The 136864-nt window shown below is 32.2% G+C and overlaps 5 protein-coding genes and 1 long non-coding RNA gene across 6 annotated transcripts; 3 read left to right on the top strand and 3 right to left on the bottom strand.

Annotated features, from left to right (window-relative positions):
* Positions 1-9943: 9943 nt before the first annotated feature.
* LOC124362620 (putative glucosylceramidase 4) lies at positions 9944-28892 on the top strand. The gene is made up of 11 exons (XM_046817281.1): positions 9944-10028; positions 19640-19728; positions 20007-20240; positions 21352-21478; positions 22081-22234; positions 23585-23742; positions 24795-25038; positions 25312-25471; positions 25954-26021; positions 26454-26869; positions 28613-28892. The coding sequence occupies exons 2-11, from the start codon at positions 19680-19682 to the stop codon at positions 28710-28712; spliced, it is 1710 nt and encodes a 569-aa protein (XP_046673237.1). The 5' UTR covers positions 9944-10028; positions 19640-19679; the 3' UTR covers positions 28713-28892.
* On the bottom strand, positions 11855-16264 carry LOC124362621. The gene is made up of 2 exons (XR_006922481.1): positions 16223-16264; positions 11855-13410 (listed from the first exon to the last, which is right to left on the bottom strand). It is a non-coding gene; the product is annotated as an uncharacterized LOC124362621 (long non-coding RNA).
* A 6822-nt stretch (positions 28893-35714) lies between the features above and the next one.
* LOC124363897 (putative glucosylceramidase 4) lies at positions 35715-46001 on the top strand. Its single transcript, XM_046819170.1, has 11 exons — positions 35715-35851; positions 37331-37393; positions 37871-38089; positions 39046-39172; positions 39438-39591; positions 39689-39846; positions 40874-41117; positions 43437-43596; positions 43833-43897; positions 45061-45437; positions 45551-46001. The coding sequence occupies exons 2-11, from the start codon at positions 37354-37356 to the stop codon at positions 45648-45650; spliced, it is 1644 nt and encodes a 547-aa protein (XP_046675126.1). The 5' UTR covers positions 35715-35851; positions 37331-37353; the 3' UTR covers positions 45651-46001.
* Positions 46002-48373: 2372 nt separating this feature from the next.
* On the top strand, positions 48374-74079 carry LOC124362618 (putative glucosylceramidase 4). The gene is made up of 11 exons (XM_046817278.1): positions 48374-48482; positions 53636-53704; positions 55639-55854; positions 58353-58479; positions 59261-59414; positions 61613-61770; positions 64131-64368; positions 64723-64882; positions 66159-66217; positions 66858-67267; positions 73849-74079. The coding sequence occupies exons 2-11, from the start codon at positions 53656-53658 to the stop codon at positions 73946-73948; spliced, it is 1671 nt and encodes a 556-aa protein (XP_046673234.1). The 5' UTR covers positions 48374-48482; positions 53636-53655; the 3' UTR covers positions 73949-74079.
* Positions 74080-74150: 71 nt separating this feature from the next.
* On the bottom strand, positions 74151-83407 carry LOC124362619 (ADP-ribosylation factor-like protein 1). Its single transcript, XM_046817279.1, has 4 exons — positions 83239-83407; positions 80284-80500; positions 78079-78190; positions 74151-74544 (listed from the first exon to the last, which is right to left on the bottom strand). The coding sequence occupies exons 1-4, from the start codon at positions 83240-83242 to the stop codon at positions 74335-74337; spliced, it is 543 nt and encodes a 180-aa protein (XP_046673235.1). The 5' UTR covers positions 83243-83407; the 3' UTR covers positions 74151-74334.
* Positions 83408-90388: 6981 nt separating this feature from the next.
* LOC124363567 lies at positions 90389-109892 on the bottom strand. Its single transcript, XM_046818821.1, has 6 exons — positions 109785-109892; positions 98128-98370; positions 97876-98001; positions 97569-97732; positions 93639-93913; positions 90389-90489 (listed from the first exon to the last, which is right to left on the bottom strand). Exons 1-6 carry the CDS (start codon positions 109806-109808, stop codon positions 90389-90391), a joined length of 933 nt encoding a protein of 310 aa, XP_046674777.1. The 5' UTR covers positions 109809-109892.
* Positions 109893-136864: the final 26972 nt, after the last annotated feature.

Here is a 136864-nt window from a genome sequence, read left to right as displayed (position 1 = left end):
TGCAATCAATCATAATTCAGTCGATTGAGAAGAAAACAGCGCGTATTGCTAGTCAAACATTTAAAATAACAAATTATAAACCTCTAACCTGTCATAACAGTGCGACCAAACAAACGAACTAAACCGACCAATCACCACGCGCGGAGTTAGAATTTAACTGTGTTTAGCAAGAATTTCAAATTCCAATTTTAGTAAATGTTTTATTTAACTTTACCATTTAAAATAACAAATTTTAATTAATTTCAAATTATGTACAATGTTTTAGTAAACAAAATATATTTCTATAGTTAAAATTTGTGCAATTCTTATTTTCATTCAATTCCTTGTTCCTATTGTGCAATTTAATAATATTCATATCAATAAATATTTTCTACCGAGAAAAAAAGACGTTGTCACGTAAAATCTTCGCCCGTAAAACCGACTTTACAGGCAACCATAATTTATTCGCTTAACAAACTAAAAACCATCCTTTTGAAACATAAATAGTTGGGCTGGGCGTCACTCGAAGAGATTAAGAAAATGTATTTGTCTTTTTTATCTCATTTAAGCCTCAGCGTCAGCTATGCCGGCTTCGAAGTGCACTGGTTTTTATTTTAAAAGTACAAAGTACATGGATTTGAACCCGTGATCTCCCCGGTTAGAGAGCCAAGACTATAACCATTAGTCATACGGAGGAGGACTATATTTGTCTGTTTATCCATCCATACGTATATTGAAAACGAACTGATTTATAGACTAAATATTTTGTATTAAGCTTCATTTATATATAGTAAACACTGAGTTTGAACATGGTGCATGTCACTCCGTGTAATTAGACAATGCGTTACGTAATATTTTTACGATCGGTCTTATGAGCAGGATAACTATGATGGCAACGGGAAAAAATGCCGAAATAAATCAATTAATTGTAAAAATGCTTAATATAATCATATGACATTTTAAAGTGTGACATATTAGCATATATAACTTATTCATGTAGTAAAAAATTAAAATACACACCGGGAAGTTGGTGTTAAAAGTATGTTACAAAAATATAATTTTTGGCGCACCCTTGCGTTGTAGTACATTTTCTACATCATTCAACTGTTATTATTAAAACACTGTTGTAAAATCTAACACAATTAACAAAAATGTGTGAATATATTATGTCGCACGAAATCTTAAGAAGATTACATATGTATATCTTAAATGGTTTATAAAAACTATTTCTACTCAGACAAGAATGAGTTCTATGATGGTCCATGTCCGACCATAGAATTTGGCTGAGCATCATTGAAATCAGTAGGCAGGCACAATATCTCTTTTGGCAGACAGGGGCTGTAAACGTATTTTATTTTGTATATATGTCTATCTATTCGCAGGATATCTTGAGAATGAAATGGGCTAAAAAAAATACAATTTTATATACAGCCTCAACGATGTCTGTTACCCGATGCGTGTTGCTCCAAACATTTGTAATTATATTACTGTCAGATGAATTAGACAACCACTGTACTATCTGAGCGAGCGATACGCGTACTTACGGGAACAAGTTACCACCTCTGGCTAAAAATTGTGTATTGACAGTAAATACTCAGTAGCCACGTCTTTTTTATTAATTTATTTTACATTTCATATTTTATTAATTTATTTTACATTTCATATTTTATTAATTTATTTTACATTTCATATTTTATTAATTTATTTTACATTTACGATTTTAAATAGATTAGAATGAAGAATAAAACTCCCAAATACCCTTGTGGTAAGTGCTCTAAAAATGTTTGCAAAAGCAGTCAAGCTATATTGTGTACAAGCACATGTTCTAAGTGGTTCCATTTAAAGTGTACTTCCTTGACCACCGCTGAATATAAAAATGGATTTGTAGTTATTGCCTCTCTTGTAATAATGACACAGAAGACACTCTGGATGTGGATATCCTCCAGGATATCACTCAGGAGATAGAATCTCTAACAGAAATAATAAAGACTTTAAATGACGATCTAAAAAATGCAAATCAAGAAATAATTAAACTTAGAAATCACTCTGCTAATCTTGAAATTCTGGTAATAGAAAAAGAAGAGAAAATAATACTGTTAGAAAATAAAATTTATCAGTTAAATGCAAAACTTAGTGAACCAACACACCTAAATATAAACATATCAAATTCAACTCCAATTACAAAAAATAATTGTAGAGAAGACAAAAGGCAGATTTCTACAACAAATCATTTAGATTTGTTCTCTCTTGTTGTTAAAGGGAAAAAATCATGCAAAGAGACCAGAAATGTAACAAAGAACATAGACTCTTTTATTTCTAAAAATCCTTATGAGATTCTTGCAACAAGTGAGGAGAAAGAGGAAGATGTAGGTGAATTAAGTAGAAAAAGTTTGAGTAACTCAAATAAAATGTTAATTTGTGCAGACAGCCATGGTTGGGACTTAAGCTGGCATATAAATAGAGTGCAAAAATCCTGTGAAGCTGTTGGTTTTGTTAAGCCAGGAGGGTGTGCAAAACAAGTTTTAAATAGTGACAACTTAGCTCGAGAGAATCTGAATAAAAATGATTTTTTAGTGATACAGTAATGTGTGGCTCGAATGATGTGGCTAAAAACGAGGCTATCAAAGCTCTTGATGAAATAGAAGTTACTCTGAATAGTATTACACAACCAAATATTGTTTTGATAGATTTGCCTAAAAGAAGGGACTTAGAAGGGTAGTCTTGTGTGAACACCGAAATACTAAAGACCAACGCACATCTAAAAAATCTGTGTAACAGGTTTCCTAATGTTACTCTTGTTGAGTCCAGCAAAGCCGAAAGGCAATTCCATACACGTCATGGGCAATACTTCAATGATGCAGGAAAGGATTGGCTTGCCAAACTAATTGTGGAAGCAACAACAGGAAGAAAGACGCAGTCACAACACCCACATCTGACGGATGAGCAGCCTCCACCACCAGGCACTGAGACTCCATCGGGAAACTCCAGCTCAGCGTTTCTAGGCCGAAACCCCTAGGGGAACTTTCTGCTATACCTCTTAGTGTTATGCATTTAAATATACAGTCGATTAGAAAAAAGTTAGATTTATTAAATTTATTTATAAGTAGTATACATTGTAATGTTTTAACACTTAATGAACATTGGCTGTGTGAACAAGAAATCTCATTTTATGTTCCTTGTGGTTTTAATTTAGCTGCTGTTTACTGTAGGAAAAGTATACGTACCAAAGGAGGTGGCAGCATAATATATGTTAAGGAGGGTATTAAATTTGAAACTATGAATTTAGATAAATTTTATGCTGATCTTACATTTGAGGTTACAGCAGTAACTCTCCTAAAGATTAAAACAGTTATTGTCACTTTTTATAGAACACCAGATTCTGATACAAAGGAATTTTTAATACTATTAGAGTCTTTCCTTAGTTTTCTCAATCAAAAGTACAATAGTTTTGAATATATAATATCTGCAGATTTTAATATAAATATTAGTGTAAATTCAATGCAAACTGAGTCCTTTTCAAATTTATTGAGATCCTACAATATTTACTGGCTGAATGAAGAACCAACTAGAGGGGATGCATGTCTAGACAATATAATAACTACTATATCTAGAGATCAAATCGAGTGTCAAATTGTTGAACCTCACTTGTCAGACCATGCTGGAGTTTTTGCTAAGTTCAATGGATTATCTCTCTCAGATAGCCATCCAAAGTACAAAACTAGAACTATAAGAGATCTGACACCAGGAGCAATATTTAAGTTGAGAGATAATTTACGTCAGTCTAGTCTATCACAACTGAATAAACATACTGATGTAGAACTAGCTTTTGATAATTTTATGTTATTAGTGACAAATTCTCTTAATGAGTGCTGTAAATTAAAGGAAATTAAGGTAAAAACTGATGAAAGGCCTAATATTAAATGGTATACACCAGAATTACAAGAAATGAAAAAGTTTGTTGTAACATTTTATGATAGATTTAAAAATAGTAAAAGAACAAGCAATAAACAAAGATTAAAAAAGATTATGCAAATGTTAAAAAACTCTATAGAAATAGGATAAATTACCTTAAAATAATAGCAAATGAAGAATATATTAAAAACTCTTCTAATAAATGCAAGGCTGCATGGAAAGTTATTAAGAGTGAAACAGGCAGTAGAAGAAATTACAGTGACTCAGTAATAAATTCTAGTTCTTTTAATAACTATTTTACTAATTTAGTAAGTGAGTTGGATCTTAAATCCAATATGAGACCACTTCAAAACCGCGCCATACAGTTAAAAAAACTATTTATCTAATTTTAATGACTGTAACACTCTAACATGGCAAAGAATTACAACAGTTGATGTATTACAAGTTGTTGCCAATCTAAACCTATCATGTAGTGAAGACTATTATGGTATTTCTAAATATGCTTGTAAAGAAAATTATAAATGAAATATCTGATTCATTGTCTTTATTGTTTAATATGATGATAGAGCTAGGTGTATTCCCTCATGCCCTTAAGGTTACTAAAGTAAATCCTGTGTACAAAAAAGGAGACAAATTTAGCCCATCTAACTACAGGCCGATTTTGTTTGTACCAATTTTTAGTAAAATATTTGAGACTTGTATAAAATGGCAACTAAATTTATTTTTTGTTAATAATAATCTATTTTGTAAAGAACAGTTTGAGTTCATACAAAACTGAAGTACAATAAAAGCAGTTGAAAATATTGTAGATACAATTTTAGCGAATTTTGAAAGAGGGGTGTTATCATCTGCAACATTAATCGACTTGACCAAAGCATTTGACTGCATAGATCATGAGTTATTACTATCCAAACTCTATAGATATGGTATTAGAGGCAAAGAACTGCAATTAATGATGTCCTATCTAAAAAACAGAAAGCAGATAGTTGTGCAAAATAAAGATAGATCCGAACTAAAACCTATTGAAATTGGAGTCCCACAAGGTTCTGTCCTGGGCCCTTTTTTGTTTGTTGTTGCTGTTAATGATTTCTCGTTTAATGTACCATGCTCCTCAGTATTATATGCAGATGATACCACACTCTTGAATTTCAGTGAAAACTATGAGAATCTTATTATGGAAGAAAACTATGCTGTAAAATCGGCTATGGAATGGTTTGAGACAAACTACGTAGTAGTAAATGATCAAAAGACTGAGAAAATACTGTTTACTTTAAATAGGAATTATGAAGTTAGTAAACCTGTAAAACTATTAGGGGTATACCTTGACACCAAATTAAGTTGGGAACATCACATAAATCAATTGTGTAAAAAATTATCTAGAGTAGTCTATCTCTTGAGTAAATTGAAACATTGTATAACTACGGATATGCTTCTAGCCTCGTATTATGCATTTTTCCATTCACACTTAAGTTATGGTATAACTCTATGGGGGAACAGTAGTAGTGCAGTAAGAGTATTTAAATGGCAAAAAAATGCATTACGTGTTATAAAAAATGTTTCAAAAAGAGAGACTTGTGTTCCAATTTTTAAAGAATTAAAAATAATGACTATTCCTAATATGTATATATTCTGCTGCCTTACAAGTGTAAAGGAACAACTTGAAACATTTACAACTAGGCCGGATATTCATGATTATCCTACTAGAACAAAACATTTGTTACAACTCTTATCAGTTAAATTAACCAAAACAAAATGCAGTCATCTTTTTATGAAAATTAAATTGTTTAATAAGTTACCATTAAATGCTAGATCTGTATCTTTAGTCAAATTTAAAACAGTTTTGAAGTGCTGGTTAAAAGTTAATATATTTTATTGTGTTGATGAATTCTTAAATTGTGATACCACAACAATAATTTTTAAAATTTTGTGTCTCAATGTATTTATTTATTCAGTTTTAATATTGTTGAGTTTTAAAATTTTATCCATGTTAAATGTGTTAATAGTTATTTATTATTGTTAATTTATATAGATCTGTTGATTGTTTGGTTATTGTTGTTATTAATTATATAGATCTATATATTTACTGGTAGGCTGGATTGAGTAGGTAGAATCTGAGTTGTTTGTTTTAGTTTTAGTTTAGTGTTTTAGTTTAGAATATTTTAGTAACTTGACAAAGTCTATTGCACTATTGAATGTGTTTAAAGACCAATAAAGATCTTGAATCTTGTAACACACCAAGGATATCAACATTATGTTTCATCTAAAAGATGTAACATACTTTAAGTACTAGTAAATACAATAAAATGAACAGTAGTCTTTGAAGCTTTAAGCCTAGTTTGAACATTGTTTCTTTAAAAACGGATTGTACAGGTTTAAAACTAGCTATGTACTAGTAAACTATTGCTGTATATAACCCTTTGAGTGGCAACATGACTGATACACATAATTGTAGTACCAATGATAATGAGAAACCATTAACATCAAAACCAGGAAATTAAATATTGATGGATTTGTTTTTGTTGATGGATGATTTGGATTTATAGCATGGACTGTTATTATTCCAACAGATTTAGATGAATATTCGTTAGCGTTTCAAAAACTGAGATTTGAACCCCAAACCCTGAGGTGATTATCTGAGATACTAGTATTCTACAAATAAGAATGACAAATGAAAAGGGGTTTATATCATCCTTAGATTAACTACTAAACCAGAAAAGTTACTTAGTTAACAGTTGTTGATACAGTAAATATAATAATACAGTTTTACTGTTTACATAGTTTATATTAAGTTAATTAAAGAATAAAAATCTACATAACAATAATTATTATCAAAAAATGCTTTAGTTAGATTCAAGGTCAGGGTGGCATGTAAATCATACAATGTATAAAAACAACTGTGCAACAGTGAATTTTGTTTAAAGAAAAGTAGAAGTAAATTAATCTTATTATTAATAACAAGTAGGGATGTATTGATTTGGATACTTAATACATAAATACCTCAATACTTAGTGGTATCGAGGAATAGTTGATACAATTTTTTAGAATCAATCTATATTTTTAGTTCCTAATAACAGGAGTCCATATTGGTTTTGAGTTTAAAATCAAGACCACAATTTCATTATCAGCATTGGAATATGAATGAAATATGTTTGTATCAGCACATACATAGTTTTAATAGGGCAGAGTGCTGCCTTACAAGTTAAAAATCTTTTGAATAAAGTATTTCTATAATGCTGGATCATTAAGTGAAGTGGGAGGGGTTTATTGACATTGCGTTTTCCTGAGCTGGTTCTATTTGACTATTGTTTGAGGTAATCTTGGACAGTTCCAAACCAATCCTCATGGTGTAAATGAACTTAATCATAGATTAGTCCAAGATTATTTGATAATTGTTGTAAGACGTCCTACAACAACTGTAAATAACTATTATTTTTGCTCTTCCTGTTGTCAAAGAGGAAAGAATTTGAACATTTTTAACCTGATAAAATTCACATTTCACACTAAGTACAGAATAATTTTAAATTAATGGAACAATTTCCACTGCTGAACAGTTTTAGTTACAAGTAATGTTCAATACTTTTTCTTTCTAAATTAGCTATACTTAAAACAGCTAATTTTTGTGGCTCATTACCATATAATTACAGTCAATATTGACTGTTTGGTAGTTAGTAAAATAATGTTCCTTATTATCAATAGGTTTCAATAAAGCATGATAATTGGCACTTTTTATCTTGGATAATATTATGATTTACTTATTTCAAAACTGGCTTTCTTATGGATTGATATAAACCCGAGTATTGTTGGATTTGGTTATTGCAATTTTTATAAATGTTGGTATGCTCTAAGTAATTAGTGTCAACCAGATGGGTATGTAAATAAGTGATAAGTATTAAAAGTATTTTTCCAAGCAATTTTAAATAATTATTAAACTGATAACTGTTATGAGAAGTAAAAAAGATTCTCTAAAACTGCATGGAATGTGATCTCGAAATGTGGCTTCATTCAAAAATTATGATGAATCAAAGAATTTTATGCAATGCTCGTAGAGAAATTGATAAAAATTGTATAGATTCATTTATTTTTCTCTACTCATAAAGCTGTTTAGATAAAGTAGTCGATGCAAGGATTGTTCTGATCTGTATGCTGTGATAAGGGACAAGGTCAGTTGGTGTCAGGAGTAGCATCATCAATCAATAAGTACCATAGATATGTAATTTTCTGAAGTAATTTAAACTGAATAATTTGGCATTAATGTTGGGCTAAACCCTGTGTTAAAATGTCCTGATGCATCTATGCTTTGAGAAAATTTGCAGAATTTTGTGGACTACACCAATTGAAAATGGCTTATTAGGGCCTAGTGTACCACATGTGTCATATGGAATAACTTTATGGGGATGTGTGGGGTGTGATGTGTCCATTCCCAGAGGTGTTTTGTCCTTCAGAAGAAAGCAATATAAATAATTACAAAAATAGGAATCAGAGAATCCTGCAGAGATTATTTCAAAGAACTTTATTATGGTAACTTTCCCCGCCCTTTACATATATGTGACCGTCCTGTACTGTCGTTATACATGTGAGGTGACACAAGGCAGGGACGTTCATGAGTATAATACTAGAGGATGTGTTAGATCCGTGCAACACAGGTAGCTCTGCTATCTGAAGGGCCACTTCAGCTTATTATCATGTAAACATTCTCCAGTTAAATTATAAGTATTATACAATTAAATTTTTATATTTTTTATTTTCTTATATTTTTTAATGTGTTTTATCAATTTGGCTCATGCCATACAGTATTGTAAATTATCTACGATAATAAAACTAAAAGAATAAATTTTAAACAGGTTTTGACATGGCATTTTAAGTTACGTGTCAATCGGCAGATATTAAGTTGGTTAATGAGTTTGAGAATAATGATGAGTGTCATGTGTATTGTAGTAATCAGCTGTTAACTTAATAACAATCTTCTTTCCTAGATATGCGTTTTGGCTTAGACAGTCAGTAATCAATTCTATCCTATGATATTAGATATTTAGTATTCACCTTTTATTTTTCATATTTATTCAAATAAAATAAAAATGTACAATGTTTTTATAGTTAATTAGTAGTCTATGTAATAGTATATTGAGGTTAGCTAACAATACAATTATTTTTTTCAGTGTTTATTGTATTTCTTAATTTATTGACTTTTATGGCTTAAACAGGTCTTGAATAGGAAAATATCTGAATACCCTTGGTATTAGGCTCTCACTCCACATTTTATGCATTTTAGTTCAATGCAAAACATTCAGTACTTTGTACGATTCATTTCATTCATTCTGTTCAAGACTCTCTCTTTGTCAAAATACAAATTAATGAATAGTGTTTCTTAAAAACAACTTTGCTGTGCTTACAAAAATCCAATATTGTACAGATGGTTGTGTGTGGCATGGTATGGCTTTAACCATACTCATTAACATTTATTAAAATGTTGATGAATTTATACCAAATAGGTTCAAGTAACAAAAAATCTTATTATAACAAATAAAACTTAAAAAATATTATAGGTAGATTTATGATGCTGTTTCTTACACTTATTGCTAATGTTATACATCAAATTCATTTTTCAGTCCTTATGGTGGGGACTCTTTAATTTTGTCAGGGTTGCTCAGTACTCCAGATTATAACATTTGTCTGTCAGCTCCACATCTGACTCTATCCACATTCCTGATAAGTCTTGAACATTACTCTGTTCATGTCTTCTATTTTTTAATAATTTTAGAAAACTTAGTGAAACACAGAGTATGGCAATATTTGCAAGCAAGTTGCATCAATTCGTTAAGCTGTGACATTACAGCTCTCACATGCCTGTTTTAAAATCTTAATCTTAAGAGTTGTATTATAATGTATTAAACTAAAGTAAGTTTAATATTATGTACACTTACATTTTACTATGACTTAGGGAAAATCTAAGCAACCTTATCTAGTGGAACATAGGTTTAGATAAGGAACCACTTTATTTTCTGTTTATACAATGGTTTCAATGTTACTTAAACACCTTGAGCCTGTCAATATATCACGAGATAATCTAAGAAAGTCAATTGGAATTGAATCCATTAAGGCACGAAACGCGTGATGTTCAATTCGTGGTATCATCGCAGGTAATGTATTGTCCTGTAGTTTACTCATTGATGATTAGTCACTGTTTACAGTGTTATTAAAATAACATTAAATATTTTGAAGTATATTTATTAAGTATATTATTCTATATTTATTAAAAATAATTAGTCCAAAATCAACTTGTGCTATCACTTTTTAAAATGGTTACTTTTTTATATGTGAATAAAGATAAAAATATTAGAGCTTTAATTTTTAGAACTGGCAGTGGTGAGCTTCTATCCTGGCAAGGCATTTTTAGAGTATTTTTGCAAGGTATAGTTAAAAAATTGAAAAATAGACTTTTTATAGTTACCCCTTCATGTTACATTATTATAATTTTTATTTATAGATTGGAATTTGAAGAAAATAGGTTGTTCTACAGAAGTATATTGGTTTGACTGTAATTTGTGTTTATTATTTTATTGTTACTGTTGAATCAAAAGTTTGAATTTTGTAAAATAATAATTAAAATAAAAACAATATTATATATTTAAAGTCCAAATTTATTAATAACATAAAACGGTAGCTACATTTATAAGGATATGCTTATGTTATTACCTTCACTCATATTTGTAAGAGTAAACAATAAAAGTATAAAAAATTACAACACACCGTACAGTTACACATGTAGGTTCCTACAAACAGCAAAAAACTTATTCACAGGTCTTTTTGCTAAAATAGAAACTCGCCAAACTATGTCATAGAATGAAATCCATCTTGAATAACAAAGCAGCAGCAGTAGCGAACAGAAGACTAAATTGTAACTGAAGAGACATAAAAGACAGTGGCACCGAGATAAAATTTCAGAAAAAATAAAACTTCAATAATGAAGCCAGAAAATGACGAACTATATATGAAATGTTTATCATTTGTGCTGTAACGATGATTGGTTGTGATTTTTTACAAAGTTTAAAATTTATTCTAAAGTTGTTTATTATGTATACCTCAAGTATATTACATCAAAATATTCAGCATTTCACTCTAAATTCAGTGATATACATAAAAAAATTCAGTGATATATAGATTACATTATAAGACAATAGACAATATTCTTTATTAATACAATCTTGGAGAATAGTACATTGCGTCAGTTATAAGTTGTATTTAGATTCAAGTATACACGAATAAAAAAAACTGTTCAAAAGACCACCATGAACCTTTTTTGAACAGCATTACACATACAAAGAACTCCCACAAGTCTTTAGCCAGTTCTAGGATTAAAATATAATTATATCAAAAGCAGTAAAACTCAACTTTTTGGATTTCTAATATTGAAAAAATAAAATCATTGATAATTTAATACACAATTTTGTGCTTATTGTTTTGTATATAAACACACCATTTTGTTTTGTTTTATAATGAAAATCATATAATTTGTTTCTTCAATACATATTATCATATCATTATCCAAAAGATATTGATGTATACTTAAAAACTACGAATAAGCAGCTCAACAGTATGTTCAAGTGGTAGAGAGGACTTTATAGTCCTAACTTCGCCTCTAATAAATAAATAAGAGAAAAATAATACCTCCTAACAAAGATATATTTCTATTAATAGTATTAACTCCCTAAGTACTGGGTTTTCAACTTTGCTGTAATAACCTAATTCCAAGTTTATTTAGTTAGCGTACGTCTTAATATTATTGATATTGTTTAGAGACATTTTCTTACAATGTATACATAAAAAAAATTAGAAATATGTGATGCAAAGTGGGTAACCTATTTATGTATGGGAATTAAAATTGTAGTGGGGAGGTGGTGAAAATATGATTCAGAAGGGTGAAATAGGGCTTGGGCTATTAGGAACAAAAAATTATATAACCTTGTATTTTGAAATATTGTAACGATGAAATAGAAATTTCCTATAAACTAAAAATACATTATATTACTATTCACAACAAAGTGTACTTCTTTTAGTAGTTTTTGAGTGAGAGGTGGATGGTGAAGCAGTGTTGCTCACAGAGCCACTCCATAGTTAGTGCATATGTGGTGTGTTTCTTGCCCACGAATATCAACTTCAGCAATACCTTCATTTACCAAATTACCAGACTTGTCAGCCTTAGATGATAATTTACATCTGCATCACCTTCAAAGAAGTCACACTCCTGAATGACCAACTCAGAAATATGCATTCAGGCAATCCTAAACGTGATACAATGTAATTATCATTTTTATAAAATTAGTTCTTATTATATTGACTGAAGCACAATCAAAATATAAAATACAAGACTTGTGTTAGTAACTTGAAAATGCACTTTAAGAACTAGAAAGCAAAAATGTTCCTTTTAAAACTTTACCATGCACTTTGCGTGATAGTTCCTCAGTCGGCCACCAGAGTGTAGTAGCAATCAAACAGAACTATTGTGTTGATGTAGTTCAAATAAAAACTACTGGAGGTCACTGGTTTCACACATGATGTAACCAAGCAGGTGTTTGGAAAGGTAATAATATGGGCATGGCATTTGAACGCAAAAGTGAGGTTGCCTATGGTTACACAGCCATAAGATTACGACAAATTCTTAATCAGTCCAGTGGCAGGCAGAGCACACATTAAGATAAAATTGTATCATTGCATAATACCTCTGAATGTTCATATACAAATCTTTATATTTTCTAACTGTATAGGAAATCCACACCTTAAAACTTGATAAGAATTTGTATTTAACTTACCAGCTAGAATTGTAAGATATGCACACTATAGCTTTCATTGCCAGTTGAAATAGGCAAATATCATGGAATAGATTCTTCATTCAATGGAAAAGCTTATATTAAATGGTTAGTGGGGTGGTACTATGTGTACTGAAATAGGAATTCAAGAGTCATATAGCTTTGAGATAATTAAATATACTAACTACCTGTTAACTGCATAAACACTAAGGAACAACTTCTCCGAAGAAACAAATTAACTTGTTCCTTTTCTAGTTTATGGAGGATTTTACAACAACTATAGTTGTGTACACCTTTGTACAAAGGTTGTAAGTAATTACTTTATTTTACCCTTCTCAGAAATGACAAGATAATCTCAACTACTTTGAATAGAGTGTATTGGATATTGTAACAAGATTATTTCTATATTATCTTCTGATAAAAATTCAGAAAAGTGAACATGATATGAGAAAATGTTGAGAGCTTAATAGGAAATCACATTTTATGATTCATCAGCATGTAGAGATGTATAGTAAATGGTGTCTGTTGTTGTTAAATAAAATAAAATACATTACAAATTAATGTGACATATATTATAATATTGGTTTGGTTTACACCCTCAGTCAACATCTGATTTTCCTGGTTAACACCACATCAAAACATTGATTACACAATTCAAATCTTAAGATATTTTGGCCTTGCTGTGAAGAGCAATCTTCAATCGAAATGTGTCAAACTGAAACAGAAGTTGAATTATCATATGATTTTAATTATATTAGCAATATTTCAACACAGTGTATACTGAAAAACTTAGATGAGATGTACATTATAATCCAAAGGTACTAATTAACATTTTCATTAGGTGTTGTATATAATCCAATTATATAAATATGAATATTACACACATTCAACAGATATAAAGTTGGTCAATATTGTAAAGGCTTTGTCATTTATCAAAAATTATAAATTTTCCTAAAAACCTTAAAACATTTGGAGCTCATTAGGCAATAAGTACCATATTTTTAATGATAGAGGCAGTAAAATACTGTTATATATTATGAAAATGAAATTCACAATTCAGTCTAAAGTTAACACATTCATAAAATGTTTGCTATGCTCCATTGTTTGGACAGAAATAAGAATAGATTTTGTTTTAAGATTTGTATGACTTCATTCTAATTTACAGTGGAATTACTGATCACCCAATTCCGTATTAAATAAACATTTATTTGCCATACAAGTTGTACAAACATTGACATTGATATGTATTAACTGTATTACAGCTTATATAAAAATCATATAAATATACTTTATAAAATTAAATAAATAAAACACAAATAAAAGTTAAAATACAAGTTTAGAATAACACATATTATTCCACTTTATATTGATACTCTCTTAATGCTAATTAAATGAGATCATCACATTAAAATTATTTTTTTCAATGAACTGATCAGGTGAGTAGTAGATATAACATTTATAACACTTACTGGGTATAAAAAATAGAATCTTTTAATATATTATATATTTTTAAAGAGATAAATAACTACATGACTCTTCAGGGTTTTTGACAGCCTATAATAATAGTCTATTACAACATTTGCCCTATTTCTAGTATTGTATAAATGGGTGTTGGAATCACAATGGGGTTTATATCAGTTTTATAATGTACTAGCTGTTTCCCGCGGCTTTGCACGCTTTTGTAAGCTTTGCCCGTGTATGTGAACTTCTGGTTTAATTGAATTATATTTACAATGCCGATGTAGAGTTTGCCTTGTTGCCACGATCAAGAAAATATGTTTATGTTTATAGCCATTGTGCACGTACATGTACTTTATTATAAAGTGGTCTAACACTCAAACTTTAAGTTCAATCAGAAATGTATCTTAAAGACAAATATACATAATGACTTAGCGCCTTCAAATAGTGTTTGGCTATGTAATATACGTAACTGTCTCGTAATTGCAGTTTATAGTGTGCAGGCGCTTTGAAATCTTTTATCTTTTGCAGCGTCGCTTGGTGGTGAGTTACATCAATGGGCATAGCAAAAAACCTTCTCCATGGAAAAATACGTATACATACAAATTTTCGTAATGGTCTGTAATATTTTGCAATTCCATAAAGGACAAACACACAAACATTCATTTATATATATATATATATATATATATATATATATATATATATATATATATATATAGATATCTTAATAGGTCAAAAATGTATAGATTAGTTACTGTCTAAATTTGTATATCAATAAAACGAGGTTTCAAATGTTTAAAATATTGTGATGTTATAATTATTAGAACCTTCTTCTGTAAAACTAACATTTCACTTACTCTAGAATGATTTCCATAAAAAGTTAGGCTGTTTTTACAAATTCCTTATCTATTCAGTTTATTACACAGCTTAAAAGAAATTCTACTCTGGACAGATTGCCATAAATGTAATCTATATGGGCACTCTATGATGTGCATAATCTATGTGAACTCTTAAGAATTTCACATTAATGTTTTACACATAATTATGTGTAAATTTACATCATCATAAGGTCTAAGAGTAACAAAGATATTCTGCGTTTTTTTCTGATTTTAGAAGGAAACCATTACAGATTGTTCCAAAGTGGAGCTTTTGTTGAAAAAAGTAGTATTACATGTGAGTAAATAAAGTTGAAGACTTGGGAGATTATTTATTGTGAAAAGCAATGGTCCAAGGACAGATCCCTGGGGTATGCACCATTTTTACACAAGTCTCTTCTGACCACTGTCCATTGGCAATACTTTCAATTAGATTTGAAATTAGACGTATAAGATTGTTAAAGTTAAACATTGAAACATTATAAAACTTAAGTTTATGAACATCAGAGTGACTTCATTATGTTTTGGATAGTAGCGACCAATTTGGACAGTATCTACAGCCCAGTAGGTAAGTGTTATTCCTGGATACACAATTAATTTGACCAAATATTAGAATAATTTATTGTTGTGCCACTACAGAAACCTTTGAATTTGACTAGTAAATTTTAAGGTTTGCAGTGGGACTTGCACTAAGGTTTACAGCAAAGAGGTTTGTTCATTTTTAAAGTTAACTTAAGGTGTATTACAAACTAATATCTTGTTAAATGCTATGCAAATTAGGATGTTCTGTACTGTTTTCATAATATTTTTAAATTTTGTTTGGTCCTGGGAATTATGTAGTTATAAATTTTGTTCCGTTTTTATCATTTTTAGGAATGAATCTATTTTGAGTTTTCTATAATGTTTAAGCTGTCTTTTGATAACCAAAACATCGACTTTTTGACCCTTTTAGTTAAAAGTATTACATAAAAATATTAAAAAATGAAAATGTTAAGAACAAAATCTGACAAATTATTAGCTATATCTACTTTTGAAATGTGTGAAGCAGCAATGTACTATTATAAAATTCATGCACAAGTAAGGGATATTCTAATACCAACTTGAAGAATTAGAATAACTTCTCAAACTATTGTAGAATTACGGAGTGGAATTTTACCAAATTATATATTTATATAACTACTATAAACATACCTTTCACACACGTCCTACATTATGAGTTTGAGCTTGGACTTCAAATCTAAAATACATTAAATCACAACAATTAAACAATTTTATAATATAACAACCTATTGGACAAGAAAACTTACTCAAACTGGGTATCAGGGTGAAGTAAAGGTAACTAAAAAAAGGAAAATGAAATCACGGATCTCAGAAGTGGTTGGAAAAATTTGGTTATAAAATAAGGGTTTTTGATAGTACACTTGTGACAACTTCAACTTACAAGCTCCACATGTCAACTAAAAACTAAATAAGGAGTATACAGAGGAGTATTTTTCTCCCTGCTTGAGAACATCTTGCCATACAAGTAAGGATTCCAACCTCCACTAATTGGATGCCAAGAGGCCTTAATTAAACGAGAGGAAACAGAATCCGCAAAAGGTGATTTCTGTAATTGATAGTAACAAATGAGCTGCTGATATATGCTTAGATTTATCATTGGGTATCATGGTATGAATCTCTAAAATTCCCCACTTTAAAGTTCTCACATTTTAGGGCACTAGGCAGTGGGTAATGTAATGAATGTTTCATTATATGCACTTTGTTTTCTACTGCTTACTGATTCTTCCACCAATATTATTCCAAAATCCCACACACTCTTTAAACCATGTAAGTGTCTGTTGTTAACTTTTTATTACACTTCAGTTGTTTTCAAGGTACCATTTTTTAGTAAAAGATTACAACTGATAGATTTAAATAAGTTTATCATTTATATAGGTGCTAAAATACTGCTTTAAACATTATTAACTCTTAATAAAAGGTTTATTATACCGATAGAAAGTCCATTAGTTGACCTTCTTTATCTTTATTGGTCTTTGAATTTATCATAAGCTGTTTCCATATGGCATTTTACATGTAACAACATTTTCATATATTCCAAAGATACTTAAGTACAATCACTGATATTAAATCTCTTTGGGAAAATCTGAACTTCCAGGTCTGGAATAATGAAACAAGGTAGATTTTTATAATGGGAGGATTAGAAAATGATAACTTTTGATTTCATAATCGGCAAATAATACTTTGATGTTTTTGTCACAAAAGATAACATTTATTTACAAAGCTTATTTATTATTTACTATAATTCGCTATTATTTACAAAGCGAATTATAGATTCGTTTCACTTACGGGCAATGCAGATTTTAGAGGAATGTGATGATATCTCATAATTTTATTATTATATGTTTTTGATATATTAGATCCCCTGTTAAAGGCCATAAGTTTTCAGTACACTAGAAATAGTACAATAAAAATGTATATCTGGCACAAAGACTGGTAGATATGCAGTACTGAGAATTTCGTAAACTTGTGATAGCGATTATTTTAAATTGACTATGAAATGAGTTTCACCATAGGAAGGATTTTTTTATCAGTGGCACTGTTTTGACCCTAGCACAAACTACAATGAGATGCGAAGATTAGACTTTCTATCAATAACAAACACTAACTAAAGGGCTGCTTTGGAATGGATAAGTAAGAGTTTCCAACTGTTTATTGGAGAATATCAATTTAGTAGTCTGCAGCATGGTATAAAAAAATGGAATATTTTTTAACATCCACTGAGTTTAGGGTATTCTGGGGATGGCTTACAGTAATATTTCCTCAATATGGTCTATTGGAAACAAACTTGTTCATTGAAGTAAAGCAAGATATGTTTCAAAGAGAATTAAGGCTCTTAAGAGATTCTTTTTAAGAACTTTGCATTTCTGATTGTTCAGTGAATGCTATCACGAGTTTCCGGGCCAATGCAGCAAAATGGAACAATTTATATGTAGGCCATCATATCTAATCAATATGGGCCACACTATAAATCATATAGGTCATGTACACGAATATACAGATAACAGCTGTGATAATTATTTATATAGCAGGTACTTGTTCATTTATTATGAACGTCCATGTGTACGAGTATGTTGAATATGCTTGATAAGCCATTTATTGTACAACTTTTATAGGCTTACGTGCCACTTGTGAGGTTTAATAAAATGTTTAAACTTTACAATTTGTGAATAGCAAAACTCATATTATCTACCCAATTTTATTTTGCACTGTTTCAAACTTCTTCTTTACCTTTTTTGTCTACATATGAGCTTTACTTTCTTCCTTTTGTATAGTATAGAAGGTATTGTGATGATCTAAAAATAAAATTTTGGTCCCATGGAAAACTTGCTTTTTTAGATTCACCAAGCCAAACAAAGTGTAAATGGATGTAAGGAAGCATCAACCATTATCAAATAACTAGATTGGTTATGATCATGTTTGGAATTCAGATCTAGTTTATAGCCAAGGAAAATCTTTTATTTACAATTTTGACCTCAAACAAAAAATTTTTAAGGAAAAACTGCTTTAATTTCATTTATTTTTCAAATCTACATTTTGATCAGATGCTTGACAACATGGCACAAACTAAATTTACATAACAAATCTCTTAAACAAACCTTTTTTAATTCTGTGTAAAATATTGCAATTGATACAATAGGAACCCGAATGATTGTCAGTATAGATTATCCGCAACTTTCTGATAATATGGGAATGGCGGAATACAAAGTCTTGGTAGAGAACAAAGATGTGTTTTGCTAATAAATAATTCTATTATGAATTATTTATTGTGAGGCTCCCGGGAGCTGTTTTATATAAAATTATCTGTTTAACCAGGTTAGTTGGTAATATGTAAACACTTTTTGCATTAATCTGTTTTCAGCAAATTTAGCAATTGCATAATATTAATTGATTAGACGTAAATTGTATTTGCTTTCTTTAATATTTTAACTATGCTTTGTTTGCATATTATAAAACATATATAAAACTTTTTGCACTTTATAGTAATTTTTCTTCCAGTTTGATTGTAAATATTAACCTAATAATAATAATAATAATAATAACTTAGATATTATGTTTATATTTCTAGTAAAATAATGAATTGAATAATGTTTTCATTTTCAAATTAGGTACACTTGAGAAAAAAAGAAGAGACAATATTTAAATGTAAAACAACTATATAAAACTACTATTTCAGCTACACAACCAAACAGTGTGCATAAATTGATCAGCGACATTACATAAACTATTCTTTAAAAATCCCACATGAAAAATATTTGTAACTCCTTAAATCCTGATCAAAATTTAATCTCGTTATATCAAATCCCGATACAATACATTAGTTTTGATGGAGTGGTTTGATCAAGTTTGGTTGATAGTAATTTGGTATACTGTTTTCATCATAGTCATTATTAAAAAACTCCATTTTAAGCTTGATGAACAACACATGATTAATTATATTTGATAAGTAAGCATAACTATATTTAATCATGCACCGAGAAAATGCATATTTTATGCATTATTTTATTTTGATTATGTAATATATTTTAGCAAGTGATTTAATTTTCACAGATTTCAAGAATAGAATACTGAGTGAATTCACCTGACGATCATGCAGAATGAATATAACATTGTGTTCATCTGTCTTGCAGCCTTTATGGGTAAGACTGAAGTTAATTCATTATTGTCACAGATATAATACCTTGATGCATCTTTTATATATCAAATGTCAACATTAAAACCAACTCTGAACTGTGTGTGATTGTCAGTATTGTGTAATGTATCTAGAATTAAGGAAATATGATTATTTAAATTGTTATACATAGTAGTGGCTACCATTTACTTGGTAACACTCCAACATCCTCTTGTGAAATTATCAGTTGTCACTTTCCTTGGAAATGATGATAACCCAAAACATTGTACATTAATCTCTTTCCAGTTAACCTAGCAGCTACACAAGACAATCCTTGTGCGAAGAGGATGGCAGTCGCAGGCTACGTATGTGTGTGTAATGAGACATACTGTGACACTGTGGAGAGACCTTCCCAACTTCCCCGGGGACAATACTACTATTACATGACATCTGAGGACAGTCCAGGGTTCACTAAAACTGTGGGGACATTTATCAATAGCACTGATACATCCCTAAATGTTTATAAAAACATTTCAAGTGGTAAGAGGGCAAATAAATTTTTATCAATCTTTTTTTCTCTGTTACAGTAAATAAAACTGTCATTTGCTTATAAACTGGTAATTGCAACAGTTGGCAATTAAGTCTGCAATTTAGAGAGAGTACAGATGTACTAAGCAAATTATCGACAACTAAAATGTGCTTTTCACATATTTTGTGTATGAAAAGGGATAGATAACATAATATGTAGATGAGGTAGTACAATGTTTTTTTGGCTGCCATTTGAAATTAAAAAAGGTAGTTGTGTTGTTTCCAATTAAGTAATTGGCTTAGAAAGAACATTTAAAATAATGTGTAACATTACATTATGTTTTCAATTAAAAAGCTCGAGAACCAAGCCTTGAATTTGTGAATTTTGGCACACACAGAATATTAAAATCCATGTAACTATTTAAACATTTTTCTCAAGGATTGATTTTGTAGTACGAGATTAAGTTCATGTCTGTGGTAATTCGTTCAAACACAATCAGTTTGATACACCTCTTATAGAAAACGTAGTACATTTTCTTATATGGGTTGAATGAAGAAATAAAATAAAGTTCTCATCGGAAAAAGAAAACATCCTCTTAATTACCTGTGCAGTTTTGATGGCCAAAAGTTAAGATTATAACATTATCATATTCACCAGATATAACCCTTAGTGACTTCTATTATTAAAAAGTAAGTTCTATTATTAAAAAAATGACCGCAAACCACCCTTGTTGTTTATGTAAACACGGATGTCATTGCAACAAAATTTTAAATTTTACCTTTAATACAGATAAAAAATGTTGAGAAATGCTTTGAACAGAATAGAATGAAAAGGATTTAGAGCTATAAAGGTGTTATGTTAAAAATTAGAAAAATCAGCTCAAAATAATTTGTTTTATAATTTTTTTCTCAGGAACTGTTAACTGATCTTTCTACATTATTTTATTTAGAGAGGCTGAATGTAAGAAAGGCGCATATGTTACTACATTTTACAATAAGGAAATGGATCAATCAGTCAATCATTTCAAGGGACTCAAAGGATTTAAAAAAAAAACTATGTACAATAAGTTGAAGTTACTAGTATGGTCAAGTGTCTATTATACTCTCTGTTTTTCTTGTATAGATGTGTACATTCACATAAATTCTAGTATACAGTACCAGACATTTGGAGGGATTGGCGCTTCCTTCTCCGAATCTTCAGGAAGTTTGTTTAACAATCTTTCAACTGAGGCTCAAAATAAATTTTTAGAGTAAGTATTCAGTTGTCATGATCTTCAACTAACTGTCTTTACAGATATGTTGGTTCAAATATTAGTATAAGGAATTCTTATATCACTCCTGTAATTGTTTTTAACTCACAATAATCAGGGCAGTTTAAAGATATTGCTTTTCTCTGTGAACCAAGGTACATTTAGTGCAAACAATAGCTATTCTGGCTGGTAGGAAATCAATTAACAAAACAAACAAAAGAGCTGTGGACTAATGAGTTCTATAAATAATTTTGTTGTAAATATTTTCTTTTCTTTTATTTTTTTTATAAAAGCCACTTAATAATTTAAAATATCCCTTCTGGTTTTGTCAAAAGAAAGGTAGTTTTTACATATAGTTGTCATCTCAAAATGAGAAACTAAAGACCTATTATTTGGGGGAGGGTGTCCAATTTAAAATTTAATAAATATGAAGATTATGTCTAATGCTGATGGTCTGTATATTTTTATTTCTAAAACATGTCTAGTTTGTAATCTTAATTAATTACGGACAGTGATATTGTACACTATTATATCTTTATAAAATTAGTTGAATAAGACATTTTGGAATTTGACTCTGTGATGTAATATAACATTTGTTTCAGGTCATTTTTTGGTGTATCGGGCTTAGAATACACATTTGGTAGGGTTCCAATGGCAAGCTCAGATTTCTCACAGCGTACTTATACTTACGATGATGTAGCTGGAGATGTGGAGTTGAAATACTTCAACTTAACTCAAGATGATTTTATGTATAAGGTCTGGATTCCTGTCAAATAGAAGTTTTAATCTAATTTCACATTGTCCATTTAAATTATTCATTAACAGCTTCTTCCACTAATAGTAATTAAATATACTGCTGATTATTTATTGATTTGAAATTAACGTTAGCTATATGAAATAGAATTAATACTGTAGAAATCATATTATCTGAATTGATTTAAAGACACCAAATGCAATCTAAACACTAAATTTAGCAAATTTAATGAACAAGTGTTAAACTCCCTAGCCTTCTCAATATTAAAGGTACCAAAGTGATTTTTAGTTTTTGTTTCATTCCTATTTGAATCCTTTAATTGTATTTTCGAATTGTTGTTGGCAAAGTTTAAAATTATCACATTTATCTATTATAAAATTCTGATAATAGTAAATTGAGCTGTTGGTAAAAATTACAAAATAGTAAATTGTTTATGTTTATAAATCCAAACTTTTTATTTCTTTATTTGCACTTCAAAATATAAATTGTGAACCTGTTTATTAACAGGCAGTATGATTACATAAAAGTCTTTCAGCCCACATTGTCATTCTTTCTAGTAACATTGTAAGCATACTCGAGGTATATTGGGCAGTTTATTAATCAATAATCATTAAAAGCCTAAAACAGATCCCTGAGGTGTACTCCTCTACTAGTCAGTCAATTTTCCATGTCAACTAGTTTAGTTTTTTTTAACTGAAAACTAGTAATTTTCTTTATTGTGAGTACAGATTTGTTTATTTGTTTAGTATGTACCAGACTATTACATGCTTTATGAAAATTCAAAAATGATTTGTGGACACGTTTCTTTATTATTACCAGTAATGTATTAGTAATGTATTCTAGTATACTAGTAAAAGTCATGTTAGTTAGTGTTCTATAAAGATTTTGTTATTGTAATTTATATTTATATTTTTTGTAAGTTAGACCACTGAGGGTGGGAAATGGCATACCTATAAATCTTCAGGCTTTCATTTATTATATATTATTATTATATATTCATTCATATGGATAACTTCAGATAGTACTTTTTATGAAGCCTGGAATAATGTTCTGTGAGAGATACAGCATTGATAAAGGAATTATGTGTTTAAAGAGGATCTGTTAAACAGTGCCAATTTTCCAACTATGGTTTTAACTTCAGACCAGTATCTTTGATAACTTTGTAGTACGGAATACAATTCTTAACTATTCAATTTTGCATACTCTTTAGCCGTAGCATATTTTTTTAATAGAAAAATAATAACTCATATTTCAAAACTTAATAATTTATATTAAGGGACACAAACTGGAGGTGAACTCAAATTTCTTTTCCAGGTATTCTATGACTTTTAAAACTGTGCAATTGTTTCCAGATTCCAATTATTAAAAGAGCAATGGCCTTAAGTGAAAGAGGTTTAAAACTGATTGCAACTCCATGGACAGCTCCTGATTGGATGAAAACCAATAATGCATCAAAGCAAGGATACATTCGATCGCAGTACCTGGAGGCATGGTCTAAATATTTTTTGAAGTTAGTGTTTTATAATATATTTTTAAATTTATGGATACACGATAATAAATGTTCATTATTGATACTCTTCTTTAATTTAGATTCATATAACAAAACAAAATATAATTAATACCTTATTAAAAAGTTCATACATTTAAAAACAAACTTCTAAAGTATTTTTTTTTTTAACTTGTTAATTTATCTAATTCAGTTTTAATTGTTTAAAAATAGATTTACTCATAACTTTGGGCTTCTCTCTCAGATCTTAAGAAGTGGGTTATAATTTTGTCTAGGAAATATATTTAGTAGAATAAATTTTGAAAAATGTTGTTTATAATTACAGTATGTTTAACTTGGTATATTCTTTTATATATATATATATATATATATATATATATATATATATATATATATATGTATATAATTCAAACATACTGAGATTATAAGCAAAAAGTTTATATATATATATATATATATATTATATATATATATACAGTATATATATGCTGTATATATATATATATACAGTATATATATGCTGTCATAGATCTTTTATTGACTGACAATAAAGCAATCCATGGAATTGGAAGGTCGGACATCAAATTATTCTCCAATCCGTTGACTGGACATAACCCATCACATGTATAAGATGGGTACCTCTGAGTTGGACATAAGTCACTTTACAAGTAATTCAGAAAGACTGCCATGCTCATAATTTATGACAGTGAAGCAATTGACTTGACTAGGCGAAAACACCTTCACAGGGCATTTTTTAAACTTGCTGAAGTGTGATTTTTAACTCCTAAGGATGTCCTGTAGTTTATTAAAACCCTCAAGATGATCTGGGATGTGGGTATTAGAAGATATTCTCTTGCCCAGTTGACCCTTTGTATAAAATCATGCAGTACTTAAAAAATAAACAATGCTATACATTGTAAAAAATAAAGTTTTTATTTAAATAAGCATATACGTTTTGCAAAGACCAGTATTATAATGATGTTAAATTTTATTCATTTTGTTATATGAATATCTAAATATATTTTGCATTAATACAATAATATCCTTTGTAACAGATTTCTGGAGGCTTACAGCAATGAGGGAATTGATTTCTGGGCAATCAGTCATGGAAATGAATATATTATTCCTTTGTACTTTGGTGCAGCTTTTGGCATGCCCAATACTGTAATGATGCCAGCTCAAGCTAGATATTGGACAAAAACATATCTAGGACCGATGCTCAAGGCATCTCCATTTAAAAGCGTTAAACTTTTATCTTTAGACGATGAACGACCCTTTTTGAATTGGTGGGCAGATAGGGTAAGTAGCCTGAATTTTGTAAAATATTTTGTTATTGATTGTACTTTTAATTTAAGTTGGGTTAGTCGATTATTTGCAAATGAATTTATATGTACTTCATCTTACTAAGAAGAAGATCTCTCTTTTTAAAGATCTAACAAAGCAATTAAAAAAATTATTTAATTAATGAACTGGTAAACTTAAGATAAGCCTGTTTTCCCTACCCTGTCTAGTATAAATGTATAATTTTATGTAATATAATATTTGAAATGTAGTTGTTGTATTTTATTCTAGCTGTACGTTGATAAAGAAGTTGCTCAGTTTGTTGATGGAATTGCTTTACATTGGTATTTTGATAATGCCAAATCCATTGTTGAACTGGAAGGCTTCAATACCAAATACCCTGATAAAATAATGGTGTACACGGAAAGCAGTATTAATAGTTTCCAGAGCAGTAAGTATCATATTAGAAATACTATTTTAGAGAATAGCAGGAAGGTTTAATATGGATTGAGTTTTAACATTCAAAGATTGGATTCAGTACGCTTAAAGACAGTTTGAAAATAGAAATTTCTTTGACAAATTGCGATGTAAAGCATTGTATTAAAGACTGGGACAGAAAAGTCATGTTTTTGTGAGATTTCTTCCAACATTTTGAAGAAAGCCTGAAAATATGTTCTTGGATAAAAAAACTAAAATATATAAATACTATACTAAAAATAAATACAACACAAAATTTTTATATTATTTGTTTTGATTTCTTAAAAATGAAGGTAGTCTTTATATTTATTGTGGTGCCATTTGTTGTAAATCCTAACAAATTTGTGGTAGTAAACCTTGTTGTGATCTTGATTAGTCTAATTATTCATCACATACTGTAGCATCACTGCTGCCTGTTAAGTTGTAATCTTTTTAATGAAATTTGTAATATTTTAGGTGGTGGTGGAAGTGTGAACTTAGGAGACTGGAGTAGAGCTCTTAGGTATATTAACAATGTTTATCAGGTAAAAGTTTACTTGGTTAATTGAATGATTGTTACTTATTATAGTATGTTTAAGCTTGTCCTGTAATGGTTTTTCCTTTGCTTTTAACACTTATGTAGACTCAGATATGGAAATGGAAAAATAACTGTTTGTATATAATATAGTTTTCATTGTTCACTTTGCTTCTTTGAAAAAATGTTTGTAAAGTGAAGTAACTTAGTTTCATAAAAAAATATTTTATTAAATAATTCAATTTATTATAAAGAGAAAAAAAGTGGCCAAAGGGAAAGAAAGTTACCAGTTTTCTAATCTTACCTTTTTCCTGTTTTATTTTCTTTTTACATTTTTTAAAATTAGTGGCTTCAGGTCTAACATGACTTTAATTGTTTTTAAGCATTCATGAACATCTGTTAAAAGTGAATTTTAAAGAACTTTAACAACTCTGTTTTCCAGAACCTCGATCACTGGGTAATGGGCTACTTAGACTGGAACATCGCTCTGAACGAGGATGGAGGTCCCACCGGAGCCACCGGAATAACTCTGGATGCCTCGGTTATCATTAATACAACAAATGGGGAGTTCTACAAGCAACCAATTTTCTATGCACTTGGACATTTCTCAAAGTTCATGCCACCTGAATCTAAAAAAATAAATGTTAACATTGACCAAGATACATATGATGTTGAAGATGATGACATGAGAGAGGAAAGTAATATATTAGAGAAGTTTGTGCGAATGGACATGGAAAACTCCAGTAGTACTACTCCTAGCCCCTTCCCCACTAGGAAACCAGACCCTCCCAGCAACACAGTCCTTGCTCTGGCCACTGTTAATCCTGATGGGAGTCATACACTCATAGCCTACAATCCGTAAGTACAATTTATCCTTTTACTTGAAATATAATCTGGTCTACCAGTGTCTCATACATAGTACACTTTTAGTTCAGGACCCAACCGGATTTTATCAAATCTACTCTATTTTGCAGAATGTTTATTGTTAACAGTGTTTACCAATTTAATTGTGGTTGAAGGGACGAGAAGTATTTTTTTTTAATTAAAAAAAAACTACAATGCTGACTAAAAGAAGGTATTTTGTTGTGACGGCAGATAACTCAGTCTACCATTACGTTCTGTGACACAACTGTTTGTTGAGCATATTAACTTAACTCTACTTTTATACAGATATTTGTGGAGTGATTTGATGACAAATTTACACAGTCAACTGTAGTATGTTAATGAGGACAACAACTGTTACAGAAAAAGAACTCAACCAAATGAAACACCAATTCTTAGTGTTACTTTGAGTGTAAAACAAATTAGAAAATCAAAAAGGAATATTGAGAGTTGGAGCTTACATATGTTGGATCTGAAGACAAACCAAGGCCTCAATGTGTCATTTTCTTTGAGGTTATGTCAAATTATGGTTATTATAAGGCTTGCAAAATTACGCTTTCATCTAAAAAAATTGCACTCTGAATTTGAAAACAAATTTGTATAATTTTTAAAACTTAGGATTATTGAGTTAAAGAAATCACAAATTCTCATGAAAAATTGTTTTAATAATAAAAAATATATGACCTATTATGGAATTGCTGAGCTTATTGATAGTTCTGGTAAGCCACACCTGATCATGGAGGAACTTATTTTTCCTACTACTACAAAAATGTCCAGGACAATGTCTGGGGAGTCAGCAGCTAAAACAATTCGTACAAGTAGTTTTCAAGTAATATTAATCAAATAAGTATTATCTGTATGTTTAAAAATATAGGAGAAAATTTATTTATGAAAGTAAGTATGAGTGACATGTTTAATTTACTAATAAATAATATAATGATATATCTAAGAATGGTATTATGATAGTTGTTTGAAGATTTTATATTTTCATTTAAACTAATTTATACAACTGACAAAATCTTCAATACAGTTGATCAGAATTTTTCCAAAACTGGTTTAAGCTGGGATAAATGTGTTTGAATTTTAACTAATGGTTCTAAATTGATGTTTAGTCCAACAGTCATCCTCCACAGTCATATATACCTATAGTTCATCCATTTTATTATAATATCTTAAATTTATAGTTAGTGATGTTGCTCCTAAACATCATGGGATGTCCAGATGTAATGGACATAAATTTTTGCTGTACTCAGCATTGTTTTAACTGGAAAGTATAAACCAGCCAAAGTGAACCCTCTTGAAGAGAGATCAGCTTAGTGATTTGCCAAGTAGGGGCACTCTGAAAAATGCTTATAAGTACAAAGTATTAGATTTATGGCTAACCATGCATCAAATCCAAAGACATCAATGAAATATTTAATACTATTTTCACAACCTACGCAGGTAAACAGGCTATCTCAATAGTTTGTTATATGAAGAATAAACATAGTAATCGACTTAGTATGATTTTCATGTGAATTACAGGACTGTTGAATCTGTGCTAACTCTAACCATGATTCAAACTCCATTACATTCATTCATCTGTAAGAATCTCGTCTAATTATTTTTATTGTTTATTTTATTATTTAATATTTTTCATACTGTCATTAGTAATGGGTTTTCTCCACATTCTATTGAAAAATATCTTAATGTGCTGAAATCATTAATGTATGTTTGCAGGAGAACTGTTCCAGCAAATTTAATTGTAACAGATGACAGTATTGGAACATTCAATCAAACTGTTCCTCCACATTCTCTCAACTCTTTTGTGTACTGGTGACACTCAGTGTTGGAGCTGTAGTTTACTGCCGATAGCAGTTTTCGAGCTGACAGTAGAAGTTACTAAATCTGGTAATTTGTGTTCTTACTGTGTGATATTATCAAGCCAATGAATTTCAAACATTGTTTTAGTGTAGACCATAAATCAATTATATTGAATAAAAGCTAAACTTTTGTAGTAGTTGATTTGTAACTTTCAATATCCTCCTCACTCTTTAGAATCCCCATGTAATGTTACGGACCTGGAGGCGACTATAAGAAAACATATATTCATGCATTGTATAAGAAAACAACCTAGTTTTCATGAAATTGATTAAGGAATTTTCCTTAAGAAAGAAATTAACTGTCAGTCATGCTAGCTTTGGTGGAGTCGATGCGGTGGGATTGCAGCATTAAGGTATGTTTCTATTAGTACAAGTAACATCCGGAACATCTAGTACAACATATCCTGGCACAAGTTGCATGTTAGTTGTGCATATAGTTTCCAATATTCTGCAACATGTGGAACAATAATAATTGTGAGAGATAGAGGTGTAAAGTGCAACACAATAGTTTATTTTGTACATGAAATAAAAGTAGTTGTAGTAGTTTACAAATTTGTTCTTGCTTATTTCCATGATTGACATGGCAGATATACTATTTCAGCTTTCATGTTAATGGCTGGGGCATACTTCAAACTTCTAAGAAAAAAAGCAGAAATAACCGAGATGCCAGATTATAGATCTTTTGGCCAATACATTTGGAAAGAGCCTATAAGTTGTTGATGAGAGGCTTAAGTTCCAAAGCAGCTTTGAAAATTTCCACTAGACAGTTTTTTTAGTTACTACTGAATGTTTAAAAGGATAGTATTATTTCGGACATTTGCCATTGTTGTATGTTACAAAATGTATAACACAATGTTTCGAGGATTCTATCTATCCTCTTCGTCAGGTGGAGAGGCAATTAATATATGAAAAAATAAAGGAAAGAAGAGAAAGAATAGGGTTCAAATATACCCGAAAGCTGCTTAGAGTCTAGCCCAGGCGTTGTCACTGCACAATGTCCTGAGCACAAATTACAAGCACGAGAAGTCAAAATCACAATCACACTGTTGAAGGTGAGGATATGTTGGTCATTCAATTGCCCGATGTTGGGTGACATATGATGTTGTTCGGATGTGAAGGTTATTTTAATTGTCCAAGGTTGGTTGCACTATATGATGTAGGTCAGGTGTGAAACTGCCCACGTGGTGGCGTGCTAAAAATTGTGTAATGTTTTAAAAGCAATATTTTTTATTTTGAAACAAAACAAATTTAACCTTAGATTTACTCATAAACAGTGGAAAAATGAAAAACATTGTTGTTGTTCACATAATTTTTAAAACAATTCCTGGAAAAGCAAAAATATACAGTATTGTACTTGCGCATGTCCCAGGCACATGTTTAATTTTTAAAAATCTCTAATTATACTAGTTGAACACGTTTTGTTTAACAGTTTCTTGAAAGATTTTTGTTTTGGCACATGCTGCAAACTGTTTTCACAAATTTCAAAGGCACATGTCATACAACATGTTTTGGTAAAATTTTGTGTAAATAAAATTGGAGCAAGGTTAAAAAACATCAAATAACCATACATAACATAACAGTGATAATTGTGTCTTATGTGATGAAAAACTCACTAAAACATTTTCCCCTGTATGGCAATCCAATGAATTTTTACTATTATTATTAATCTTTTGTGGTATACAAAGAGATTTATTATGAAATAGTTTTACATAAATTAGTTATACATAATTAAAAATAATGATTGTAATTAGAATATTATAATTCTTCCAATGAGTAGACCCCTAAGAAAGAGGTACTCTTTAACAGTTTTCTTAAAGTTTTTTTTATAAATATTGCTTGTTACTTCAAATTGCAAATTATTTAACAATTTTGAACTCGTTATTTTTTTTTTTTTATCGTAAAAGCTCAAAAATGTGTTGGGCTAAATTTAATTCTCTCTCTCTCTCTCTCTCTCTCTCTCTCTCTCTCTCTCTCTCTCTCCTCTCTCTCTCTCTCTCTCATCTCTCTCTCTCCTCTCTCTCTCTCTCTCTCACTCACTCACTCACTCACTCACTCACTCACTCACTCACAAAGATTTCAAAAAATAGAAATCCATGTCCATGGATTAATTCTGAAATTAAAACTCAAATGAAAGAAAGAGATAGGTTATATAAACAATATATAAGAACAAAAGATGTATTTATTTGGGAATCTTATAGATTGATAAGAAATAGGGTGAAGAGATTGACTAGAGATGGTAGAAACAGGTACTTTGATAAGTTGTTACGAGTAGATAAGCCTAGCAAAGATGTGTGGAAAGTTATAAAAAATCAAGGAGCGGGAAAGCAATGTAATAAATTAAGTGAAACCTGTTTGTAAGATTTAAATGATTTAAATAATTATTTTTGTGGTATAGATAATGTAATTAATAGGGATTTAGTAGATTATTATGAAGCTCTGAGAGACGTTGATGATAATAATCATACTTTTCTGAAATTTTTCAAATGTTAGTTATAAAGATATATCTGAAGTGTTAAATGAGATATCTTCCAATGCAGTAGGTAGTGATGGTATTTCATTGAGGGATGTGAAGTTGGTGTTTGAAAATATAAAACCTGTAATTTCGCATATTTTTAACTTATCTCTGCAGTGTGCTAAATATCCTGATCAGTGGAAAAGGTCAATGATTTTACCATTACCTAAAGTTGTAAATCCTATAGAATGTAAGAATTATAGACCTATAAATATATTATGTGTTTTGGGAAAGGTATTAGACAAATTGGTGTATAAGCAGGTTATTGAGTAATGTTAATGACAATAATATACTGAATAAATATCAGTCAGGTTATAGAACACATTTTAGTACACAGTCTGCTTTAGTAAAAATAACTGATGATGTAAGACTAGGGATGGATAGAGGGTGCCTTACTGTACTAATGTTACTTGACTTTAGCCGTGCCTGTCGATTAGGTAAATCATAAGTTGTTAGTTTCAATTCTTAAATCTTATAATTTTAGTGATAATGTTGTTCAATGGTTTGAGTCGTATTTTGGAAGGGAGGCTACAGCAAATTAGAACTGTCGAAGGTAAGAAATCTGACTGGAGACTTAATCCTCTAGGTGTACCACAAGGTTCAACTTTGTCGTCATTATTGTTTTCTTTGTACATTAATCGAATTAATGAATGTGTTATTTTTAGTAATATTATGCTGTATGCGGATGACATACAGTTATATGTTCAATGTACACCTGATAAAAATAAATGATGCTGTTAATCAATTAAACGTAGATTTAACTAATGTTTTCTCTTGGTGTAGTGATCATGGGTTACAATTAAATATATTGAAGTGTAAGCCGATAATATTAGGAACCTCTAGATTGTTGAATACTATTAGTGAAGACAATATTACGCCTATAGAAATCAAATGGGCAGATTGTTAAGTTTGAAAATTCAGTTGTAAATTTAGGACTTAGAATTATGGGTAACTTGTCATGGGAAGAGCAAGTAAATTATGTTTGTAAAAAGGTTTTCCAAAGTTTGTATCAATTCAAACGTTTATGTTTCAAGCCAACAACTCATACAAAAAAACAGCTTGTGATGTCATTGATTTTCCCACATTTTGATTATGCTATGTCAGCATATTGTGATATAAATGACGAACTAAGTAATAGGTTACAAGTTGCACAAAATGCTTGCATTAGGTATATTTTCAATCTACGATTGGATGATCATGTAACTAGGTATTATAAAGAGTTGAATTGGCTAAAGATTAAAGAACGGAGGGAGTTAAGTATATTGAGTTTAGCTTTTAAGACTTTGAAAATATAAAACGCCAGAATATTTGTATGAAAAATTTGTTAGAATGCAAGATGTTCATTTGAGACAAACAAGATTTTGGTGATCATATTTTGCAATTTCCAATCCATAGAACGGTGATATAATTCTAAATCTTTTCGTGTCCAATCAATCAGGTTATTAAATAAACTAGAACGAACATTAAAAGAAGAGCAAAATGAGAGAATATTTGTGAAAAATATAAGACGTTTATTGCTTTTTAAAATATAGTGAATAGGGTTAGAAAATAAAAATGTTATTATGAAATCATGCTTAAGATAAACAGTGTAATAAAATAAGGCTATATTTGAGTTGTTATTATAGATTGAAGTGTATTTGGATTATAATTGTTTTCTTCTTTATATTATGTGTTTGTTTTGTAGATTGTATTTACAATGTAATGAAATGAAGTGTTGGAATTATATTTACGAAAGAAACATGATAGTATATTTTTGATTTAAAAAAAAATATATATATATATATATATATTTAACTAGATATATAATAACAATTTATTCCTTGTACAATGTATAAATCATGTTTGTAAGGTCAAAACGTTTTGTAAGACCACGACCTATGTTCTGTGTTGTAATCTTTTGGTGCCTGTCCCGGTGGAAGAGTGGACCTTTGGTCTAAACCGGGGCAGGTAAAATAAAAAAATTGGTGTCAAATTGGTCTCTCTCTCTCTCTCTCTCTCTCTCTCTCCTCTCTCTCTCTCTCTCTCTCTCGTATATATATACGTTAAATTGTATAAATGGCAATAGCCTTATTTCATTTCAATAAACATTGAATCACAAAAAGTACTTGCTCGGCCGGGAGTCGAACCCGGATCTCTCACTTGCCGGGTGAATGTGCTACCATTACACCACAGAGCGCTTACTTTTTCCGATTCAATTATTCAAAAACATTATTACTTTTTATGATTCAATGTTTATTGAAATTATATATATATATATATATATATATATATATATATATATATATATATATATATATATATATATATATACATATTGGTCATATGCAGTTAAAATACTCATCTTTGGAAAAGTGCTCCTTCACTGATTGAAACCTATTTGAGAACCAATATATAAAAAAGGTTATATTCTACAAAGTTTGTTATTTTAAGAGCATATTCATCTTATCTTGATTCTTTGAACTGATATGAGAAAAACACTTTTGACTAATGAAAGGTATTCAATACTAATGTTAGATATGTTAAGTACACATTTCTACAATGTTGTATCTATCAATTGATAAATTTAACAATTTTTCTATAATTTTAACTCATAGTTCTGATATTAAGAGAGCAGGAAACTCCAGAAGGCCGAGTCCAGGAGCCATCAGTGTAAAACCATCTTCAGGCCTCTGTCTCTTTTGAACTGGAGATTTGATGGCAGGTGGTTGTAGAGTTTCATCCCCACATAAGAAGATTTTCGCTCAGATATGCGATATGCTGGAAGATTGAAGAGTACCCCACTCTTGTATTCTAGCAGTGCAGTGCAGATTCCCCCTATCAGCGTATATTATCATGTAATAAATATAAAGTAAGGCAACAGTGAGGATCTTAAAGATTTTAAAGAATCTCTACAGCTTTCCTGTTGGTGAAGGCCTGCAAATGGTCTAAAACGTTATTTTTGTACAATAAGGATTTGTTGAAGATCCGTAGCAGATGTTCCATCCCATACTACAAGGCCATTTTGTAACTGGGATGAGAAAGGTTAAGAAAAAAACTATTTTTGCTGTTTGTAAGAGGTATGGAGGAAGTTCTAATCGACCTGAATACAAATTTTAATGTTCGAAAAATTAGCTATAAAATAATCTTAAAACTTGATCAAATGAATCACATTTCTCTGTTTTTGGAATAATGACTATATGATCATAAAACAATTGATTGGTTAATTAGTAAATAATGCAGAGAAATACCAAATACAGACAGATGTACATGCACATAACACAATTACTAAAAATGATCCAGTTACACATTTCACCAATATATAAATCTATTAAAAGAAATTTATAAAAATAATATACATTAGACAAATTTTTCAATAAATTGCTTCAACATATAAAAACAAAAAATCACTAATATACGAGAATTACAAAACTAACATATAGTCATGAGTAAATCTAAATAATTCAATATTATTTTTCAGTTTATTACCTTGCATACTTCTTTTGCAAATATAATATAAGTTTATATATTACATAATTTATTTGTATATTTATATATAATGTGTGAATGAAAGATTTCTGAATTGTATTTAAAGTAACTTATTAATTATTGTAAAACAGTAAAACAAACTTTTCCATGGAATAGTAAAAAAACTTTCCTTTTAGATCGGGATTTCCCTTACAGAAATGTTTGGACAAAAAACAAACATTTATGTTTTTTCCTAAGAAAGAAATATTACACTAGTTTTGTTAGACGTTGAAATATGATGACAGCATATGGTTGAAAATATCACATATTTTAATATATTTTTATAACAAATCATAACATTTTACCCTAATTTCCACAGGTCTTGATGTTTGGCCAATATACGTCTTGTTGCAACCACAGTCAATTTTATATATCACATTCTTGGTTTCTTGTTGTTTGTTTTTCGGTTTTAATTTTGTTAAGTAGCTTCTTATATTATTTTGGGACTTAAAAACGGATGTTAAATTTATAATTTACCCTACGAATTTTAGGGTAAAAGAACATATTTATAATTATAAAAAAGAAATCATAACATTAAAAATTGCACACTTAAAACTAACAGTTAGATATTTAAGTAATAATTATGTTAGCGTTTGATTTTCAGACAAAGAGACTCACAATGATCTGAAGACCATCATTTTCAGGGCAGATGAACACAATTTTTATGACCAACCTATATAATTGCACTTACATATGTTAATGGGATCCATGCATTACTAACTGGTATGAACACTTGGGAATTCTTGGGGTTAATGACTGAATGAGATTTTAGGCTTATTTGTTACACAAGTGATCCCACTTCATATCTTCTAAGGCCACTGACGTAGAATATAAGTGAAGAATATCGACCTTAACTTCTATAAAATTAGTATTATAAAGTTACAATGAAAACTTGATAAGCGTTTCTGATATCTGTTTGATAATATTTATTTCATTTTGACAAGAAATCTTGTTGAACTAATATTATCGGACACAGATCTTGAAAGTTGTCAAGTACAGTGTCTCCAAACTGTAATATAAGACGTTGAAACTATTTAGTTGCAATCGTCTTTTACTTAATGACTTCTTGTGGATATACAGGTATGTATATGGCACTAAACTTCCATTGTGGTACTATACATATAAATGTACTTTCAGGGCAAAATGTAACATGGGAATTTAGTAACAAGGGACAATCTGAAAATCTGTCTAGTTATTAAATTAATTTGTTGATTTTTGTATGGTAGTTTTAGGTACAGTATCCAAAACTATTATTTTATATACATATTAGGTATTAATTGAAAGCACTAGATGTAGTTTTTTATTTGAAGTACATTGGGCTTCCAAAGTTTCAATGCTTATCTTATAGTAGTAAATTCTTGTTTACTTTAAACAGCTGATTACTAAAACATGTCGTTAGTAGTTATAAAATAAGTTTATAGATATAATCGAATGATTTTACAGTCAATGCAAATTTAATACTTCAGAAGTAAATATAGGTTGTATGTTATTTGTTCGGCCATGGACATCTTACTGTATTCTCTGCAAAGATCAGATATCCAGCTTTTACAATTTTTGGTCTTTGAGATCAAATCAGAAATTTACTTTTGGCTCAAACAAGTAGATGAATACAAACAAACATTGATAGTTCTATATTTCATAGGCAATTTTGGGAAGTAAAAGTATTTTTTGGAACATATTTAAATTACATGGAAACCAACAGAATTTATTGATAAATTTAACATTGGTTTTTATTAAACTTGAAATGTGTACTTCGCAGTGAATATTTAAAAATCCTGACCTTTTTTATCGTAGAAGTAGTGGTGAATTAAAATTGGTAATAAGTGTAAAGTACCTCAGAATTATTGGGTTAAATAGTTAGAATTGGATGTATTTTTTGAAAATACATAATGTTTTGCATTTTAACCTTTTATATTTATTGAAATCTATATATTTTATTTTATACACAACGATTCAAAGATCTTGAATATAACATAATGCTAACTCATCTACTACAATTAGTTGTACTAGATGGCAATATAAACAGGTTAGAAATCCAAGTTACAGTTCATTCAAATTTCAATAATTTATGTTTTGAAAGTTTGTTACCATTCTTGACAAATTAACTATAAAAGAAATAACTCGCAAGTAGGACATAAACACAAATAAATAGTAATATTTCACAAAACATAATAACCAAAGAAAATTTCTGTTTATAGATCAACAATAATAATAGAATATTTAGTACCTATGTAGTTATCTTCCAAATTAACTACAAAGATTTTGAGGTACCTGGACGTATATCATGTATTATGCTTTTAATACCTTCAATTGTATTTATCAATTACTAATAATTTTAGTTAACTCTATTTATGTGTGTGGTTCATGATGACAGAGATATTTCTCTTTGTATATGCTTTTAAACACACTAAAAAGTATTATATTTGATTTTACTAAAAGAACAGCGTTTATTTTGCATCATCATATAAAAAATTATTGTTTGTATATAAATTTATAAAAGATACAGTATACTTCTACTATATAATATTGTTAGTATATTCATTTGAAACATTTTTCCAGGTTCCTAAAACTGAGAAAATAGGATGGAGATTAGATTGAGATATCTTTTTATTTTTACACTGGGTAAGTTGTTATATGTACAAAAGTAACAAACTTTTGGTCTCATGTGTGGCATTAGACACATGATTAACATTGCACAATGGACAATATAAACATCGATCTATTACGATCTGAGGATTGTGAAAGAAACAACATTTTTCAGAAATTTGCCATTGCTTAGTAATATAAGAAATCAGTACTATACTTCAGATGATTAATATGTATTTTTTAACACTAAATGAATTTATAAGTGTTTTTTATTCATAATTTGTAGCTGTAGATGGATACAGTGAATTTGGTTACATATATAGTATACACATTAGTGGAACATTATTATAAACTAGATTTACCAATTACAGTTAGAGAGGACATGAAAATTTATATTAATTTAAAATAAAGTATAAACATGTTGTAGAGAAATTTATTATACATTGGTTGAATTAAATAAGTTTATACTATAAATTCAAGTAATATTTTCCCATTGATTTTGCTAATTTTCAGTAAAGTTGGCTATAACAGGAGACATTCCCTGCTCAGCTAGGCTTGAACAATATGGTTACATTTGTGTGTGCAATGAGACATACTGTGACACTGTGGAGAGACCTTCCCAACTTCCCCGGGGACAATACTACCATTACATGACATCTGAGGACAGTCCAGGGTTCACTAAAACTGTGGGGACATTCCTCAATATCTCTGATACATCCAATATCTCCAGTGGTAAGAGATAGAATTCAGTTTTTAAAATTAAGAGGAATGTTCTAAAAGAGGACACACATGTTGGTGCTTGTATCCTCAAAGGTTGACATAACTATTTTATTGTGTGGAAGTTACAAATTATTATTATAATTTGTAAACAATAATTAATTTTGTATTAATGTGATGCAACGTCTTTAGTTATAGTACTGATTAATTAAAAATAAAAATTTAACTTTTTTAGTCACAACTCATTAAAATACCGTTCTTAAAGAGAGAAACATTTGATATTTTTCACATTTTCTAGAATTGTATTGTGAGTACAAACAATACAATTCAATTATTTCGCGTGAGTTCAACAGAACTCATGGAATATGTATTTCTTTTTGTATTTCAAGAAAATAAATATTTTTGAACTTGAACTTGAGTATAGTAGTTTTTGGGGTGTCTGATTTGTCCACAGTAAAACGGCTGAAGATAAGGGTATGAGTTGTTACAGTAAGTATGTAAAAGACGATTGAAGGGGATAATGTTATTTATTTATTAAAAAAATATAATTTACTAAAGCAATATTTTATTAATAAAGTGTGACTTTATTTATATTTTACTATCACTTGAATCATCAAAAAACATGTTATTCACTGAAATCATTCATATACATGTTAATTTATATTACATAATATAAAATAATCATATTTTTTATTTTCAACTCTTTATCTAGGCCAGGTTAAACAATTGATCCAAATTCTTACTTAACTATCTGTAATTTTTTAACCATTATGCACATCAAAGAAACTGATATGCACATCCCCGGAATTTTTATAAGTCCTAATTCCGCTTTGACTGGCTGTATTTTAATCCTCTGGAAGGTTTTATATTTTCAGAAAAAAAGTTACACTAAAAGATTGTAAATAAAAATTTATAAGCCCAAATACACCATTATAGCATAGAAAATAACTTATCCAACTTTTCCTGTACAGATGTATATATTTCGGTAAACTCTGATCTTCAATACCAAACTTTTGTTGGAGTTGGAGCTTCCTTCACTGATTCTTCTGGAATGCTGTTTCATTCTCTTCCTTTGGGAGTTCAAAACAAGTTTGTAGAGTGAGTATTTACAACTTTCAACCATTTATTTACTAGGCAAGAAACTGTTAAAAAGTTGTTAGACGAAAGTTAAAAATATAGTTTTGGAACGTAATCAAATAACATTACAAACTTAAGAGGATTATTCATTGTCATAATAACATTATTTTTAGGTTATCCAGAGAAATGATCATGGTAACTAAGCCATATTTTTACATGTATGCCAAGACTTTATAAACAGGTAATTATTACGGTTTGTGGATAACATTTTAATACTGTCTTATAGGTCATTTTTTGGGTCATCTGGCTTGGAATACACCTTGGTTAGGGTTCCAGTGGCATGTTCAGACTTTTCGACACGTCCATATTCATATGACGATGTACCTGGTGATATGGAGTTAAAATACTTTAATTTAACTCAAGAAGATTATATATTGAAGGTAAAGCAATATTTTCAGAGTAAAGTTCTATTTTTAAGTTTAGTTTTTAACTCTATTTATTATTAATTTTTTACAACTTTAACCTGTGGATTTATAGATTCCATTGATAAAAATGGCTCAAAATGCAAGTACCAGAGGTTTAAAACTGGTTGCTACTCCTTGGACTGCCCCTTTCTGGATGAAATCAAACAACTCCACTCAGCCAGGCTATCTTCACTCGCAGTACTATCGTGCTTGGTCTAACTATATACTGAAGTAAGTTGTCAGGACTTTTAGTTTGCAGTGATGTTAAATAAAAAGATAGAACAGCAAAGAGAAATTAGACAAAAACTCATTTTAAATTAGCTAACTTTTCATAGTTTTCAGTTGAAATCAATTTAATTTCTACAAAATATTCAGATAACATATATTTTTAAAAAACCCTGTTGGATCTCTAGGCCCAAGATTAAGGTAAATTTCTGTCATAGTTCTTAAGAGATCTAGAATTTATAAACATCTATACTATACATGTAATCATTTAGCTTCTGAAATGCTCTGGTCTGTAAAAGTAAACCATCACCGAGGTAATATAAACTCTAGAAGCCCTGGTATATATGGCTAGCTTCTAGGATTACCCTGGTCTTTAGAACTTCAGTCTATGGGATCACCCATCCTTTGTGCATAGAGTTTCTGGGATCTTTTTTTGTCTGGACGCTTGTAGCCTAATGGGTACACACCCTCTTGGATCTCTGTCTCTGGAGGATGGCAGACTTCTGTGAGCTACTGACCTTTGAACATCTACGAGTAATATTTGTTTTTATATCAAATAAAGTATTTTTTAAACAGCAATGAAATATTACAGAATATTTTGGATTTACTTCCAGCAGCTTTTATATATTGTAAAAGTTAAACTGTTTTGGAAAAAACAATAAAAGCTCAACTTGTTAAGTGCTTAAAAGACTAACAGATCAAAGTCATGTAGTGAAATATAAGAGAAAAGATGAGCCTCACAAGCCTTTACAATGCTGCTATTGCTAGGAAAAATAAACAAAGAAATATCGAAAATATGGCAAGGTCACCCAATCTTGTGCAGACTATGTATAAAAATTTCTCTAACGTCTTTGATTAGATTTTTTTTTGTGGGTGAAAAACACTTAGATCATCATTGCCCATCTTTGATTAGAAATATTTTAAATGGAACATATTCTTAACAAGTATAAGTTTTATTTAAATGATTAAAGTTTTTTTGCATTTATCATTTTATTATACTCTGTTACTAATATCAAAACTTTTAATATTCCAGATTTTTCGAAGCCTATAATGAACAGGGAATAGAGTTTTGGGGACTCACTCAAGGAAATGAGTTCATAGTCCCAATTTACTTTGGTGCTTTCTTCATCATGCCTAACATGATAATGTTGCCTTCCCAAGCAAGATATTGGACGAAAGCATACCTGGGTCCAATTCTCAGGACATCAGACTACAAACATATCAAGATTCTCACTTTGGATGACGAACGACCATTTATGTCCTGGTGGTCAGACAGAGTAAGTCTTCATTTATGTTGCCAAAAAACCAAAGGAAAAACAAAAAATTAATATCTTCATTATTGTTCTATACTCTGTCTGACCTATGTAATGTATAATTCAATACGCACAGAATTACAAAATTTTATGTAAATAAGATAATACATATTTGGCTATTAATTGGGGAAAGCCGATGGCTGCATGGAATAGTTTTTTGGATCTTATGAATAGATTGTGCTGGTTCAAATTCTTCTGTAACCAAAGCGATTTTATCAGTACTGTCGACTTGTACTGTACTGACTGTACTCTTAATTCTGTTTGATAAAATCCTCGCATATACCAATGGTCCATCAGGACGGGCAGAATAAGGCTAAAATGGAGGATCATCCTCCTTAAAAAATTGGCACCTGAGTCATATTAATAACTTTGTACTATTTCTTTAACGATTTTTTGAATTAGTTGTTTAGACCTAGTTACTTTCTAGCTTTTAGCCTTTCACTCTAAGTCCATAATTTTCAATGTTATGATCAGTCTTGTTATTACATAAAACATGTGTTCACTGTCTACAGAACCAGAAAACACCCCAGGTATGCTGCAAAGTTTGCACCTGTACAAGTACACAAAACATTGAGGAAGTAGCCATTTTGGTTACATGGTTGGTGGCAGCTATTAATGTTGAGAAAAATGCAAGCACTTTGTTAAATTGTTGTAAATAGTTAATTAATTAAGAGATAGAATGTCGAAAGTGTTACCATTTTCTTGAAAAGAAAATTTGTTTCTATCACACATACAGATAGTAAAATTTTATCTTAGTTTTATTTTTTAATTTGTATTTATTTAAAAGTAAAACATTCTAAGTAAATAAAAGTATTATAGTTTTAATATAATAAAAAAATATATAAATGTTACTCTTTCTGTATTTTTCTGGTCTACAATATTTTTGTACAAAGAAAAACATTTTCAAGCAGATTGGTTAGATAATTAACAACATTTTACCCAATTTATAATTGATTTTACTTCCATGCTGAAAAGTAGAATTTTTTATATTTTTTTAACTCAAATCTGCCTGTATAGTATTGCGAATATGAGGGCTAAAGACAGTTACAAAGCAGATTCTGTATAGGTACCAGTAGATTAATGTGGATCAATCTCTTAACTCTCTAGGTATTATTTAATCATTGAACCCAAGTTCCCTAAAAATCAGTGTCATATCTTTGTAAACCGGATCTTTATACTCTGTATCTTTCGAAACCTAAGACCTTTCTCCAGATAACCAGACCACCAGGAACACTGCAGCAACATGTTCTGGTTCATTGGGATCTTAGTTTCAGCAGCATTTTTACCGAGTAGAAAACAAAATTTCACAGCTGCATGTTGTTCACTTAAACTTGTTATCATAAAAAACGAAACAAGAACAAAATAGCACAAGCAAAAATAATCACTGCAGAGGAATGGAACAAGCCAGATTTACGATATAGATGGCACTGAACTGGCCATGAGTTGTGCTATACACGCCTAGCGGCAGAAATGCATACTACATAAGCTTTGCCAATGGCAATGCTATTCCGGTTTCTTTTGGGTACCCCTCATATATATATATAGATATATATATATATATATATATATATATATTAGATTTTTTAAACCTCTTAAGTTAATTCTTTAACGGTGGGTGATAGGGCATTGTACTTTCAAGGTCCAAAGTAAGAAAAAGCTTTCTTTGTTGTATCCAGCCTTATATGCAGCAGCTGCAGTGAGGCATTCTGTTAGGTGTGCTATTCTCTAACAGCCGCTCATGTTGACAGCTTGAGGGTTCACGACGTAAGAGGGTTTACCAGTTTCCAAAACCTTATGTAACAGTGTCCCTATCTGGAGCCTACAGAGATATTTCACTGAAAGGAAAGTGACCTGCTTTCTGTAGTGAGAAATATGATAGAATATTTCAAATTATAAACAAATCTTAGAGCACAATTTTACCCCCTTGAAAGAATATTATAAACTTCTTGAGTTAACAGTTTTTAAACACAGGAAGAGTATAATTTATTGTTGAAAATACCAAGCAATTAACCATGAGCAGTTTCAATTACAGGAATTGCAGTTGTAAATATATTTAAAATTCTTAATTTATTCATCGCACATTGAGAAATATTTTCAATGTATTTAAGAAAACTTATCTCAGTGTCATTGGTGACTCCTACGACTTTTACAAATTTCCTGTCCTCTAAGCAGTTTTCACTAAAAGCAACACATGGCTCCATAGATTCTTGGACTACCGATCTGAATTGTAACAAAACTTAAAGTGGTAATTACAAGCATTACAGTACTATTAATTGTTTCCAGATGTTTACTGACAAAGAAGCTGCCCATTATATTGATGGTATAGCTTTACACTGGTACTTTGACAATAACAGATCAATTTCTGAATTGGAGCAATTCAACAAGAAATATCCTGACAAGTTTATACTGTATACTGAGAGCAGCATCAACACTTTCCAAAGTGGTAAGTCTGCAAATAATTTTCACCGTCTATGTATCATTTTGTTATTTTTAATTTGTACAAATATTTGTTAAATCATATCTTTGTATGTCAGTTAAAACTTTAACAAGAAGATCTGTTTTCTTTTGTTGAATTTTTAGATTAATTAATGTATACTGCAATCCAAAAACCATTTACACAAGCTAACATTTATTTTTACAAGCTTTGTAACAAGACCAATCTATTATTGTTTCATTCAGGTGGCAGTGCAGTAAGTTTAGGTGATTGGTCCAGAGCTGTTAGATACATAAATAATGTTTTCCAGGTAAGAGTTTATTGACTTATGTAACACTACTACTTTGCTATTTGAAGTAAATTAATCATTGATTTCTTTTTATTTTGTTTGAATACATCAGTATATTTCTGTTAACTATCAATAGAGAATTAATGCAAAAACCAAACATTGGTAGCACCCTGAGTGAGAGATAGTGTGAGCCTTGAATCCTGCCTTTGATATTTTACAAGTATTGTGCATTTCGTATTGTTTCAGGCTCTTTCTTTATTGTGTTTGATATAAAATAGTGTAAGTAATTTTTAGTCGATTCTTGTCGAAACAAAAGTTTGATGAAACAGTTTTTCGTTTTATGACGGATTTTGTTCAGATATAGTTAAATAAATAGAATGCCAAGTAATCTTAGTTAATAATTGTTAGTCTTTTTCAGCAAATTTTGTCCAAAACTGATCTTTTGTTTGTTTGTCCAAAGTTTTTTGTGTAGGACTTTTAAAAATTAAAATTTTATTTTATATATTTTTAAAATTAGTTCATGCCTTGCAAGGTTAATGTGTTGCCAATGGCGTAGTGTAGTGGGTACGGTGGTTATCGCAAGATAACCAGATCAAGCAATGTCGAGCATGGCTGCTGCTTGGATGGGTGACCGCTGAGCCATCCTGTCCTTGCAAGCAGCCCGCCTGCCCGGCCATTGGTGGTGGTTCGGAAGTCACCTTTAAGCCGTTGGTCCCCAGGTTGTGTTAGAGAGGGCTTCTTAGCCCTCACTTCGCCTGGTAAAATAAGACATTCTTTATGCCCTGCAAGGTTAATATGTTGTAATTGTCTGCATCACCAAACCCAACTGAATTCTTGTAAACAATTAGTAATTAATGTCTAGTATTATAAGAGGTCAAAGAGGAGATCCTGATATCTAGTAGGATTAAAATATTTTTTGTGATTACTTCTAGAAGAACTTCTAGCATAATATTGTAGTAGACAATGTAATAAAACAAGATACATACTTGAAAATATAACAGTTCCCAGTTGGATTTTAAAGTTAGTGGAACATTCTTTCTGATATTGTTAGAACTATATTTGTGTGTACAAAAATGAAAAGAATGTGGTCAGCTTGAAACCAGTTTTACCGAAAAACTTATTAGATAATATGGTTTTAGGTTTTGTTTTGCTCTTATTTGGTATTCACCAACTTTATATTTCAGAACTTTGGTCACTGGGTGGTTGGTTATGTGGATTGGAACATTGCCCTGGATGAATCTGGAGGTCCGACGGGACCCTCCAAAGTGCCTCTGGAAGCTTCAGTCATCATTAATGCAACAAGAGGGGAGTTCTACAAACAACCTATATTTTATGTTCTTGGGCATTTTTCCAAATTTATCCAGCCTGGTGCTAAAAGAATTGATGTTACAATCAGTCAAGACTCGATTAGTGCTCATGGAAAGAAATTTCAAGGAGAAATGAATGTCAGCACAACTGCCAGTCCATTCCCCACGAGAAAGCCAGATCCTCCAAGCAATGTAGTCCTGGCTCTAGCCACAAAAAACCCTGACAGCAGCTATACACTTATTGTTTATAATCCGTAAGTTTTATGAAATTAAGTTATACTTAATATAACAACATTTCAATCTTCACAGTGATTTTGAATGAAGTATTTAAACTTGAGATAATGTATTTGATTTGATGGTGTTACAGGAGAGCAGTGCCAGCAAATGTGATAGTAAATGACAACAGAATAGGAACATTCAACCAGACTGTACCTCCTCACTCCCTCAACTCCTTTGTCTACTGGTGATAAATATAATTGTTCTTTTTATTTGGGGCATCAATTTTGTTCATATATGTGTGCAATAACACTTAAACTAATGTAATTGAATCTTTATTGGTAAGATAGAATAATGTTTTGAAAAATATTTCATTATCAGATATGTTGGTGATTGTTCCAAGCATTATTTTAAAACTTGCAATGATTTTTGTTGTTTTACATATTTCAATTTGTACTAATTTAATGAGTAGCCTCCACTCAAATACTTGATGTCAGGGTTTAATATTTATGTCAAATATTACACTCTAATATTATATTATATATTTGTGTTATTTATATTCTATTAAAATAAAGAGATTATTTTTGCTGGTGTAAAATAAACAGTTTATTACATTTTATAACTACCAGGTTTCCAATTCCTACAAAAAACCTGTCCTTATTACTTACAGTTAATTGGGTTGTGATTTTAACTACAAAGTCAAAGTCTGTGCAAGACAATCCTCAAACCATTCTGGACAATGCAAGAGCCATACTGACCATCCACCTCTAGTATGATGTGTACATACACAAAGTAACAAGTCCTTCATCTGACCAGTTCAACTGAAATATTCTGTATTTCTGGCTTAGGTCTACTCTAAGAAGTAAATGAAATGGTTTGTCATATTTTGAGACACTTGAGAAACAAGTTAACAGGCTTCTAAAATAAATCACCAAACATTGCACTGCTGTGGACCAACCCTACTGATTATTTCACTGTAGTACAAGTGTACAATAGTTTATACGCTCTTTAATCAAAATGTGGACATGGAGAGCATTTTCCTAAGTATTGCGGAAAGCACCTGATCAGAACATTCATCATCCTGAAGCCATCAAATCATTGACCAGGAATGATCAGTTCCTTGTTGGAATCAAGAGTAACTTGAACAACATAACATGTGAGGGTTTTCCAACACCGAAAGAAGAATTAAGGCAAACACTCACTCTTCTTGGAATATAATTTGATGACTTACCCTTTGTGCATGAATGACAGTAAACTTGTGAACTAATGCTGCTGGTTACAGTTTACTGTCTTTGTTTAGTACTAACTGACTCTTGGACAATCATCTAGGATTAAAAAAATCATTTCAATTGTGGAAAGCACAATTTATAAATACTTTTTGGGTTAAAAAGTTCTTGTATTATAGTCCTTGGTACACTGCCTTCAATAAGTCAGACTCCCTGACTTTTTACATTATGACACTTATTAGTCATAGAAAACAATGTGTTTCAGTACTTAGACTTATTTTTTAAATTTTACACAATCACAGTAGTAATAACCGAGTATTGTTTAGTTTGAAACACAGGCTTTCTTAGATAATTTAAGGCTCTATGTTGTTTAAATTATTAATAATTAAATTATGTCTGATAATGCCTATTGCACTTTTGTAACTGTGTTTAATCACTAATAAAAATCCTGAATCTATAGCATACCAAATGTAATAAAATTGTAAAATTCAAAATAAAGTAAAATTTAAAAAATATTGATTATTGGTCAGTTTTTCAACTGAGCAATAATCAATATTTGTTTTCAAAATATCTATAATAAATAACTTGTGATCTAGTGGACTACATCATAATCCTACTCAAAGGTTTAGCTCAAAATGTAAATCAAAAGGAGTAATGAATCTGTTTTTCAGCTATAAGGCAGGTTCATACACTGATCCTGTCTGCTGACAGGATCTTTTTTAAAGTGTCATTAGAAATATACCAGTTTTGCCATAGCCCTGTGAAAAAGCAGATGGAAGGATCCTTATGTGAAAATATATAATTAAAATAAGGTTTCTTTTTGATAACATTAAAAAAAAACAACACTCGACAAAATAATTCTTTATTAAACTTACGTATTAAAGATTAAAGTTATAGTAAAGTATTTCTTTCAACATCAACAATAAGGTTATTTACAAAAATAGAGGAATGCTGAATATGTAATGTTTTTTTACAAAAAAGTAAGGTAAAAAGTAAGAGCCTAACAGAAATATTGTTTTAGCACAAAACATATATTTTTTTACTAACAGGTACAAGTGGTAAATAGCTTATAGCTTGAGATGTCCAAAAACAGCTTGATGCTCATAAGAATGTTCATCTTTTGACACATGTAACTGAACAAATGGTACAACTTTAACCTTGAACTAAATATTAATGAATGAATTACATCCATGTTCCTATAAAAATATTATGTCAAGGTTGTAGTTTCCAACATTTTTTTCAGTTACATGTGTCATAAGATTAGAAATATGAAAATTCTTATTAGCCTCAAGAATGTGATGAAGTGCACAATGTTTTCCCTCTCTTTTTTGTTCCCATTTGACAATATATTGTTAATTTTCAAATATACATGGTTTTGTGAACCATTTTATGTGTGAATTCGAGAATAGAGTGGCTCCAACAGTTGTCATTTTGAAGCAATAAAAACTTTTGTGTAAAAAAATTATTAATTTAGTTTATAAAGCATGAAGAGGAATTCTCATCCAACATCTCTACAACAGAAACATACAAAACTGTATTATTAACAACTGTTACAAAACTGATTGTAAATAAGTCGCACAGGTTGGTTACACATCCGTAAGCAATAAAAACAACTTCAAATTGTTACAGTGGCTATCATATTTTATTAAAATTAGAATATTATTTACTTATGATTCATCTAGTCATAAATGTTATCTTTTTTTAATCTTGAGTGTTTGTACTTTGGATCCCATGAAGCTATTGAGATTTATTCAAGTGGATGGCTTAAGCCGTTACAAACTGTTAGTTGCTCCTGATAATTCTCAGTGATTTATTCTTATCACATGGTGTTCAAAAAGTAAATGTACCTTCAAGGAGGTAAAAACATTGATTGAAATTCATAGCATACACATTATTTAAGGGTTGCTAGTAAAATAATTGACTGGTTTTGAATATTATAAGATAAGTCAATATATTCTAAAGTTACTAAAAAAAACAACTAAAGGAAACTACTAAAGGAACAGATTGATTAATATGGCAATAAAAAAAAGAATAATACTTTTTATTGGTGAAACAAATTAATGAGACAATCAGTGTACAAATATGACATTACAAACTAAATGTTTATATGATCTTTATAAAGCTTTTTATTGAATTTCTTACATGTTGCTGATGTCCAAATAAGAAAAGCCTGTTAGTCTGTAAAGAAAATTTGTTTAATAATAGAAAACAGTTTGTGAATTATGCCATTCTTATTATATACAATTCACATAACTTATCTATAATATAAGAATAATGTTAAAACTTCAAACACTTTTAACAGGTTGTATAAAAATCATGAGAGAATACTAGTAACTGATTAAATGAGAATACTACATTTCCCCTCCAAAAACTTGTTATTTATTATACTACTGTTATAAAAGATTTACCACTTCTAGCCATTATTCATGATAAGATTTTTTTCTGGAAAATTCAATATAAAAATTGAAAAACCCGGAAAGCATTCGGCGTTGCCTAATTTAATTACATGCTTAAAATGAGACATCTTGCGAGCATCTTCTACATCTATCTTTGTCCTATCATTCTCTTCCATAACCTCTATGACCAAACATAAAAATGGAAAAGGTGTTGAAGTGATTGTCTTATGAGACTAAATTAAAAAATGGGGTGTAAGTACAATCAGCTGAAAATAAATTTAGAAACTTAAATATTCAATAATCAAAGTGGATATGCTTGCCAAAAGACTTGTGATGGGCCTGCGTTTTTTAAAACAACTTACCAAGCTATTACAATTTAATTCGTCTATCCTTAGATGAATTAAATTTGTAATAGCTTGATAAGTTGTTACTATATGCAAAAAATTCCCTAGTTATTGGTAATTAAGTGAAATAAAAAAAAATATACAGAAATACACACACACACACACACGACACAAACAAAAACAAAATAATATTTCCAGTATTGTGTTATTCTAGTCCAATAATTCACTTACTAAAACTACCCAGTATTAATGGAGAGATATAGGTAACAGAAGAAGGAATTTTGTAAAATTATGTTTTAAAAAAGTTATTTAAATACTTCAAATTTAATATACAGTTCTTCAGAAAAAACCTTGTTAAAGTTTTTCCAAGCTATAATAAGAAATTTAAACCTTGTAGGTTTTTCTTCCGATTATTTACTTTCAATCATGTTTAAATCTAATATTCCTATATGTTTCATGTTCCATATTTCAAATTGGTTAACATGGGTGGGGAACTTCACTTAAAAAAAACTCAAATATCCAAATGACTTTTTAATATCAATTTGGATTATTGAAGAATGACCACATAACTCCCCCATGGTTCTCGGAATATTTTTTTTTTTTTTATTTCCAAACTCACAGAAACTTTGCTTCTCACTTTAAACACACCTTGTAACAAATGACAGAGACTTTCTATTGCTGGAAAGAATACACCCCCACCTTCTAAGTTCCCTTGTTAGAACTACGTCATCTTCTGAGCCCTCTGTTTGGGTGGCAGCAACCAACCTATCAGGCAAGCCTTCTCTAATCAATCAAACAATCGTTTATATCTCCATTTTACATTATGACATGCATTGACAATAGTCATGTAATATTGTCTAGATAACATTGGTCAGAAACAAGTAATAAACCAAACTATTCCAATTTTTAAGATATTTATTTTTTTGTGGGGGGGGGGGGGGGGGGGGGGGGGGGGGGGGGGGGGGGGGGGGTGGGGGGGGGGGGGTCATTACAATTTTTGAAACTTATTCTTTGAATATTAATATCATAAATTTAAGACAATATGTAAAACAAAGTGAGATTTTTAAAATAATTTTAAACAACAAAAAGATTTTTATGAATGTATATAAGTATAATTTTAACTGATTGCGCGTTGAACTACTACACAATATTAAGCCACAACCCACACAGCGTGAAATCTTAGGATAACAGGTTACAATATAAGATTCTACAGATGAATATTGTACAGTACTTGGAATAAAAATAAAACAGTTTCTAGATTAAAATTGAACAATTTACTGAAATCTCATTGTTGTTTACAAATAACGTTTTTAAAATTGTAGTGTAAACAGATTTAGCGTAGCAGTGTAATGGACCTTGTTTACATTAATAAAGAACACTAAAATTTGGAATATCCTTGTACATTAAAAAACTCTGATAGGGAAAATCAAATCAATAACCCCCTCCCAGTTTACCCTAAAAACCAATGTCCCACAGTTTGTTTGTGAAATATTTTGTGGGATACTTATCTTCCAAATGTAAAACAAACTTTATTGAAGATTTTGTTGAGAAATTATACATTGACTAATCTAAAATTTGCTAATCAAACATGATCATATGGCAATAAATTATTTCTAAAACAATACACTAGTATATAGTTGTGTAAATCACACAACTGAGAGCTTTGATAGTTAAGATTTATGTTAATAAACATTTATACCACATCAATAACAACATCTATTTGGCCTGATATTTTTTGGATAATATCATTTATTTGTTAAATACAACTCACACACATTGGGCCCCAAACCTCACGATCCTTGGGGCACTTCCCAGTAGAAACTCAAACAAATTAGCCATCATCTGACCAGTTTCCCATCAACACATACAAATATTTTGGCAACTTAAATGAACTGATAATACATAACACCAGGGAGTATCTGTCATCACCATAACCAATTTAATAAACATTAAGGACTCTGTATTTGTTGTAGTGTTCTCTGAATCATAAAAATTGTTGGGGAAGATCGGAACGGAATAGTTTCAGCTAATTGATGAAAATTACACTGCCTCTGACTGATATTATGAACAAGTCCTTAGCTCTCAGGGATTATTTTCCAGCTGACCTCTTATAGATTGCCAAAAATAATCCCTATTAAGAAAACAACCACAAAGCACAGAAGAGGCTGGCCACTTTTAGGGACCAATATCTCTTTAAATCAACCCATGCTCCAGAAGATATTTGAAAAAATTGTTTTTAACAAGAGATTAATAACCCACCTCATGGACCAATAATTTTGATCAGTAAACATCAGCCCACAGATTTTTATCACTCTAAAATCTACAACCACAAGCTATCACTGACTTCTTTGAGAATTGTAATTGTGAACCAAATTGAAACTAGAAAAATAGCATCTGCTATTTTTCCTTTGGATTTAAGTAAAAGCTTTCAACACACTTGGGACATAATTTACTTCTCATTAATCCCCCCTCCTTCCCTTCCCCCCCTTTTTTTTCCTACTAGCTGATGACTTTAGGAATCCAAGGCAATGCAATTAAAACCTGGTTCAATAGTTAATTTGAAGAACAGGGACTCAACTAGTAGAGCTGAAATATTCAGCTAATAAACACAGTTTACCATAGGCTAGGGTCAAAACCCCTCAATATAACAAGAGGGATCCCTCAAGGCTCAGTACTTACTGGGTCCAATCTTGTATGTATTGGTGAAACAAATGACCTCCCAGATTACCTAAAGTGCCCTAAATGCCCACTACCACAATGTAACGCTGAATGACACAGCTCTTCATACTTGCTGAAAAAGGAAGCCCTAATGATTTAGATTGTCAAGGGCCTTCACGAGCGCATTAGGCTTTCAATATGGCAAAACAATATTGTCAGGAGAACGATCTTGCCACTAAATGACAGCAAATGCTAAACAAATTCTGTCTGATACAAGAGCTGTCAAACTTTAACCAGGGGTTGCCAATGGTGGAAAGTAGAAGACGAGACCCAAATACCTAGGATTGCATCATTGACCAACATCTGTCCTGGACCCCTCATGTTGGAACATGGTGTGCAGGAAACTGGAGTACTGGCCCTGTATGTTTGTAAAAAGAATAAAAGGTCCCTGGTTGCAAGATCTGTCAACGCGCCATGGGTCGCGTATTTTTGCCCTATTTGACGTCTGTTGTGAGGTATGGGTTTGATAATATGGGGGATGGGTCAAGTTATAGGAAATATTGACTAAAGATTCTAAAACTTCAAAAAGAAAAGCGGTAAGAATATTTGGCAGGTCTAAAATCATCTTGACTCGTGCAGAAGTGGCTTTTTCAAAGACCTTGGAATTCAGGCACAGTGGTGGCATTCTTTACATACAAAACAAAACCATTCTACATGTAATTTAACCACTGATTACAATAGACCTGGGGCGAAATTCATTCATATGGAACCCGCAATGTGGACAGACTTCGTTCTTACAATCCTCATCCGACTCACCATGGGATATAAATATACAACCAGAAGCCATCTTATGGCAGGTGCTAAATTTTACAATCTCCTACCATAGACACCTCAAGAGCATTAACAAGAGGGTCAGCGTTGAATGAGAATCTCAGTGCATGGCTTTGCTGACAAGGACGTTTTACTCCATCGAGAGAATTTTTATAACTGGACATGACATTTTTTAATCTTTATCTATGTTTTTAAAACTAGATAAAATTTTTACATACATATTGACACGATATTCTGTACTCGATGTATATGGAATAAAGTTCTCTTTGATTATTTGATGATGAATTCACAATGTCAACAGAAGGCGGAAGTCAACTGCCTTTTTGTTTAAAAAACATCACTCTCAGACCTGAACTCTAATCTTTGCTATAGGCAACTACATAAACATGTTTTTTAAAACCTGTCCATACAATTCTAACTTAAAACTGTAGAATTTTCTTCAAGATTCTAATATTTTCTTTCGTTGCCAATTTTAAAGATTAGAAAATCAAGACAAAGACAAAATTCTCTTTATTGACATGGACATAGAGTACAGTCATGCTGTCAGAGTTTTTCTTGGGTTCATCATTAAATTGTATCTAGTTAGTTCACAGAAAGCTACAAGTAGGGGGTAGTTACTACTAGTCTTTATTCACATCAAACTTAGCTATTAGTAAACATGGTTAAGCAGTAAGGAAAGTATATTTTTTATTCATTTAACAATTTATAGCTGAGAAAATTATTATGTTGTAAGGTAATAAAATTACTTTATCTTACAATTTATTTATATTTTTTGTTTCAGATTAAAAATCCTGAGTTACAATGTGTAAGAAATATATATTCTCCATATTGTGTTTCATGGCCATAAATGGTAAGGGAGAATCATTTATAAATAATAAAAAAAAAACAAGATTTATTCTTTACATCAAATCTTACACACACAGTAGCATGTATTATGTTATTTACAAATTCCACAAAATCAACTAAATTAGTTAAGTTAATTAATTGTTGAATATTTTATACTTTTGAGTGTGTCTTTGATATTTTTCTTTTCACCTTTAAACATTTTAAAATTAAAAAATAATCACACGTTTATGAGCATAACAAATTTTGCATTATGTGAAAAAAGTTTTGTTTGTGTTTAGTAACTTTTTCAACTATATACAAAGAACCATATTAATAATGACTCATCCCTCAACAAAGGATTTTTTGAGAAGATGTTGCCCAATATTCTACAGTTAACAAAAAAATTTATCCTTCAGAAAATATCATAAGTTATTTTATGTTCTTGTAAATAGTACAAGAGGAACTAATTTTAGCAGAATTTAAAGCCTAATAAGAAATTGACCCTATATATTCAGAGTAACCATAGCATTAATAAAAAGATTTAGTTTGTTTATTATTTTTCTTGTCTCAACCTTGAATTTATTCCCCCTAAATCTAAGCAACATTTTGATATGAGTTACCTTTATGTGTGTGTGTGTTTTTTTTTTTGGATTTTCAGAATTGTTTGCTAGTTAAACAAGTTGATTGATGTTATCTTATCAATTACGAACTCTGTTGTTTGTCTTAATAGGAAGATTACCATAATTCGGTATGACCATGTTATAGGTCTCAACAGGGGAGGAGATGGTTTTCCCAAATTTTTTAAGAAAAATTATAAAATTTTGTTGCAAGTCTATATAATAACTTTAGTACTAAATTATGCTTTACATTTGAACTATTTTATCTTTTTAAAAAATCTACTAAAACAGAAATATTGATTTATAAGTGATAAATTTATATTGTTTACTGTATTTCCACCTTTGGTTGTAGAACTCTTTCAGCCAACTCTAGGATCAGGACTGAGATAGTTGCTGTCTGTTCTGCTGTAAGCATGTCTGTGGATTGAATTGTGAAAGTTTAAAATAGTATCGGAGTGTTCATAATTAGTTCCAATTATTTATTTGCACAATACTCCTTTGTCATCATAAACATCCAAATACAGATAAACATCCTTGTTATTCTCTCTCTCCTTTCCATAGGGTGGCATCTGATCTCCACCCAAAAAGAAAATATTTACTTTTTAAGTAATAGGTTAATTCATGGGCATCATATATGAGGGAAAATTGTTTTAGAGTTATTATGTTTAGATATGGTCAACTCTGTAGTTTATTCAGTGAGAAAAACAAGACTGCAGATAACTTTTTTGGTTGTCTTGTGCTATTTGGTGCCACATTTGGCACTTTGGACAAGGTTGGCGAGTTTTCTTGATGAAATATTGATTTCAGTGTTTTGTGTGGCTGATATAGCCTACAGAATTGGCTATATCATAATTTTATTGTAAACTGCTAAGACTCCATCTCATACTTCCAGGATTTTCAAAAGGCCTTTGAGTATTATGTGTCTGACAAATAAACACTCATTAGGAGAATAATAATAATACTACAACCTTGATTAACTATTTTAAAGAAGAAGGTTAACAAGGTCTGAAACAGTGGAAATACCCCTTCCTTCATGATAAAGGCCTCCCACTCTCGCTCCAAGGGCTAGATTTTCTGCTCTAAAAACAAAAAGATGTTTTCAGTGAATCTTCGCTTTTTTTATTTAATTGTTTCAATATCAAAAATTCACATATTGTACAAGAAAATCTAAATGACATGGTTACGTTTTAATAAATATATATATTTAAAATGAAACATCTATCATAATTTTATTAAAAAATAAAAGTGTTTGATGTTTAATCTCATTGTTATTATGAGGTAAAACTCAACATCGCTGTACTACTGCTGGTTCTTAAACTATTATACTAAAATGCTTTTTCAGATATAGCAAAAACGGATAATATTCCCTGCTCAGCCAGGCTTGAACAATATGGCTACGTTTGTGTGTGCAATGAGACATACTGTGATACTGTGGAGAGACCTTCCCAACTTCCCCGGGGACAATACTACCATTACATGACATCTGAGGACAGTCCAGGTTTTACTAAAACTGTGGGGACATTTGTCAATATCTCTGACATATCCAACATCTCAAGTGGTAAGATTATCTATAAAACAGTAATTTTAAGTCTGTTTTAAAGGAGGGTTCATTTCAGTGTAGTTTATACCTATCAGTTGAACTGGAGAGGTTGGAACTAGCCTTCCCTTCTTCCAAGATGACGAGTTAAGATATAGCTTGCTAACCTACTCATGGTCTTGATAGGATGTAGCCCCTACCACCAACCTTACCCATCCTGAATATACTGTTTCTTCATAAGCAAGTGCTTCATAATGCTTTTCAGGACTAAGAGGAATGAGAGATTTCGCAGCTTCTTGTTTTTCAGTGAATCAAAGAAAAGAAACAAACTTTAAGTTATACTAGTAAGAAGATGATACAGTATATTTCTTATTATTGTAAGAAAATGTTATTCTCCCATATGGAGAACAAATATTTTCCAAATGAATAAACAGTTGACCAAAGTAGGACAAGATAAAAATGTTAATTTTGAAAGCAATAGTTAAATAAAATTTTGAGCAAAGTAAAAAAATTACTCAAAGGTGACATTTGATTATAAAAGTCCTGTTACTTTCTAGTGATGTATTGTTTACTTTGAGTGTTGTTAAAACTGTCAACATTTCCCAGTTTGAACACTCATTTTCTTAATAAGTGCATAACTGAAAGAAAATAGAGACAGCAAATATATAAATAGAAGATTCTGACACATAGTCGCAGTATGCATAGACTGTTCACTGCAGGTTACACCTTTTTATGTCATGTTGACCTGACAAGAAGCAGTTGCCTTTTGTAGTCAAGAGCGACTTTGGTGTGCCTAAATTTCTTACCAATTAATTAATAATTTATTAGTAGTGTTATTTTTCAGATAACTTATACAATTACCAAGCATATTCTGTAATATTATATAATATAGGTACCATTAATATTTGTTTTAAAATATTTTAAAGTTTTTAAGCATTGGTTGTGGGTTGAACAATTTTTATCAGCAGTGAATATATTAAATTTGCATTTGTATAGAGCCTGCTTAAAAAAAAAACTAATTTAAATTTAAACCAACTACATACAATGTTTATTGTTTCCGTAGAATTAATTATGCAATGTGTAATTAAAATAATTTGATCTGAAATAAATATATTTTATTTAAAAAAAAAAAAAACAAAACTCTCTTTCCTTCCACTAAAGTAACTAAAGAGTGGATGGACAGCATTTTTATCTGGATTAATGTTAACAAAATTATGTTTTATATGAATTTTGTATCAGTGGATGGCTATTATCATTTCCAAAGGGGCTGTGCTAGCAACTAACTAATGAACAGTATTTGATGATTATTTTGGTTTTAACTTGGTTTTAGATTTATATATTGACTGTAATGACTCATTTCATACACCCATCTCACATTCATATGAATACTTAATTTAGTTTAGAAATTTTATTAGTAATAATAATTAAGGAATAATTAATTATAAATTGTCTCAAATTTTAATACAAACAATAATAAATACAACATTAAATATATCAAAATTAATCCAAATTCACCTTATTACATATAAAACTCAAAAGTTATAAAGTAAACTAAAGTGATACAGTGTGCAGGAATGATTGTTGAAGAGTGAAGAGAGCAGAGGTTTTAAAAGTTTAGAGGAGAGAGGGATATAGAAGAAGTGAAGCAAGATTAACATTTTAAATAAAGAAACTGGTTACATGTATTCAGCAGTATTTGAAAGGTTACTTTATTAAATTCATATTATCACTGAAGTACAGAGAAGCAGAAGACAGACATTGGGTGAGAAAATTCCTTTTAAGCTTAACAGTGATCCATTGGAAGAACATAAAACCCAGGAACATTCGATTTGGCTAACACTTCAAAATTAATATAATTAAAATTTAACAAAATTATTATTCAAAATTACAATATCTTTTATTAAAAAACAATACCTAATATTTCTATTTCATTAAGCCAGCACGACCACCCTTCCCTAAAAATTAAGAATTGTATTTAAAAATTTACCATTATTGTATCCTCCATCTTGTTCAAAATTCAAACTTGTTTTTAATTTATCATCATTAAAGTTCACATTTGTATCATACTGAGTTATTTATTATTTCTAGCTATAATCATCAGAATACAAATTAAGTTTAACCATTTATTTAAAGTGTTTAGTAGTAGTAGTTTATTACATGACTCAAAATTTGTGTTCAATTTTACAACAAAAAAATGTTATTTGTTTCTGCAAAACATCATCACAATACTGAAATAATGAGCTCTGAGCAGTTCAAAAGTGATAATATTAGAATTTCAATGCTTATTTTTAAGTTGTTTTGTTATGTTTTGAGTTTGTATTTATTTATTTCTGAGTGTAAAGAGCTAATCCTTAGCCAAAACTGAAGACATACAAAAGCACAGTGTCTTGGGATTATCAGTAAACTTGCTATGGACTTACCTTTTGAATATCACTGCATATAGTATAACTAAGTATACATGTCATCTGAAATGAAATACTAAACATTTTTTTATTTGCAAATGCGATCATCTGTTACAGATGTGTCTATCTGGGTGAATAGCTCTGTAACATACCAGACATTCAGTGGGATCGGAGCCGGTATCTCAGACAGTTCAGGCATCAACTTCAACACTCTATCTTCTAATTCGAAGCAGAGATTTATTGAGTATGTTTTTTACTATTGTAATGATGACACATAATCACAATGTTGATTCACTGTAGCAGTTCAGTTGAAATCTATGAAAAAATTGTTCATATTACTCTTACAATTCCAGCCTCTGAGTACTGATTTTAGTTAGACAGTGTTTATTGTGTAACTATTATTAGATGTGGGAGTGTGAGGGTTATATAAATTAATATACAGAATGTCAGTGACAGGATCTGAATTCCCGTTGGGAGAAATCTATGTAAAGATTGTTAATATTACTCTCACAATTCCAGCCTCTAAGTACTGATTGTTTTTAAACGATGTTTATCATGTAACTACTATCAGATGTGGGAGTGTGAGGGTTATATAAATATACAGAATGCCAATGACAGGATATGAATTCTTGTGGGGAGAAAGTTGGAAATACTAACTATTATAAACATATACTTTTATAAATATATTAATAAACAAAAATAAATTTAAATTGAAATTACAATTAACAACAAGATGATTACAAAATGTAAATGGTAAATGGCCTTGATGAAAATGTGACGGGGTGGGTACGAATATGGGATTAATTTTAAATTATTTCAGTTTTAGTTAAGATTTTAAGTCTTCATAATTCTAGATAATTATGAATTCTAAAATATATTAACTAGTTTAAAGTAATTTAAATTTAATTAACTACCTTTTGCTAACATGGTTTAGTTTATTGATGACAAATTAAAAAATGTGATATCATTTTAGGATACATCAATAATTTTATAATGAAATAAGAATTACTAAATATGTGTTTCAGATCTTACTTTGGAGTAAATGGCATAGAGTATACTTTTGGGAGAATTCCTGTAGCAGCTACAGACTTCTCAATGAGATTTTATTCCTATGACGATGTACCTGGAGATGTTGATTTAAAATACTTTAACCTAACAGAAGAGGACTTCACTCTCAAGGTTAATGTACTGTAATCTTTATATTTAATGGAAAACATTTGGTTAAATATTTTGAACGAGTTGTAATGGATGCTATGAAATGCTACAAGACGTAGATTTGTAAAACTTCCCTACAAATTGTAATTAGAAACCACGATTTATTGTGAATTTAAAATAAAGTAACTTTTTATTTTCAGTTGCCATAGAAGGAAAGAATTATTCAAATTAAGTAAATTATCATTTTGTCTTATTATTTGAATAATAAATACACAATTTTACGTATTCTTTACAATAAAATTTAATACTAGCAAAATAAAAGTTTATTATTTGTATAAAAGAAATATGTTTGTAGTCAAAATAAAGTCTGGCTTAAAATAAAGACTAAAAAAAATAAAAACAAGAAAAATTTTCTGACTCGAATAATTTTGAAATCTTATTCTTTGATTTTAAATAAAAGTTAAAGGTCGGTTATATCCGTAGTTATATTCTGGTTAAACTACCTAAAATCTTAACATTTTGATTAAAACTATTTAGAATTAATGACATATTTTGGTGTGATTCTTTATAGTAAAATAAAAAGTTGTGTTTCAATACATTTTCTGCAGATCTTTTAAGTTTTGGTCTTCTACAGTTATACCATTCGAAAGCAAAATTGCTGTATTTTGAAACAGTTTTAATTGATTGTCAGAGCTTTTTACTGTTGCTACTTGCACTGGCTACACATATAAATATAGTCTGCTCTGTTTACAATATCTCAGCATGTAAAATAGTATTTTACAAATACTATTTTATAATGTATTTCCAACACTATCATTACTGTTTGTTTTATTATTACTATTTTGCTTATAACATGATTAAAGACTAGCCTGTAAACTAAACAAACTAAATTTACTACTGTCTGAATTCGAAAATCAGTTTTTTGATAGTAAGTACTGCAATAATGAGGTAACATTTTTAGTTATGCAGGTTTTTCTACTATAATCATGTATGAATGAAACAAAGTCTTTGTCCTGTGTGGAGTAAATGAAAAACTACACTTGATAGCTCATACTTTTATTTACGTTGTTTTTTTTCATCATAAACGGTTGCTGAAGAATGTTTAAAACATTTGTTATTTAAAATAATTGTAATATCAAAAATAGAATAATACAATTTCAAAAACAATAAAACACAAGTTTTATATATCATATGAATGTTGAAGTCTAAAAACAAAATAAATTTAGAAGTAAACTGTAGCCTGGTTTCTTTGAACATGACAGTAAAAATCCATTGTACTTAGTTCAACCAGTAAACTATTAAGTGATATTTTCAGCAAAATGATTTGCTAATTTTTGGTCCATCTTCCACCAAATCAACTAGGACAATGTGTAAATAATAGTTACATATTACTGCGTAGGAATAGATACTATGAGTGTGGGATTAAAATATTAATATGGGATTGTAAAATAATGGAATAAGGTACTTTATTGTTTAATCTAGAGTTAAAATGTTGGTGGAATAATTGATTTCAAGTTTTGGAACAAATGCACAAATGCAGCATTTATTTTCATAGTTTCAATCTGTACTCACTACCTTGTTCAAAATTCCCACTTCTAACAATTATTTTTAACACTTTATACATATATAAATACATAGACGGAAGTATTTTAATGTTGCATAAAGAATGCTTACCTCTCATATAGTCATTTATTTTTTATTCTTATAGTGATTTTGTGGTGTAATTAAAAATATTACACCTAAACTCTCCTCCAATACACAGTGCCATTCTCTATTCTGCTGTACTTAGTGATAAATGAAGAGTTATTGTTAAGATATTGTTACAATATCTTACCTTATCTTATTGTTATCAATAACTTTAATAGTAAAAGTCATTTAGATTTGTAAGCTTATTAATTTAGTGTTCAGTATGCTTCTCCCATGCCAATTCTTTGACAGACATTATCATAAAAGTTTAATTTTTTCTTATACTTCAGAGTAATCAGAATTTGTGCTGAGTTTGTTAAACACTGTGTAAGCACACCGTTTAATTTTAGATACAGTACAGCCACACTCCTCTCTCTCTCCGCTAAATAACTTTGAAGCAATTATGGAAAATTCCTCTTGTACCATAGTTATTAACTTTTTAGTACATAGGTATTCATGTTAGATTGTATAAAAAAAGTTAAGTATTATCTAAAAATATCATTTATAACACCTCAAAATAACATAACCCAATCCAGATACCCCTGATCAAGATGGCAATGGCTGCAAGTAAGAGGGGTTTAAAACTTGTGGCCACCCCATGGACACCTCCTTCTTGGATGAAAACAAATAATAATTCAAGAATTGCCTATCTCTATTCACAATATCACCACACATGGACAGCATATTTGCTGAAGTAAGTATAGTAAGTCAGATATAATATATAATAGTATTCCTTTTTAATATTTTAAAGTCAAGTTTGTATCTTTAGAATACCATCAAACTTTGAACTTGGAATCTGGAAAACTTTAAAAAATCACTCGAAAAAAAAATATAAATGCAATATTACAAATCTATTTTTTCATCTATTTATATCAAAATAAAGCTGGAATTATGAACTTATTAAATCAGTTTTTACTACACCAAAAATGAAATAAAACATGAAATTTACTGGTGGAAAAAGTTACCCAAACTTTGCCTAGTAAAGTGCATTTGCGTAAATAATACTTTGTATCATAGAACAAAACTTTCTGGGATTTAGACAATAGCAATACAGTGAAAAGACATGTAGGCCTACATTCTAATAATTTTTACTAAGCACATACATTTTCAAAAGTTGGAAGCTTTGGAGATTATATTCATGCTTTCTTAATCTCTTATAGATGGATTATCTAGATGTGAAACGGGCCCTGGTTGCACAGTAGACAAATGTTGCTTCACGCATGCGTGACCCGCTTATCTGATCAGCACAGACAGTCACTTCTGTCTGCTTCATGATTAAAATATTTACCAGTGTGGCTAAAAACATAATTAATTATCATTGCTTAAAATGGACAAAGCAAATGCTTTGGTATCGAAAACTGTATAAAAACTGATTAAATAATAATCAAGTTTATATAGATACAGTACCCCAGTTATGTTAACAAAGTACAATAAAAGCCTAGAAACACATCCAACCAATATCTGCAATAGTGATAGTAGTCTACTAACTGGCGGCACCTGCCGTCCCACTCCTCATACCCCACCCAGCCGACACTTTTCTTCAAACCCTCACCTCTCTATGCACGAACCGTTTCATGTCTAGATAATCTATCTATAATTTTGTGTGTACTATGACGATATAAATTTAAAAAAGTTACCTTAACTACTTGTCTCAGCTAGGGTATATAACTGCAAGAGACTTCACTGATAGTCAAAGAACACAAATTAAGTATCCAAATTTTTCGATGGTATTATTATGGGGTTTTCTAACCACATCTTGCAAATATACAAAAAAATTTAAAAAATACAAAAAAGTCATGCAAAATAATAAAGAAAAGTGTTATTAGATTCTGATTTAGAATCCATCCAAACTTTTCATTTAGGCAAAAGTAATGATGAATGATCCATCTTAATGAATGAACCTGATATCAAAACTTTAAAGTGAAGTCATAAGTAAGGATTATGATTGTTCATAACTCTAAAACGTCCTGAAAGAAAAGGACAAAGAGCTTGACCGTGTGCAACAAAGTGAAGACCTTCGGCGTCGCCAATAACGCCAACTTTTCATAATAAATATTTAAAATAATACCAGATGCAATTAATTAAAAAATCTATAATGCCAGTACCTAATGTAAAAGGAAACAAATGGGGAAATTATAAAGATAGGATAGGACAGGAAAAATAGTAAATGACTAGTAAGGTCTACTAAACATGAAAATGACATGAAGACCGGACTAATGAAGATCCATAAAACAATTGAATTCATGGTCATGAATACATGGAGTGATATCTTGGTTGTCAACAAGGAGATCAAGTATTTACAAACAGTTACAAGAGAAAAAAGCTGGAGAAGAGCCTCGAGGTCAAACGTTGAAAAGTGGATTTCCCCAGTGAGGAAAATCATGATAAGAGTTCAATACTCCGATCTAACCACCTAAACAATCCAAAAATAGATAGATTACAATTAGAAGGGACAGTGTAAATATGCCTGGAAAAAAGAAGGTGAACTCTACAGTAGTAGGGATTTTGGGAAACCTCACAGTAAAAGGCATAGGCTAATCTCAAAACTCCTAATGGGGTGGAGGACAGACTAGTCTGAAGGCAAAGAGGTTGAGCAGGAAGTGGTAGTGACATAAGGTAAATGTTGTCAACAAGCCAGGTGAAAGTCTTTTGTATAGATTGTTTTGAAAATCTATTAAGAAACATCACCCAAAGACCTCAGGAACGTTTAAAAACAAAATTTGGAATAGGAATCTTATTCTAGTGTCCACCAAATACAGTGATTCAACAGGACCTTGAAATGTCATTGCTGCAGCTGTAGGGATACCAAAGGAGAAATAAGTTTTGCTTTGCCATCTTGTTAGATAAAAAAAAAAAATAATTTCTAGCTGTTTCTTGGAATTTATTAAAATAAACTGATTAAAAATAACCAATATTCTGGTGTATTGTATTAATAACAAATTAATTAATTTTCGTAATTTTTTATCTATTTAATAATGATTTTGCAGACAGTTTATCATTACTATGCTTCCGTCAGTTCTACTTAAAAAACAATGTACCTTTGGTGAATTACAGATACTTTGAAGCCTATAGTGAAAATGGGATAAACTTCTGGGGCTTAAGTCAAGGTAATGAACTGATACTTGGCATGATGGTCCACTTTCCAATGCCAAACTTGGCAATGATGCCAGACCAACTTCGCTCCTGGACTAAATATCATCTTGGACCTATGCTTAGAGCATCAAATTTCAAAGATGTAAAAGTTATCACATTGGATGATGAACGACCCTTCTTACCTTGGTTCAGTAACAATGTAAGTTTTAACTATGCATAATAAATGTAAGTTTTAACTATGCATAATAAATAACTACTGTATGATTTTTGCCAGTCTCCAAAATGTAATGTATGTGATTCTATTATTAGAACAAGGGAGAATATTGAAATTGTATTTCTTCTTATTTACTATGATGTAGTAAATACTCTTGTTTCTTTTGGTAAATTTATATTAGTACTTACTGTCAGTTTACATATTCTTTAAACTTAAAGTATAAATAATCTTCAAATATTTGTAACTATACAAAAGATATTATTTAAGTGTTTTTGATAACGAAACTACTCATTAGAGTCTTCCTAAATGTTGTAGTTCTATAACTAAACTACATTTCAGGTATTTTCTGACAAAGAAGCTGCTCAATACATTGATGGAATTGCCTTACACAGTTACTTTGATAGTGACAGCAATATTGATTACCTTCAAGAGTTCCATAACAATTACCCTGACAAATTCATATTGTACACAGAAAACAGTCTAAGAGGATTTGGAAGCAGTAAGTATTTTCTTTTTTAGTTTTAAAATTTTGGGTAGCCTACCAAGTTACCCTTTGGGTGATGACACAAAATTGTGTTTAGGTTTGAGGTATACCAGTGAATTTTACCTAGGGATTGCTGAAGGATACCTGACCGTATTAAGCTATTGCACAGTATTAAACATATTTGTTTCTAACTTCCTTATTATTTTGTAAAAATTTATGATTTCTTAATTGCGTATAAATTAATTATACAGCCAGATAAACTCTAACATCATGTAAAGCAAATGTATAAAAAATAATTATACAAAATGTACTTACCAAATATTAAACTTTCCCATTTGATTTGGAAAAATATTTTCTTAAAAAATCCTGAATAGGTGTTTCTTCTATTCACATTTGGTACCACATTGAATACCAAAATTATATATTTTTTACATTTGCCACACATTTTAAAGTTGATAGTTAATATTTTATTTAATAATCTTATAATGAAATTAGAAATTCAAATTTCAACGAAGATTTATTATTATAATGATAATGAAAAGATTAAGAAGTTTACAGTCTACAGTTTTCTATTCAAATCAGAGTTGGTGTTATTTTTTTCATTTTCAAACAGATAAATCCCAACACAAAATCAAACTAATAACTTCACATCTAAACACAAACATTAATTTTAAGCAGATGAATACGATGATGAAGTGAGTAAAAATCTCAGTAATTGTCAACACTTTTTCAATTTAGAGCCAAACACACCCTGTATTTAACAATTTAGTATTATTTATATATTCTTAATATGTTTTGCTGTACTCAATTTAATTATAAATATGATTAATTTGACTGAATAATAAAAAAATGTTATTCAAAGTGTCCTGATATCTGGACATTAGTAAGATATGTTAACATTTCTCGACAGTTATGGCAGGTCCAGATTAGGTAGTTAGCACCCAGAGGAAGAATTGAAAAACTAGATAATTTTTTTGGTATTTGTAATATGCTAATTCGTACAGGTAATATGAACAGGTACGGTGATTGGTATTTTCACATAATACTGACACTTGCTCTCCAGTAAATTAATGAACTGTGGTAGGAATAAACAGGTCTATCCCACTCTATATAATTGTTTTACTGAAGTACTGCATGCCAAACTAGACTGGCCCATGGATTACAAAACATTCTTTGTAGCCAACATGTTGAACATTTTTCAATCACAATAAAATAAATACTATTTAAATATATATTACATTTATCTTGAGCTTAAAGGTATGACAGTAACAAGTGGATCTTATATTTGCAGAAGCAGTTAAATTAGGCAGCTGGGATGATGCTACTAATTATATCACCAATTTATTTCAGGTAAGCTCAGTACATATCATTTTCACCACCTGAGCTGTACATTGTTAACTGAGGTAGTCAAATTGTTAACCAATGGCAGATCACGATATTTGCACACACGTCCTAACATAAGAAATTCAATTTCCAGACTCACCTGTATTTGTGAACTAAATGTGGAATATTGTGTACCATCATACAGAAAAATGTTGAAGCTAGATTAAAAAAAAGAAACAAAATGTGCTGTAATTTATTGTGATCTATTCTAATCTGATCACTGCTAGGAGCAATATATTGTCAGGTTCTGCAATGCGTTAAAGTACTTGTATGTAAGATTTTTTCCAGCATTATTAGATACATTAAAATTACAGTTATGAATCTTTATGTTAAAATTATACATTTAAATAAAAAAAATTACATTTATGAAATAAAATGGAAGTAGGTTTTTGTTATAGCTTGCAATACTGAGTCATACATTGTTTCTGACAATTAGATTTGTAACTGCCGAATATCAAAACAGATCTTTATTATTTTAGTGATTGGACTGATGTCTAAGTGATTGGCTAAGTAAAGTCTGTGATTTGTATACATATTTGGCAAGAGCCATTTGTCTCTGTATTACGTATTCTAATATTAAGATATGAATTGTGTATTTTTTGTACAGACATTTAATCATTGGGTTGTTGGTTATATGGACTGGAATATAGTCCTTGACGAGAATGGTGGACCCTCAGAGGGCAACTCTACACATCTTGATTCTCCAGTCATAATTAATGTAACCAATGGTGAATTTTACAAACAACCTTTATTTTACGCTTTGGGACATTTCTCCAAGTTCCTGCCTCCAGGATCCATTCGAGTTCATGTCACAACTAACCAAAACATCTCTGATATCAGTAAAGAGGAAGAACAGTTTCTTGATCAAATTTTAAGAGAACAATCAGATGCAGCAACTTCTCCGACAGGACAACCAGGTCCACCCGGGCCTGGACCTACCACTGCTCCCAGTACCACGATCCTCGCTCTGGGGGCTGTAAACCCAGATAACAGCCACACTCTCATTATATACAACCCGTAAGTGTTGAAACTCATCTCTCTTCACTTTTAGAATTATGTTAAGTTAACCCTTTAAGTGCCAAAATTTCAACAGTGTTGTTTCAGGCTACTGCCGCGGTTATTTGTCATGCTCAGAGCTGCTCCACAGTCAATGCAAATGTGTTCCTCACCCACCACGATCAAATTTAGCTATATATTCATTTACCAAACTGCTATAAGAATTTCTTGAACCGTCACATCAGGTCGTGGTTGGTAAAATGACTTTTCATCCCGATTACCATCATTCTCAGAAAAGTTACACACTGCTGATTGCCTTACTTACAACAATGCATCCAGACAAATATAAATTGTAAAAACGTACTTATCGTTATTACAACTAATTCCAACTACACCAACTGAACTACAATCAAAATAGAAAAAAACTTGCAGATCCAACTTCAAAAATGCAATTAAAAAATCTGGTAAACAATAACGTCCAGGTAAAACTTCACCAATTTGCTTCAGTGATAGTTCCTCAGTTGACTGTTAGTGTGTTGTAGCAATTAAACATTATTTATTATGGATTTGTAGTAGTTCAAATAAAAACTACTAGAGTCTAATGTGTATAATTTTACAGCTGCTAGGTGTCGTTTAGCAAAGCAGTTGTTTGAAATGTGTTAACACGGGTGTGGCAGTTGTATGCAAAAGTGAGATCACCTGTGTTAACATGGCCATGGCAGTTAAGGAGTTAAATGATGGCAGTGAATATTAAGACATTACAGTCACTAAATCAAAAATTTATTTTTATTTTATTTTCATTAACCCTAGAAGTGGCAGTCAGAATTCCAATATTTTGAAATTTATTAGTTTCTTAAACAGACGTTGTTTTATAAATACACATACAATCTTTTCACCATGTTCATTGTAAGATAAAAACTTCAAAATTAATAGAATAGCAGAAAATTTTAAATTGTGTATATTGCTTATATAACTTATTTTTATGTAGAAAACAAATAATTAATGTGATTGTTTGAATTGTAAAACCTAAACAAATTGTGATTAAAACTTGAGTTGAAGTTTTAGCTTAAATAAGTACGGAAAAATGTAACTTCAACAGATGATTAGAATGAATTTTTGAAAGAACCATACAAATGTTTGTATATATTGCCTGGTGTGTATATATATATATATATATATATATATATCTCAATAAAAAAATGCTATAGTTTATCATCAGATGAAATAAAAATGTAAATATATATTGAACAATACAATTTCACACTTCAGATTACACCTCATGATAATATATATAGCTATATATATATATATATATATATATATATATACTAATATATATATAGGGTGTATATTTATGTCTGGAAACACCCAAATATATCCTTTAATAATTTAAATATAAATTTGAAACCTCTTACAATCGTGATAGAGATTGGGCATCTACTTTTTGGAACAATGTTTTGTTATGTTCACACCAACGGGGGACGTCCTGCCGAGGGTATCGTGAATATTCTTAATGGAAGCCTATACCTTGTGAGATACATAATTTTAAAGGTAATAGCTTACTGAATTGAATGCCACAAACCGCATCTCAAAGGAAATTATTCTATCAGAAAATAGAGCATTTTTAGTATTGAAAATTTTTTACTGATGTTCAACAATGTAATTTTAAACATGGTTCTTGCCACAAAATGTGTTACACTAATTTTTTAGCATTTTTTTAAATGTTCAATTAAATAAAACAAAAAATTTGTCATTTTAAGCTGGTTCTATTAGCACAAATTTGCCAGTTTTTATTACAGTACAATTATGGAAATACTTATGTTTATTGATTTCTTATTACAAATAAAAAAATAATGTATGCTGTTAGAAAAGTCTTACAACAAACGTTTTAACCTGCATTTGGTGTCAAAGCAATTGTTCGAAACTGTGTTCCACTGTGTTCCTTCTACGGTTTGACAATGAGCCAATCTTGTGTAAAATGATTCGACAGAGTTTTTGCCTAACAATTTCTTCAGTTATCAAAGCAATCTACCTCTATAATCCTGTTTCTTAGGTCTTCCAAATTATGAGGCTTTCTTCTATAAACATTGGATTTTAAATGACCCCATAGGAAATAATCGATTGGTGACAAATCCGGAGATCTTGGAGGCCATGTCGATTTCTCCTCTTCTGCCAATCCATTTATGAGGAAACCTTAAATCCAAATACTCTCTTACCTGTCTCCCATAATGGGGTGGAGCACCATCCTGCTGAAACCATACATTATCAAAGTATTCTCCTGATGCAATTTGAAATAGCTGGGATTATTTCATTTTGGAGCATATTGTAGTAAAGTTCGGCATTTAAATTTCCATTGATGAAAAAGGGTCCAACAATTTTGTTACCTAAAATTCCACACCATACGTTCAGTTTTTGTGGTTGCTGTGAATGGGACTCAGTAATCCAATGTGGGTTTTCACTAGCCCAGTAACGGCAATTGTGCCTGTTAACATTGCCATTTAGGAAAAAAGTTGCCTCATCAGAAAATAGTATGTTTTGGTCAGAAAATCTCTATTGTCATCACATTTTGCGCATCACAAGTTCCACAAAACTCAACTCTTCTGTCGTAATCATCCTCACTTAACTGTTGGACTAAATGCACTTTATATGGTTTGTATTTATTAATTTTCAAAAAATCTTACTCACAGACATAGGTGCATATCATGTTGCTGTGCAGCTTTTCTGAGCGATGTATGTGGGTCTTCAATAAATGTTTTGCAAAACTTCTAGTGCATGTTCTTCATCTGTTTTGCAGATTGTATCCTACCCGACTTAGGCCGATTACGTACACTCCCTGTCATTTCAAAACGCTCAATAGTTTTTGATATTGTTGAAACACTTATGGGATTCCTTTCTGGGAAAGTGTCATTAAACAAATTACAAACTTCCCGATAAGATCTTTGACGATCGCCATATCCTCGCATCATCAACAACAGAGTAATTCGTTCTCTTTCAGACAATTCCATTAAAATGCCAAATAAAAACTGAACTACTGTAATTAGATAACTTGTTGACAGCAATGCTTCAGAGACACTGATTAACTCGACAGGAATGATATGACCTTTGTCCATTTGTAATTTCCCAAGCTTAGACCTGTACTAGTGAAAGCTCCATGCTCAACAAACTGAAACCTGTAGAGCAGATGATTAATAACACAATAATGTTTCTCATAGGCTAGTGACCTTTGTCTCTTTAAACCTTCCTGCTGACTGGAAAACACCAAGTACAGATTCATAAGTAATCAGAGAAAAGTGACTCATAAGTTTTATTCATTGTTAATAAAAACTGGTAAATTTGTACTAATGAAATAACCAGCTTAAAAATAAAATTGTTTTATTTTATTTTAATTGAACATCTTAAAAAATGCTAAAAAATTAGTGTAACACATTTTGTGGCAAGAACCATGTTAAAATTACATTGTTGAACATCAGTAAATTTTCAATACTAAAAAATGCCCGCCCTATTTTCTGATAGAATATTACCTTTGAGATAGCGGTTTGTGGCATTCAATTCAGTAATGCTATTACCTTTAAAATTATGTATCACAGAGTATAGGCTTCCATTAAGAATATTCACGATACCCTCGGCAGTACATCCCCCGTTGGTGGTGTGACATAACAAAAACATTGTTCCAAAAAGTAGATGCCCAATCTCTATCACGATTGTAAGAGGTTTCAAATTTATATTTAAATTATTAAAGGATATATTTGGGTGTTTCCAGACATAATATACACCCTGTATATATTATATATATTATATAATATATATATATATATATATATATACTATTATTGTTTTATTACAATGTCAACACGCACACCAAACAGTAAACAAACTGAACTGACACAGAGCTTTAGTGATGCAACAACCTTCAAAATAGTTGCTTTTGAAAGAGCTGTGTCATTACCAATTACAATTACAAAGGTAATCAAATGATATTACAGATCATAGGCTTTGGTTGGGTATAAATATCATTACTAAAAATTGTTTTATATCATATGTACATATAAAGTAAGATTCATCGGTTTCTGACTACAGAACCGTTTGTATGTAGTTTTCTAAATAAGACATAATTTCAAAATCTGTTACATTAAAACCAACCCCTAATAAAAACACTCTATTGATCATAGGTGCTCCAGAATTGAAACTTTTCAGTTACACTACTCTACAGTTTCTACAGAAAATAATAACTCTGAAATTGTTTAAGTTACTGAATTTTATTGATGCAACTGGTCAACTGTCTAAGTCTTGACTCTTGCAAATTATTATAGTTTATATTTAACTATATGTAGTCAAATAAATGATGGTAAATTTTGTTTTATATATGAAAACAAAAGTTAAGAATCTCCTCTTTTCATTGATTTCATTCATGGTATGTTAGGGGATAACATAGTTTTATAAACATTAAATCATGTATTAAAATAAAATAGTATAGGATCATCAGAAATCCTAAATCGATGGTTGCCACATTTAAAATTAACTGTGTGAACAAGATGCAATTAATAAATTTGAAATCTATCCGCATAAGACTATATAGCTTTGTAAAATTTACTATTTTTTTATAAGAAAATGTAATGAATTATTTCAAAGAAATTGTATGATAATAGTACATGAAAGTAACATTTGTCAAATGTTAACTTGCAACTAGAGACAATCTTAAAATTTTGGGGTCCATTTGTTCCCCACCGGGTTTACTCACAAGGTTTAATTAATTTCAAGTGAATATGCGCAAAATGAATAAATACTCATTCATCACCAAACACAAACTCAGAGGCATCGTTAATAAATTTTGTTATTTAGTTATACATATAGGCAATCGTCATCGTATGCCTGTATTTCAATATTCCATACGCACATGTCACTAAAAACCAATAAATTGTAATAAAATCTTGTTTTTTCAAGGAAGAACCTTGTACCATTGTTGTAAAAAGTTACCTAAGTAATGCAAAGTAAAATTTGTATTCATTATTTTTAATTTTTTTTTAATAAAGTGCAAATACATTTAGTTTCAGGTGTTTTTACCTACTTTATTTTTTTCTGAGTTAAAACTGTAAGGAAGTAACCATCATAATTATGTAAGTATTAATCATGTTCTAAATACTTACGTAATCAAGACTTAGGAAATATGTCACTTGAAAATAAAAATATATATACAACGTATTTGATTCATTAACATACCTACATTTTAGCGTATGAAAATAACAATGGCTTACTTAACTATACATAAAATTAAAAATGAACAATTTACTGTCCGGATTTATTTACAAAATATACACATCACTCTACAGTTGTACTTAGGCTTAGGTCTACTCTTTGTAGTATGATACTTGTAACAACACAAGCTAGGATGGAGTCCTGGTCTGCATGGGCCTAGGCCAAGGCCTAACCCTACCTGGTGCTAAAAGTTCGTTGTTCAGCCTCTTTATCTAAATCACTTTCGTCCTCAGAAATAGCAAAATCAGGATCAATATCATCATTGACACTATAAAAATCAAACAGTGCATCCTCAATGTCTTCATCGTGCAAAACATTGATCAGGGGTATCTGGATTGGGTTATGTTATTTTGAGGTGTTATAAATGATATGCATTACATTGCAGCCTCAGCTCCTTGACGCCATTTCAATTGAAAAATGAAAACTCACTTAACATATTTCTTAATAAAATAATCATAATACATCTGTATCTATTCCTAAACAAACGAAATCAAAACAAATGATTAACCAAACAGCAGAGGACGCTACAAGTCATTGGCCAGCTGAAAATAATCACTATGAAGTTTTTCAACTACGAATCGTAATAATGCCTAAAGTGAAACCGTAGAGGAAGGTAACTGGTGTCTTGCTATTTAAAACTCTTTTACAACGAGACGTTACATCAAACAAATATGAGTCTGAATGACTCTTTTGGTTAGATATTCACATTGCAACAGGTGTCAGATTCAGGCTGGTCTTAGACTGGCATGGCAGAGATAGCGATGTTGAACTGAGTTTGCCTATGGACCCCAAAAGGTTAAGATTCAAAATAAGAACTATTTTGTTATCAAACCGAGCTAATCATATAAAGGGTCATCACATTATATCTATTGTGCCATGGGAAATATTATAAAAATGTACAGCAACCCATAAGATGTAAGGTTGAACATTTATAACATTGTAGGATACAAGTATGCCTGTTATTTAAGAAATAAAGACATTGCTCATTCCACATACATATAAAATTAACAAGTCCTGACACTCCTGATAATTGAAACTGAGAGAATAACAAATATGTGTATCTCTATATATTCAATATTGTAAGCAGTGCATAATAATACAAGGCTCTTCTCAAAAAAATATTATTTATATTTTCTGTTTTTACCTGGATTTGTGCAGTTAATAGTTTTTATGTGTACATTGTGGAAGATAGAAAGTGTTATTTTATTCAATTTAGAGACTGTCTGTAAAAATTTGAAGTGCTAGTTCTATATTTTTTAAAATAATTTAAAGTGAAATTTAAAAAAATAATAAAAAAAGTTAAGTACAATTATCGAATGAGAAAATACCTGATTTATCCATGTTGACAGGAGGTCAGAGCAGGTGAATGTGACAGTAACAGATGAAAGAGTGGGAACATTTCAAGAGACTATACCTCCACATTCTCTCAACTCATTTGTTTACTGGTGATATTCAACACAGCATCTTCACTGTAACTTGTAGCATAGCAACTCGTGATAGTGTCAATGATCCAACAAGCACAGCTTCTCTAATGTTAAGAATTAGAATAATGTACTTTTTATTAAGTATTGTACTGACTTTAAAATAAGAAGATGGCTCCAGTTATGTTAATAAATAGAAAATAAATGGAAATTAATTACATAAAACACAATTAGTAATAATATTTTTATTATTATGAACAGTTGAATAATATTAAATGAAATATATGATATCTTACATAATTAATTATAGTCTGTTTAATTGTACAAACCACTCACTAACACTCAAGTTGTGTACAATCCCTTATCACAAACAAGCCCGTCTCTTCTAGTGACAAAAAACGTCATTTAGGCAGTTCACTTTTTGTTCTGGATAGCGTTTGTTAACCAGTCCATAGCTGAGTCAAGCCCTTCACCTTTCACTGCCGAAGTTTTGAAGATCTGGAATGTTCTGTTCTTGAGGGCATCTAGACCCAGGGCCTGATGCACCTCAGCCACACTCATACAGCCCTCCATGTCTTGTTTGTTGGCCAACACCACTAGGATGGCCCCTTGCAGCTCTTCCTCCTGGAAAAGCCTGAATTAAAATATCTAAAAATGGAACAATTGTTAAACCAGCCTATCTGATTATGTGTGACATCAGGGAGTTCCATGAAAACTTACAGTACCAAACAAGCAGCCAACTACTGCCTACCCATCACAAATGGTATGCAGCATGTGTTTCACTACCTAAAGAACTGGCTTCGGAACTACTAATTTCACTCCTTAATTAAATTTTTCATAGACAAAAATTTTGACCTCCAGAAAAGGCATTTCACCAAGTTTATTTACAATTGTTCTTAATAGTATTAAATTAATTAATGATGTCAATCAATTCTGTAATTAAAATTCATGCATCAAGTATACTCATTCTCGAAAACATTTTAGGGATTTCAGCTGGTACCATATAGAGGTTTGGATTTTAACATCTAAAAGAGTTAATAGCAATAAAAAAACACTTTGCTATCACATAACAAACTCAGTAACCTGTTATATTTGATACAAAACTTGTTTATAAATAGAAAGTATTGCATTACTAGCTTTAAGCCTGATAACTTATTTATATGCTTTGAGTACACACAATTAATATTTAGTATGCTATAGGTCTTTCACACGAAAACCGTTAAGGGTACAGGAATTGAACTAAAATTCTGGAAATAGATCTCCACTTTTATCTGACAGCAAACAATTAGATAACATTTGAAAGATTCTGTTGACTCATAACAAACAACCAGCAAATCAGATAAAGTTGGCTTATTTATGGAGGTAATACCTCATAGATATTGTTAACCAATTATCGTGGAGAAAATGAGGTATTTAGGTCTCCTTAAAAAAAAGGTAAAATGTGTAACGATTCTTCCCGTTAGAGCATAAAACACCTTGAGTAATTTTTCAAAATATTAATACAAAGTGTTTGAAAATGTGGACTAAACTTTAAGAAAATGTTGATTTCATTTTGCTTTTTTTAAAGGCTGACTACCAATTTTTTATTCAAATTTTCATAAGTCTAGTTGTCATTAAGTCTAACTTAATGGTTAAAAATTGATACATTTTTACTCTTTGCCACTTTTAAATTTTTATGACAAATCACAAAATACTACATAAGAACAAATAATGTGAAGAAGAAAAATTACATCAAAATTAAGGAAATATTTGGTAACTCATTTATTACATATGAATAGAAAATGGACTTTCACTGCTTACATGGATCCAATTTAAAGGAACTACATTACATTTGTGTTTTGTAGATGTAAACTCCTATACAAAATATATATATATATATATACGAGGGTAATTCGGAAAGTAAGGTCCGTTTTTTTTATTTTAAAAAAACCCACACCATATTTTTTCAAAAAACTTGTTTTATTTGATTCCTGACATCAATCACTATTGTTCTACATAATTTCCACTTTTGTGTAAACACTTGTCATAACGATCTACAAGTTTTTGAATGCCGGTGTCATAGAAGTCAGCCGCCTGCGACGATAACCAGTCTTGTTAACCACTTTAAACCGGTGACGTCGAGTGACGCCACTCCATTGACTGGCGTTTCGTTTCTGGGGTTATGTGGGAAACCCATGTCTCGTCACCCATCACAATGTGGTCTAAAAGGTTATCCTCTTTCTGATGATATTGGATCAAAAATTCAAGAACAATACCCATTCTTCTTTTTTTGTGTTCCTCAGTAAGCAGCCTGGGAACCCAACTTGAGCACAATTTGCGAAAATCCAAAATTTCAGAATCAATTTTTAACAACGTGTTCTCGTTTGGAAATTCTATTGCTGATGAAGAAACAGTGAATCGCCGATCTTCACGAATTTTTCCATCGACGGCTTTCACCAAATCTTCTGTGATCACTGACGGCCGACCAGATCGTGGTTCGTCATGGACATTTTCCCGTCCATCTTTAAAACCTCTCACCCACTTCCGCACTTTGCTGTCACTCATTGCATTTGGACAGTACACTTCACTTATCTGTCGATGAATATCCGCTGCTGAAACGTTCCTTGCTGTCAAAAACCGTATCACAGACCGTATTTCACAGTCGGCGGGACGTTCAATAGTTTTAAACATTTTAAAAAGGCACAGACAACAGCAGACTACAGCGATTTCACTGCAAATGGCGTCGTTCTGCGCGCAATGCATATCGGGAGTCAGGGCGCATGCGCATTTCCCTGCTCGCTTACTGTTTGCCTGGTTAACGCGAATCGGACCTTACTTTCCGAATTACCCTCGTATTTATTGCCATTAAGATTAATATTAGGGATTTTTATAGAACGTACTGCAGAAAAGACTGAAATCATTAGTTTTCCATGTTTTTTAACAATTTTTAACAGCCAGTGGATATTTCACATCATCAGTGTCCATTTTAGTCCATGCGCCAGTGATAGGACACTCAGACTATCAGTAATAGGACATTTCTTACTATCAGTAATAGAACTTGTGCAGAACAGTAGTGGCACGTGCACTCCTACAGTTCAGTGACAGTAAAAATATACTGGTTTTATTTTTTACCAGCTCTGTGATTGAGGGCCATTGTGCAACAATTATATTATATTCAAAATTTATTGTTGACAATGGTTGATTTCAAAAGACATGAGGATTCAACTTATCCTCATTTACTGTTGTGAAAAAGCTTACAGAATACATAGGATTAAGCATGCAAAAATAAATATATAGCGATGGGCTCGCCAAAGTCAAGAAATGCCTTTTTACTTTTGAAGAAGAGGATAGATTCCAATTATTAAAACAGTGTGTTCTATCCTTGAGACACACAGTGATAGCAAATGTCTGAAATCATGTTATCCTTTTAATTACTTTAAAATAAAAACTGTAGATGTATAATTGCACATTACATGATGTAATATTTGTTCAATGTTTTTGAGTTCTTTGTTTAAGTCTTTGAGGGGTGTGAATGTGTAAGTGTGTGTGCAGTGGTTTAGCTTTGGAACTTCTCAAAGGTATGTTGTTTTTGCCTTTATTCAATATAAAAAAATACGTGACAAAAAATCTGAAATTCTTTGATAAGAAAAAACACACTTTTATGACTGTAATATTAAAAAACCATATTTGATTGTTAATTTTAACAATAACTTGAATAAAAGAAGAAAGAAAGAAAATCTGAGTATATATGTATATTATTTTGATCTTAAACATAATAAATAAGAAGATATTATTAAACAATTTCTATATTTCGGTTTTAAAACTGTCTTCAGGAAATTAAACAAAGTTGTAGAAATAGTGCTATAAGAACATTAAAAACATAAAAAAATAATTTAATAGAATCCCTCTGCTTCAAAAATAGCTAAGCATAAAATTTTAATGATAGCCAACAAGAAAAGTTGTTGTCTTATATAAAAATGAATCACCAAATGTCTAGCTAAGCAATAATCTTACATCTGGACCAATTAGCTAATTTTTCAAATATTATATACATGCAGACACAAAAACGGTTAAAAGAATTTACACTATTCTATCCACACTAGAGGCACACAGCTCAATTTGCACTTCACAAATATTATCTTCATTAAAAAAATAAGATATATAATATGCTAGACTTACCCTTAACATGTAAAGTAGTTCATCTTTTGAAATTCCTATCCGATCCTTGTCAGCAGAATCCACTACATAAATAATTGCATCTGTGTTAGAGTAGTAGCATCTCCAGTATGGCCTACACAAATGTCAATGTTTAATATTCAAATGTAAAATAAGAGAATTTAAGATGGTTTAGATACAAGCAGTGTCTGTAACAACCTAAATATAATGATATACATATTTTTTACAGAAAGTACCGTTTGAAATTCAGCCATTACAGCACTACTGTTGGTGCTCTGCGCATGCATCCCCAACTAAGAATCGAGCAACTGTGAAATATGTGCTGTTAATTGTTTTCTAAATGCTAAAGACATGAAAGCAGTTGATATTAATTTCAGATATGTGAAGTGTTCAGACAAAAAATTATGCGAGAGTAGTATGTGAATAGGTAAAAACTATAAAGATGGCTGATCATGATGAGGAACGGGAGAGGGTAATCTTAAGTGATCACTACAATTTGGGGCAGAAAGTAAAATTTAACAGACACCACTTCACGATTTCTTTGTTATTAGAGGGGATTTTTCAGTTTCAAAAAGCATCTTCTATGTCATTGTTACTGAAATATTAAACTATTGAAAATTAATTGTGCTCATGATGGGTACCAAAAGACAAGCATGTTGAGTAAAGAGATTATTTAGCTGCATGACAATGTCTGTCTAAAATCAGACACAAAATCTCATTGTATAGTCTTGAAACAAAGTGGTCATCTTCTACACAGCCCTGATCTAGCACCTAGTGACTAAATAATGTGCAAGTGAAAAGCATCTTGGAGATCAGTGCAATGATGACAGGTATATAGGCAAAACGATCATGTTGCTTGTTGTTCTATACGATAAATGGCTTAATACTAGTGGCAATTGTGTACAAAAGTAGATAGGTAAAGGTGAAGTCATTCATATAAAAAAAGATTGTTACGAAAGTTTACTGTTTTTTATGTATCAGAACCATATTTACATGGAGAAACATGTCTCATAATTTCAATAGTTAGAATATTTATGATGTGCTAAGATACCATTTAAAAGATGAGTATTAGGTCAGGCTACTGAAAAACACTTTCATGTGGAGAAAAAAAAAATTCAAATTGCCACAGTAAAAAGTAAAAAGAAACATATAAAATTTGATTCAGAAATAAACACAAGGCACACAGGTATAAATAAACTCACAATATTTTGAAAATGCTGACCTACAGTTCTTAAATCCATTCCACTTAAATTTTGTGGAGTATGAAATGATTTGGATTACTACATATGTTTTGATTATAAATTCTGGTTAGGCATTATATTAAGCTCAAAATACCAGGAGAAACCTGAAAGTAAAAACTGTAGGTATTTTTTATTTTGCGTAAACCAATGTAAAAATTAGGTTTTTTTAAAAATTTGTGTGACATAGCATGGGTATCACCAATTATAACTTAACTGTTACTCCTAGTTTTACTAATGTTTCTTACACACAATATTTTTAAAATAAATAATTTTGTAATTTTGGACATAAGTTCGCTTTACTTGTTTAAAAACTTCTAAAGAACCCATTTAAACCTATTTAGGATTGCCAATATTTCATAAAAGACTAAGGAAAGAATTATTAAGTGATACTGTAATAATATCCTAAGATCCAAGAACATATTTAAGTAAACACAACACCAAGATAGCCTACTCTAGTATAATATTTAGACTTCTAAATATAACACTAGGTATGGAATCGTAATTATTTAATGCTAATAACAACAAGTAGTAGTAATTGAAAGTACAACTAAAATTTCTGAAAAGGAATAAAACACTGCACATAATTTATGAAAAACTACATCAGTATCACATAATCACGTATTGCAATAAATACTTCATTCAATTTCACAGCTAGAAATAAATATATATTCTTTGCCTGTTTTTCGAATATCAAGCCTGAAACTGCTTAGGCAAAATCCACAAGACAAATATATATATATAGTCAAAGTAAGGATAATTTCTATTTAAGAACATGAAACTCCTTTCCGTTGTGGTGTAAAGTTTATCTTTCTTAAGATTACTCTAAAATTTGAATGTTTTTATAACATGACATTTGTAAATTAATTTCTGTATTGTCACTATACATTTACTTTAATGTACATTTATAATAAACTAAATTAAAATTTCTATCGAAACAATTTAAACAATAAATCAATATGAAATTCACCTTATGCTTGTTTGTCCACCTAAATCCCACACTTGAAATTTTAAATTTTTGTACGTGACTTGTTCGACATTGAATCCTATTGTAGGAATAGTAGTGACCACCTCGCCAACTTGAAGTCTGTACAGAATTGTTGTTTTTCCTGCTCCATCCAGGCCCAGGATCAGAATTCTCATCTCACGGTTCCCGATAAGAGACTTGAAGTAACTCAACAGTCCACCTAAAACAACAATAAAAATATTAGTTTTGGATACATTATTATATTTCTATTTTAAGAAAAAAGTCTTCTTTCTTTGCCTCACTTGCTTATGTCCTAAGATTAAACGTATTTTGATTTGGCAAAATCATCTAATGAATTTTATAAATATTGTGAGTCTTAAACAAATTTAGTTGTTTAACTATATACATAAACACACATATATTTTTGTTATTTTGAGGAACATATCAATGTTTACATTCTCACAGTAAATCAATTTTTTGCGGCCTTCTAAGATAATTAAATGAGCAAAAACTAATCAAGCAAGAGGAATTTTATCAAAATTATTTTGACACTTTTGGCAGCAATATTTTATTTTTTCAGAGTTTAATCTGAGTTTATACTTGTTTACATAGGTTCAATTTTAATTTTGATCTGAAGTATGTCAAAAATTTAAAAAACAGACAATGGGTTTGCACCAAAGTATTTGTTTTTATACCTACTTTCCAAAAATATATAAAAATGTCAAGTAGGGGGAAATGCTTCAAATCAATATATGTAATATTTCCTGTGAATTCCATATTTTTATTCACAAAAAAGTACACATGTGTAACCTTAGAAAAAAAGTAAATAACTAGCAATTTAGATTACAAGTAATTGACAATTCAATTTTTAATTATACTATTAATGCAAAATATCACAAAAAATAGAGGTTTGTTAGATAACTCTTTTTTGGGGGGGAAATAATTTGGACATACAGGAATTGAGGAAGTAACTTTTCTAAGTGATTATAAGGTAGTAGGATAAATTTCTAATATGAGTATAATTGAGAGGAATGATGTAATACATTATGGTAAACCTCGTGTGTGCTTCCCAAGAGATGACACCCTAACATCTTAGTTTCAATCAAAACCAATAGGGTTGCCCAGTCCTTAGGGCTGTGGTTCTATATCTTCAAGTTGAGGCCCTGTTTTTACAGAACATATGAAACTAGGCTTATGCCCTGAAATGGCATCTAGAGGAATGTTTGGTTATCCCAGCATCCAAAAGTAGTGGTATCAGTCCAGTCCACTTTGGATGGAATAGGGTCATGTAGATGGCTCTCAGGACAGAGTTTTGAATTGCAAGAATTGCCTTGCTTAATTACTATTATATCAAAGATGTAACAAATATGTCTGAGTTCAGAAAAAGCCTTGAACCAAGCCATAGGCCTTGGTGAATCTATTTAGTGATCTAAGTTATTAAAGATATAAGAAAATTTAGCACACTGGTGTAACTAGTCTATTTACAAGCTTTCAGATCTACTTCATGATCATGAGTTGCTAATTATTCAATTGCTTAGATTGAATTTATATGGAACATCCAAGGATTGTCACAATGTTTCTCACCAGGGACCTAAAAAACTACATTATTAAAAGGAACAGACTTTATTTGACCAACTGTGAAAATTGCATAACTATATGACGACCAGATCTTGTTTTCTGCCTCCCAAATGGAAGTTAGCGAGAAGTAGGCCACTCTGTCCCTATTTACTTCTCGTTATTACATGGTATAAGTAGGTTAAGATTAGGTTATCATAAATATATTACTAATAGTATCAAAGTTACAGATAACCTTTACGTTTGGTCACATGATCAAGTTCCAAATTGTCTAACTTTTTGACGTCAGATCACGTTGGACGATCAGGAACATGATCTAAGGTTGGGAAATTATGGATAGGAAATGCCCCTGCCCATCAGTGCGGGCTTTGGTGGCGCCAGTGAGAGCGCGAAAATGTCAACTTTAACTTTTTATATTTATAATACATATGTGTGTGTGTGTAGCAAAATAACAAATAGTAGATGGAGAAAGGCTGGCATCCTTCTTGCTGACATCGCCTCCTTTTGTGGGGGAGAAAACAAGAACTGATCATCATAATGACATGTAATTTTCATAGTAAGTCCAATAAAGTCCGTTATTTTTAATAATGCAGTTTTTTAGGTCCCCGATAAGAGAAACTGTTTGGCCTCCAGATAATACCAACAATTTCGAATATAATTGAAAAAATCTGACTTTTAACTACAGTAATGTACACTGTAATTTCTTATAACATATTTCTTTTCTGAATTTCCTCAGTTAAGAGCTGAATAATCTATACAAGTGCGATATCATATTTGATTTACTTTTTTGTAATTAGAATTATTAAAATATGAAATACTACATTCTATATACCATAAAATATTATACATACAAGAATTGGGGAAACCTATTAATAATGGTCTGATTAATAATTTTCTTTTACAATAATTGTTTATTTAATTATTACTGGAAGCTCTCTTTCAGTACAGGATAATATATATTGCAATATTTATTCTTAAAATTAGTTATGACTAACTAGCAAATGATTTATGATTACACACACATGTGGGTTGCATTAGGGCTACACATGCACTTATACCAGAACTAACCACTAAAAGACTATTGTTCCATAATGTTACAAATAAACAAAACATGACCATTTTCTATAAAAAAATAGGAATCCATAACATTTAACTAAACCATGTAGGCTAATGGCCTACACCCTACTGTAACATATTTGATTTATAATTACAAACTGCACACATCAAATAATCTTCTTTTCGAAATTAGAATTAGTTTGAACTGTGCATCTACTAATTAAAACCAAAAATCTCGTTTAGAGTTGGAAGAATAAGATAAGGAGCATCATGAAACTATCCAATATAACCTTTTAGGTTACACAGAAAATGTTTTAACTTACATACCCATTTTTAATGTTAAGTAGTTTTAGGCCACTAATTGCACTAGAAATACATAATATATACGTATATTATCTCACAAGAAAATTAGGTTATAGTTAATTTTTATACTGTATTTACTTATCACCGTATACCGCAGACATACTAGATTGAAGTTTACACATCAAAAAAATACAGTAACAGACAACTGTACAGATTACAACGCCGTTACGATAGCTTGTTCAAAAAACCCATATGGCACTATATAAAATATATAATTTATTTAGACATTCGTAATAAATTATAATTGTAAATGGATTCATCTTGCTTTTCAGTTAAGCTATTAGTGTTCTTCCTGATAGCTGAATAGTTGTTTTTTTTTTAATCCAGGTACTTGATTTCGAATACACAGGTCTGGCCATTGACATGTTCAAATAATCAAAAACATACTTGAGCTATCCTGAAGTAATGTGACTCGATCTTTCACATTCATACTAAATTCATAGACTTAATACTAAAGGTTGTTAAATTTAGTATCCGACTAAAATATTTTGGAAAGCCTTACAGATTGGTACACAGATTGTTGGGGTTCCCCCGAGGGATTCCGCCACCACCCTTTACTATAAGCTTGAAGCGTTCTTAGTCAATCCCTTAAGCCAACGTTGTCATTTCATTCTTCCCACAGTTTGCATAGATTCTTCTTTTGTTTCATTTCTTGTCTTCGTGTTGCCACCTTCTGTAGTATAGGGTACCTTTAGGTAGCTTTCACTGGTATATCCTCAGGGCGCTATATGGTACTTAACAGGGCTGTAACTACAGCTCGGCGCAGCATCTCTTATATATCCGGAAGCCAACCTAGTTACCCAACTAATCGGGGACATTAATGTCTCTCGAAGACCGAGGTCACGTCGCCTTCTGTGAGTTGCAGCCATCAGCACTTTGTGAGCCTACAGTCTGCTACAAATCAAACAAGATATTTCTAAAAATCCTTAACACGTTCAATAAATCTATTCATGTAATAGATTTATATTATGTCTAATTATATTTGCTTGCTGGTTATATTATGTCTTTTCATAAGTTATAGTTTTCATTGAGATGTTTAGGGAAAAGAAAATGTATTTTTTAAATGTGGGCAATCCACGTCCAATCTGAAATGCTGTTGGTATGTGACGAAAAGTTACGATTATTTTGTTTAGTTTCTTTTGTCCTTTCATACCTTACTAGTAAAATATTGTAACTAGAAATTTAAATGCACTATTAGTATGTGAATGTTGAATTTAGCTCCAGTTCACCTTCCACTTAGTGCAGCGTTTGCTGTCGTATATGACACATTTCCAAGTTATGTTCTCTTATAGAATCAGCATGTAAGTTGTCATGGAACAACAATAAAACCGTATCCAGATATATGATTTTCTCCTAATTACCATGACTTCCTTTAATAATGGTAATATATTGATTTTTAATCCATAGAGTTTTGGGATGGGTTCATTTGGGACCCATATGCAATATATGCTCTGGAGCAACAAGTTAGGAAAGAGTACATATTCTGAGATTTCTCCAGATGATTATGACTTCCCTTTTAAAGTTAAAGCACTGCAGATGGCCTAAACCCCTAAATCGGAAAAAGAGAAGATCCAAAACCTGCTATAAGCAGGCGGCAAGACCCCGTCCCTCCAGGCAATTTATAAAAGCTGTACGAATTAATCGTCCACTCATTCCTTCCAAAGAATACCACCGAGTGCGCCTAATTCTATTGTAAACGACTGGCTCGCTCAAACAACTAAGTGGTTGATCCTCGACAAAGATGATACCATTCGGAAAGCGAATACTTAGATCCAGTACTCTATCTTACACCGTCCTTGAATACTAGTAAATGACGAAGCAAAGTATTTAGTTATTAATTTCTGCATCCTTGTACAATCCCACACACTGTTCATATCAGTGCAGAATTTCTTCCAGGATGTTCTTTTGGCTGTGGTACGGTTTGCAATACCAACACCTCGTGATAGGTCGCCGAAATACCTCAGATTATTTGCCTTTAGAATATAATTCCGACACTCTTCATGAAGCCAGTTCTGAACTCCGCCAGGCTACCTTAGATCTCTTCCTGTCAGTAATCTTCCCGGCTGGATGACCGTCGACCCAGAGTAAGATCCTGGTTGATATTATAAGACTTGCAGACTATCTCACCCTCTCAACACCGTCGACCTTAAGCATATGAGCCAGGCATCGCAGCCAGCCCCTGGATTCATCATTGCCACACATCAGCGCCTAAGCTCCTCTATTTGTGAAATATCTGAACTGTAGGCGCAAATCCTTTATTACGAATAACTCATCGAAGATACGTCCCCTTAGCTCCGAGGCTTCCCTCCCTCTGAAGCTCATTTCTGGGTAATTTGAGGGGAAACTAGTTTTGTACCGCTTCAAATCCCCCTTGAATTTATTCCCTGTGTTCCCTGTTTTGTCTGTTTGGGTAGCAGTTTGGCTAAACTTCTGTTTTTGGGACATTGCTAAGTGTCATTTGGTGGAGCTTCTTCTCCGACTAGCCATCAGACTGCACTATATTCTCAGTTAGAGTCAGCTCCTGGATATACACCTAGCGCTGATTTCCTCAAATTCCTGACTCTTTTCCTTTCCTTAGCGGATCTCTTGCCATTTTACTTCCTCTATTTTGGAACGTTATATTGATGGAGCTTAGTCTTTTAGCTTCATGAAAACCACAGAGCAGGTAGATGAGTATAGTTTGTTTTGATGTCTCCTACCACATGAATCAAAAAGTATGTGCAAATGTCGACCTTTTGGGCAGAATGCTAAACCGGAGTGATGAAGCTTGCCCAAGCTGGGTTGGTTGCCCAAGCTTGCCATAGGTCAGGGTTGGTGGTAAATTCATTAGAACCTTTGTGATTGTTTGGTAATGGCAAAAACATACCTTTAAATTCTGTACTCATTACAGCGATACTGAATAATTTAACGGTTAGCTGTTTTTTATATAGAACACAACATTGACATATTGGGCATTGACAAGTCTTTCTGATAAATGATAGTAATGACAGCATGGCGAGTTTTAAACACATTTTCATTTTAGAACACAACAAGCAAATTTTTTTATCATACATGGGTTGATGCACCTTTAGTTCAGTTTGAAGTGTTTTTAGTTTTTGTAGGAAGTTTTGAATGCTTTCAAGGTTAGGAAAAGTTTTTTAAACTTAATTTAACAAATATTTTACAGCGATATTGAATAATTTAACGGTTAGCTGTTTCTTATAGAACACAACATTGAAATATTGGGCATTGACAAGTCTTTCTGATAAATGATAGTAATGACAGCATGGCGAGTTTTAAACACATTTCATTATTATTTCATTTTAGAACACAACAAGCAAATTTTTTTATCATAAATGGGTTGATGCACCTTTAGTTCAGTTTGAAGTGTTTTTAGTTTTTGTAGGAAATTTTGAATGCTTTCAAGGTTAGGAAAAGTTTTTAAACTTAATTTAACACATATTTTGGGCTTTAATCTCCTTCACTTACCGCACGTGTCAGATAGAAGATAACTGAAAACAAAATTATATTCTATTTGAAAAAAAATTAAACAACTGTGTTAAGATAGTGCTTTTTCAGCAGCAAACTAAGTAAAGTCGAAAAACAATTCTTTGTGCATATTAATATACAACTTCATAATATTATTATGATATTCGGGTAAATTATGTTTTCAGAATTATGTAGTAGTAATGTGATTTTCTATCTATTATCCACGTCAGATTACGTCATACGATCTGGAGCGTGATCTGAGGTCCGAAAAATACCGATCGTAAATGCCCCTGACCATCAGTGCGGGCTTCGGTGGCGCCTTCAACCGGAACTTCTGAAAAAAGAAGAAAAACACCCCTCAAGATAGTACCTACATTCAAGTTTAGATTACGTGAGCGCTCTTTAACTTTTTATATTATATACATACCGGATTTATTACCTACTTATAGAGCCTAATATCAAGTTGTAGATAGGGACACACACCCCTTTTCGTCGAGATCTCCAACATCGCTTTCTTTTGGGAGGCAAAATAAAAGAACCGATCGTCATAATGACATGTAATTTTCACAGTAACTCAAATAAAGTCTGTTCTTTCTCATAATGTAGTTTTTAGATCCTCGGTAAGAAAAACTTTTCCAAAAATATTGGCCTCCGAGTAATACCGAAGTACTTTCTTTTGTTCCATTTAAGTACCATCTCGATAGAATCGTACTTTGTACTTCCATGAATAACAGTGTAAATTTTAGTAATTATTTCCTGACCTTTTGTTTCATTGCTTTATGAAATTTGATTCAATAAGACCAGCAATATACAAGTTTTGACCATCCTATCAAATTAAGATTTACGCTCTTAGTCTTTTCCAATTATTTCATGAGTTTCTGCATAATTTTAATAGCTACATCAGTAATTCGTTCATAGCTTTTATCGGCTGCTTTCTCTGATAAGAAACTATACTCACTCACTATAAATATACATATATTACATTCGATCCATAACCATTCACTATTATAGTCATTCTAAAAAAATGATACACAGAAAAATGCTACTTTTTGGCAGAAGAATGAGTGTATTTCTAGTTTTGAATATAATAACTTTATATACAATAGAATATCAAAAATAAAAAAATAAACATTTATATATTATTAACTACTTATTAATATCGAAGAAAGTACATTATTACACAAGTTTTAAACTTCTCTAAAAATATTAACTCCTCTATTTTAACAAAAGTCCTACTAAGAATTCCTACTTGAATATAATTTACAAATTGAATATACTTTACTATGTGTTAACAATTGTAGTACAAAAATTTAACTAAGAGAAATCTTTTAAATATTGTTTGAAAACATTCCATTCCAACTTATTATTTGTTCGTTTCAGCTTGAGATTTCACAATTCACAGTCTATTGAATACAGTTCGTGGCGGAACGTCAACGTGGCAAATCGATTCCTGTACACAATCAACTGTTTAAATAGGGCTCGCTGATGCATAAAGTCTGAATTCTTAATAGAAAGTGAAAGTGTGACGAATCAACTGGCACCAGATTATATTAGATGGTTTTATTTCCCTTGTCATGGACTGGACGTTAGTTGCATAAAATATTAAATAATCGGTACAGTATTATCTTTTGCATTGCTAATAAGAACTTGGTTTAATGTTCTTATTAAAACGTGATAAGACCATTAAATGGTCTTACATTTTTTTACAAAAAAATTTTTGTAAAATCTTTTACACCTTTACCGTTGGCTAGGGAATAATTTTTCTCAAACAAAATGTTTACTTACCGTAATTTACATTGTATAATAATTAGTGTTTAAATGGACGTTTTTCAATTAAAACGTTTGGTCTGATTAATTCAAAATGGTATCGACACAAAAAAAAAAACTATATGTTTTTATTAAATCATTTATTGTATTAGGTTATTTATTTATGTATAATTATGGAACAGTAAATATTCCGAAAATTAAGTATCAAAAGAACGGGTTTTATGTTCTTGGTTTAAAAATTGGTTCCTACTTATAAAATAATAAACTAATCATAACTGCTGTAGTGCAAATCGCCTCAACGTTTGTCGATTAGATATCGTATACGCTTCTAATCTCTTCTGTCATCAAATCAAGGAGATTGGAGGTGATCATGATGTTATTGTTATATTTAATGCCAACAGGCTTGGCATGTGATGACGGTGATAGTACCGACTATAATTTATATTAATTTAAAGATTAGTGTAGTTAGTTGATTTTGGGTGAATTAATCTTATTTAAATATACAATAATTAATTAATTGGAAAAGTCTGTTATAGTACAGTATTAAAAAATATGGCCGTGATATCGGGTTGTCGACTGGTCCGTCGATACTTGGCCGAAATCATGCCCATCTGGACACTACTCTTGAGACACCTTCTTTAATAAAACCAACATTACACAATTACGTCTCATTATAGCAACATTTCAAATCTTTAAAATAACTTATGTTAATGTACTAATTTATAAATATTTTATAACAGAGTATAACAATGTAAAAATAACAAATTTTAACATTGGATGTTTTATTAATAAATATATAAATTTATTAATTTGCGACACGTGTGTTTTAGAGCTTCTTATGCTTTGTACACCCCTAACACGCCAACATCGGATTGTGTTTCACTTGTATAAAAAGGTTTAGAGTATCCGAACTACTGTAAATTTGACGACTAACTCTAGCCAAGCCATTGAAAGGCAAAAAGCACATCTGGATGAGGTGAATAAAGAAATTCTTGCAATGATCGTGTAACAAGTACATTCTCTTGAGAAATTATCTTTGGTAGTGAGGAGAAGTGTAATTGATAGCCAAGAAGATGTTCAGTTTCCTACGAAAATATTTTATGGATATCAGCACTAAATTTTAACGTATTCAGAAGAAAACATTTTGGCTTCCAGAATATCTTGTTTGATGTGTTGCTGCAAGTTTTGAGTAAGTATCTCATGGGTTGTTATAGTTTCCTATTGCGAGTTGGTTGATAAATGAATTATTAGGGTTAGGAATGCATTAGCTCGTGACAGTGGAGATAAACTAATTTACTAAGTACGGTACCTGCGGTAGAAGTGGTGAGCCGAGCAGCAGGGTAGTTATCGAATCGAACTCAAGGAGGGTCCAGATGCCACTACTTCACAACCTGCGAGGGGTAAAGAAACTGATAAGCGGGTCATTTGAGCTAGGAAATCCTTTACATCAGGACTCTCCCTGAGTTTGATTAAGATTTATTTATAAAGAATACTTGTCTACTGAGACTAATCAGGAACACCATAAATTTGATATGGTCTGCTCTCAGTATTCCATATTCGTGGCCTTATCGTCAGTGAAAATTTTGCTCAACAGTGTTAACTAAAAGGAGAAGAGCAAGAGTGCCAGACAGTGATGAATAATGCGTAGCGCATGCGCATAATCAACTGTTCCCTCTGCACTCCACGCTAGAACACGTACCACGTTAGTGCGAAATAAACGTAGTGCTTAGCCTACTTAACTTTTTACCAAAACTTTTATCAAAGATATTTAACTCTTCATCAAAATCTTAACAAGCCACTATTTGTATAAGACATGCGAGGGGAATCTCGGTGATAGGGATAGGTAGGCATTTAAGCAACGGCGTTGGCTTGTTACTGACTACGACGTCGTGCCGTGGAGGGGTGCTGGTAGATGGTCGGTAGGAGAGGGGAGGGGGCGCTGCAGACACGAATACTCCCCTGCTCCGCGGTTCACGCCAGCTGGCTCCCTCAGTAACATTACACACAATAACTCTAAATAAGGCATCTAACAAAATTCCATAAAAGAGAAGGTTAAAGGGCTTTATTGTTTGCCATAGTTGTTACTGGATTGATCAAAACATTTTGAGGGGGTTCAGGCAACCCCCTCTTACGTGAATATTTTCCCGTAGTGGACAGAGAGTAAAGCCCCATTTTGTTTCTTAAAACGTTCTTGACCCGTTTCTTTTGTTGGGAAACGATCTTTCAGCAATACCTGTCAGTAATACTGAATTATTTAAATAATAATAATAATCGTTAACTAAATAAGTAATTGAAAAAAATTGAAATTGGGGGGGAGGGGGGTTGGACTCCTTGGTCCTTGCAAACTGTGGGAAAGACCAATTGTTTGACTTGAGGGACGCTGTAAATCCGATATCTACACTAATAAACACCGTCCATCCATCATGTAAGAAAACTTGGGTTGGAGTTATGTCTTATCATACAACGATACAACGGAGTATCATAGAACCCAACAAAACGTAACGAACATTTTAGCAACAAATCCAACAAAGTAACTTCATCACTTCTGTTATTATCTGACTTGATAAAATGTTATATGGTTATACTCAGTTATTTTACAAATTTGTTTTTCTGAGATTTTCTTGTTGCCACCTTGGTTACCCATAGACCAATCTCAAAAATGTGTATATTTTAATTTTGTCCTTTTGATCCCAAAATTGGACATACCTATCTATCAAGTTTCAAGTCTGTAGGATCTTTCCATTAAAAGTTATCTCAGGGACTTCAAATACAGACAGACAGACGGGTAAAGATACAACTAGATACGAAGCTCCGTCGCGTCGCGTCGTGTCCTTAATTGAAATAATCAGCTACATAAATATTTTTCGTTGCAAAAAATTTTATTTATAATTTTTAAACAACAAATATTCGCAATAAAATATAGGTTGAATTGCTTCACTATGATTATATATTATATAAGATAGTGATATTTTCCTTCTAAATGCTTATTGATTAAAATGAAAGCCAGTAAATAACGATAACCATCGGTATCTCTGTTCATATTCTAACAGAGCAATTTGTGAAAAATTTTGGAGAATTTGTAAACGTACGGTACCTATGTAAAATGTTAGTTACGAATAAATTTCCAATGTAGCGCTATGGTACTACTCTAAAATTTGTAAAAATATACGTAAAGGTACATTGTAAGCTACAGTTACTTGATTAAACAACACTTATTACAAAATAAATGTTTACGCTTTCGTTTCCACCATATTATAACCACGGGCAATTGGCCCAACACTGGATATATTTTATAATGTAGCCAGGATTATCTTACCCACATACAACGTTGTAAACAGACAGACAGGTGATATAAAGGGCACTTTGGTTTTATTAGGGACTATGGAGCAACAAAAGCACTTCTGAAAATGGTTTAAAAGTTTAGTGGAATGTTAACTGGAACATTTGGAAACAGTAAAAGGTAATTACACCTTTAACTTCAAGCTTGGATTCATTAAAGAGGGCAATTAAAACGTTATTACATTTAAACAGCATTTCCTGAAAGAAAGTAATCATTGAAGCATGATACAAAATACTTTACACGTAACAAGGATTAGGCAATTAATGTTTCACATTAAAAAAAAATTAAAAACTATGAGCTTTATTTTTGGTCAGTAGTACCGAAATAATTGTACATTCTTACAGGATTGATGTACTGTAAAATCGACCATCTGTGTGTTTTGCGTCATACAATTTCCCTTTTGTGGAAATTGTATCCGGTTGAAAATCATTGATGTACAATATGTAAATTGTACATTTTATTTATAATAATGTTTATTATGTGGTGGGGGGGGGGGGGGGTGGGGCTTAATGTTTAACGCTGTCTAATTACTTTTAGTTGAAAATAAGATTTGACTTACTTACATTCAATAAGATTTCCTATTAAATTGTTTTGCAATGAAATTGGAACATTGCAGATGAAATACTTTCAGGATCTTTAGTAACACCTGTTACGTATCTTGTGTGTGTAGAGTACGATATGGAATCACTCTATGGGGATGGCTCCTTTATTGGCAACCTCCAGAGGATATTTATTCTTCAAAAGCGAACAACAAAAGTTATGTCCCACCTCTCTCATTTTGTCAGCTGTAGATAAGCTTTTAAGGACCTAGAAATCCTTAACAGTTACCTCAATCTACATAATAGATGTCATTATTTATGCTTCAAAACAAAACTTGAGAAATGAGGAGGTGCACACTCATGAAACGAGAAGAACTCAGGCATATCACCTACCAGCTCATAGAACCACTCTCTACACCAAAAAGCCATTGTTTGCTGGAGCCAAGCTTTTTAAACCAAACTTCCTGAAGATTTTCAAAGTTGTAATGTGAAGTCACTGAAAAGACAACTACATTGACTGGCTGGTGAAGAAGTCCATCTACAGTTTGGAAGAATTCTATTGCATCCTCGACCTTTAATTTTTGTCATCTTGTTAAAATTTATTCTATAGTAATTTGTAACCAATTTATTATTTTCACTATTAATTTATCTTGTGACACATATTCTCATCTCAATGATCATGAATACAGATTTCTCTAATCTATTCTCTAAGTAATATCAATCATATCTTATTTATTGAAATCATAATTTTTGGATTTTAAAAGTTAAAAATTTACTAGGGCATAACATATAGTCCAATCGGGCTGAAATGTTTCATATGAAATACCCACAAGTTGGGTATTTTATAAAGAAACTTTGATGGATTGAGTAAAAGCAATGGAATATCTTCGTTAATACCATATTTCCAATTAATACAGATTAAAAATCAAAATTAAGTTTGCAATTCTCACAAATAGTATCACTCGGGTGGAGTTTTTCTGCTGAAACATCCACAGAAAGAAGTCTTTACACTATTATTAGTTGTTTAAATCATGTTATTGTAAAAAATCATTTGTTTTAAGTTCCCTTATGACATATAGAGATGTTCAACAAAGAAAATAAGGCCATTTCTTAACGTTTACTACTTTAGGTATAGACAGTTTTAAAATAGTCTCCCTTTTAACACAGTTTGTTTCTAATATTGAGGAATCAGTATGTTTTACCCTTCATGTAAAAAGAAAGTGGGGAAAAAAATAAAATGGGAAGAAGACAATAAAAATTTGTATTATACTTTGAACAAATGCCTGCGGAACTGATACCTACCTCAGCCACCTGTCTCCTGGCTGCCTCTGGCTCCCCTCCCCTAAAGGCATGTGCCTGTCTAAGGTAAGAGAAATCAGCATTCTCTATAGCTACAGCATCACTGTCGTCATCGTAGTCTGGCATAAACCTCAGTGTCGTCTGCTGTCTGGTCCGAGTTCTGCCGCTACAGCACACACTCTCTGCTGGGCTGTTGGGCTGGGACTGTGGCTCCACTATCTCGTCACTGTCAAATAAACATAAGTTTTAGTTGTCTTCAGGGCCAGCACTAGCCATTCTGTCGTCCTAGACAAAATATTCTTTTTCTCTGCACCCACCCCAACTGGATCATCACCTACCCCCCCCCCACCTCCCGCTTACAAACTTTACAACAAAAGCAGAATTTCTTCCTTGGTATATTAACATAATGAGACTTAATTAAAGATAGAACAGGAAATTTCTTCTTACTGTGTTGTATCCCAAAATATAAACCTATTAAATAAAAACAATAACTAATCTTATGCAATTCAGTAGAAAGAACTTTATTTCCAAAAGCTTTTAAGAGTTCAATTTAATCTGGAAACTTGGCTTTGGATAAGGCCCAAACATTTAAGTATGGGATACTTGCTAATCAAGCTACATTAGATGCAGTTAAATAAAAAACTACATAACAATGAAAAAAAATGTGAAAACTAGACTGATGAAAGGGGATCTACTGTTATGATTAAAGGTTTAGATGAAGATTAAATAATAATGATATAACAGCGACATGGTATGAGACGACCAACTAAACGCTTTAATAAGAATTAGATACATTTACTGAACTAAATGTCAAAGACTAACTTAGTGAATCATTTAAAGAATTCTCACTAATATACAAAAGATCTAATATAAAGGGTGGTCAGCTCAAGTCTAAACTTCTTTTGCTATTTTCCAATAAGGCAGTCAACTTTGAAATTTCTCATGAAACCCCTTTGAATTTTGTTTTATTGCCAGTTGTATACTTAATAAATAAAATCTCATAAATTTATTATTGAAAAACAAACAGATGCTGGGTTAATGGTACCATTGCCAATAACAAAGCAGGTTAGATAGAGTGAAAACGCAACAATAAACCAGCAGGCCATTACCTAGCAATATAATCATTTGTTACTGATCTACTGTACTGAGTAGCGTTCTGTACTTGCACACACACACACACACACACACACACACACACACACACACCACGACACACACACACACACACACACACAACACACACACACACACACACACACACACACACACACACACACACACACACACACACACACACACACACACACACACACCACACACACACACACACACACACACACACACACACACACACACACACACACACACACACACACACACACACACACACACACACACACACACACACACACACACACACACACACACACCACACACACACACACACACACGCACACACACGCACGCACGCACGCACGCACGCACGCACGCACACGCACGCACGCACGCACGCACGCACGCACGCACGCACGCACGCACGCACGCACGCACGCACGCACGCAACAGCACGCACACACGCCCGCACGCACGCACGCACGCACGCCACGCACGCACGCACGCACGCACGCACGCACGCACGCACGCACGCACGCACGCACGCACGCACGCACGCACGCACACACGCACGCACGCACGCACGCACGCACGCACGCACACACGCACGCACGCACGCACGCACCACGCACGCACGCACGCACGCACGCACGCACGCCACGCCACGCACGCACGCACGCACGCACGCACGCACGCACGCACGCACGCACTCACGCACGCACGCACGCACGCACGCACGCACGCACAGCACGCACGCACGCACGCACACGCAACGCACGCACGCACGCACGCACGCACGCACGCACGCACGCACGCACGCACGCACGCACGCACGCACGCACGCAGCACGCACGCCACGCACGCACGCACGCACGCACGCACGCACGCACGCACGCACACACACACGCACACACACACACACACACACACACCAGTTACATTAGTGATTCTTTAAAGTAATTTAATTAAATTTTTATCAAATAACATATTTGAGTATAGTAACTGCTCTTAAAACATTCTATTGAATAAATTACACTCAGAGTTAATTTTTACTGTTTGAAAATAGTAAAACATGCCTCTTTAATAATTGTTGGAAAGTTTCAAGGATAAAAAAGTCTTCAAATTGCATGTATAAACCCAAATCCATAAAACAAGTAAGTTTTAATAAGAAATTCAAAATTGGTGTACTACTAAAAAATTGATGACTACATTTTACCTATGTAATTATAATAAGCATAATAATTAGGTAAAGTGTGCTGAAAAATTATGACTCTCTGAGGTCCCAATGTTTGCTTTCTTGATTTGATCACCCTGCATAATTTAAATACATCTAGACAGTTCTTGAGAATAAATGAGTTTTATGTGACAATTTGTATGCTATATATTATTTTAAAAAAAAACAGACAGATTATACTTTAAAACACTTTTGAATGAGTAGACCAATTTCTTCAGGTGTACTGTTACACACTAATTTCAATAGAGCCCTGAAACTAAAATAGGCAGAATTTTTAACTTCAAGGATCGTAATAGTATGCGGAAACTTCAACTTTTAAATATAATTAGGGTTAAATATACTGTAGGTATAGTTTCATATTATGAGTTTTACCAACTATTAATATTTGAGATATGGAAATATGATTCAAATCAAGACATGAAACCTTCAAGGCCACATTCAACCATAGTATCGTCGCAACACCGTTCCCTCCCCCTGCAGAAAATGCTGACAGTTGGCACTGTCACTGTTGTCACTGCAACGTAGATGGTAGCTAAATAGGCCTCTTATTCCTTAGTGAAGTTAACATGTAAGTAATCCAGTGTTTACGTTGATATTACACTTCAAGTAATGTTTGATCTAGTTGAAGTCAAGTTTTAAAATGGCTCACAGGCCCATTTTATTTAACTTTTTGCTCAGTGAAATTACAGTAATCTATATAATTTCTTGTAATTTTTCCTCTTACTGCAGTCCTACCTGAAATTGCTGCTCTAGGCGACTGCCTAGTTAGCCGCACTACCTCTGGTTGTCTTTAAGTTACAAATATACCTTAGAAGAACTACTGTAAATTAAATTCTTCTCCTGAAGGTTTAGGCTACATTTAACTTAATTTCAAAATATGGCTCATTTACAAAAAAAGAGTTTCTGACATCATGAATATGTACATTACCTGGCTATTATTTTTCTCTATCTGCACTGGGTTTGTTTCAAATTGCTTGAAAAACAAAAGGTGGAGAAAAAAATATTAAGTTCCTTTATACAACTTAAGAATAAGCTAATTATTTCTGTAATATGTTAAGCAAACAAAGAATGTATACACATACTATTAAATTTTAACGTTTTTAAATTTAAAATCCAAAATATCCTTTCCAGCTCAGTCGGAAGAAAGAAGTATATATTTCACATGAGGACGTCATCTCTAAATATCAAACTGAAGATGCATTACTAGTCAGATGTTTAATTTCCACAAAACTGATGGGACAATAACCCTGAATGTTGGAATGTTAAAATAATCTCTAGAATTTAAAACATTTATAAAAATCCATAATCTTGAAAAACAATTATTGTAATAACTATATAAAGTTTATTGCAATAACGTGGACTTAATTAGTTACAATTAATCTGAAATTATTTTTGTAAAAATGTTTAGTTACTATGTTCAACTGGATACTTCTCTAAATTAGTCTATTCATGGAAATCAGCACATCAGGGGCATGGGTACAGTTTGTTACCTTTAAGTCCAGGTATTACTGAGTATAAAATATTTGATACTGACCCTGACCCAGAAGCAAAAGCTGCATTAAGAGCATCTTTGTACAGCTGGAAATGTCTATCTCTCTCCACTTGTACCTCAGGAGTGTACTGGGGAGGAGAGTAGAATGCTCGGGGCAGATTGTTCCCCATTGTATGGAACCCAGTTCCATCATCCCAGTAGTACATCTGTAATCATTTTACTAACTTAGCAACATTACATGATGTAATTATTTTAAAAGTTAATAACAGAAAACTATTTCAAATTTATGTACTTTACTTGTATATTTGTTTCATTTAAGAATATACTGTATGTATCGTTGAAAATTTACCTTGACTATCTTTCCGGTAGGGTCCTTGTAGCTGTAGGATCCTCTAACTGTGCCGTCATTGGAAAGAGCCTCGAATCGAGTTTCACTGGGTATTACATAGCCAAATACCACTCTGCCTAATCCATCCTGAGTCAGTACATAAACAGATATCAGTGCAAAGTCTGTCCTCAGATAACGTAGAGTGGTTGGAACTGAACATTCTGCAATGCTTGCACAATGCGCAAGTAATACTGATCGTTATTTAATACTGACCTTGGAATAGTACTGAACCACGTGTTGAGCAGCTTCAGGTTCAGCCTCTGGGTTGACCACATATTTGACCATGTTGTGAATCACAAGGTCCTGAGGATTTTGAGGAGGACTAGCAGGCGCAGTGCGTTGCTGTGGGGGCAGGGGTGCGAACACGGCTGGGCGGTGGAGATACCGGGGAGTTATGTAAGTGCTGTATAGGGGGTAGTTTGGGACTGGTAAACTACCTACTAGGCCTACACAGAGCTAGAAGGAATATTGAGAAATAATTAATATTAAGTATGAATAAAAACAATCACCATTTAAAACTATCAAATTTATTCTAACGAAAAAATATATTTACTTTAAGATTTATGTGTTTTGTATATAATTTTGAAAATTCCATCAAACTTGCTATCTAAAATATGTTTATATCTGAAATAATTTTAAATTACTTACTTTGTTAATAATTATAGACTTCAAGTTGTTATGCAAAAATATATCAAGCTTTTGACAGTTTGTAACTTCTTATACAAGTATAACAAATCAGTCAACACAGCAAAATCATTGTCTGTTTTAAGTGTAACAAATTCTGCTATGAACTGATAAAACCGGTATGAGTTTTGAACTGTCATTTATTTGGTAAAAAACATATTTCTAACTATCAATGGATCACTTATTTTAATGTACTCTTCCTATATATTTTTCAGATGTTTGCCTCTATTACTCTTTGTTATCTGAGTAGTGTTTTTTTTTAATTTTTTTTATTCTATCCAGATATTATTTGTTGACTAGATGCAATATTTAAATGTTACAATTTGACATTATAAACCATGCATTATTCTGTTCATAGGAGCTCAATGTGATGGTTTGCTGAATTTATCTCATTTCAGTAGTTCTGTATACAAAGTATTAATCTGGTCTTATCAGACCTAATTCAGAGTGGATCAGTTTATATTAATAATTAATTAAATTAAATTAAATTATAAGTCTGGAAGAACTAATTGGGCCAGGCTTCATCATTACACTATTAGTATATAATTTCTGTGTTTTCATATTTTGATACTGAATTACTGTAGAGTTTCATAACATTATAGTCACTAGAATTCCAATTTTACAAAAATAATTCTGGTATTTGATATTATATGCCAGAAAGGTATTTTGCAATTCTGCTGTAAAATTATTTTATCCTCTATCTGCATATTAAAACTTTAAATCTGTAGAAATAAACATTGTGGAATAAGCAATTTGTTTTGAATTTGCTTATTTAATTCACAAATTATCTTATTTTATTTTAAATTTTGAAAGTCACAAATTAATTAAAAATAAATATGCAATAACAATTTTTAATAGTCTAACTAGTCACTAAATATATTAATCCTGGAAAACTATTTCATACCACCCCAATAATTAAAAATTATAAAAAAAATATTAAATATTATGTGCAGGGCCTGTTATCATGCTAATACACTAACCATCCACTAAAGGAAGATAATCTAATAATAACAATTCTGGCAAAAAACTTCTTCCCTACCATATTTTCTGTTTGCCGTCTAATCAACAGTCCAAATTCCAAATTAATGTAATTCTTGCAGTTTTCATCATATCTTGTTTTTTATTCTTATGAGCAAGCTTGAATTGTAAGGAGGTCTGTTAGTGTCTGAAATCAGTAAGCTGTACAGTAAGTGGACTAAAATGGATATTGACCACATTTGCTGTGGAACGCAGAGCAAGAATTTTGGTTCAACAGAGGCGCTTGCAAGGCGAGTAGAATATTTGGAGTACACCATTCAATGGTTGGGAGAGCTATAGGAAGATTTCTAGAAACTGAACATGACCACATAAGGCCAGTTCAGGGCAGACCAAGACTCACAGACAGAACAGATTATCTATTTATTATCATCAATCGTCTTCACAGGAGAACGAGTACCGGTACTCAGCGGCAGGGCCTGATCAGGCAACACAGGTAACATTCACATTTCAAGTCGTACAGTATGCAGACGTCTTAGAGAAGGTGAATCGTGGAGCAGATGACATGGCACAGGTCTTCTCCTCACCAGTCACCATTGAGTGGACAGATAGATTTGCTAAAAACCATGACTCAGATGAGACCAAATTTAGTCTAGCTTCCCCAAATGGATGTCAGCGTGTCTGGAGAAGATAGAGTGAAAAATTTTCCCAAGCCTGCTTCTCCCATAGGATATCTTTAAGTGGGGATTCAGTTATGTTTTGAGGTGGTATTAGTTTTACCGCACGCACAGAATTCGTAGCACTTTTAGAGCATCTGTAAATGCACAAAGTTAAGTGGAAATCACTAGAAGAACAAGTAGTTCCATTTGCTATTTGATGGTTCTCACTTCAAACTGATGTTTGACAATACTTGTATGTTTAATGCTGCAGCAGTCCGAGACTACCTTATGGAGTTTGCTATAGACACAACTGAATGGCCCACGAAAAGTCTGGATCTCAATCCTATAAAACACGTGTGGGTAACACAGTGATTAAAGAATGGGTGGTACAAGATTATATTCAGTATGTTATTATTGGAATGAGTTAGATGTCCCCAAGAAGTAATAAGCACAAATGGTAGAAACACAAGATACTGATAAAAAATATTGAATCAGTAAACCATATTATCAAATAATTTGTAGTGCGCCTTAAAAATAATTTATCTTCATTACCTTATTTTTTGTAATGATATTTTTTCAAATATTTTAAATAAATTGCTTTTGTAATTGTTTTGTTAAACTATATGGATAAAAGGTAAATTGAATCTAATGGCTTTAGAATACCCAGTTTTATTTTCTACAAAATCACAGAGAAAAATTCATATTAACATTACCTAATAAATATATAATAATATTAAAACATTATTAGTGATGTGAAACATTACTTCAGGAGTAAAAATGTAAACATCACCAAGTATATATCACGTTATTCAAGCTATTTATCATTCAACAATACTGTGGGAATTCCAGGATTGAGCAATTCACTTGTAGACCCAATCAGAAGAGACACAGTTGTTATGACCAGGAATGATCACTTAGCTTTGAAACTGCCAAGCATCGAACCAGAGATGGTTAAGTCATAGAGCACATAGTTCATCGTCATATACTTCTATGAAACAATTTTTAATCACATGGTTTGGCCACCACCTCCATCAGACTTTACTTGGGCGAGTTATAAAAGCTGCTTACAAAAGTACCGGTAATGAATCTAAATTAAAATATGAAAACTAACTGTCTCCTACATTATTTATCTAGTCAAGTATACAAAAAAGCATTGAGATCTTACTGAAAGCGACTGCCTCTGTATAGAAAAGGCCATTATTAAAAGGGCACTTAGATTAGCTTCCGACCACGCAATTGTGATTCGCAATTATAACTCTTGGTTTATAATTTATATTTCATATAGTTTTTTACAAAAAGAACCTACTATGTGAATACAATATCCAAACCTCATAGCTTCCAAACAAATAACTAACTTCCAATTACCTAGATTAAAATACAGTAGTACTACTACTTACAGAATAATATATCTGTAAGTATTCATAGTCGTGGGTGTATAGATTGCTTCAAGCTGAATAATCTCAGGAAATCCACATTCAATGACAGATCAGACCATCCAAATAATAGAAGTCTCACAAAGTTTAGTAGTTAGCAACCAGTCCAAAAAATTCCATAATGTTGACCTACGGTCCTTTTAATGTGATGGTTCACAACTTAGTCGTGGATACTTTCCTAGTCGTCAGATCGGATGAAGGTGTTAACAATTGTTTTCTTTTTCGTACTCTTTGCATCGTCATCAAGGACGTATATAGTTTTATATTCACAAACATTTCATTATTAAAACCGTCTTAGTTGGAAACCTACAAAAAAAGAAAAAACTTAGTCTTATTTGAACTTTGAACACTCATTCTTGAGCATCCGGCATTAAATCATTCGCTGTGGCGAAAAATTTTTTGCCCATAATAGTTTGTTCTCGGAAACCAATAAATCTAGCAGCCGCGCCGCGCGCCGCGGTGGCTACAAAGCCTGATCGGACAGGTTATCAATTATGCCGTGATAAGAGCGCGCAGCCGCAGCAGCGAGACGCCACCATCACCAGCTGACGACCTCTCAAGGCCAGGTGGAGGGCGGAGCGCGCCAAATGTCAGAAGTGGTTGAACTTATAGCTCCAGTTGAAACTTGTTCTGCTAACTAAGGAGGACACCCCTTGACTGCTCAGGCTTAATTGTATTGAGACTTGTAGCCTCGCTATATAAATATTTCCATATGTACATTCCAACATGATGAAGTCTTTTATGTGTTTAGTTAGACAATCCTGGATTAAACGATAAGCCGATAACAATGTACAGTTTTTGCAAATCGGCACTTCAATGAATACACTTATCTGTTAAAAACTACAAAATTTAGAAATTAAATTAATGTAATACAATAATATATTAAACAACTTTAAGCATTATTGTTTGTTTCAACAACTAACTGACACAATATTAGTTTATTTTTAAATCTTCATTTTACTTTCTCATTAGTTCTGGAATTATAGCTCATTTAAACAACAATACAGTAAGTGCAATACACTCATTATCAAACCAAGTTATCAACTTACGTTTTTTACTACCTATATCAAAATTTAAGCCCTTATTATAAATTGACTCGCGGCAGTATACACACGTTTTTAAAACAAAATAGTAGACTATACGGTTGAGACAAATCATCATATTCAGAAGAAATCATTATAGAAATTATTGTCAGTTCCTTGAAAAATCAGAAAATGATTAAATGGTCTTATCTTTTATTTTCACTGCAATGATTGTAAAGGTACAATTTGAATGTAATGGCTTCCTTGAAGGTAAGAACACTTTCGTCTTTTTAAAAAACAAATTACCGAGATTTAGAACTAAAACTACGGTGCGATAAACTTTTCTGCTTATTGCTTTGCACTTCAGTTTGATACTTATTGTCTAAGAGAGTACAAACACAGGTAAGCCATTATCTCAACCACTTAAGCTGGCAGTGAAAGGTTTTTGATTCATTTTAGTGCTCGCAGAAAATGCGAAATATAAATCAATACAATTACGTATTTAGTCACTGCCGTAGAGTTGACAGCAATAGAAACAAGGAATAATGGACTTTATTCTAAAGAATAAAACTCGAACAAATTCTTGATTGGACTCAATTAGAAGTAGAAATAATTCTTCCTGAAGGCAAACAACACAAAGGGCCCGCGATGAGATAACGGAGGCAGATGAATGAGTAAATAAGATGATCCGAGCTGAAAGGTAGTAACAGAGCTGACTAGATGTAACGCGAGAGAGACGCTGTGGTAATTACTGATACAGGGGACAGAGGATAGCACAAAGAGTTATTGTTGGACTAGCCGCAGGGCAAGATCAGAGCACCGTTAGTCCCTATGTTCATACAAGCGATCCCTTTTCACGTTCTTCCTTTGGAATAAATGAATGTACATTTTTTGAGTGTAGGTCAATCCGAAGTTTTAATAACTTCGTTCGTTTCCTATTTGTATAATTTAACAATTGTATAAAATGTTTTGCAACTGAGTTCGTCTATGCTAAAAGAATATAGCATAAACTTATTGAAAGGTTCAAAATTTTTGTGGAAAATCATCTTCTTCATTAATCAAATACATCTCCTACACTGAAGTATGAGTACACCCATCAAAGAAGACCTCATTTTTCAATTATTGGCACAGTTCGGGTTTTAAAATTGGGCAAAATATATGAAAGTGAATTACTGTAATAAGAAGATGTAAACCATAAACTATTTTAGTAATCACATACAGTAAATATCAATATAACTGTAAATACATTGCGGCTACATATTTCGAAAGAAAAAGTAATGCCGGTGGAAATGAGTAGTGTTGAATATTCGAAACTACCCGGAAACGTCTGCACCTTTAAAATGGAACTTATTTAGTAAAATGGAATCACAAAAATCAAAGATGTGATTAATTAAATATCCCCTAGTAGAAAATAATGTTAAAGGCCAGCAAAACCACTCCATGTACTAGAAAATATAAGAATTGAGCAGAGCACGCTCAAGCACACTAATCAGTGCTGATTAGAGTCCATGATTTGTGCAGGGGGTTGAGAAGGGAGCTACTTTGACCAACAAACTGTATTAATCTAAAGAGAATAAACAAGCGTGTCTTTAGGCGCGCACAATAAAGCTACGAAATCTCTATCTTCCAGTATCATGTTGTCCATGGTTCAACTCGTATCACAGAATCGCATGTGTTCAGTCTGAGGAAGATTGCCAACACGCGATACGATCTGGATCTGTAGCCTCAGGGCACCGCGATCTTCTCTTCACTGTTATTATGTCGAGATTACTGTGATAATGAGGAACTAACTCATTTTACATTTTAGTGCGAGGCCACTCCCACACGCAACTTTATACAGCATTGCTCATTGTTAGAACCGAAGAAACGTTACACTTGCGTGCCTACATTTTACTGTTATCTGTGAAAATGTATCTGATGTCTCCATAATTTAACTAAATAAAACAATTGAAGTATTGCAAATTGAATGGGAGGCAGTTTACAGAACTGGCGTTTTAATGTTGCTTCAGTATGTAGCCATTAACAGAGTTAATCATGTGTTTTAATAGTTAGTCCATCATAAAACGCTTATTTCTTCATTCTTTCTAACCCGTTTAAAACACATAAAGGGTTAATTTTTAAGTCTGGAGGCAACACACAATTTAAGTGAGTTGGAGGAGAAAATCCAAATACATAATGTATTTATAAGACTATACATTTACTTTTAAGCATGGCTTAGTGTGCCCACATGCCCAAAAGTAGATAATTATGAGGGTAACTAAAAATTTGTAATTGCATGGGACATTGTTTATTGGGTGGCATTGAATCTATGATTGTTTAAATGTCCATGTTTCTACTAAATTTAATTACAATATTTGTCTTTCACTTTAATTTGCAATAATTATACCTATGTAGATAACAAATTTAAAAAATTGAACTCTCAAGAATACAGAATTAAAAATGTAATAGTTTGCCGAAACATTTTGAAATACACAAATACCTAACTTAATGTTTCATTTGATAAATTAAGAAGTGATTTGAACTTAAAATAGATAGAAAATAAAACATTGAAAATATTAAAGGGTTTTACTTAAATTTATATATTCCAGCGTGGATTCCGTGCCGTTATTATTTATGATTGCCTTAACCCTTTACCACGTTATATTCTATAACAAGTCCTACTCTTTTATGTGCTTTTGAAGGAACGTAGGTTTGAAAGAGGCTCTGAGGTAAAATGTAAAATATCTCTAAAGAAGTGTGTTTGAGCTATTAGTATTATATTAATTAGCACTACTGAATAGGATCTTCAAAATATGATGTAATAAAATGAGATGGAGTCCGTAGTATCCATTTATTACACTTAGTTACAGTCTTGTGCTCTTTCTTGCCTATTCCGGTGCGTGCCCCAGTACTAAAGTAATATTACATGGACTTCAGTTATCCCCATTTCAACTGAATGTTTCGTTCGTCGAGTACCACTGCCGATTAGCTCGCACACCAGAGTCACCGATGTTATCAATGTCGATAATCAAGATTACAGAAACTAGATTATAAAAACAAATTGATGTGAATTGATTAACCTTATTACTAGTAGCAATCACTTGTAATTTCCAAGGACCACTCATTTGATCCCTATCATTATATTATTTTCGGCTGCATATGACAGTTTTTAAAGTGAGGGTCCTTAAGTGTTCCAAAATCGCAATGAACCGTGGAAAACACTAACTTTATAGATTATACGAATGGTAAGCAGATTCAAACTAGGTATGACAATACCTATACGCCTCTGGGAACGGCACTCAAGTTGGAGCATTCATACTAGGAATTATCCATCTTCCATCTGCGAGTTTTCGATATTTTGATTTCTCTTTGGAAGCCTTCACCGAAATCTGATAGGAGAACCCAAGAATGTCTTCTGGTCGATCCCCCAAGCTTTTGTAAACCCACGGGCGGTGACGAGAGATGTGTCAAACTTCAGCCCAGACTGTCAGGCCTCGCTGCATTGCGTCGTGGGAACTTGGCTTTACATGCACGGCGCCCTACGGTACATGGCAACCAGCCCGCTACTGGGACAACACCAGTATAAATACCAATCTTGTCGTGTCCTTTGTTAGGAGGAAGTAGGTATGGTCAAAAACCAGAGCTTGGAAACTCACTTTATTAAAATTTTAACCAAATTCTGAATGGAAGGTTATTTTCCGTGAGAATTACTAAGTCATATTTGATTGAAATATTGAGTTTATGTTCCATTTTGCAAAGTTTTAAAGTCATTACTACTAGATGATCCTTTTAAAAGTAATCAACAATAATAAAAATTTCCACATACTGTGTAGAATGCCAAGTCCTAGATGAGTGCCATATTTAGAATTAACATTAAAACAATTCAGCCACTGAGCGAATAAAAAATGCGAAAAAAGGATTCCGCGTTATTTATTAATATGAGTTTATTTCAACAACTAGCAATAAGGGATATTTGAATGTGTTCATTTTAGAGTCAGCGACAACAGATGTTGAGTCCTTCTTTATTTATGCCCGATTGTTTTAAGTGTGAAATTAAGGATCCGACCGAGCTTCCTTAATATCGTGTCATTTTCTGTCCGTCCGTGCAATAATTCCTGATAGATAGGTCCCAGGACTTTATAATTAGAGTCCTTTTAGTCTAAGGAATAATTCTTGTGCTTTTGGGAGTAAAAAGGTCGTAATTACAGGTAAACCTAACATTCTAACACGTTTACATTGGTCTTACGAGTAACCATAAAATTGCAGAATAAATGTCTTTAAACAAACAACCATATTACGTTATAATATTATAGTAACACATGTGATGAAGTTACTGTATTAGATTGACTAATAAGACTTTATAACGTTCTGTTGGTTCCTTCGATACTCCTTGTATGGGGCTATTATAAGCGTGGATGTAAATAAGTATATTTTTCTAGGACAATAAAAGAGAAGAAGACCGGTTTACACACCCTTGTTACACCGTGGAAGCCGAATAGTGAAAGTTTTAGAGACTGGTTTGGGATTCAGTCCAAATGTGTATCCGAGAAACTAGGACAAGTTTTAGACGACTGAAACGACTAAAACCTCGTTTAAGAGAAGGATGTTATTTTCTGATCATTAAAAAAAAGCTTATACTGAATCCGAGACCACTTTAGCACTCTGGTCCATACTATCAGGTGCGTGCTTTATAATAACACGTATAATGGACTCCCTCAATCTTCTAGACGTGGTATTCTCAGACTCGGCCAGAAGATATTGCCCGGTTTTATTAATTATTCGCCAATTTAAAGGAGCGGAAGATTGGACTGATTGGAGAACAAAAAGGTGGCAAGGGCAGGTTGAGGTTTAAGAGGTTGAAGACCTGCGAACCAGTTCTGACAATGTGCCATGGATTGTTTTGTTTTTCGAGATCGAATGTCTGATGTCAGCTCTTCTCTTTCGGTGGAATCCCCGCCCATTGCCGTCTGTTGGCTGACATCACCGGTAGGGTTCGCGACACAGGCCGCCCTGAGGGCCGCTCCCCGCCGCGCAGTCCGTGGGCTGCTTGGTCCATATTTACTCCCACTAATACCGGTCTGTCAAGTGACATATCCTTCCCTCATGTTCAGAAATTGATGTACTTTACTTACCAACTCCCTCATGCAGATAATAAACTATAATAAAAACGAAAATTAAATAGTTTTTATTTTTAATGTAACTTTACTAGATGCCATTTAAAAGTAGAGCTTGTTAAAACACGAGAGGAAATATTTTTGTACATGGTTAAAAATGTGAGAATAAAAAAAATCTAATAACACTATGGTCTGTTTCGCCTAGTTTAGCGGCTATAAGTGTTTGTATTTTTATTGTTTTAATCGTTACAATCGTTTTAAAAAGTTACAGCGTTACAATTTTATATGATTTTATTTTTTTATTATGATGTAAAATGTATGATAAAAGGAAAATTTCTATCATTAATAGTTTAAAAAATTTATGGTCTTTTAAAATGTAACGTAAAATCCCATTAAAAACAGCGAGAACACAAATATTTTTCGCTATACCAGATATAGATTGCACAAGAGTTGTAAATAAGCATTTTATAAAGGTTAATTAATAACAACCCATTACTACCTCTTATTTTCAAACGTATCTTTTATGGGCATTGAAAAACTTTTCCTCTTCTCGTCGGTTCCATGAAATTTTGTTTTAAAAATTGTAAAAGATAGTAATTTTGAAAACTATTAAATGATAGATTTTTTCTACTTAACAGAAAGTAACATCTTAATAAGACATACAAATGTAAAATTAAAATGCTGTAATTTAAACAGTTTTTTAGCTATGTTTCTTTGGTTGAACACAGACAGACAGGTGTTACAAGAAAATAAATAAACTATAGTGTTTATATGAAATGTTTAATTATTTTTACATAGTTGCCCAAAATTTTTTGTCCTTACAACTTCTGAACATCTTAGTATAAACAAATTGGAGTTAAGATGGTTAGGGAATAAATGACGGTTTAAAACTATTGTCAATAAACTTTTGAGAATATACTCTTTTGGTATTACTATGTGAAAGTAAAAACAGCTTTCAAGGTGGTAGGAAGGCGCCGCGATCTTTCAAAAATGAGTGGTGTCATAAAAATAACACACATTATGTATGTATGTATATATATATATATATATATATATATATATATATATATATATATATGTATATACAGTATATATATATATATAAATATATATATATATATATATAGTATATATATATATATTCACTTCGAGTGTATAAAAGCAGAATTGCAGCTCTGTTATATCAATTATTAAACTTCTTGATACAAAGTTCCTTTAAATATTTCGGCTTTTTGCCGTTTTTTAAAACGGCAAAAAGCCGAAATATTAAAGGAACTTTGTATCAAGAAGTTTAATAATTGATATATACAGTATATATATATGTATATACAGTATATATATATATATATATATATATACAGTATATATATATATATATATATAATATATATATATATATATATATGCATATTACTAGGAATATTATAATTGGACTTGTTATAATCCCCTATTATTTCAAAGTAGTACGAACAACACATTTAAAGTTTTCGAAATGTTATGAATCTGTGAAATTTTGATTACGTTTACTTGAAGAGCTAGTTCATTTTAACTTGATTAGAACGTTAAAACACAAAACAGAATTTATTTTTGATGTAGGCACAATTTGATATCATTTTGTTAAATATTCACCAATCCTAGTCGAGTTAAATGTTACACTTACCCTAAGCTTTAACTAATTGTTAATAAAAATACGCTCATAGTTGTATTTTTATAAATGTTTTTTTTATTTAACACTATACAGAAAATGTGCAAAACTATTAGCAGGAAAAGAATATTAAAACCCAATTTATAGGGAGCAACAACTACCCTATTTGGTAAACATAAAATTTAAGTAAACGCATTAGTTCATGTAAAGTTACATGAATAGTCTAAGTAATGTGCCATTAATTTATAATATAATTCTGTTGTACTGTGAAACTTTAGAAATTAAGTCGTAAATTAAAAGAAATAATGCTTTTATTAAATAACTATACGAATTCATAAATTTGCAGCCTAATTACTTACGACGGCCAGGATGAGGAAATCCATGATGCTGCACGGGAAGGAAGCGGCTGCGGAATGACTAGAGACTCACAAACAATCGACCTGCGGACCAATCCCAGAGCAGTATCTGGGCTGCCGACCAATGAGGAACCTCCTCTGCACCTCTAATTACTTTATATTCTTCTTATGTGCATCCCCATACATCAGAAGATTCCCATTATCCAAATACGTCGATAATGATAATTTATTGTGCTCGTTAATTAACAGTGCTGTTGATTTATTTGATATTATTCAAGTTCAATTACGTGTCAGTCCTTACAAAGTATGTCAATATTAATCTAGTGAATTAAAAAATAGGTAAAAAGGTACATTTGCATATGAAAACAATTTCCTAGTAAATGTATCTAAAACGTTAGCTAATTTCAAATTCATGGAACAAACAATCTAGAATTAATTATTTTATTTACTAACCATTACTAGTAATCACCAACAGTTCCAATATTTAAAATATAATAAGGCTGACATGAAATATAGCTTACAATAGAGATGTTATTTCCAACTTTTCACCATTGCTGTCCGCTGAAAAGTTTAATTGTAACTAAAGCATATTGTACAAAAAATATAATCTTGGTACAGCCAAATACCTAGAGATGTAACATTCTTGTACTGATGTATCCAAACAGCATGACGGCCGTCATGTATGTGATTTACATGCAACGTAATTAATATGAGTAAATAGTCTCTATTTTAGACAAGATACTGCAGTTAAAAATCATTTTCTTACGGCTTGTTTTGTCCACATTCTGACTTTTTTCATCAATGTAGCTCATCAATTAGGATTAGGCTATATTACTATAAAACCTTTTCTGAATGTTGTTATTATTTTAACTGAAGGGCCTGCCGTCTTTTGTAAAGGTTCTGACCAGAAATGGTTTCTTAGAACCATTTTTATTTTTGTATATAAACATTTTGGGTTTTTACGAAGAAAATGATGCCGGAGACAATGGTCTAGAAGGGTGTAAACTATACCCAGGTTATTATTAGTAATATGTACCGTATAATAAAACGATCACTGACTGACAAATATGGTAATGGTAAGTGAATTATTAAAACAAAATTTGTAATTATAAATTAAAAAAATTCAAATGAAGATACAATTATTTTTCCAGGTTTAATTCTCCTTACAGTACCATTTCTTTATAGAAGGGTTCAAACAGAAAAATGTATTTTGCAATAAACAATAAACACTGCTAAAGAAGCGATGCTTTTTAAAATTTAAAGATGATAGGTTGGGATAAATAAGAATAATTGCTTTAATAATTATCGAGAGTTGGACGGGTTTATAGCGGTTATAAGGAAATTTTAAAAATTTATTGTACTTGACATGGCCTCTTTTCTTATTACTGGAGGTATTATGTGGGGGGGGGGGGGGGTGGGGGGGGGGGGGGGTGGGGGGGGGGGGGGGTGGGGGGGGGGGGGGGTGGGGGGGGGGGGGGGTGGGGGGGGGGGGGGGTGGGATAGAAAGTTTTTTTTTCTCTTACGTTATTTTCATACGAGAAGTTGCGTAAATTAATATGGCATAATTAAGAGTAGGTTACTATTACGTACTATTTAGAATAAAAAGGTTGTTTGACATAATCCATTTAATAATTTCTCAAAGTATTAGTTAATTCAAAACACCAAATACCTTAATTGATAATATTTGAAAATATTATACGCCAGACCGCATGACGTGCAACAGGCTTCGGTAAAGTTGCATTAAAATTTTAAGTCAATATCTCATTTTGTTCTCGAAATCTAGATGTCATGCCTACAGACAGCCATATGTCGGTTTACATGCAAATGAGAAAAGAAAGCCACTGAGTGGCTCAGCCAAATCCCATGGCTATAACTACACCATCTCATCTTCTTGTTGACAATCACCATCATAGAACTTATTCTTGGCTATGTACGAGGTCCAATCAAAAAGTATCCTACCTTTTGGTGCAACGTAAAAACTGAAGTTACTTGAAAAAAGCCGGCGTTAATTTTCTTCAAAATAAGCACCCTGAGAAGCAACACAACGATTCCAGCGACGTTTCCACTTCTGGAAGCAGTCTTGAAAATCACTTTTCGGCATCGCCATTAGATCAGCCGTCGTTTTTTTCATAATTGCTTCTCGACTTTCAAATCTGGTTGCCTTTCAATGGTTTTTTGACGTGGGGGAAGAGCCAAAAATCGCATTGGAGCCATATCTGGAGAGTACGGAGGCTGAGGAACTTGCGGAGTGCCGTGTTTCGCCAAAAAAGTTTGAATGAGCTGGGTAGAATGAGCTGGCGCATTGTCGTGGTGTAGCCGCCAATTTTGAGGACGCCCACAAGTCAGGTCTTTTGCGGCGAATCGCATCTCGCAGACGACGTTGGACACTTAAATAGTACTGTGCATTCACAGTTTGACCCTCAGGGGCATATTCCATGGTGCACAACTCCACGGTGGTCGAAAAAACCAGTAAGCATCACTTTGACATTGCTTCGAACTTGCCTTGCTTTTTTTGGCCGAGGATCCTGGAGAGACTGCCATTGTGATGACTGAAATTTGGTCTCAGGGTCATATCCATAGACCCAACCTTTCGTCTCCAGTTATTATCGATGTCAAAAAGTCCGCATCATCCTCACAACATTGCAGCATGTCCTCGGCAACATCCAATCGCCGTTGCTTCTGCTCGTCTGTCAGCAATTTTGGCACAAATTTTGCGGTTACCTCCCGGCGCAATCCCAAGTCATCCGTTAAAATTGCTTCAGCTGATCCGAAACTGACATCTAACTCAGTACTTACTTCCTCCACAGTCATTCGACGATTTTCACAGATCAAAACTTTTGCTTTCTCGATGATTTCCGGAGTTCGACTTGTTTTTGGTCGGCCCGAACGCGCGTCACTTTCTGCCGAGGTTCGACCACTTTTAAAAACGGTTATACCACTCATTAATCTGCGTAACACTCATTGCCTTCATTTTCGAATGCTAGCTGAATTTTCCGAATGGTCTCACTTTGTTTTTCTCCGAGTTTTCACGCAAAATTTCATGCAATAACGTTGTTCCACTTTTTTCCGTCATCTTCACAGTTAGAGAAAAACCGATAACGCGCACTTGGACTTATCAGTACATACTGACCCGTCTCCGGCGAACCAGTCGGGGGATCAAGATAAGACTTTGTACCTTTCCTTATCATAGTAGGAACTATTGTCGCAACAAATCTTATCTCATTATTGGCAGCAGAAGCCGCGATACACGACGAGGTCGGATACTTTTTGATTGGACCTCGTAGATGTGGAGCTTTGTGCAAAACGTCTATACGTAACTCAGTTCCTTCTTGAAGCGAAGCCTGTCATTCAAAGGGCTGGAAAAATTTAATTTCTATGTCTACCCGCACGACAGCGGCGCTAACAGTCATCTAAGAAAATATTGACTGTCCTTGCCACGTATTCAATTATGAAATATAATATAATGCCTCCCTCTACAATATATTGTTATTGTCTCTAATATTTTGTTATTTCATTCTTTTTCTTTTATACATTGTAATTTTAAAATATCATAAACTGCAAAATATATGTTCTTGTGTAAGGAGGAATTAATGGTATATTCACTAAACATTCTTATTGACGAGTGAAACCAAAGAAACAAATCACAAAAAACTATTGGGTTAATTTGGTACTGTCTTAAGTAAATTAGAGTTTAACTTTATATAAAATACTTTTTACAATACTATCGGCTGAAGGCATCATTTAATGAGTTTCTGGTGTAACAAGTGAGTAACGCATGAAACTTTATTTGTCCTAATCTCGTTAATTAACGTACAGGCCCGAGACGGTATACAGCTCATATGTCTATTCTCAATAATTTAAGGCACTTAACTTATACTCTTGATTATGGATCCTTCTCCATAATCAAGGTTAATACACAAGTGCTACACAAACTGTAAGGTTCGCGTGGTTCAGCTGTCAAACGACGGACTGTTACTGCTTACTTTCACCGATACCCAAACAATGATTTTTGTGATGTTTTGCTGCTGTTTTAACTAATGGGTATAATAGTTTTCTTCTTTTGATTTTGTCATAATTGTTTTTTTTTTTTTTAATTTTAATTATTGACTACCCTTATTTATTATTTCAATTATTGAATTTTCCATTGCAATATAGAAGTATACATCACCAAACCATTTATAAATTGTTTAAAACTGAAAAAAGTATAGAAAGTTGATAATTAGTTTTAAAACTGGAGTCTTTCCTGTTACACGAACACGTTGAACCGTAATTTGTAAAACGTACTACTGTGGAATCACGTTTTGTCCAGATTTTTATTAATTAATAACCAGAACTATTCAGATGGCACAGTACTGAACATGACGTTAATTAGTTCAGTGCCTATCAATACAGTACGAGCTTGTAAATCGCTTCTCACGCTCGACGCTTTTAGAGAAGTGACCTACTGCCAGAGCACGTCAACTGTTACGTCAGAACCAGAGTCGCTGAGCTGACAAGTGCCACCACGTCATTAGCGTTGAAACTGGCAAATCATCCTAACACGGTATAGCTTCCTGCTGGCCTGCGCCCTTGATTATGAATCCTCAGAAGGGGTCCACAATCAAGGCCTGCGCCTGCAGAAACCGTGAAGCCGTTCACCGCACATTGGTGTCCAAACAGAAGCCGAGCGTGGTTTATTCGCACTGGATTAGCTCTACAGAAAAAATTAGCTTGTCTTAGCTTGTAAATTGTTATTAGTTGATATTATTTATTTAACTTGTATACCGTACTTTTTTATTGCAATTTTAATTATTTTAGTTGCTGTTTTAATGTTATATATCATATTTTAATACTGTGTTTTTATGATATGTTACCTATATAATTAATAATTTAGTAAAGTTATCGTGTAATTAATCTATTTAAACCTAGAGAAAAAAAACTGCCTATTACTAGGTCAAATGAGACTATGCATTTGCTAGATAGACTGTTTTACTGAGATAACGATGTAATAGAAGTGGCTTCTCTATTCTATATCGAGAATTGCGGGCAGTTTCAATTTGGAGAAAAAGCTATTGAAAATCTAGTTCCTCATGCCACCAAGATCTTGCCTGAACAGTAAGTGTAAAATGTTGGAGGAACTGACAAGAGAAGATGAGTCATAATATTATATCGGAGCTTCATGTGAAAATTGAAGCTATAAATCTTGAGAGACTATGTTTTCCTCACAACTTTATAAGTGTTGGAGGCTGAACTAAATTGTCTGAAGGGTTGGGGAACCAGCCCTACGGCTGTCTCCGCGCTGCAACCACCTTGCCTCAGCCTCTTTTTTTGTTCTCTTAGGACAAGAAGCTAATAAATTGCACTTAGTCCTGTAAGAACCTTTGCGCTGCTTCCGGAGTGCCTGGATATTCAGGATGGATAAGGTTAGGGAGTAGGGGCCACCTCCTATCAAGATCCATTAGGAACAATTAGGGCACTACATCTCAAAATCATGTCCCTCCGGAAGAAGGGGAGGCCAGTTTCTGAACCAGCCTCCTCAGTCAAAGTAGTCAGGGGGTGGCATATCCTTCTTGAGGCTAACAAGAACCTCTGAGATTAGGGAACAAACCCCACCAACTCCAACAGTCATCTCCTACAGTAGACTAGACCTATTGAATTGCCCATGAACCCCAGGATCTCGACATTGGCGGTTAGTGATGTGCCGCTTCTGGACATCCATAAGGTTGCTTCAGATTTAAGTGACACATCGGTGTTTGCTGTGCCTAGTGGTGGGTTCAACTGGAATGTATAAACCAGCCAGAAGTAATCCCTGCTGGGTACCCTCAGCCTCTTAGCGTCAGTCAGAATTAGCTCTCCTCAGGTTGTGGTAACTAACAAACCTGTATTGTAGCTAGTGAAGTCCATAACACCCCTGATATTGAATATAATGATGTTCAACCTAGTCTAATAAATGTTTTAATCATAGGCGACTCTCTAGTTCGACGAGCTGGACTGAGAAGTGTTTACAAAGCAGCTTTGCTGGACTGCTGTCCAGGTGGTCGTGTAAGTCATATTAAGATTAAACTTACGAATTATATACATTATGACTTGGCAATCATGCATATACATGTTGGCACTAACAGCCTGAGGAGAGGTTATATGGGAGGTCCTGGCTATAACGGGGGACATGGAAGAGTTTCTCCACAGCTTTGCTGACTTGCTGTTTACGTCAAAAAAAAGTATTTTCTACATTCTAAACTATTCGTAAACAGCATCATTATCAGGCGAGAGATTGGCTATAAACCACTGTTTGATTTCACAGTCAGCTGGAACTTATGTGTAACAATTTCAGTGTTACTTTTGTTGAGGCCAATTGTTGGGTGTCTAGGAGATCTTGGCCGGGACGGCCGACAACTGACGGAGGGGGTGTCTTGCGCCTGGCTGTTCTTTTCGAGAAGTTCTCCAGGCTGTTCTCCAGGTGTCATGCGCCAATTCCGATCTACTGATGGGGATCTGGGACCTCACTCCGGCGGAGATCCTTTTCAAGAGGTTAACCGTGAAAGTTCGAGAAACGGAAACGGAAAAATCAGGAGGATGGTCTAGCCATTTGGCTAGCGCATGTTAATGTAGATTAGGTTAATACAGGTTTTGGTGAACTCCATAGCTTCATCCAAGATTTTACTTTTGATATCCTCGGACATAGCTAGACCCTACTACCCCATCCGACAGGTACATTATGTTTGGATAATAACAGTGTTTAAATGTAAAGTAAATGCCAGACTACATTGTCTCTTATATCTGCACTTCTAGCAGTTACCCGCTCCTTTGCACGCAATTTAGTAGGTGTTGCACGTGTATGACCACTACTGGTTTGAGTGAATTTTATTTCCGACGCTTATGTTGAGTTTTCCTTGTTGCCACGATCAAGAAAATACGTTAAAAGTTTTTTTAATTTATGGCTATTCTAATTTACTTTGTTAGATAGTAACGTTGTCTTTTAGATCCAATACTTAATATTTTGATTAAAATACACAGCTAAAAGTACGTTAACAATAACACTACGCGTGTGTTTCCTTATTAACTGAAAAACATTGTTAATATTTTAGAACATTTAGAGCTGGTATTAGTACATTAGTTTAAAAACACAGTCCAGTGAATGTTCATCTAGCATAGTTCTTGCCGACTGCTTCAAAGGCAGTCTTTGGTGTAAAATTCTGACCATCTTATGTTTTGGGAAATTTGTAAAATAGATAAGTACTTACCAAATTGCTGAGATATAAAATGACGTTAAAAATATTTTCACTCACTATAAATGTAAACAACTTTAAAATAATAAACAATGTTTACACAGAACAGTTTATAATATTAGAGATGCTCTTTTACTTTTAACATTTCAGAATTTTAGAGGGATTATGTCGCTACTTTAAAGACCAGTGGGCGTAGCCTGGAGGGGTTTTCGAAATAAGAATATGCATATATTCGTCCCAGGGACCTTAAGAATATCCATGTCAAATTTCAGCACAGTCGTTTAAATAGTTTGTTAAATAGTAAGTTAATTTTACAGACACACAATATTTCAAGTAACGTTTAATAAAATAATTAAAATTACTTAATGATAGTAATTAATTACTCGTATTTAAAAATTTAATGATAGAATATTTACATTTTATTGCAGGTTGAGGTGTCCTGCGAAAAACAACAAAATTAAAAAAGACGCAAGGTACACGTACATGTACTTTATTACAAAGTGGTCTAAAATTCAAGCTTTAAGTTCAACCATGGATCATTTCTTTTAAACACAAATGTATATATATCTTAACTTAGCGCCTTCCAATATGCAGGCGCTTTGAAAACTGTGATCTTCTAAATTCAATTAGGACCACCCTGAACACTTTAGGGTATGAAAACATAGATAGTAGCCGATTCTCAGACATACTGAATATGCATATAAAATTTGGTAAAAATCTGTAAAGCCGTTTTAGAGGAGTAAGGTAACTAACATCGTGACACGAGAATTTTATATGTACGATGCTACACACTTCTAGAAGTAGGATATATTTTAACGAAAATTGCCACGAACTTTTTCTTTTATAAACTAGCAATTACCCGCGGCTTCGTACGCAATTTTCGAGGTCTTTATAGTGATGGAGCTCTATACCATTTTTCAAACATTAGTAGGAACACATCATATATATATATAACTTCAGTGGTCATGGTTACTTTTAGCTTATTGAAAGCAGATAAAACATAATTTACGTTGCCTTGACAGTTATTTATAAAGAACAAACCTGAGGATAAACTTTAAGGACCCTCACATATTTCAATAAAACTACTTTTTATACTAATTTTATAAAAATACGAAACTTCTTCTCTTGATTTCATAAAAAGCTACATGGTGTACAGTGATTTATTGTGCAAACACACTGTTTCAGAATCTTATCTATATAAATAAAAATGAATTTCCGTTCGTTAGTCTCGCTAAAACTCGAGAACGGCTGAACCGATTTGGCTAATTTTAGTCTTGAAATGTTCGTGGAAGTCCAGGGAAGGTTTAAACGATGAGAAAATATAACAAAATTGCAAGGAAAATACTAAAAACGACATTTGATTTTCCCATACAAACTGTTCTTACCTGTCCAAACGTTTGCTTGATGTTTATGTATCGATAATTAGTTTAACAGCTGTAACAAATACAAATGACGAAGTGTCTCAGTATCATATGTTTACTTACTACTGCATGCAATTTGGGGTAAAACAGCTGTCGCCATTATAGGTTAACATTATTAGTGCAATAAAACATTAATATCAGATACTGCTTACAATGCCGAGAAGAAAAACGACCTAACATAGGTCGTCGAAGTAGATCGAATGTGCGGCGAGCTACCTCACGCGCTAATCGCACTGATGACCAGCAAGAGACTGATAATGATAACAGGTCGTATTGGTATGGCACATTTGCGTTCTACAGTAAATCAGAATGAAGTGGATAGACAAAGAATGCAACGAGTTGGGGCACATCGATCACAACAGCAGCGAAGCCCGGGAAAAGGAAATTGACCTATTCCGCAAACGCAATGCTCCTGTGAACCTGGAACGAGCAGCATTCTCCTACGATCCAGAAGTCGATTATAGTGCCGACAAATACAGTACATCCAAATAACGCTGAATGTTATTATCTTAGATTGTTATTGGTGAATGTTCGTGGTCCCGGCATCGTTTCAACAATTGAGAACAGTTGATGGACATCTGTGTGCTACTTACCGTGAGGCGTGTCAACTATTACAGTTACTCGAGGATGATTTACATTGGGATAATACGCTCAAGCATTCCCATATATCTTTCACCACATCAAATTCGAACATTGTTTGCGATTATAATATCCACATGTTTCCCTTCAAATCCGGAAGATTTGTGGATGAAATATAGGGATGACATGTCTGAGGATGTGCTACAATCGTGTGCATCGAATCCTACACTACTAATTAATGCGGAAATTTACAATTAGACATTGATCATGATAGAATATATGTGTTTTATTGATGGCAAATAAAGTATTGTCGTGTTTGGGCATGACAGCACCCAATATTTTATGTCGAAAGATTTTGGTTACACATGGTAAAGTATATCTTTACATGTTTACGCACCGCAAAAAACTACAGAAAGCTTTAAATTGATTACCTGTATTGATTGCCTTTTGTCCGATATGATAATGATAATAATTTTGACAATAAATGTGTTATATTTAATGTATGCAAAAATGTCATTGTTTATCATTTCTGATTCCAGGTGCTGAAACCAACAAAAAAATCAGCTCTCTATGAAATTTTATTCCATACAGATTCGTGATGCTATTAATGCCGTTGCAAATTCAGAAAATGTGGAATAAATTACAATTTTGACAGCCACTTACATTGGAAGCCCGCGCCACATGCACGAATACGCGCAAGATGCGATGTCGTATGTTAGAAAATATGGCCGTCCAGAACCTATGTATTACATTTACCTGTAACCCACAATGGATTGGAAATTAAGAAAGAATGCTACAAACGGCCAAACACACCAATTTATAGGCATGACGTCACTGCCAGAGTGTTTAAGCAAAAAATTAAAATCTGTAATTAATTTCATTATAAAGCATCGTGTGTATGGCCAAGTACGTTGTTGGATGTACTCTGTTGAGTGGCAAAAGCGTGGTCCTGCCACATGCGCACATAATAGTTTGGTTAGTTTGATAAATTAAGGCCAGAAGACATTGATTCCATAATTTCAGCCGAGATTCCCGATGAAAACACTTGACCCAAAATTGTATGCAGTATTAGTAAACATATGATACATGGACCTTGCGGAGTTTTCAACATCTCGCCCTGTATGGTCGACGGGCAAGTGTTCTAAGCGATACCCTAGAGCATTGATTGCTGAAACCATCTCGGGAAATGATGGTTACTCGTTGTATCGTCGGCAATCAGTTGTGAAGATAAAAGGACAAAATTTTGATGTAGATAATCGTTGGATTGTGCCGTAACTTTTGAAACTCACATCAATGTAGAATGTTGTAACTCTGTCAAATTGATAAAATACATATGTAAATATGTTAACAAAGGTAGCGACATGCTAAGAGGTAAGTGAAACGAAGTTCACCGGTGTCAGCTAGTTTGCAATAAATTTATTAATTTATCTTTGAATAAGTAAAAAGATGACTTTGTTAGTTTCTTAGTAGGCCTACATCTCAGGCTACTTTCCTTTGCACAAAGACCAGCTTTCCTTCCCACGTGCCAAGTCGTGTCTACAGGAGTTGCCAGGTGATGGATTCCCACAGTATCAACTAGTATACACTAAAGGCCACTCGACCCGCTTATGTACACATGGTTTAACACCGGTGTTTATTTAAATCTTGACGAGGATTTCAGGTACTCCTACCACTCCACTGACCGTTACCTTATAAAAGTTCGTTCCAGACACGACTTATCGATCACATCTATCTTGTCAAACAGCAGCTTTTTATTCGTACGTAATTATATACGTTTTTATAATAAGACAAACCCAACTCTGGCACTTGAATTACCTCAGACTGGAATTACAATTATTTCAAGAGTTGGCAGTAGACGTTATTAACGGAAGTAGGTTTTGAAAACCAACGTAATTGTGTTTATATTTTTCTTTATCAGAGCAACAAGGCAAACTCAACAGTGGCGTGGTAAATACACTATACTGGAGATTAATTTAAATGGTGGGAGACACTTTTAGAAAGTTTGTTGATAAAAAAGGGCGTATAGAATTTGGGCTTTTCATTCTTACGTATACAGGGAGCAACAAAAAAGTTGGGCTGGCTGTGCATTTTCAGATTCTGTTTGAGATTATAAGCTAAAAATAAAAAATTGTTTTTCAATTTCTACTTTGTTTAGCAGCTATACACCATTTCGTGTTTTATTAACTTATTTAAATAACGTGGATTTGTATTGGTTTGTTTCAAAAATTTAATGTTAGTGTGCGACATTTTAATTAGGTACCAAATAAAAATATTAAAGAATTACGAAATAATAAGTAATTTTAATAGTGATATAGTTTCCCATGTCTTGGACAGGCTGTTATAGAAATAGTTGACCGTACTTGTAGCTATAACGCAAAACACATGTTCCCTTATGACACTCTCTATATGAAAAACCATGTCACAAATACACCATTATTATAATTATTATGGTTTTGTAATATTGCTATACATTGATAATGTAAGTTCACTGTCGTAATGTTATAAAAAATAACTTTATGGTTATAAACTAAATAGACTTCCTCTTTATTGTTTGGTATTTTATAAAATTTGCCTTAGTTTAGAATCTTTTGTCTTATTTTGTTATGTACACATGTTTCAAATACGTGATTAAATTTCGGATATTATGATTCTGGTAAAAAATTAGTCTAGTGGGGTAGTTAGTAGGTGAGGAAACAACTGCGGGCGGCTGAGAGTGCCAGGAAATAGCTCTGGCCAGTCCCAGGTAGCCGAGGGCCCAGGAGACAGGTTACACCGTACAGACTGTAAAGAATAGTCCAGTGAAAGCTGCTGGCCTTAGACTTTTTAACCCAAAATCAATAAAATTCATCCTTGGGCAAAGAAGAATCTTAGTTTCAAGTTTCTAAGACCTATCTAAGATGAGTTACCGCTCAATATCGGTAAAGATTTTGAAAAATATTATCGTAATGCAATTAGTAATTATTTAATTCTATTTATTGTTATTACAATTCACACTTAGCTATTTATGATAGTTTTACACGATTGAAGACTGAATAAATATTTTAATTCCTAATTAACAAATAAATATCATTATAAGGTGAGCTGGAATTCATCTTCATTTGTATTAATAATTTCATATTTTACACTTTCTAATCTTTTTTTCTTGCTAATTAGGTCTGTATAAAATGTATTTCTGGTTTCAAGCTATATCACTTTGTCAGTAATTTATATTCACTAAACTCCAACTGTAAAGGGACTCCAATGAGCCTGCAGTACAGTTTGTCGAGACGACCGCCAGGGCCTAGGCTAGTTTGATTTTTACCATCAACATTTCATTGCTTCCTCCAAGAGCAATTAGAAAAGCAAATAACTTTATAACAATGCATAAGCTGGATCAGGATTACTTACTTATACATCGAATTGTACTGGTCATTTCAGTAATTTAGAACGTTTTAATTCCACTATAACTATTTTTATGAACGTATGTTGGCATATACATTACTTAAATATAATTTGTTGTATTATTTTTTTATAAAAACATGTATTTTTCCCAATGAACATACAGTTCTTCTTAAATCTATGTAGTTGTTTGTATGCCTCTCCATCTGTATGATAGTTCCTGATTTTACAGAGCTATTAGTCTTAAAGACTTGAAATTAGGTACTACGTTACTGTTTATTGAAGAAAAAGCTCTTTGATAATGGGCAGCAAACTGTAAGGATTTTCACCTATTTGGTATGCAATACGCGCTGTACACAGAACAGGTGTTGTTGCGGTAAGCAGAAAGAAGGCGCTCGTAATCATTTCTTACGTTCTGTGGATCCCTTTTACGTCTCCTTGCGTTCCTCTATTTTTATTCATTTCTTAGCCTGATCATCGCAAGTATGCTGAAATACAGTAACTACAAAAATTTGTTTATCCTTAAAAATGTTAACGAAACTATTATTTAATTCAATTTGTCTACTCACCCATGAGCTCCCCTTTTGGCATCCCTTATCTAGATCAAAGTACCTGCTATTGCCCTAATGTCCAATATTGAAATCATTTTATTCCTTACATAGTTTTAATAATTCTTGGTTATCTTTTACTCGTAGCTTCAACCATTTTAATTCACTCCGGCCTTAGTATTTTTTTTGTTCCGTATTTTTGACTGTTACTGATCAAACACAAATATATATATATATATATATAAAGGAATATGTGTATATATATATATATATATATATATATATACATATTCCTTAAAATATACATATATTTATAATAATTAATATAATATACACTTTTAAGTTTTATCTGAGTTTTTATCAGTCATTCCATAAATTAACGCAACTAGCTTGAGCCTTTCATAAAAAAAGAAACAAAAAACAAAACTAAGACGACATGAAGTATATTAGTGTTTTAATATTCAACACAATGTTATTTGGGCAAAATTCAGATTAGTTTAAGAAAATTTATTTTATTTTTATATTAAACCGAGCATAACCATTGTCATTAATATAAATTGTTGGCATGAGTTTACATGTTACAAATGGGAAAATGTTAAAACTATTTTAATCTCAGTCATATTGACTTATGTAAAATAACCGCAATATTAATGATTACAATTTGATACATATTATAAATAAAAATAAGTCACAGAATATGTTGCTAATTGCTTATTTCTAGAACAGCTAGACTAATTCGGGAAATTTTTTTGTTATTTATTCGTTGAAAAGTGCAGAAGTTTTATTTGAATAGAAAGATCAATAGTTCCCTGGAATATTTTATAATTCGGAAAATATTGTAATAATTATGTTTCATAATCCAGATTTAACGGAGAGTACTTAAAACACATTCGGTTGGAGTTCGTCAAACAGGCAGAAACGTGTGTTAAAAATTTAAATTTGAGAACAGTGCTTGACCAGTAGTGACGCAGACAGCAAAACAAGTAGTACAGTATTTATCTTTTACTCAAGCTTGCACCAGTGCCGAACTTATAACACCTAGAATATATTGTAAATACTATTCAAACACTGCTATTAAACCAACCTTGATAATTAAAGCTGTGAATGTTTTCACATAATGTACTCCAAATTGGTGGGCTTCCAATATAACGTTGTGATATGAATTGAAATAAGCGTTAATAATTCTTTTAAAGGACTAAACACGACAAACAATGCAGTTATTTCTAAAAACATACCGTACCTTAAGTATATATAATTTTAAACGAGTTCAATAAATAATCCTCCACTTTAGCGTCATCTGAATCTTATTTTGCCCAGATTTTTATAGAGAGCTGATGTTATACATTGTCCTGTCTTCTTTAGTTGAGATGGCTAGTATAGTGCTAGGACTAAATTATATAAAATGTACAACAGAATGTTAGTGGTGATGTGTGTAATTACTAATAAATATTATTCACCACTACCTAAATAGCGTTTGTTAAAGATTATGTTATCAGGAATTCCGTTCTAGGATATTTGTTTTTGAAATGCACTACGAAAAACCTAACCTAATTATGAAGATAGATTATTTTTTAATTAGAGTAATGTTGCGATTTAAAATAACACTGGGAGTATTACGAAATTGCTTATTTCGTACTTACTTTACTGCGATGCTTATATTTCATAACATACGCATTTTCCTTTCCGAGCAAAATGTTTTATAGGTTATAAACAATCGTATTATCAAATATTTTTAACGACTTTAATGTTCAATCAGAGACAAACAGTGGGAAACTATTTTGATTTTGGCATCAACAACTACTATCTTTACCTGATCACTAACCAATCAGTTACGAATTAGTGATGATTAAAGTAATAATTACTGGAAACGGCTAGCATAGCTACGGCGGTCACCAAACAATACGGCTAGATGAATCTCACTGCTAATACTACTACTACTACTACTATCGCTCAAATGTATTATAAGAAGCTAGGTATGTCACTTTTGAAAATAAAGTGTATAAAATATTACGCAACAAATAGCAAGATTTTAAAAACCTATGATTTATAAATACCAATAATAAAAATTATTAATAAAATTTAGGTTATAATATTTCCAGATTATAATTTGCAGCTTCACATTTATTTTACCTGTATATGAATGATTTATAAAAATAATATTATTCATTACTGCATCAAAAATTTCGTGTTGCAACAGTATGCATATTGCAAGATAATTATTTATTAAATGTGCTTCAGTACGTCATAGTTTACGTTTTTATACAAGTTTAAAACACCAAAATTTCTGTATTAAATATTATTGGATTGGTTTGCAATGGGTTATTTCTAATGTTCTTACACTTTTATGTTCACATAGACAAAAAACATGTAAGAATATCGTGTCAAAATATGAACTAATAATTATAGTTTCAATACTCCCAGAATCATTTTTCGATCTCAGCGTCGGACATCCTTTCGGCGATGAAGAACCGATAGATGTGTAGTCGCAAAAGTAGACGTTTCCACTGCCTTCTGTCTTGAATGGTTAAAGTTTATCCTCTTCAGAAAAGTGGACTGATACTTGGTTTTAGCTTAATAAAACAGTTCAATATCTTTGCTTTTCTGTTATGTGATCTGTTCGTTCGATAAGACTGGGAGAATTCCTTTATATGAGAAGATATGCAAGCTGATCTTACTCAGAAGAGCGTAATTACTATTCAAGCTTTCAGAAGAGAAAGCTTAAAATACAGAAATATCGACCAAGTACCGTCAGTACACGCAAAAACCTTTTTCAAAGACACTCATAACCCTGGATACAAATTTAAATATTACGAACATTTTTTAAAATTTATCTTCATTAGTTTCCATGGATATTCTATTAATTTAATTGTAGGAATCAAATTAGAGGTGATTTGCCTGATGGTCTTATTATAATAAATCGGTATTATATTAAAAGTACAATACTATTAATCGACGTGTTCTGAATGCACTTGAAGCATAATTATATTGGAAATTTTTCTATATATTTTTAACTATAACATTTACAGGTTTTACTTACCCTAGTAATAAAATGGTTGATTTGACAACAGGTACTACGCATCAAAGGCGTATTTAAGTAACACTCTTTCCTTTGATAATTGTACAATTTTTAATCAGCTTAGTCCGTTTGATTTTTATAACTTGATAAACAACAAACAATACAAACAATAGTCTGTGTTTTCATTTGACAAAAACAAATTTTAATTTTTAATTAAACACTAGTTTGTTTGAGTCCAGAACTAATCGTTGATCAAGTGTGGGGATGATTAAACGTATATTTTTTATTCTTAGTTTAAATTACGGTAAATATTATGTAGTATAATTAGTAGAAGATATTCTAATACTACTACTATTATCCCTCAACTGTATTACATGAGGTAGACAGTGAAAATGTAAACACTATGCAGGATTTTCGGCCGTTTCTCTTCGGAGAATAATAACTGTCCTCCAATTATCCGTACGTGAATTTACACATTTAGGTTTACATTAATGTTTGTTTTTTTGGAGAAATGAATTTAAAATTGTATGCCTTTTCTTGAATTAAATATGCCATTACTGTATTTAGAAGTACGCAAGCCTAATTTTATTATCTTGCTGTTGTAGTTTGTTTGAAAACAAAACGTTCAATATATTATCTTAATGTTTGTTTTAACACACGGGCAGAGGCGGATTTGAAGATTTGCCGCCCCCGGGCTATCCACAGTTTTTCGCCCCGCCTAACCATGTAGGCTTACCGCCGGTGGGTCGACGCGACGTACTGTAGGCGGCACCGAGGCGGCCACGCTAAGCTTGTAATAAAACTCAAATAAAATAGGTTGAACTGTCAACATTGAAGTTACGCTTCTTATAGTTGTAGTTATTGTTTTTACCACAAAATATGAGATGTCACAACATTTATCAACTGGTAAATTACTAAAAAATCTTGAAAAGAAAGTCGAAAAATTTCTGTTGGATTATGGACAATCAAATTAAAGAAGATATATTTAAGAATTACAATACAATAACTTGACTCTGATTTTAATAATACTTAGATTTAGGACTAAGCGAATAATTGTTTAAACAATTCCAATTTACAAATTGTTGTTTACAAATTTATTACAAGTAATTTTTCACATATTTTTAACTTTTGGAATAATTTACTTTTTACTTTTTTACAAAAATTTGCAGCTCCCTGAATTCTGCCGCCCTGGGCTATAGCCCATTCAGCCCATATGTAAATCCAGCCCTGCACACGGGATAAGTTGGTATGTGTCATTAAGCCGTAATGTAGCACAATCCCAGGCCGGGCCAGACACAGCATGTCTAGAATTCAGTCTTGTGTATGAATTCTGTGTACTTCACTTGATCTGCACCCTCACTCACAAGTAAAAGAGTCAGTAACAAATATTAGCGTGATTTATAAATAAAATACTCTAATGAGAATAAATCCAGTACGTATGGTATCGTACAGGGATTTCAAGATGATAACTAACTGATTTCATAAGAGTTTACAAAAAAATTAATTACACGTATTAATTTATTAACTTAAAACTCTCAATTTTTAATATGTTGTTCTTCAAAAGGCATAAAACAATTAATGCTGGATAAGATTTTTTTACTGCCATTATTTTTTTAATATTGAGGAGTTAAACTGGAGAAAGCTTAAATTTTAAACAGAAAACTGAGAGTCTCCATATTTTTTGTTATCACAGTCCACAAAAACACAAACATATTTCTCTCTCTCTAATACATGTGTGAAAACAGTAAAAAGTTTTTCCGATGTAATATAAGAATATATTTTAATGTGGTAGAAGTTGTTTAGCATGTGAGAGGGTCACCACCTCTATCAAAGATATTTGTTTAGAAATGCAAACTGTAATATTACTCTTGATTCTTGAGACGTCTTGGAGAATAGCCTGTATAGCTTGTATTTAGATACCTGAATTCATTTACTTTAAATATGGAAGAAACATCTGTAAATTGTCACACAGCTTGAAATATGGTTTTGGAATATGTCTTAAAACATTATCACATATATTTTTCATGTATTTGGATTTCATACAAAATTTTCCAATCTTGAGTATGGTGGACGAAGTTGGGTATTGTGTCGGGTAAAGTGTTCATGGATCTTTTCTCCTGTGGAGATCTCGAATTGAAAGCGAGCACAGCAAATCACCTCCATGAGATATAGCCCAGTTACCGTTAACACACCCAGCCGCCTGAATGCAACCCAGCAAGTCGGGCTTTTTTAACCCGGCCATGATGCGAACTGCTTTCTTTTGAAGAATGAAGAGTTGTTCAAAGACTGAGGATGATGCTGCACCCTGCAATGGAATACAGTATATCAGTCTTGGCTCTATCAAAGAGCAGCAAAGCATTTTGTGCAGTTTGGTATTTCTGTGGAAAGCGAATGATCTCGGAACAAATATAGAGGAAGAAGAGATCCTTTTGCAGAGAGATTCATTGTGCGGTACCCAGGTAAGGTATTTATCAATTATTAGGCCTAAGTATCTCTAGCTTTCCACCTCAGGAATAAGGGGTGTCTTCTGTCAAGAATATGTGAGGGGAATCAGGGAGAGAAGATTTGAGCCAAAGAGATGAAATGCCTCTATAGCCCCAACTTTCAGCCTTTCTTAATGACATACCATGGTTGACACAGAAGCCTTTTGCAGGACAACAAAGATACCAACGCTATTTCAACCAAGGGCTTCAACCAGGTATGCTAGGAAATCAACTGCAGCATTTAGGCAGGTTTTACTCTTAATGAAGCCGAATTCCCTCTGCTATAGAATGTTGTGAGTATTAAAAAAACTCTCAGCACGACTGAGAAAAATCTTTTCATATACCTAGCTCAACACTGACGCCAAGGCAATTGGCCGGTAGTTCATTTTGTTTTCTTTATCCCGTCCTTTGTACACTAGTTGAATTATCATGTATTTTAATTTGGAGGGAAAGTCAACCTCAAGAAATGAAGTATTAATAGCATCAGCAAGTGGAAGACTGATTTGCTTGGCACAATGTACTAATACTTTGCTTGATACCAAGTCATATCCAGTACATGAACCACTTTTAAGGGTTAATATTACTCGCTCTACTTTCCCTGGGTCTGTAGGAGCAAGATAAGCTGACTCTGCAGAGTGGTTGTTGCAGGAAATATTTAGCCCAATGATGCATGCATTCATTGCAGGTGCTACTCAAGTCAGCATCAGGAAAAAATCAATGAAGATTTTCGCTATCTCCGCTCCATCATTACCCTCCTGTAGAAAAATTGTGTCTCTAGAGTTCACTCCTGAATTTGGACAACTTGAGTTGATTATATTCCAGGAGTATATTGTTGCAATATTGTTGGCGAGTTTGAGTTTTCTTTTAATTTCTTTTGATTTTGAGGCTTTAATAATAGTTTTGTAAATTTTCTTATACTGCCTGTAAGACTCTTGGTCAAAATGGGGAGAATTTATTTTTCTTATTCGATCAAGATTAAGTAATTTGTTACTGGAGATTTGAGTGCCTTTAGTAATCAAAACTTTTAAATTGTATTGGGTAGGTTTTGCTGTCTGCTGTTTTTTCAGTGGGCATGTGGTACTAAAGTCATGATAAAATGCAGCCAGAAATTCATTGTACTTAAGCTCAGATGTATCTGACACTAAAAACTTCTCACCAATGTTGGCGTGCAAGAAGACCACTAAGGACCTGAAGATTGGCCTTAGATAATTTGTGAAAATAATCTAGTAGTAAACTGGCTTTTTTTACATGGTTGGTTTGCCTTTTTTAACAGTTTGTATAATCTGTATAAGTGGTCACTCTACTCTGTGGGAAAAAGAGAACCTCTCTGGCTCATTGTGCCCCCAGGAGCTGAAATCAGGTCAACTTCGAATTTTCAAACCTCCAGGACTCAGCCTTTTCTGATGACCAGAAGCTGATCCTAAAGCACAAGCACTGTTGAATGAACCTTCATCTTACTTCTTTCACTGACCAGCTTGGCCTCTTACAGTAGGAGGTAGTCTAAAAAATTTGGATCTTCCTCATGACCTCTGCATTAGTTGTCACCCCTGCATTTCTCATTAAGAAACACCACATGGTAAACCTTGTTGGCCACCACTTTCATGTTAAAAACACTTCAATGCAGGTATATAGGCTACACTTACTATGTTCATATTCTCTCACCATATTGAAATCCTCTCTGCACGCAGTGATATGCGGTGCCACATTTTCAAATTCTTAACTATGACACTTGCAATATCTTAGACCAGAAGTAGATTGAAAGGGCTGGTAGTAGACACTTTTCAACCCAAGTAGGTCTTGAAAACTAACATATTATGTACATATTTTCTTAACCAGAGCAACATTAACTGGGGAGCAACATAAATTAGACCGGAAGTGAATTTTAACATCCAGAACACTCTTTTTGACCGCAGTAACTTTACAACCATACATAAGTATACACTGATTCTTTTAAAATGTAATTGTGTTAATATTTAGTCTGTTTGTTGAGAAGTGATAGATTTAAAGGAGTTTTGTATAGTGTGTTTATTAGTATCCTTTTATTTGAGGTAATTATAGAAAAAATTAGTAAAGAAAGCACTGCTGATGATGACAGTCTTCACAAAAGTGTCTGCCCTACATCTTTCGTTATCTTCACAAAAGTGTTTGTTCTACATCTTCCGTAATCTTTACAAAAGGTTCTGTTCTACATCTTTCGTAATCATCACAAAAGTGTCTGTTCTACCTCTTTTGTTATATTCACAAAAGTGTCTGTTCCTCATCTTTCGTTATCCTCACAAAAGTGTCTGTTCCTCATCTTTTGTTATCACAAAAGTTTCTGTTCCTCATCTTTCGTTATCTTCACAAAAGGTTCTGTTCTACATCTTTCGTAATCATCACAAAAGTGTCTGTTCTACCTCTTTTGTAATCTTCACAAATGTGTCTGTTCTACATCTTTCATTAGGAGTTGACAGATCAGTATAGAAGTAGCAGTGGCTACTAACATTCTATTTACATCACAATGGTGGTTCTATTCGTTCACTATTTTATTCTTGCTCATTTATATATCTGTAAAAGTGTTCAAAAGATGGCATGTATTCAAAATTAGTAACATGTGTAATTATGAAGTATGGTGTAGTTTTTGATAAAATATGAAAAATATTGTATATAACAAATTTAGTTTAAACTGAATTGTATTAAAATATAAGAATAATATTTTTTTAAGAAATGTTTTTAGTTTACATTTTAAAAGCAAATGTGTTATTTGTATTCTATTATACTAATTATTCTCTATAAATGATGAAAATAGATGAGTTATATATGTATTTTACATTATCGTTATTTACAAAAAAATTGCACATTGAAGTAAAAGTTTCACTTCGTAGCATTGTTATATTATGATATTTTTGGCCTTTTACGTGATTTAACACAAAACATTATTAAAATGATAATATTTTATACAAGCAAATTTAGTTCATAATTACCGTTTTATAAATAAATTTATCAAAACATTTATCTTGTAAAAATCATTAAAAAATATTTTGTAATGTTTTGAACACAAATAAAATACATTTTAATTCATGTTACAATTTTTACTTCATTAGAAAAAACAAAAAAGTATCTAATCCTTTGCAACCTGACAAGAAACAGTGTATCACTTCAAATAAATGACAATGGGAAATGGATTTGGCACTAAAAGAATTTAAAATGTATTAATTACTATATGAGGCTCATGCGAAAAAGTATATCTCCGCTTAAAGGCATTGCAGGTGAATGTAACCTCACAGAGTTGAAGATTGTATTCTATTTAACTTATTTAGAAAATTTAATGAGTCAGCCTTTCATAGCTTCGTAACAGTTTCAATTTCCACACTTATTTCAGATTTTCATCACATTTTTGTCCCAAAAATCAATTATAGTATTAGTGTTCAATTTTGTATCAAGCGCTTGGAAATAGTAGTACATATTTACATATACAAGTTTATGAGAGATTTTCGAAACATTTTAATCCTCTAAGTGCTGACTATATTCACATGTAAATGTTACATGTATTTTATTTATTTTAGTTCATGAGTTTTACAAGTTTGAAAGTAAATAATCGGTACACAACATTTAAAAAAGTGTAACCTATTATATATCTTTTTCAAATTACTTTTTAGAATATAGCAAAAGATTTATCGTTTGTGCTTGTAAACAAGTCAAATAATTATTTCAACAGGTGAGTTTTACAGTTCAGCAAGACCTCGTTGGTATTTTACATATTTCTGACCTGTATTATGATTTTAAAAAGCTAAAAATCTGAAATAAAACACTTACAGAAAGTCAAAGCTACTTTAGTTACCAACAAGAAAATAACTCGCTTAAAGAGTGACTTCCTTAAGCAACAAGGATTCCAGCTGATGATATGGATACCTACAATCAGTGGCGTCGGCCGGGGGGGGCACGTGCCCCCCCCCCAACATTATGCAAAAAAAGAAAAAAATAATATAAATTATCTTTAAATTACGTATATGTATACACTAAAAGTTACGAATGAATAACTAATATAGATCCCCCGTTAGTCTATTTTTCTGTATGCATCTAATTTGATTCTGTGTGTGTAAAGTATGCGCGTGTTACAACTAAATTTACAAGTGCCGGTGAGCCGACTCTGGCCGGTTGCGCCCGAGCTGGAGCAGCCGATCGAATGCACCCGAGCCCAGCCGACGCCGGCCGAGGGCCTCCGAGCATTGACGACGCCTGGCGGAGGGATATCATACCAAGCTCAGTGCGCGTGTGTTGTGTTGTGTAGGTGGTCGCCACGTTTTATTCGTTCAATAAGCTTATTGTTACTAGCTGAGCTGCTATTGTTTGTGTAATTTTTGCGGATGTTCGTTTGTTATCATGTCTAAGAAACAGTCCTCTGTACTAACATTCTTTAAAAAAACTTGGAAATTCAAGTGAAAAGTGTAAATGAAGATAGACATTTAGCGGGAAGTAGCACTGGAGGTAGCGTTGGTGATGAATCGCCATCTTGTTTACGCCCAGAATCGTGATGCTACATTCCAGGGCGAAAGTAGAGATCCTTCATTGGGAGTACAAAGTGCAGATATTGCAAAAGGAGCATTTCAGCCTGTTGATTGTTTTAAGGTAAGCAAGATTCAATCCAAATCGAGGCAGTTCAAAGAATCCTGGTACAGTGAATTTAATTGGGTCGAATATAGCCCCATTAAAGACGCTGCATTTTGTTACCCATCGCCGACTATTTTGTCAACATAAGTCTGGTCGCGGGGAGGAGTCATTCACTAAACTGGCATGAACAATTGGAAGAAAGCTTTGGAAAAATTCAGGAAACATGAGAATAGTGAAATGCATCAAAAATCTAAACAGTTTCTCAATGAGTATAGAAAAGCAGGAAGCACGGTAGCAGATTCGTTGTCCTCGGCACATACTAAAATGGTTGAGATGAATAGGAGGTATTTAAAATTCATAATTGAAAAACATCCTATTCCCTTGGAAAACAGAATCTTGCCTTAAGAGGACATGATGAGAGTACTGCTTCATTTAACAGGGGGAACTTTATAGAACTGCTACAACTGAGATCTACTCAAATGGAGGAAGGAATCCAAACATTAATGAAATCCCCAGTCCATTCATACAAAAGTGCCCAGGTACAAAAAGAGATAATAGATTGCAATAAAAAAGTGAAATGCTTCAACAAATTGTCCAAGAGGTGAGTGAGGCTTTTGGCCTACTCAATTATTTGTGATGAAACTACGGATATTTCAACCCGTGAACAGCTTAAGCATTTGCATTCGATACATTACTAAAAATAGATGGACACATTAAAATCAATGAAAGGTTTTTGGGCTTCGTTGATGTGTCAGACACTACTGTGTGAAAATTTACATCACACTATTAAACAGTATCTGCAGCAGTTGGGTATAAGCTTAAAATAAAATGCACGGCCAGGCATATGAATGGAGCTAGTAACAAGAGCGGCAAATTCAAAGGTGTTGCCTCAAGGTTCCAAGAAGAAGAGCCTAAAGCTTTGTACACACACTGCCATGCCCACTTTGCTTGATCTGGCTGTTTCAGACAGATTTTGTGAAGAAATAAGACAGCTTCGGAATTGCTTATCCATAGTAAATCACCACCTGTATAACTTAATTAATGCATCAGCTAACAGGTTTTTCAATATTTGAATCAATATGTAAGCAAAGGGGAGAAACAAAAATGAAAAGACTGGTGAGCTTGTCTCGAACTAGATGGACAGTTCGACACAAAGCAATCCATGTAATTCTAGAGCAGCTCCCTGAAGTGTACGAAACTTTGGAAGTTATTGCAAACGATGTATCAAATCGTAAAATTGCAGCCGAAGCTGATGGTCTAGCCAAACAAATCAGCACATTTGAATTTGTATTCAGTTTAAAACTATTGCACAGCGTTTTGAGTCAGACTGATATACTCTCCAAAGAACTGCAGAGTAAATCTCTTGACATTTCTAAGGTTTTTGCAAAGTTGAATCAGTCATTGACTGTTTAAAACTGGACAGAAATGATGATGGCTTTATTCAGATGTGGAATGAGTCAGAAGAACAGTGTAACAAATATGGTATGAAAGGTTGGTCAGTTGTGAAAAGCCTTCACTACCATGCAAACGGAAGATTCCGAAAAAACTTGAAGCTAGTAGTAGCTCTTCAGATGCTGCATTTCATCAATCACCTGAACCTGAACCTGAACAGATGTTCAAGACTGGCATTTACTTTGCTGCTTTAGACACAGTAATTGTAAACCTGCAATCTCGTTTTTCCAAGAACGATTATGATAAAATCAACTGCATTGCCCAGTTACTATTTAATTGGACCGAAATTGACAACAACGCTGTTTATGGCAATCCAAAAGTTTTATAACTTGTCTTTAAGTTTCTCTGTACATCTTAAGTTTTTTCACTGTTATGCAAAGAACAATTTTGTCAAAACAGACAAAGCAACCACAAGAATAACGTTCCAAGAGTTGGCTGATTTTTTTATTGAGAATGATCTTCAAGCCAGTGCACCAGATGTTTGGCAGCTACTATAGAAATATCACTTTCGTGGCCTATCACAACAGCAAGCGCAGAAAGATCGTTTTCTACACTACGAAGGCTAAAGACATTTCTTCGAAGCACCATGACAGAAGACCGCTTAAGTGGGCTTGCCCTGATGTCTATTGAGCAAGAATTGAAGTCTGAATACATGAAAGATAAAAAACTAGATCTGTTAGTTGACAGATTTTCAAATCTAGTCAAAATCTGAAAACCATTACTGTAGTTCTGTTCACCTTAAAACTTTGTCTTGTACACAAATTTGTTTTTGTGTTATAAATGTCCTTGCAGTTATGTCTAGAATAGAATAAACTTGTATAATTTGAAATTGAGTCTTTTTACAATCCATCAATATAGTAAAAATTGATTAAAACCAATGTTTAACAAAAATACACATATACTTTACTTTTAGTTCTTAAGTGGTAGTTTTCAAAAAAGTTTCCACGGGACCACCCCCCCCCCCCGGAGACCCCGTGCCCCCCCAAATTATTAGGTCACGCTACGCCTATGCCTACAATCATCTTTAGTGTAGCGACAGCATTTAGGAAAATAATGATGACATGTGCATAAATTAATAGTGATGTTTTTCTAGTTTATTACTGTATAAAATACATTACAAAAGGTTCGGAAATTGTCAAAAGTTAACAAGTGAAGTGGAAGGCACACAGAAGACATTTAATTCAGTGAGGATTTAAGAATCTTAGTCTTAATTCAGTTCATAAATGTTGATAGATGATTTGGATGTGAAACTTGTACCTGCAAAAGTTGTCCGGAAAAAACTTTCACTTCAGCCAATGGAAGCTCACATATCAATTCTTCAAGATCTCATCTAGTGCTCTGAAAATGTCTTAACTTTCTTTTGTTTCCCCAGAATCAAATGCCAGCTGGAATGACACTGATATCAAGATGCAACAGAGATACCGTACAACACAATGAGATGCACTAACTTTTTGAGGTTTTAACCCTACATCGGGCGCTAAACGGAGTTTTCCTCCGTGTATTTTTTATTATTAAAAATAGTACTAATTTTCTGATGTTGGCAGTCGTTTCCCGCAGTGTACTTCACGAGCATCTTTCGGGGAATCGAAACAATAGCCTCCCGCTTATCTTTGTCAAAATCTGTCAGTGTGAGGTCTACTTCCGTGCGATACTGGACGATTCCTCTGTGAGCGCCCGATGGTGTGTTTGTAGTGCTTGGACGAAATCTCCGTGAGCGCTTTATTGTGTTTAGTTTTTATGGAGTAATAATCCATGTGCGCCTAAATGTGTGACCTGTGATGGTTTCTTTTTAAGTTTTACAATATATTTTATTTGAATTTTGTGAAATGGAGAATGAAGACGAGAGACTTCAGTACAGTACCAGGGTGCTAGGAAAAATTTCAGTACTCTTTATGGAGTGAACATTGTCGTTATAAGAACCAGAAGGAAAATGCTTTGAAACTTTATGTAGTGTGTAAAAAAAAATTTTAGTAAAGAATAAATTTTGATTTCAGAGTAATAATTGACATTACAATTGTTATTATCTCAAAAATTGAAGTAAGTTGTTTTTGTAAGAAGTTAAAAACTAAGTTAATTTCCATTTATTATTACAGTAGGTTAAACATTTTTACAATTAATTGCATTATTCCTTAAAATTAATCATGTTGTTATTATACAATAACATTTTTTAAGATTTTGAATTTGTTATTTGGAAAATTCATTACATAAGAGAGCAATTTTTATTTAATTTCTAAAAATGAATATATTACATTGTAATTAAATCAGTACAAATATTTAAACAATTAAAAACAGTTTAAACGACTATGATATCCATTATTCGCTAACCTGGAGGAAACCTCCGTGAGCGCCTGATGGTGTTTCTAATTTTAAGCGCCTGATGGAGGGTTAAAAAAGCGACCTCGAAACCTGCT

Source organism: Homalodisca vitripennis, chromosome 5 (assembly GCF_021130785.1).
Source record: "Homalodisca vitripennis isolate AUS2020 chromosome 5, UT_GWSS_2.1, whole genome shotgun sequence".
Lineage (NCBI taxonomy): Eukaryota > Metazoa > Arthropoda > Insecta > Hemiptera > Cicadellidae > Homalodisca > Homalodisca vitripennis.
The sequence above is the reverse complement of the archived record's forward strand: the minus strand, read 5'-3'. Positions and strand labels throughout refer to the sequence as shown.

Coding starts and splice junctions, on each gene's coding strand:
- LOC124363567 (XM_046818821.1), bottom strand. CDS start 109,808: ATGGATTTCCTCATCCTGGCCGTC. Junction 98,371..109,784: donor ATTTCCTCATCCTGGCCGTC/GTAAGTAATTAG, acceptor TATTCCTTCTAG/CTCTGTGTAGGCCTAGTAGG. Junction 90,490..93,638: donor GTATAATACAAATTTTTATT/GTCTTCTTCCCA, acceptor TGAGGGAGCCAG/CTGGCGTGAACCGCGGAGCA.
- LOC124363897 (XM_046819170.1), top strand. CDS start 37,354: ATGGAGATTAGATTGAGATATCTTTTTATTTTTACACTGG. Junction 43,597..43,832: donor CATCAACACTTTCCAAAGTG/GTAAGTCTGCAA, acceptor TGTTTCATTCAG/GTGGCAGTGCAGTAAGTTTA. Junction 43,898..45,060: donor ACATAAATAATGTTTTCCAG/GTAAGAGTTTAT, acceptor TTTATATTTCAG/AACTTTGGTCACTGGGTGGT.
- LOC124362619 (XM_046817279.1), bottom strand. Junction 78,191..80,283: donor GGTGGACAAACAAGCATAAG/GTGAATTTCATA, acceptor ACATTTGTGTAG/GCCATACTGGAGATGCTACT. Junction 74,545..78,078: donor AACTACTTTACATGTTAAGG/GTAAGTCTAGCA, acceptor AGGCTTTTCCAG/GAGGAAGAGCTGCAAGGGGC.
- LOC124362618 (XM_046817278.1), top strand. CDS start 53,656: ATGTGTAAGAAATATATATTCTCCATATTGTGTTTCATGGCCATAAAT. Junction 61,771..64,130: donor TGGACAGCATATTTGCTGAA/GTAAGTATAGTA, acceptor GGTGAATTACAG/ATACTTTGAAGCCTATAGTG. Junction 66,218..66,857: donor ATATCACCAATTTATTTCAG/GTAAGCTCAGTA, acceptor TTTTTTGTACAG/ACATTTAATCATTGGGTTGT.
- LOC124362620 (XM_046817281.1), top strand. CDS start 19,680: ATGCAGAATGAATATAACATTGTGTTCATCTGTCTTGCAGCCTTTATG. Junction 23,743..24,794: donor TGGTCTAAATATTTTTTGAA/GTTAGTGTTTTA, acceptor CCTTTGTAACAG/ATTTCTGGAGGCTTACAGCA. Junction 25,472..25,953: donor TATTAATAGTTTCCAGAGCA/GTAAGTATCATA, acceptor GTAATATTTTAG/GTGGTGGTGGAAGTGTGAAC.